At 51.7% G+C, this 103,474-nt stretch overlaps 2 protein-coding genes across 3 annotated transcripts; both read left to right on the top strand.

Moving 5' to 3' along the window:
• Positions 1 to 18,369: 18,369 nt before the first annotated feature.
• On the top strand, positions 18,370 to 53,637 carry IGDCC4 (immunoglobulin superfamily DCC subclass member 4; the record flags this gene model as incomplete). Of its 2 annotated transcripts, none has more annotated exons than XM_082839947.1 (20): positions 18,370 to 18,439; positions 27,697 to 28,038; positions 28,743 to 28,884; positions 35,408 to 35,544; positions 36,891 to 37,031; positions 40,250 to 40,405; positions 41,141 to 41,554; positions 42,066 to 42,230; positions 42,778 to 42,915; positions 43,777 to 43,947; positions 44,876 to 45,115; positions 45,247 to 45,348; positions 46,853 to 47,036; positions 47,705 to 47,832; positions 49,617 to 49,787; positions 50,036 to 50,173; positions 50,942 to 51,047; positions 51,544 to 51,772; positions 52,522 to 52,683; positions 53,230 to 53,637. In XM_082839947.1, the coding sequence occupies 20 exons, from the start codon at positions 18,370 to 18,372 to the stop codon at positions 53,635 to 53,637; spliced, it is 3,744 nt and encodes a 1,247-aa protein (XP_082696073.1). The 2 variants fall into 2 exon arrangements, with proteins under 2 accessions (XP_082696073.1, XP_082696072.1); XM_082839946.1 differs by having other exon boundaries at positions 43,774 to 43,947.
• A 5,875-nt stretch (positions 53,638 to 59,512) lies between these two features.
• Positions 59,513 to 100,436, top strand: IGDCC3 (immunoglobulin superfamily DCC subclass member 3; the record flags this gene model as incomplete). Its single annotated transcript, XM_082850456.1, has 14 exons — positions 59,513 to 59,603; positions 61,855 to 62,160; positions 93,039 to 93,183; positions 93,547 to 93,677; positions 94,124 to 94,261; positions 95,565 to 95,723; positions 96,923 to 97,094; positions 97,355 to 97,602; positions 97,805 to 97,969; positions 98,540 to 98,731; positions 98,885 to 98,989; positions 99,441 to 99,579; positions 99,739 to 99,958; positions 100,236 to 100,436. The coding sequence occupies 14 exons, from the start codon at positions 59,513 to 59,515 to the stop codon at positions 100,434 to 100,436; spliced, it is 2,412 nt and encodes an 803-aa protein (XP_082706582.1).
• Positions 100,437 to 103,474: the final 3,038 nt, after the last annotated feature.

Below are 103,474 nucleotides of genomic sequence, written 5' to 3'. Positions count from 1 at the left end.
AATATACCCATGGTCACACAGCCAGTTAGTGTTTGGTTGGTGCTAGACTCCATCCAGATATCCTAACTCATGGTAGTTAAATGATATGTAGAAAAGGCAAATTTTTAAAGAAGTATTTATTAATATATTCCTATGAAACATTTTAAAGATAACGTAAAATGGTTAATTTTTCCATTCTAAAGTAAATGCTAAGCATGCTTATTAATGAAGCAGTACTTCTAATTAGTATATGACATTCTGAAGTTAATTAAAATTGTTAACACTAAATGTGTCTTCCTTGGTGTAGTGGGGAGTTTGGGGATTGGGGTATAGAGTGCTTGCTTAAGCCTGGGAGCCCAAATTATAGCTGTTTAAAGTAAGCAATGAGACATGGCCATATCTAAACTAAGATATGTAAGGTGAGTGTCCATTCCCAGCAGACATAAAGGAATAAGGAAACTTTCCTGACTCCCACCTTCCCAACCCCAACCAGCCTCACCTAATCCATCTTGCAGCCTGAAATATGGAGACATGTTAGTGCAAGGTGCTGGCTCTTGCTTTTCTTATTTCGTCAAGAGACAGTTCTAGGTAATCATTTGAGAAGTCCCTCAGAGAGAGAAAAAGTATGTTTGTTTTTACATAACCCAAATACAAATTTATGTTGTATTCAGCACAGTTGGAGTTAAGGTCTTTAATTTTAGAACATAAAGTGCCTGCTGTTTTAAGCATTGACTTATATAAAAAGAACTGCATGTCTCACTCCAGTAAGTTTATGGGTTTTCTCATTTTCAGCTACATGGCTTTTAATCATGTAAAGTGAAATATTAGTTTTGTTGCATTTTATTACAGGTTCTTTGTTGCAATAAAGATGCTGCTAAAATAATTGATGTAAATGTCCCTTTTTCCCCATTCCCCCATTTGCACAACCTTTGCCTTGATTAGTGGCAACTGTGAGTGGTTAATACACACGAACAAGGTCATGTGCTTGCAGTGGCCAGCGGAGACTGCAAGGTGGTTACATGGGGTTTCTAGTATAAACACTAACTAAAAATGCATCCAAAGCCAGAGGGAGGTGTGCAGAGACCTGCTTTGTACCTGTAAGTGGTTCCCGACAGCCAGCGTTGGTACTGCAAGGGTGGGTGGTGCTTGGAGCCAATGATTAACATAACCTCCCTGAGCAGCTAGGAGTTTGTCTGGAATGCCTCTTGGAGTTGACAGTGGTTTCTGCATGCTCCCCAGGAAATTTCAAGGGAGTTCAGTGTAATACTTTCTTCAGAGATTTCTTTGACAATTCTCTGGTCTTTTGAAGCTGTACTAGAGAAGGGGTAGGGGAAAGAAGCAGATGAACCCCTCTAAAACTAGTAAATTTGGGTTTGTCTAATAATCCAGAACAGACCCTCAATCTGGATTCTGTAATCCTCTAAAGTGGTATGCAAAATATTGCATGAATGAGTAGAGGTGCATTCTGGGGAGAAGGGCTTTGGCATTATCAGATTCTCAAAGGGGTAATGATTTTTAAAAAAAACACTGCTATGTTATGTATTAGGGTCTTAAACTTTTAATTTGTATACAAAAATTCTTAGAAATAAAGATTAAACAGGTTACTGCTATAGACCTATCCTTTTTACCTCATAACACATTAAAAAAAAAAAAACATCTCTGTGACTCTGGGATAAACTGAGGTACACTGGGTTAACCTGTTGAGGTTGCTTGTCGCCAGAAGTGACCAGCCAGACTCGCCCAAACTGTAAAGAGATTAATACCTCAGCACACATATAATTCATTTATGGCACTCCAGATGGGAACATTTTATAGACTACTTTGGTCTCTTTAATTTAGCCAGGATTTATTGCTAATCAAAAATCAGCTTTCAGCTTTCAACCTGGCCATAAGCATCCTGCAAAGACTGTGCTGGCGGTACACACTTCCCAGTGGCTCTCGGGCTCCAGAGCCCTGTCAGAGCAAGTGTATGGTCTCGAGGCCTCTGGACGTCCCTCTAGCATGACCTTACCCACGCAGTGGTGATGAGAAACAGGGATTGATCCCTTGGTGCTTTGGAGGGGAACAGAGTCGAAACAACTGTAGTATGAGGATCCAATAACCACAACTTTATTTTGGGCTTGGAGTGGTTTGGGGAATCACCAGTATTTAAATAAGTTAATCAGCCTAGTTCCACGAATCTGGTACCCTGGCCCTGCCACCCTGGAAGAGGTTGAACTCCCATTGAAATGGATTAGATGGGATTCAGCTCTGACGTAGGCAATGAGATTTTTGAGTTTGTGTGCTCCTTACTGAAAGATAACACGTTCTAAATTGGCTCCCAAACTTAAGTTCTTGAAATAGAAGTTCGGGAACAATTAAGATAGTTGTCCTTAGCCAGTTTCAGGAATCCACCCCCAACCCCACCCCCATCTTCACTAGAAAGGCACTCTGCAGAAGGGCAGAGTTTAACATTCTACTCACAGGTAACAATTATTTGCAGGAAGGTCCTCTGGCTGGGTAGGTTCTGGAAAACACAGTGGTCTTCTGTGAAATGGACTCTCCGTGTTGGCTTGGTTTCTGGGCATATGTATGGTCGTAGTTATATCCCTCAGCATGTGTGTGAGTGCCACTGTCTGTAGTTTCTTGGGTACTTAATGATGTGTTGCCTAGCCAGTTAATTGTTTTTCGTTGTCTCAACCGTCTATTCCTCCTAATTCCTGTCGCTGCTCCTACCTCAGTCTAGGACCTGTAATGTCATGCTGGGCTGCAGTAGAAGGTGAAGATTAAGAATTCCAAGTGACTTCAAAGAAGCAGTTCACAACTGTCATTCAGCAAATATTTAGTAACAATCATGTGCTAGGCCTGTGTAGGCCATGAGGAAACAAAGATGAAGAGGACACAGCCCTTGCCCTCAAGAGGTTCTCAGGACCAACTTCACCTCCCACCTCACTAGCACACCCGGTAGGACACCGACTTTTTTTTTTTTCTTTAATGCTTTCATTTTATTTATTTTTTTATACAGCAGGTTCTTATTAGTCATCAACTTTATACACATCAGTGTATACATGTCAATCCCAATCACCCAATTCATCCCACCCCCAGCACCCCGTGGCTTTCCCCCCTTGATGTCCATACGTTTGTTCTGTACATCTGTGTCTCAACTTCTGCCCTGCAAACCGGTTCATCTGTACGATTTTTCTAGGTTCCCCATATATGCATTAATATACGATATTTGTTTTTCTCTTTCTGACTTGCTTCACTCTGTATGATAGTCTCTAGATCCATCCACGTTTCAACAAATGACCCAATTTCATTCCTTTTTATGGCTGAGTAATATTCCGCTGTGTATATGTACCACATCTTCTTTACCCAGTTGTCTGTTGATGGGCATTTAGATTGCTTCCATGGCCTGGCTATTGTAAATAGTGCTGCAATGAATATTGGGGTGCATATGTCTTTTTGAATTATGGTTTTCTCTGGGTATATAACTAGTAGTGGGATTGCTGGATCATATGGTAGTTCTATTTTTAGTTTTTTAAGGAACCTCCATACTGTTCTCCGTAGTGGCTGTATCAGTTTACATTCCCACCAACAGTGCAAGAGGGTTCCCTTTTCTCCACACCCTCTCCAGCATTTGTTCTTCGTAGATTTTCTGTTGATGCCCATTCTAACCCACTCACTTTCTTAAAGGCATGATAAATTAGCACTTTCCTATGCCAGTCCCTAATCAAATTCAAGTTGTACCGGACATTCAAGGCCCTGTGTCACCTGACCCAGCCTCACTTTCCCTCTGGGCTCTTCATTCACCCACAAGCATCCTGAAGTTTTCCTCTTTCAATTAGCAGAACGCATGCTTTGAGGCCAGATCCAGGTTCCTCTTGGCACCCTACAGAGCTTATATGGGAATCTACCCCACCTGATGTAGGTGATATTGCAAAATGGTACCAGCATCAGCTTTGGAGCCTGGCTTCAACCCTTATGTCTGCTACTTGCTAGCTTTATGGGCTTGTGCATGTTTGTTTACATAACACTCTGATCCTCTGTTTCCTTAGGTGAGAAATGGGAATAATAACAGAACCCTCCTCAGTGGGTTATTGTGAGGATGAAATTTGTTTAATATACTATAAAGCACTTGGTGCCTGGTATGCAATAAAAGTGCTCAATAAAGATTATCTTAGATTTAGCACTTTATTTCATACCATACTGTTTGCCACTGATTTTGTTTCTGCCATTAGATTACAGACTGTGAGAGTAGGCACTGTATTATACTTGGTTAATTCTCCCCATCATGCCTACTATAGTCAGATATGTAGGAATCACTTATTAGGTACTTGAATACCAAAAACACTTTTAAATGAAAAAAATATTTTGACCTCCCCGACTTAGGATTATCTGATTGATAGGTTTAGGTTCCTGAGCACCCATCTACCGATTCACTTGTAAGACTGAAAGAAACAAAATTCTCCCCAGATTTAAGCTTTTAGGATTCCTTCTCTGAAATGTCATTGGAATTTTTATTCTTTGTTCCCCACTGAGGCTTTAGGTCTGGAGGAGTGGTGCTTCTCAGCCCTGGTTGCTGTCACAGTTGCTGGGAGAGCTTATTAAAACACTAATGGGGACTTCCTGGTGGTCCAGTGGGTAAGACTCCACACTCCCAATGCAGGAGGGCCGGGTTGAATCCCTGGTTGGGGAACTAGATCCTGCATGCATGCTGCAACTAAGAGTCCACACGCCACAACTAAAGATCCCGCATGCCACACAAAGACCCGGTGCAACCAAAATAAATAAGTAAATATTTTTTAAAAATACAAATAAAAACGCTGATGTCTGAGTCCTTCCTGGGATCAATTACATCAGCTTGGTGCGTGGGGAGGAGGTGAGCCATATTTTACTAATTTTTGATAAGCTCCTTAGGTGATTCTAATGTACAACCAGAGTAATGTACAACCTTTGAGGTAGAGCAATGAAAGACTGCATTCATGGAATGTAAGGGCCAGAATGGATTCTTAGAAATCATCTCATCTACTGCTTTACTTCACAGATGGAAAGCTGAGGCCCAGAGCTGGTAAGTGATTATACTGGAGCCATCCCAGCTGCTTAAAGAGAATCCACACTTGAGCCCAGGTCTTCTAGCTCTGTATTCACCTCCCAGAGCAATGTTCTCCTGAACCAGAGCTTAACAGAGAAATTTGCCAAAGTGAGGAAGCCGAGGCTGTGCTGCCTGGATGGCCCTGGCAGAGGTGGAGGGAGTAGAAGAGGCTATAGGGTCCCAGGCACCCCCACCCTTCTTTCATCCAGAGCAGCAACTTAGCTTTTCACTTATATGTGATTGGGGAAACTTGTTCCGCAGTTTAAAAGAAGAGGTCAAAAATCAGTGACCAAAAAAACAAACAACCCAATCCAAAAATGGGCAGAAGACCTAAATAGACATTTCTCCAAAGAAGATATACAGAGTGCCAACAAACACATGAAAGAATGCGCAACATCACTAATCATGAGAGAAATGCAAATCAAAACTACAATGAGATATCATCTCACACCAGTCAGAATGGCCATCATCAAAAAATCTAGAAACAATAAATGCTGGAGAGGGTGTGGAGAAAAGGGAACCCTCTTACACTGTTGGTGGGAATGTAAATTGATACAGCCACTGTGGAGAACAGTATGGAGGTTCCTTAAAAAGCTACAAATAGAACTACCATATGACCCAGCAATCCCACTACTGGGCATATACCCTGAGAAAACCATAATTCAAAAAGAGTCATGTACCAAAATGTTCATTGCAGCTCTATTTACAATAGCCCAGAGATGGAAACAACCTAAGTGTCCATCATCGGATGAATGGATAAAGAAGATGTGGCACATATATACAATGGAATATTACTCAGCCATAAAAAGAGACGAAATTGAGCTATTTGTAATGAGGTGGATAGACCTAGAGTCTGTCATACAGAGTGAGGTAAGTCAGAAAGAGAGAGACAAATACCGTATGCTAACACATATATATGGAATTTTAAAAAAAAATGTTATGAAAAACCTAGGGGTGAAACAGGAATAAAGACGCAGACTTACTAGAGAATGGACTTGAGGCTATGGGGAGGGGGAAGGGTAAACGGTGACAAAGCGATAAAGAGGCATGGACATATATACACTACCAAACGTAAGGTAGATAGCTAGTGGGAAGCAGCCGCATAGCACAGGGAGATCAGCTCGGTGCTTTGTGACCGCCTGGAGGGGTGGGATAGGGAGGGTGGGAGGGAGGGAGATGCAAGCAGGAAGAGATATGGGAATATATGTATATATATAACTGATTCATTTTGTTGTGAAGCTGAAACTAACATACCATTGTAAAGCAATTATACTCCAATAAAGATGTTAAAAAAAAAAAAAAAAATCAGTGACCCCTCCCATCATTTTAGAGATGAGACTGAATCCCAGAGAGGACCGCAAAGCCACATAGCTCTCAAGTGGCAGAGTTGGTACCAAAAATCAGACAAATTCCTGGAGGTACAGGCAGGTAAAGTGGCTTCCACAAAGGCACAGAACCAGTTGGTAGCTGAGCAGAGACACTTGAATGCAGTCTCTAGGACTCCTACTAAATTTCCTAAAATCTCTGGGACTTCCCTGGCGGTCCAGTGGTTAAGACTTCACCTTCCAATGCAGGGGATGTGGGTTTGATCCCTGGTTGAGGAGCTAAGATCCCACATGCCTTGCAGCTAAAAAGCAAAACATAAAACAGAAGCAATATTGTAACAGATTCAATAAAGACTTTAAAAACGGTCCACTTCAAAAAAAACTTTAAAAAATAAATTTCCTAAAATCTCAGATATTACCGTTGTTAAGATCTTCATATCAGAAATATAAAACTGAATAAGAATGCATCTTAAAATCAAGGAAATATGGTATTTGCCTGAAATCTGAGTTCCTTCAAGGACCAAGCTCATGCTGAGCTCAGAAAGCCTGTACTGGGTGGGTCTTGGATATGAATCTCCCTGAACTTGCCCAGAGAAAGAAGGGGGAGCATGAGAAAGACTAGAGTATTTGAAATCTGATAGACTTGGGTTCAATTCCAGCAGTTGTGCTCTTGAGCAAGCCCTTTGCTTCTCTGACCTTGGACTCTAAAGTGGGGTTCTAATACCTTCTTCATAGAGTTGCGGTGAGGCCAGTGTGTTGGAAGTGATTTATGAAGTCCTGATACTGATCTGACCTCATCTTCTCCAAGGAGTGCAGGGCTGCCAGTGGGAGCAGTCTGCTCTCCAAGACCTGAGCTGTTAGGCCCAAGCCCTGGGGAGAAGATGGATGCTGGGCGGGGAGAGGAACATGACTCAACCCCAGGGATCTTGGAAGAATAGCAGGCTCCGGGACATGAGTAAGGAGGGTGGGTACAGAAGCCTCCCATCGGGGTGACCAGACTCTGCCTTGACCTCAGATACTTCCCATCTGCCTGACCCAAGGCAGATCTTCCAGAATTACACATTACTTTGGATGAAGGTATAATTAACTGTAAGGCCCTTGTTAGGATAACATGTTTTACCTGTGAACAGGTGACACATTTCCCTCTGAATACCAGCTGCTAACGTCTGTATGGTGAGTGCCCCACTGCTTATACTATATTTCCTCATGACAGCATCATGTTCAATTTGATTTTCACAGTAAGCTATGAGACATCAGTTAGGCAGTGTTATTATTCCCCTATGGGTTTTTATTTTCTCCAGAGAAAGAAAGGAGGGTTCAGAGAGGTTGTGTGCCCTGCCCAAGGTCACAGTGCAGAAGCAGAATGCTAATCCTGGCTTCACTCATCCTTGAGCAAAAGCAACATGAGTTGAGCAGCTGCCATGGCCTGGCTCATGCTGAAGGATTCAGGGATCTGGGGATGCTCAGAGAAGTCAGACACATTCTCTACTCTCAGAGGGTTCTCAATCCAGAAGTGGAGATAGATGTGTAAACCAAAGAGGGTCAGTACAAAGAGAGAGATGTTGAGTGCTGAGTCCTGTGTGAGTCCCCGGGAGGCAGGGCAGGACAGCAGTTAGGACTGTGGGCTTTGACCCAGAGAATCTGTCCTCTTGACTCTCACTGAACCACTTCCTACTGTGTGGCCTTGGGCAAGTTACTTACCTCTCTGTGCTTCAGTTTCCTCTTCTGGAACATAGAATTAATAATGGTACTACTTCAAAGAGTTGCTGTGAGCTTCAGTATGAAAAACACATGCAGAACTCCTAATATCTGGCATACAGCACTCAACAAATGAGCAATTGTTTTCTCTGGGTAGAGGAAAAGCGATGGTCAGGGAAGGCAGCACAAAGAAGACAGCTTTTGGATTAGATGTTAAGAAATGAGTTTCAAAAAAAAAAAAAAGGGAGTTTCTCCAGGTGGGGGAAAGTCATTCAAGGCAAGGAATACACACAGACATGAGGGGATAAAGATGCGGAGCTGGCACACTGGGTGGCAGGAAACTGAGTGTGGGCTGGGCAGGGATATGAGAGGAAAAGGTGGGAGTGCTGGGATAGGGTGTGAGGGCCTTGTACCATGAGAGTCGAGGCGTACTCGACATCTACCCCCCGGTCTTCTGGCTTCATCTCGACAGGCTTAGTTTGAGAGACCAGAGGAGAGGGCAGGTCATGGAATAGATACACTTTCATGTGGAAAGTGAGGAGGAAAAAGGCTGTAGGGTAGGACAGGCCCAGGGGGAGGACTCTGGCACCCAGTGCTGGGGGAGGACACAGTCTCCAGTAGGGAGGGTGCAGCTGCCAAAGATGTGGACAGTGTGGCCAGCATCACCTACCTTCAGTCCTCCTGAAGGCAGTGCTCCCATCCTGCCGTGGTCAGTGTGTCCAGCTGCAGGCAGAGCATCCAGAGACCTCGGGAGAGAGCAGGTCTCAGCCCACTGCGCCGGGTGTGCAGGGGCCCTCATAAAAGGGGACCAGAAAGAGCCATCCGAATCTCAGGCTTGCTGGGGCAAGGTGGCCTTGAGCAGAAGTGGGTGTCGAACAGCAGTGGTTCCGGCAGGAATTAGCTGTTCGGCTCAGCAAGGTGGTGTAGAGAGGTGTGGAGGAACGATGGTTCAGGGCTGGAGGGCATCCATCTAAACAATATAGAGACCTGCATCACCTTTTTTTTTTAAGTTTTAATTTTATCATGGTTACAGAGGCACATAGCTTAAGGAGTCAAGTTCTAAAACAAATCTCTAAATAACATGTTTGTAATATTACTCTATGATTTTTTTTCAGTTTTTATTCATTATCTAGTGGTACCCTACTGTGAAAGACTAGAATTTAGCTGTTTTCCCTCCCATTTCCACCAAACACACACACTCCCCACCCCCCCATCTTTTCAACAGTAGTTCTATTGTAACTTTACGTAGATTAATATTCAGTGTTTACATCATTATAACTACGTAAATGTATTCAGAGATGAGTCATGTAATAAGTTTTGAATCATTTTCATTCATGCAGAACTTTCTGTTTTATCTAGTTAATTATCTTTTAAAAAAAATATATGTATTTACCTCAGTCCCAAACTCAACCTTTCCACTGATTTTTCTGTTTTGTCTAATTATTAGTATCTCCAATGCTTTTTTTTTTTTTTTTTTGCGGTACGCAGGCCTCTCACTGATATGGCCTCTCCCGTTGCAGAGCACAGGCTCCAGATGCGCAGGCCCAGCGGCCATGGCTTACGGGCCCAGCTGCTCCGTGGCACGTGGGATCCTCCCGGACCGGGGCACGAACCCGCGTCCCCTGCATCGGCAGGTGGACTCTCAACCACTGCGCCACCAGGGAAGCCCTTCCAGTGCTTTTATTAAGTACATTTTCATTGCCAATATACATTCCAGATATTTAATGAGTTTAATAGTTCCCCAACCAGGGATCGAACACGCACCCCACCCTGCAGTGGAAGTGTGGAGTCTTAACCACTGGACCACGAGGAAAGTCCCTGTAGTGTTGATTCTTTAGGGAAATATGTTCTGATTTCCAGGCAATTGGTTTATAAATGTACTGTAGGCATGACTCTCTGTGTAATTCCAGTTTCTGCCCTCAAGGAGCTTCCAGTGTCATTTGAGACACATGACTGAGACAAATGAATCATGTAAATGAAGAAACCACTGTACAAGGCAGAAATAATCCAGTGCCTATTGAGTGGTACAACCGGATTGGTGAGGACTGGAAGGCAACCTTGAAGGAGCTGAGACTCAAGTAGAGTTTTAACGATTGTATATATTTTTCTATTGTGGTAAAATATACATAACATAAAATTTACCATTTCAGCCATTTTTAGGTGTACAGTTCAGTGCATTCACATTGTTGTGCAACCATCACTACTGTTTATTTCCAGAACTTTTTCATCATCCTTAACTGAAGTTTTTATGTATTTTTTTCCTAAGTTACATTTACTATTTCTGTTTACAAAAATAATATGTGTTCGGGCTTCCCTGGTGGCGCAGTGGTTGAGAGTCTGCCTGCCGATGCAGGGGACACGGGTTCGTGCCCCGGTCCGGGAAGATCCTACGTGCCGCGGAGCGGCTGGGCCCGTGAGTCATGGCCGCTGAGCCTGCGCGTCCGGAGCCTGTGCTCCACAACGGGAGAGGCCCCAACAGTGAGAGGCCCGCGTACCGCAAAAAATAATAATAATATGTGTTCGATGTAGACAATTTTTTTTTGTACTTTATATTCTTTCCTTTATATACCCTTCCAGAGTCTCTCTTCCATTACCATTCTGTTTTGGTATGAGGAAGGGTTTTGGGTTTTTTTTTTTGTTTGTTTTTGTTGTTTTGTTTTGTCTTTTTTTTTTTTTTTTTTTTTTGGCCATGCTACATGGCTTGCGGGATCTTTGTTCCCTCACCAGGGATTGAACCTGCACCCTTGGCAGTGAAAGCACGGAGTCCTAACCACTGGACCGCCAGGGAATTCCCTCAATGTAGACAATTTGGGGGGAAAAAAAAAAGCACAAAGAAGAAAATTTAAATATCCCGTAATTCCACAAAACCATTAGCATTTGTTGTTAAGAAAGGGGTGAAAAGTCATCTCAGGGTGAGAAAAGGCCCATCCCCCTGGCTCAGAGGATTTGAGCAGCGGTATAGTGTGGGAGATGGTTTTGAATATGAAGGGTGAAAATATTCTAAACATATCTACCTTTTGTATCTTCCTCAAAGGGGGATGAATGACCAGGAAAAGGCAATAAATAAAAGCTAGAGAAACATAACAAATATATTCATTAAAAAAAAAAAAAGGGGGGGGTGGTGAATGAAAGAGGCAGCAAGTGGTTCCAATAGTGAACCCAACCCAGTAAAGACTCTAGCAGCTGTTCTGGTTATCTAGTAATAAAAAACAAACACCCCCAAACTTAGTGGTGTAAAACATCAACAAAGCCATGCGTTATTATTACTGTTGCTCACAGTGCTGGGGGTTAACTGGTGTCAGGGTCTCCTACGTGGTTGCAGTCAGACAGGGGCTGGGGCTGTGCACTGGGAAGGTTTCCTCACACATTTGGCTCCTGGGCTGGAACAGCTGGGGCTCCTCCACCACCTCTGTCTCCACAGGGTCTCCCCACATGGTCCCTTCTCTCCAGCATGGCAGCGTTAAAGTGGCCAGACTTCTTACGTGGTGGCTCAGGGATCCAGAGGCATGTGTCTCCCAGAGAAAGCCAGGTGGGAGGTGCGGCTTCTTTTACGACATACCTCAGAAGCCATGCAGTCCCACCTCCATGACATTCAATCCTTTAGAAATGAGTCACTTACGCCAGCCTCTGTCCAAAGGGAGGGGAAATAGACTCTACTTGAAGGGAGGAATGTCAAAGAACCTGTGCACCCTCCGTATCTGTGGGCTCCGTATCTGCAGATTCAACCAACCACGGATGAAAATTAAAAAAAAAAAAAAAAAAATCCAGAAAGTTCCAAAAAGCAAAACTTCAATTTGGCATGCATTAGCAACTATTTACATAGCGTTTACATTTTACTTAAAACTATTTTTAGGGTAATCCCTGGTGGTCCAGTGGTTAGGACTCTTGTGCTTTCACTGCCAAGGGTGCAGGTTCAATTCCTGGTCAGGGAACTAAGATCCTGCAAGCTGCGCGGCCAAAACAAAACAAAACAAAACAATTTATATAGCATTTACATTGTATTAGGTATTATAAGTAATCTAGAAATATTTTAAAGTGTATGGGGAGGTTGTATTACTTTATATGCAAATACTATGCCATTTTATATGAGACTTGAGCATCCACAGATTTTGGTATCCCGGGGGGTCCTGGAACTGATACTCCACAGATACCGAGGGATGAGGGGCGGCTGTACTTTAAAATCACTACAGTGGTAGATTCTGATATCTATTCAAGAATGATGTGAATGCCACAGATCCCCACAGCTCATCCTACAGAGCGAGTGGTTCATAAATTCTTGATTTAGGGTCATAGAGTCTACTGAGGTCTTAGAGATTACTCAGACAAACGCTTGCCAACACTATTTGATGCTCAAACCCCTTTCACAGTAATATGCTATTTGAGAACTCCCTTAGTGATTTAAAACAACTCACCATTTTTGCATGGTATATGATAAAAGAGTAACTTTTTTAAAAAAAACATTCATTTAAAAAACATTCACCGGGCTCTTACTATATGCTGTGCGCTGTGCTGGATCCCAGGAAAACAAGAGTAAGCAAGATACACATGGTTCCTGCCACAAGGAACTTACTGTAGGACAGTAGAGCCAGACAATTTAATGAAGTATATTATAATAAAGTGTGTTAGATGCTCTGACAGAAGTACCAACTCACTAAATAATTTCTCTGGTTCTGATCTCTCTGTTCAGATCAAAATGGCATTTCTAGGGTTTTAACATTTTTCACTTGGTTGCCAGGCCAGGCAGACACGTCACACTCAAGATGTTAAAAGAGCAAATTGTCTCCCCTCTCCTCTGTCTGGCTCTTCCCTCTGTTCTCTTTATTTGATAACGTCCCATCCACCTGGTCAAACTAATAAAAACAGCAGTCTTCTAGCCTTTTCCCAGTTTGTAGACCCCTATGTTGACCTGTTCCCAAGATGTTACCTCTCTATTAGACTATCTCAAAGAAGTTATTTTAAGAAAAAAAATTATAACAGTATATTGTTAATTGAGGACAATTTTAACATTTAATTAAACTGAGTTAAAAAACACTCTACCCTATTTAAGAAGTGATGGGTGCTGATTTTAGTCAGCAAACAAAACTAAATGGGGACCAAATGCAAGTTGAAATTTCATCCTATGTTGTAGGATAAAAAATAGACAAAAATTGCTTTCATTTTATGATTGTATTTTGTGCTAAGGTGAAAAAAAAACCTAAAAATTTTGAGTTTTATTTCTGAAATGTGAAATATAAGATTTTAGGATCTATTGCAGGGGTCCCAAACCCCCAGGCCGTGGACTGTTAGGAACCGGGCTGCACAGCGGGAGGTGAGCAGCTGGCAAGCCAGCGAAGCTTCAATTACTGCTCCCCATCGCTCCCCATCGCTCAAATTCGTCCATGGACAAATTTTCTTCTGTGAAACCGGTCCGTGGTGCCAAAAAGTTTGGGGACCACTGATCTATTGGGAGGTACTTGTCAACAAATAACATATTACAGATACAATCGGTCTGACTTTCTGGTAAATAAAAAGCCAGATTAGATTGAATTATCATTAGACTTTATTTTTTTAAACACTGGCTTTTGACATATGAGTCACTAATGACTTTGTTGTTGTTGTTGTTTTTAATATTTATTTATTTGGATGCACCAGTTCTTAGTTGCGGCAGGCGGGCTCTTTAGTTGCAGCATGTGAACTCTTAGCTGCAGCAGGCATGTGGGATCTAGTTCCCTGACCAGGGATTGAAACCTGGGCCCCCTGCATGGGGAGCGCGGAACCCTATCCACCTGTTCCACCAGGGAGGTCCCTCACTAATGGCTTTTGATTAGAAGACTATAACATTCTTTTCTGATGATGATCAACCACAGGTAAATTTGCAAAATTATCATTCTTTCCTCAGCATTAGTGTTTTGTAGTTTAGCCATCAGTACTCCTCATGCTTCCTGTCATAGATCTCATGGTCCAACGTGGCTATTAATTAAACAACCTATAAATAACTAAGACTGAAAAAAATTTAAGCTGTTTAATGGTAGAAACCGTGACAGTGTCCATCGGCCCTCCACCCATGAACCCCCCCGCACCACACATGCACCTGGAGGTGTTCCATGGTACCATTTGAAAGGGGAAAATAATAGAATACTTTATTTATTTTTAATATATTTGTTTATTTGTTTTTGGCTGCGTTGGGTCTTCGTTGCTGCGCGTGGGCTTTCTCTAGTTGTGGAGAGTGGGGGCTACTCTTCATTGCGGTGCTTGGGCTTCTCATTGTGGTGGCTTCTCTTGTTGTGGAGCACGGGCTCTAGGTGCGTGGGCTTCAGTAGTTGCGGCACACGGGCTTAGTTGCTTCACGGCATGTGGGATCTTCCCGGACCAGGGTTCGAACCCATGTCCCCTGCATTGGCAGATGGATTCTTAACCATTGTGCCACCAGGGAAGCCCTAGTGATTGATTTAAAAAGAAAGAAATTAAGACCAGTGCCATATCCACTTTTAATGGTGTGAACTCTTTGGAACTCCTGGTTGGAAATGTGCATCATCCCCCAGCCCTCTTATTTTTCTCAGTGATGCAGCTGAGGCTCAGGGAGAGGAAGGAAGTTGTCCAAGGTCCCAGAGCAAGTGTGTAACAGAGGAAGGACGAGAACCATGGCTCTTATTCCTTACACTGGGTTTGGCTGGCCTGAGCCTGTCATACCTCACACCTGCTCCCCGCCCATAGCCTGTGTGCTAAGATATGAATGCAGAGAAATTAATTGGATTTGTGTGTGTGGCTTATGGAATTAGTGACACTCTTTATGTGGTGACAGATTGTTTGTTCATTTATCCATTCGATTGATCAACTGCTTTCTAGGCAACATGCAAGGACTGCTCACCCAGCCCCGGTCTCCCTGTTTGGCTTCATCTCTCACCCCTGCCCTCCTGCCCAGTTCACACCTCCTACATTCTGCTTATACTGGTTCAGGTATTTGTTTCCTCCAGAAGCTTTCTCTGCCTTCCCCAAGTTTGGCCTGGGTGCCCTTCCTCCCTGCACCCCGTCCCAGCCTGTATCACACAGTATTATAGTTGCCTGTCTGCTTATCTACAGGCTAAGTAGGCTCACTTCTCAGACTAAGCACCATGCAGGCAAGAACCATCTTGTTCACCGCCCTGCTCCCAGTGCCCAGGGCCTGACCCATAACAGGTGACCTGTGAATATCAATGCAGTTAATTATTGGCTCTGCCATTTCCTGTGCCCTCATGCCACACACAGGGCCTCTGCAGAGGGTGTTTCTTCCCCCACCATCAGTCCTTCCCTCCTTAAATTGTCAAGACCTAGGTCAAACATGTAAAACAATCAACAATTCTGTAAAGACTTTTCCCTCAACAGTCCCCTACCACACACGGTTAGTCCTTCCTTCTCTTGCTCCCATTCTCCCTGCCATCGCATGCCACTTAGGACACAACTGTCCCTGTGAGCAGTGACTTGTATCTTTTATCCTGGCCCCCTGGCACCTACACAGTGTCAGATACTGGTCAAGATGCTTAGAATTCAGCAGTGAACCCAGCACACAAAAATCCCTGTCCTTGGGCTTCGCTGGTGGCGCAGTGGTTGAGAGTCTGCCTGTCGATGCAGGGGACACGGGTTCGTGCTCCAGTCTGGGAAGATCCCACATGCCGCGGAGCGGCTGGGCCCATGAGCCATGGCCGCTGAGCCTGCGCGTCCAAAGCCTGTGCTCCACAACGGGAGAGGCCACAGCAGTGAGAGGCCTGCAAAAAAAAAAAAAATCCCTGTCCTTACAAAGCCCACTTTCTGGTTGGGAGGGCAGACTAAAAATAAAATAAGTAAAACGTAGAGCATGTCAGGAAGACGGGACTAAAGACTGTTAGAGACTTCCCTGGTGGCGCAGTGGTTAAGAACCCAGGGGACCTGGGTTCGAGCCCTGGTCCGGGAAGATCCCACATGATGCAGAGCAACTAAGCCCGTGTGTCACAACTACTGAGCCCGCGAGCTACAACTACTGAAGCCTGCATGCCTAGAGCCCATGCTCTGCAATGAGAAGCCCTTGCACCGCAATGAAGAGTAGCCACCACTCACCGCAACTAGTGAAAGCCCCTGCGCAGCAATGAACACCCAAAAAAAAACCACAAAAAAAAAGTCGAGATATGGCGGTGGGGGATGGGGGGAGTTGTGAGGATATGAGGGGTGGAGGTCCAGAGCTCCAGACCTGCACTAGCTGGGCAAAGGTCTAGAGGCTGGAGGGAGGGGACTGACTGCTATCAAGTTACAGCAAGGAGGCTGGTGTGGCTGGAGAGGCAGTGAGCAAAGGGGATGGCGTAGAAGGTGAGGTCAGAGAGGTAAAACAGCCCTCCAGATCACATAGGCTTTCCGGTCATAAGAAGGACGTTAGCTTTTGCTCAGAGCTAAGAGGCACTGGTGGGTTTTTAGCAGAGAAGTGGCATGATCTCGTTCCCATTTTAATAGGATCACTCGATGCTATATTGAGAAAAGACTGAAGTGGGAGAATGATATAAACAAGTGAGGGGCCTATTATGACAATCCAGGTGAGAGGTGATGGTGCTTGGATCAAGGTGGTAACAGGAAGGTGAAGTGTGAAGTGTGAAGGATGTGAAAGTGAAGAGTTAAGAATGGCTCCAATGATTCTGACCTGAGCATCAGGGAGGATGGAGCTGCTACGATCTGAGATGGGGGAGACTGTAGAGAGCAGGTTTAATAGGGAGGATCAGAGCTCAGTTTGGGACCTGTTAAATTTGTTTTTGTTTTTTTAAATTTTTTGGCCAAGCTGAGCGGCTTGCAGGGATCTTAGTTCCCCGGCAGTGAAAGCACGGAGTCCTAACCTCTGGACCACAAGGGAATTCCCTGGACAGGTTAAATTTGAGATGCCTATTAGCCAATGGAAATGTTGAGCAGGTAGATGGATACACAAGTCTGGAGTTCAGGGGAGATGGTCCAGGCTGAGATATAAACGTAGGCATCTTCAGCATAAAGATGTAATTTAAAACCTTGATGACCAGATGAGACCACTAAGAGAAACAAGTAGGAGTGATGGGCTAAGTCAAATGCTGCTGATGGGCCTGGCAATGAATGAATAAATACCAGATCCCGTTAGACCCGCAAAGTGCTGGTCATTATTGAGGGTTAGCTAGCAACAGATGGGTAAAGTACCTTCTGGGTACAGAGACAAAATGGCTCTAAGCCATGGGAACACTGGAGATAGAGGGGATGAAGAACCATGGCGTCTTGGTCTTGGAAAGGACATTAAATAGGTCATTCAATCTGTACTCTTCTCCCTACACTTTGTCTGATCATTGAACCCCTGGCTTTAGAAAAAGAACTGTTTGTGGGATACTGAGACAACCAGTCTGGTTAGGACAGAGAAAGCACAGTTGAAAAATGAGTGGGAAATGACCTTCTGGAGTCAGAAAATCAGGGTTCAGGTCCTGCATCTGCTGCTCCCTAGCCTTGGGTCCTTAAGCAAGTCACTTCACCTCCTCCAGCCTCAGTTTCCCTGCATGTAAAGATGGGAGTAATCAAACCTTCCTTGTCTCTCCCAGGGTTGCAGAGAGGTCTGAGTGTGGCAGTGCTTGGGGTAGAGTAAATGCCCTGCTGCGGTTGGTTATTCCAAGAGCAAAAGAAGCAGGTCCAGAGAAGCCATCAGCTTGGAACGGCGAGGTAAATGGGGATGAGGAGGGAACCGCCATGTCCTCAGCGGGTCTGCAGGTGGAGAAGCTAATGAGGATTCGGGCCAGGACCTGGGCTGGAATGGACTGGCTCAAGTGGCAAGATGGGGTCATCGGACAGAAACCCAGGCCTTGAATCTGCCTCCAGTGAGCCTGGAACCGAGATGTTGGAGACCCTGAGGCAGCGGCAGAGAAAAGAAATAGAGACACCGAGGCAGAAAGAGACCCCGAGACAGAGAGACGAAGAGACAGACCCAGAAACAAGCTGCCCAAATGGGGGGGCCCATGGCGATCCGGAGAGGGCGAGGCAGAGGGGCGCAGACCCCAGCAGAGCTGAGACCCTGCGCGGCGCAGGTCACAGCGCGCGGGCCGGAGTCCCCTGCGGGGCCCGACCGGCCGCGCCCGCTGGGCGCCCCCGTCCGGGCTGCTCGCCCAAGATGGCGATGGAGGGGCGGGCGACCCGGCGGCAGCCCGGGCCCCCGCGCCGGCCCCCGCTCGGGCCGGGGCCCCCGAGGCCGCGCCCCCGCCCGCGGCGCCGCGCCTCCCCGGGCCACTGAAGCCCGGCGCGCCCTCCCCCGGCAGCGGCGGCTGAGGCGCGGGGAGGAGGAGGCGGCGGCGGCGGCGGCAGCCCGGGCCCGGCCCCATGGCGCGGGGGGACGCTGGCTGCGGCGGCAGGCTCCTCGCGCTGACCTTCTGCCTGCTGGCTGCGCGCGGTAAGGGCGGGCGCTGAGGCAGTGGCGGGAGCGGCTCCGGGGTGACTGTGCGTCGGCACCCGGGGCTGCGCCGGCTGTGGGGCCGGCGCGTCCCGAGTCCCGAGCGAGCGCTGGGGCCGGGGGAGGCGGGGGGGGGGCGGGCTGTGCGTCCTTGTGCCCGCGATGCGTGCGCTCTGGGGTCTGCGAGCCGCGGCCGGGGACGTTTGCGGCGCGTACTTGTCCGCAGGGGGTGTGTGTCCTTGGTCTGCGGAGTCCGGAATGAGTGTGTGAGTGTGTGTGTGTGTGTGTGTGTGTGTGTGTGTGTGTGTGCGCGCGCGCGGGCGCGCGCAACCGCGTTCAGAGAGTGGGGAGGGGGCTTCTGCGGGGCGTACGTGTCCGCAGCGCGTGGCCGGTCGCGGCGTGGCATCGCGGGCCGTAGCTGAAGTGCCGGTGGTTTGTGCGGGGCGGGCTCTGCCTTTACCGCGCGTGTCTCCGGGTTGGGAGTGTAAAGGGGGTTGTGTGTGGGGGGGTGTCTGCACCTCCATTTGTGTGTCGAGAGCGTGTGTAATTGTGTTTATGGGGCTGAGCTAATATTTGGCCTTGGCTTTCGGAGAGTGTCCATGCCCTTGGTGGGGGGGACAGAAGCATGAGATTGCGGATTGACTGGGAATAGTGGTGATAAAATACTCAACTTTGTCCGGTGGGTGTGGTCCCTGAAGCTGGGTGGGGCTGGGCGGAGGGGGTGGGGAGCGCGGGAGTGTTGCCCCCTCCGAACCCGAGGCCGGGAGTGGGCTGGGGGAGGACGCAGGAAACCAGTTGCTTTCGTGGACATGTCCGACACCCGCTCTCAGGATGGGACGCGTGTCACTCCTGCCCCACCCCCAGGGGCAGATCTGAGAAGCGTGGACGGGGTCAGCAAGGCCTCCTCCAACCCCCCACCTCAGTGCGAGGTGAGGGTGGGTAAGAGTCAGAGTTGCCCTCGCTGGAGAGAGGGCTGGGGATGGGGTGACGGAGTCCCAAGCGTCTCTGCCTAGGGAGCCTTCTTCCACCCCCAGCCCTCTCCCTTTCGGTCCTGTGTGCGTTTCGGGGCGGCCCGTGGGCTAGGTGGTTGGTAGGGCTGGGGAGGGGGATGGGCTGCCCGCTTTGTTCGCCTAGTTCTCGCCTTCCCAGCTGAGGGGGGAGCTGAGGATGTGTCCGGAGCCAGTCGGGGAGGGACTTGATGGTGGGGGTGGGGAGGGGGATTTCTCTCCAGCTGCTGTGGCTTTCTAGAGAGACTCAGCCAGGCCACGTGGGAAGGAGGCAGGGACGGCGGAGGGGGGAAGGAGCCTCCGCCTGGCCCGCCCCGGCCCATCTCCAGGAAGCCCAAACAGCGGGTGGGAAAGTCTCGGGAACTACTCGGACCCCCTCTCTGCCTACAAAGACACGCCCCTTTTCAGACCTGACTGCGGACCCGGCAGGAGGCCGCCCGGGGGCGGGGTCCCGGCGGCTAGGCTAGGGAAGTGGGGGGCCCGGGGTTGTCAGGTGGAGGGGGGGGAAGTGCCAGAGAGGCGTCTGTCCTCCTGGAGGCCAGGGGATTAACGAATAGTTGGGCCCACCCTCTTCTGCTCTTCTGAGAGCTCCGGACCGGGCTCGGGGTCATCTAGCAAAGCGGAATCAGGACTGGGAACTGCACTCACTCGGGCATTATGGAGTATCGGTGGGGCCTCCCTACGAGGGGCTCAGTTTCCTCTCTGGGGTTCCCGAGTGCACAAGGCAGGGGCAGGGCCCGAGCTGGGGCTCCCTTGGCAGCAGTGTGCATGGCTGAAGCAACTACTCTGCTCGCCCTCCGTCCTAAATCCTTTGAGTGTGCAAAGCTCGTCAGGCTTGGGGACACTCCTATAGAGTTCTGACTAGCCTCCCCGATCTGGACGGAGGCCATTTATTCATTCATTCAACAAATATTTACTGAGTACCCTTTTCGGCTAGCACGTGACTGGTGCCTGAAATATAGTAAATAAGGAGGAGACTGACAGGTAGTCTAGAAAGGTCAGGAAAGGCTTCCTCCAGGAAGCGGTAAATAATAGAGCTCAGTGCAGAGGGTCAGTTGGCCCTGCAGGAGAGTGATGATGGGGTGAGTTTTTCAGAGAGAACAGCATGTGCAAACGCTCAGGGGTGACTTCGTTTAGACCACTGAATGAAGCTAAATCTGGCTGGAGTTTAGAGCACAAGGCAGGAGGGTGGGGCAGGTTAGAGAGGAATGGGACAGGGGCCACAGAGTGTCAAAAGAGAAGGCTGAAGATGGAGGCTGGACCCAACTCATGAAGGGGCTTGTAAGCCCCACCAAGGTTTCTGGCCTGAGAGCCTGCATGAGCCCTTGGAGGGTTTTAAGATCAGCTTTGCATCAGCTCACTCCAGCCGATGTGGAGAATGATTGGGCAGGATGGAGGCAGGAAGCTGCAGCTTCTTGGGAGGCTGTGGTAGTAGTCCAGAAGAGAGGATGTTGCTGGCAACTAGAGTAGTGGCAATTGGGATGGCTACAGTGGATTCTAGAATATTTAGGAAGTAGAATCGGCAGGATGTGAGGATAGATTGAGTTTGTAGGGAGTGAGGGAGAGAGAAGTAAAACATAATAGACACTTCAGCAGCCTCGACATGGCAAAATGAAGGGCTGGTGTTGGAGTTAAGATAGTGACTGCCCGTCTCCCCTGAACACTGCTCTTGGGCCAGGGCTTGGGAACTGGGGAGATGTATGCGAATGGGACTCCTGTCTGGGGGTGGTGGTGGGATGCCAAATGCTCTGTTTTCACCACATGCAAGAAGTGGGGTTCTCCCTTCCACCCAGTCAGAATTTGGGGGGTGGTGATGCCAGAGGTCAGTAGCAGGAGGGCTCTAAGAACAAGAGAGCTGCTTTCTCCTCACTGGGGAAACTCCCCCCTCCATCCCTTTCTCAGCCCAGAAGCTCAGAGACCAACTTCAGTTAGTTGGGGTGTTGGGGCCCTCTCTGACCTCATCTTGGAGGTTAGGAACCAGATCAAATATATTGTCTTGGCCAAAAAGTTCGTTCGGGTTTTTCCAGAAGAAAAATGTTACGGAAAACGTGAACAAATTTTTTGGCCAACCCAATAGTTTCTCTTAATAGTGTATCTAAATAATCCAGAAGTTATCTAAACCTTCATTGATCCTGTATGTATTTTCATGGCCCAAGTAATCATACATTATGTGTAAATCAGCATTTCCTTTCTTTTCTCCTAAAGGTACATTGTTTCAAGTTGAGTAATCCCACAATTAGCGTCATTGAATGTCAGCACTGAGGGGAACTTAGAAATAATTTTAGCATGAACCCATTTTACAGATGAGAAAACTGAGTGACTTCCCAGAGTTACATGGATGGGGACTGAACTGGGACTGGAACCAGTCTCCTGGCTCTTGGAGCAGCCGTACTTTCCCGGGATTTGGTACACATGAACGCAAGTTCAGTCTCTCTTCACCCCCTCCCCCTCACCTGAGAAGTTATCAACAACTTTGGGCTTGGCCCCCCTCAGGTGGTGTGTTTGGGTCTGGGCTCTGGAATCCACTCTGCTCCACCCATCCCCACCCACCGCATCCTGTTCTGCCTCCTCTGTTTCTGAGGTACAGAAACCAGACTTGACACAGAATTCCAGATGCAGAACAGATGTCATTGCCAAGCAGGCCTGGGGGCTCCCAGCTCCCCGGGTTGGGGGGAGGGAAGAGAAAGAGTGGTTCTGATGGGGGAGGACCCCAGCCCCAGCCTGGTCAGAGGTGGGTGACGGCACCTGAGGGGAGAGAAGAAAACCAGAGAGAGGATGACCTAGGCCTGACGTCCTTGTCCTCGGGGCTGGCTGTGCTGCCAGCTAAAAGTGCCTCACTGCTGAGGCTGAGGCATTCCTCTGGAATTGAGGGGCTGTGGGGTCACTGTGGTCCGGGAAGCCGAGGCTCAGTAAATTCTCTCTCAGGTGCAGACCTGAGCATGGAAGCTGGTGCAGAGCCAAGACTTCCAGATGGTTCCATAGGGGCTCATTACCTTGTCACTTAGTTTGGAGCTCTGGCAAATGAATGGAGCATAGAGACAGAAGGTTGGGCACACAAGGAAGGTATTTTTTTTTTATACATCTTTATTGGAGTATAATTGCTTTACAATGGTGTGTTAGTTTCTGCTTTATAACAAAGTGAATCAGCTATACATATACATATATCCCCATATCTCCTCCGTCTTGCGTTTAAGGGAGGTACTTTTAATCAGACCATCCGTATAGCAGAAGAGGTGAGGTCGTGAGCTCCCCAGTCCTGGTAATGTTTAAGTAGAAGAGTTTCTTTCAATGTGAGTTTGCTGTTCTGTCTCGGTGCTTCTTCTTTTTTTTTTTTTTTATTTATTTTTTGGCCGCGCCAGGTGGCTTGTGGGATCTTAGTCCTTAGTTCCCTGACCAGGGATGGAACTTGGGCCCAAGGCAGTGAAAACGCGGAGTCCTAACCACCAGACCACCAGGGAATTCCCTGTCTTGGTGCTTTTTAAGCATTTTGTTACGTGTCTCATAGGTGCCACATAGTGTGCTAAGCAGTTTCCACGTATACTATCCACATCATCCCCAGCCCTGAAGGGAGTTCCTATAATTTTTCCAGATAAGGAAACTGAGGCTTGGCAAAGCATGAGGGGCTCTGTGTCTTATCTTTTTGAGTGTGTCTCCGCATGTCCACTCATCTTTTCAAGAACTGTTTATTGAGCGCCTACTATGTGCCAGACAGTGTTTTAGGTCCTAGGGAATTAGAGTGCTGACTAGGACAATAATCTTGGGCTTGTTGCCTCGCTGGCAGAAAGGCAAGTCAAAAATCTAGAGCGCTAATTGCAATGACCCAGGTGCCCAGGGTCCTATGGGGCAGAAAAAAGGAGAGGTGTCTAAATCAGACCCCAGGATGGCACAGCTACTGAAGGAAGAGGGAGCAGCATAGGCAACGCATGGAACAGCAGTGTGCTTTCAGAGAACGGGAAGTGGTTTAGTCTGGTGGGGACCCAGGGTGACAAGGAACAGGAGGTAGGCAGGTCAAGCTGAGTGGCTTTGCTCTCAAGTCTGCTGAGGCTGAGCCTATCTCCTGAGGATCACAGACGAAGGGAATGCTGCCTTCCCTGTGTCCCAGGCAACCGTCCCAAGTTCTCCTTCCAGCTGTTGTGGGAGGGGCTTAGTGTGTGGTATGGGAGGTGGCCAAGGTGGGGGGCGGGGAAGGAGGTTTCTGGAAGAAACTGACTTGTGTCTCCTAGGAGAGGAGAGTGGTGATGGCGTCGTGGAGAATTGCCCGTGTGGACCGAAAACAAGTTGTAAATCTGGTGGGCCCTGAGATTAAAAAATGACAAGGCATTGATGTTTGTGGCAAGTTGTTGGCTGAATGAAGGAGGCATCTCGGCTTTGTTCCCCACCCCATCCCCCAGTCCCAGGAACTCTCAGTTCCTGAGAGTTCACTGAAGAATGGAGCCCTGGCTTATGCCAGGCCCGCACTAGTCCCACGAAAGAGCACTGAGCTGGCCCTGGGGCTCAGCAGCGAACCTCCTTTCTGTCTGGGTTCTAATTGGCCTCATAAAATCTAATTTATCCTGTAAATGGGTAAAATAATGTCAGAAGGAGGAGATTGAGAGATGGCCCTGGGGCTCCTAAGCATAGAAACTCCACGTCTCTGGCAGGGTCCCTCCGAGGAGACTGAGGAGAAGGGATTGTGGGAGAGGGAGTTCCCCTCGAGGCAGAACGCTGGCCAACAGCAAGTGTCCGCTATGTCCACCCAGTCCTTAGAGGGAGCACTGAGAAGTGCTCCTGGGAGGGGCTTGGTGGTCCGCCATGACAGGGGATGGGGGTGGGGGTGGCAGGAAAGGGACAGCCACGAAACCACTGGACAAACAAGGGCCACTCCCCAGAGCATCACTTTTCCAAAAAGATTTGGTGGTGTAGGAACCACATTTACATTAAAACAAACACTGCTGTGTAATGGAATAGGATGCAAAATGTGCCAGAGGTTTCAAAATAAAAACATTTCAGGTAGTCAGCAAGCCTCCTGAGTACGTTCTCCTCTGCCTCTGGGAGAATTTTGGTGAAAATGAGAAATGTGGCAACTCTTCATTCTAAGACTGGGGAAACCGAGGCTGAAAGGAGGAAAGCGGACCCAATGTCATACAACCCATGATGGACCCAGAACTCTGACCCCAGGCCAAGGCTTGTCCCGCCACATCCCATGGTCCGCCTTAGGCAAGAAGGCAAGAGGAAGAATGGCTAAGGGACCTCCAAGTGGCTACATGATGTGAGACCCAGGAAAACCCTTCTCTGGGGAAGGCAGGGGCAGCTTCACGGAGGGATGTGGCACCTGAGGTGAGCCCCTAAGGATGCACGTCCTGGGCACAGAAGTTGGGTTGGGTGCTGGGGCAGAGAGAACCCTCTTATTTGGGAGCAACTGTCTCCTCAATGCTGGGTTCACGCCCAGGATGTCCCCAGACTGTCTCCCAGAGAGGTGAGAACCTCCCCTTTGGGGCCTCGGTTTCCCCATCTATAAAATGAGCAATCTCAGGCTCTGCATACGTTTCCATCAACGCGGGCCGGCTTGGGCTCCTGGCACAGCCCTGTACCCCCCCGGGACCCCGGGTTCTCCCCACATCTACATCCCTGTTGGTTTCCCATTCCCCACTGCCTTGTTGGGTGCTGGGCTCCTCCGAGGTGGGGCAGCCAGACATCTGCTGATCCATGAATATTCAGGAAGGGAATCGGAGCCTCCTCTGGGCTCCCCAGCAAGCCCCGGCCCCTCTGGCCGCCGTCCTGCCCGCAGGAGCCCAGGCTGCTGACAGACCCAGCAGCTGCTCGGGCCCCAACTGTTCACATTGTTTGTTCAGCGCAGCGGGGGATTTTCCAAGCCCCGGACGTGCTTTGGGGGGTAGGGAGGCTGCCGGAGGGCTCAGGGATTCGTGTCATGTGGGGTTTTTCTCCCCTGAAACTCAAACCGACTGCTCAGCGGCTGGAATGGGGCAATTGGAAGCCACTGGGCTGAGAGCCCGGGCTGGCCTTCCCCCCACCGTGTTTGCATCAGAATCTAGGGCCTCAGATAGAGAAGGGACTGGATGTTAGGAATAGTGATTTGCATTTGTACATCCCTTTCCAGTTTACGAAATGCCTTTAAAGAATGAGCTCCCATTCTTTGACTGATGCCCGTTAGGCTCTGGGCTGGAGGCCTGACCCACATCATCTTGTTTAATCCTCACAGGCTCCATAGTATCGCCTTCATTTTTACAGATGTGGAAACTGGGCCCCAGAGAGGTAAAGTGGCTGGTAGGTGGAGCAGCAAGACGGGAACCTTGACCTTCTGCCCCAAGGTCAGATGCTCTTTCCACCCCAGCACCTGGCCCTCAGTGATGCGAATGCCAGTTTGGTTTCCCCAGTTAGACTGGAAACTGGGTGAGGGCAAGGGCTGCCTTCTCCTCGCTGCACCCACTAGTAATGCTGAGCCCAGCTGTGTAGCTGGAGGTGCCAGTGGAGCCTTTAAGAAAGGCAGAGGCCTGTTCAGACCCTGTCTGTCTGTCCTTCCCACTGTGGTGTCAGAGGCCTGGCTTCTGCCCTGGCCTCCTTATCTCAGCCAGTTAGGACCTCTCTTCTCCCCTCAGTCTTGATCCTCTTCAGGGGTTTAAGTGTTGGCATATATGTGTGTCCAGGTGTTGATGAGTGTGGCAGAGACGGGGGGAGCACGTGTTTAGGTATGGCAGGTCGTGTCTACAGTTTTGTGTGTGTGTCTAGATGATGTTCTGTATCTGTTCAGGAGTAGGTGAGTCCAGCTCACTGAATAATCCTACCATCATAGAATCTTCGACATCACCCACTACATTGGAGTAAACTAGAGCCCAGAGGTGGAAGTGACTGGCCCAAGGCCACACAGCTAGATTGTGACAGAGCCGGGGCTAGAACTGAGGGTCGCCGGAGTCCTTAGCCGTTGTGCTTTCTGCATGCCCCTGACAGGGCTCTGTCAGCCCTTGTCTGCCTTGTAATGAGTGTCCTCACCTCTGTCCCTGGCTCACTCTCAGACACACCACTGTGCCTTTAAGCAAGGTGTCAGGCCAGAGGATAAGAGGGCACCTCGGGCCATTAAGCTTTTATGGGACAGGAAGGCAGCAGGTCAACCGTCTGGAAGATAAAACTGGAAGAGAACCAACTATTTCTCTATGAATAACGGTTACTGGGCCTTGCTGAGATGTTGGTTAAAATGATAAACTTGTCATTTGTGTGTTTTTGCCTTGACCCTGGGATGGCATTCCCTTCCTCCATTGTTCTCCTGCTCTTCCCTTTGCAGCCAGGGCAGTGTTGGAGCTGCAGGCTCTTCTGGGGCATCTGGAGAAGGTCAGGGACTGGGTTCTGCACTGGCTTGCTGCGTGGCTTTGGGGGAATCAGCTGCAGGAAGGAGAGCTTACCCCTCCCAGTCACTGCGGCAGAAGTGGTTTGGGTAATAGTGGTCAGGACGATCTGTGGGATTCCAGGAGAGAGAATGACATTACTGAGCCCCAGTTCTGTGCCAGGCCAGCCACTGTGCTGTACTCCTTTACCACACAGCATCTCATTGAGCGCTCACAACAGCCCTCTGAGGAAGGAATGACTATGTCTTTTTAAATTGAGACGCAATTCACATACCACAAAATTCACCGTTTAAAGTGTACAAATCAGTGGTTTTAAGTATATTCACAAGGTTGTGCAACCATCACCACTATCTAATTCTAGAACGTTTTCATCACCTAAAAAAGAAACCTTCGATCCCTTCGCCATCTCTCCTCACTCTTCCCTCTCCCCAGTCCCTGGCAACCATTAATCTACGTTCTGTCTCTATGGATTTGCCTACTCTGGACATTTCACAGAAATGAGATCATACAATATGTGGCCTTTCGTAACTGACTTCTTTCACTTTGAGGAAAATTTTCAAGGTTTATTCATGTTGTAGCAAGTATCAGTACTTCATTTCTTTTGATGGCTGAGTAATATATTTATCTATTCATCAGGTGATCAGGCATTTGGGTTGCTTCTACTTTTTTGCTAAGAACTGTGTTATTTTGTGGATGAGGAAGCTGAGCAGCGGGGTAAGGATTGGGAACAAAGTGCAGCCGTTGGCCCAAGATCACAGTTAGTCAGAGGCAGAGCCAGGATCCAGACACAGGTCTCTCCGTGAGACCTCTTTCTCTGAGGTTTGCCCTCCTCGAGTGGGTGACTCGGGCTCCGGAGGCTGTGGGATGTAGGAGGACACACACTGATGACCCTGGTGACCCCTCCTCTACGCAGGGGAGCAGCCGTTGCCCTGGAAGACGACCGTGTCGCTGAGCTGTGGAGCAGGGCCGCTGCAAGTGATCCTGGGCCCGGAGCAAGCCACGGTGCTGGACTGCGGTCTGGGGGCGGCTACTGCAGGACACCCCCTCAGCGTCACGTGGAGCAAGGATGGAGGCATCCTGCCCGAGCACAGCCACCTTCGCCTGCTACCCAATGGCTCCCTGTGGCTGTCCCAGCTGCCAGCTCCCGACGGCACTGACCCTGGGGCTTCAGAGGTCATTGAGGGCAGCTATTCCTGCCTGGCCCGCAGCCCCGTTGGAGTGGTGGCCAGCCAGGCTGCGGTGGTCAAGCTTGCCAGTAAGTGCTACATCTTGGACTGAGCTGAGGCCTATAAGACGTGGGGTGTGGGAAGTGGGGTCTGCAGTTAGATACTTGCACAAAGGTTTGACTCTGAGCCACGCCCCCTTTCCCGGCCTCCTTTGCTGCTCAGTGGGTCCCTTCCTGGTATTGTCTGCCTCACTGTTCAATAGTCTCACTTCTTCCCTGCTCTTCTGTTCCTCCTCCTTTTCCTTCCCTGTGAGTTTGAGAGTCTAGACTTGTGCTCTCCTCCAGGAAGCCTGCCAGAGAGGTTTATAAGCACGTCAGGGGCACAAAGGTGCTCCCCACCCCCACAGCAGGTGGCGTGTGTAGAGCCGAGCTGTGTTGTCCAGCTCACTCACTCTTCGGGGGTTCTCAGGAGGCACAGATCACCATGAAACAATTTGGGGGCCAGAAGAAATGCACATCTTACTGTAGTCCAACCATATGGTGATGTAAGGCAGGGGGACTTTGGAATTCATTCTGCCTGCAGCATCTGACCAGTCATCACCACTTCTTATTCTCCGACTGCCTCTTTCCAACTGTGTCTCTGTCGGTCTGAATTCTTTTTGCATGTGTTTCTGTCAACCTGTGTCTCTCTGTGTCCGTGTGTGTGTGTGTGTGTGTTTCCTGTCTGCTCGCTGTGGCCTCCTTTCTTGTGTTCCTCTCCTGTCCCTGCGTTTTCTCACTGTCCTCATCCCCAGCACTTGCAGGTTTCTCCCTGCACCCGCAGTCTCAGACGGTGGAGGAGAATGGGACCGCTCGGTTTCAGTGCCACATCGAAGGGCTGCCAGCACCTGTCATTACTTGGGAGAAGGACCAGGTGACGGTGCCTGAGGAGCCTCGGTGAGTGTCCTGTGGGCAAGAGGAGAGTGGGTCCCAGGGGGCAGCCAAGGAGGGCTCTGGGATGTGCTCAGGAACTGGGCTTCTTAGAGTCAGTGTGGCTCCGTTTGTCCAAACTGACTTAGGAGCCAACCACCACCTGACACTCGGCCCATTTCTGGTCCCAAAGAGAAGTTGTGTCAGAAGTTTTTGCTCCCTGGGAGGAAAGCCACCCACCAAGCTGTGGGGCTTGGGTAGAGAGCAGTTATCGAGTCCTTCAGAGCATATGTAGTCCAACCACTTGCCTTATTGAGAAGGAGACCAAGGGCCAGAGAAGAGCTGTGCTTCAACCAAGGCCACACGGTGAGCCATTGGCAGAACGTTTGTTGTTTGTTCCGGGCCCAGAGGGTTTCCCTTTGCAGGTTCCTCTGGAGTTTCTACCTTGGATGCATAACTTCTCTTCTTCTCTCAGTTCCACTCAGTGGGGTGCAGCATCTGATAACCAGGTTGTGGAGGTCCTTCCTGTTTCACCCTCCTCTCTCCCCATAAAGGCAATGGAGCAATCCTAGGGAAGGGTTTCTAGGGCAGAAGAGAAGCAGAGGCTAGACCCAGGACCTGATCCCTACTGCGGCCTCCTGGGAAGGCCCAGATGTACACACAGCATGTCCAGAAAGCACGAGGCTCATTTGCATCTGTGGTCTTGGAACTGGACTCATGGCTCGGCTGCCACCACATGGAGTCTTACACCTTTGGAAATGTGGCTCCAAAGGCCTTTCCCAGCCACGCTGCTATCCTCTCCCTGCATCTCTCTAGCTGTAGTTACCAACTCACGCTCTCCTCTCCCAGCAGAGGTGGGATTCCTTAGGCTCAGAAACACTGGTTTCCAGATCTCCCTGCCCTGGAACTAACCTGTCTTCAGTGTATTGAGTTGTCCCATCTCCTCTGACTTTTGCCCGTGTCTAGGTAGGGGTGAGAGTGTAAGAGAAACTTCTAGATAGAAAAGCCCCAGGCCACATCTCTGCAACAGTTGTAAGTGAGGAAGAAGGGTGAGAGAGGTCAAGATATAAGTGATCCTGTTGACTTTGGTGATCAGTCAGCCCCACTGGTCCAGTGGGTTGGATTAGATCACGGTTTCCAAAGTGTGTTCTTTATTAGAACGTTAGTCCCTAAAGATGATTCTTGAAAAAAAAAAAGTACTCCACAGTCAAATAAGATGAGGAAACTGCCTATAAATCTCCCTCTTGGAGTTGACAAGGCCCTGAGAAGCCCTGTACTGAGAAACCTGTTTAACTTGTTTAACCAAATGCTTCCTAGACTCATTTGCCCAGAGCCCCTCTTGCAGGAACACTGTTAACATCCTAGGAATGAGCATTCCAGGGAGGAGACCTTGGGAATGCTAACCCAGCCTTCCTAGCGCTGACATTTTAAGTTCTATGCCTCTTTTTTTTTTTTTTTTTTTTTTCTGGCCCTGCCGCATGGCTTGTGGGACCTTAGTTCCCTGACCTAAGGGATCGAACCCGTGCCCCCTGCATTGGAAGCACAGTCTTAATCACTGGACCACCAGGGAAGTCCCAAGTGCTATGCCTTTTAAATGTGGAGCCTCTCACCACTGTGAGAGAGTTGTTGGATGAGAACCAGTTGAGAGTCTACTCCTGGGACAGTCCCCAGAGAGGGTGGGAGAGAGCAGAATACTCTCCCTGCGTTAAAAGTCACAAGAGGCTTCACTTCATTAGAGCTGTGTTTTCTCACTTAATCCTTCCCATGATCCTTCAAGGTAAGTGTTCCTTATTTTTCATATTTTCCTCTATTTACTTTTAGTTTATATTCCTATTAGATACATTTTTCAAATTCATATAAACAAAAAAGAAGAAACAAAAATGGCTCGTCCTCTTATCACCCATAGAAAGCCTCTGTTAGTTTTGATGTCTATCCTCTGGACCTTTCCCCTGTATGTTTATAAATATTCTCTTTCAAATTTTGGATCATATTGTACATACTGGGTTTTTTGTTCAATCACCTTTTTTTAGAAAACAAAAATGGGATTATATTGCAACTTCTGTTTTTTTCACTTAACACATAAGGAACCCCCTTCCAGGTCTATCTGTATGGCTGTGGCAGATACTGTTATCTGAATTCTTAAATGAGGGAACTGAGGATCAGAGACAGAAGTCACTTGCCCCAGGTCACACAGCTAGTGCTGAGAGTATCTGACAGCGGAGCCCTGGGGTGGATGATTTGGTGGTTGGAGTGGGGAAGCCACAGGGTCTGAAGAAACTCCTGTTGCAGGCTGGCTTAGAGTTGGAGTGGTCCAGCTGTGCTCAGAGCACAGAAGTTACTTCCCCAAAGTTTCTCAGCAAACAAAGGAGTTCCCTCATCTCCCAACATCTAGTTCAGGCCTCTCCCAGGAGGCTGGAGCTGCCAGTTCCTGGCCTCTGGGAGTGTTTGCCCCCAAGTCCTCTGAAAAGTGATCCTCATCTATAAATAAGCCAGGCTCACATGTCCCAGCACATTGTGTGTGTGGGGGAATAAAGAAATATCTAAAACAGCAACTTGATTATGCCCAAGGTATGTATTTTTACACATACCCAGATAGAGTTCACATAGAAATATGCTATTCATAAACTCAACCCAGTGATTTGAAGGAGACCATATGCCTTGGTGTAGGCTGTGCACATGTGCAGTTAATAAGCACACTCTGTCAGGGTCTATGTTCATATTTTGGGAACTGATGGTAAACACTAGACCGTGAGGCAATTCCCTGATACTTATACTAATTTCTAATGATAGGGGATAATTTTTCTTCCATGGGAAACAGTAATCAATGAGAGCAAAGTTTCCCAGATCGCAGGCATTCACAAACCCCTGTCATATTTTTGGCCATCCCTTAACCATTTATACAACACTTACTTAATACATTTCTTCAAATCAGCTCTCTCTTTTGTAACTTTAACACATACTAAAAAGGAACAGTATCTCACTGCAGTAAAATGGAAAACCAGCAGCACTGACCTTAAATAGAAGGTAGCCATAAAAATGAATATATAACCACTGGAATAAAAACCTGTGTCTAGATCCACTTGAAATCATTTTGTTATCACCATTCACTCACACTTTAAAACCATGGCACTAATGGATTTAATTACTGCAGTCTCCCTAGTCCAGTCCTCTGCCCTACCCATCTCCTAGGGTCCATCGTGTCTGTCAGCCTCATGTGACCCTCGGCTAGTGTCCCTTTTCCCTGGGTGGATCTCTGAACGGCTCAGGGTGGAGGCTCCTTGGCCCTCAGGAAATTCAGAGCAGCTGTCATTTCTCCTCTGTTCTTGAATCTCTGGGTCCAAGTGGCCTTTTGTGGGTACGGGCAGCAGGCTGAGGCTCAGGCTTGGAAAGAGAATGGTCCCTTCCTTTTAGCTAGAGGTTGCTTTTCATTCTATAAGTAGCTATTTTGTTTTATTTGAATTCATTTTAAAATGATAAAACATACTAACTTAAAGGGAAAAAAGTCACCTACAGACTGAGCACAGATAGCTGTTACCATTATCTAATGAGAGCTTATGACACATTAACAGGGTCGGGGTTGTGAAGTAGGCAGGAATTATGAAACCCATTTTTCAGATGAGAAACCTGAGGCCTGGACATGTGATGTCACTTGCTAAAAATCACATATGTTGGAATCAGTTCTCTCCTCTATGCCACAGCTGCTTTTATATTAGAGCCAGGAGTTACAAAACAAAGTGTACAAGGGCACATGCTTTTTTCCATTTAAATTTTTTTAAGTTTTATATTTCCAAACTAATAAATGTTCACTGTAACCAAGAAATTTAAAAACGCAACAAAAAAGAGCCCCACAGTAACCCCACTCCCAGAGAAAACCTCCACGAATGACGTGAGCTTTACCACCCTTGACTTTTTCCATGCACATCCTAGCATATCATTTATCTATTTTCCAAAAATAGAATTGCTTCATAAACACTGATTTGTGAATTCTTTCCCCCCACTAACCAATATGTCTTGGACATTCTTCCAAGGACAGAGCTTTTTAAAACACATTTTAACAAAGCAGAAGAAATTTTAAATGAAAGTGGTTCCATTTCACTTGTGTTGGCTCTAGCAACAGCACCACACCCGCATTCATTCATTCAACACACGTAATTAAGTTAATGTCAAAGGAGGTATTAGCTCTTGGATACCTGGAGCACAATTTCCCTGGAAAGAGTGAGAAACTTTGGGGTTAGGAAGTGTGGGCAGCTCCTGGCGTGAATCCTGCTGACAACAGCTATGGAGACTGAGGAAGGAGGAAGGGTCTTAGAGGCAGAGAATATTAGGTGGAGGAGCCGTGGATGGGGATGGGGGCCTTGTTTCTGAGATGGGTCCTGCTTGTCCTTCCCCACTTGTCATTTCCCATCAAATTTTCCATGGCAGCAGGCTGGGTCCTGGCCCAGGATTTTCTCTCCAACCACCCTGCCCCTTCTGGTCCCCTCTCCCAGCACTGATGTGGGCAGTTCTTGGAACTGAGGGTAAGACTCTGGGGCAGAGATGGGTTTGCCTGTGGGCTGAGGGAAGGAGTGATGCAGGTTTATGTTTTTTCTCTAAGTCTTTGGGCCACAGCAGATTTCTAGGCTCATGGTCAGAATTCTCTCCCAACACCCTTGAGCTAGTTCTTTTCTCCTGTGTTTAGATTTTTCTCATACCCTGCTTTCCCCACGAGCCAAGGGGTCTTCACCAAGTGCACAGCTGCCCCATTCCCTCCCTGACCTTGGCCCAGCCTACATCCACAGGCCACTTGCTCTAGTGAGAAATTAGAACTCTCACCCTCGAGCTGACCCTGCAGGGATCACAGCTAGAGGATTCAGGAAGACCCACTCCCTCCTTGCTTGGGCCAGAACCCATTCTGCTTCCCACCACCCTGGCTCCCATGGGCACTTCCCTGCCTGGGATTGCACTGTCTCTCAAGCAAGGTCTCTGGGCCCTTCTAGCCCAACCTGCTTTCCAACCCTCACCAAAAGGGCAGAGAACACCACTCTCATCCATCCTGCCCCTCCTCAGTAGTGTACGTGTTGACTGGGACTTGCTGGAGACCACGTCCCTTCCACTGGCATTCTCGGCCATCTAGTGGCTGCTGAGACGAGCAAGTGAGAAGAACGTGGGATTTGGCACCAGAAGCCCTAGGTTCCAGTTTTAACTCTGCTCGAGCTGTGAGACCCTGGGAAAATACCCTACTCCCTCCAAGACTTAGTTTTGTCACCATTAAAAGGAAGGCTGTGATCCCCTCTACCCCTTGGGCTTGTTTCGAGTTTCAGATGAGATAGTGTGAATAGAAGGGATTTTATCAGGGAGACAGGAGGTAATACAGGCAGGGGGTAAACAAATTCAAACTATACAGAAGGTTATTTAATGAAAATTAAATCTCCCACTGACAGGTCCCAGGATCCCAGGTCCCCTCCCCAGAGATAGCCACTATTACCAGGGACATTCAGTGCAAAAGCATATAAGTGTACGCGTCACACACACACTGTTCTGTACCATACATATTTTGGAGATGGTCTTATAGCAGTACACATTGAACTGTCTCCTTTTAACAGCTGCCTAGCATTCCATTGTGTGAATGTACCCAGACCGATTTAGCTAGTTCCCACCCTACAGATGGACATTTGGACTGTTGCCAGTCTTTTGCTATTACAGACAGGGCTGGAGTGAATATCGTTAGACATACGTTTTTGTGTACATGTACGAGAATATCTGTAGGATAAAGTCCTTGAAGTGATGTTGCTGGTTCAAAAGGCACATGCAGGTTTGATCGTAAGATATCACCAGCTTGCCCTTGAAAGAGGGTGTATTGATTTGGCATGACCACCAACAAGACAGGACTGCCTTCCCCCATTCCCTCATCGACAAAGGGTGTTACTAAACCTTTTGATTGGACAAGCTATGTGGCCCCCCCAAAAAAGAAGAAAAAACAAAAAGAAAATTAAGAAAACAAAAACAAAACCTTTTGACCTTTGGGACTTCCCTGGTGGCGCAGTAGTTAAGAATCCACCTGCCAATGCAGGGGACACGGGTTCGAGCCCTGGTCCTGGAAGATCCCACATGCTGCGGAGCAACTGAACCCGTGCGCCAAAACTACTAAACCTGTGCTCTAGAGCCCGCGAACCACAACTACTGAGCCTGCGTGCTACAACTACTGAAGCCCACGTGCCTAGAGCCTGTGCTCCGCAACAAGAGAAGCCACTACAATGAGAAGCCTGTGCACCGCAATGAAGAGTAGCCCCCGCTCACCGCAACTAGAGAAAGCCCAGGCACAGCAACGAACACCCATCGCAGCCAATAAATTAATTAATTAAAAAAAACACTTTTGACCTTTGCTAATCTGATAGGTGAAAATGGTATCTTGTAGTTTTAATTTGCATTTCTTTTATTATGAGTGAACCTTGAAAGTGAACTGCTCTAGGTATTTGAGGCCAGAGGGGAACGTGGGTCCAGGACTGTTGGGGCGTGCTACCCTCCCTGAGGAGCTCCTGCGCACCTCACAGGTGCCCTCTCTCTTCCAAAGGCTCATCACCCTTCCCAATGGGGTCCTCCAGATCCTGGACGTTCAGAAAGGTGATGCAGGCTCCTACCGTTGCGTGGCCACCAACTCAGCAAACCAGCGCTTCAGCCAGGAGGCCCTCCTCCGCGTGGCCCACAGAGGTAAGGGGGCTGCCTGGGTGCGGAAACCTGGGGGTTTCTAGAGTCGGCCATTTTGGAGCTGGGCGGGGCCACAAGTAGTCCAAGGCCTGCCTTCAAATAAGTAACTGGCAATGCGATAAAGCCCAGAGAAGGCAGTGCCCCCCAACAAGTCAGAGATAGAACTGGGGCAGGAACCCAAGACTCCCAGTTTAGGGCTCTCTTCCTGCGAGGCTCTGTGTTCTCTTGAGTTGGGTGGAGCGTCCAGGGGTGGGGAGGTGAGGCGTCCGTGGAGGAGTGTCCGTGCCCTGAAGCCCTGGTCCCCGGCCCTCTGTGTGCCCTGAAGGGGATTCACCCTGCTGCTGCTTGCTGTGCATCTAGCTCCTGATGGGCTGGGGCTCGTGTTCTCTCCATTTCTCTGAAAATCTCCCGTCCCATGGTGATGCAGTAGGAAGGACACAGGCTTTGGGGTCAGAACGACCTGGTTTGAATCCTGCCTTCTCTACTCACCATCTGCGTGACCCTGGGTTCCTTATCAAATGTCCAGTTCAGGGAGGTGGTGAGAATCGCTGAGATAAGATTGGGAAGTGCCTGCTGCCTAGCAGGTGCTCAGTAGATCTCACTCCGGGCCTCCCACAAGGGCCTCTCCCTTGCCTCCCTTTGCCATGGCATCTCCTCTCGACCCCCGCCCCTCCGTTCTTCTCTTCCCATCCCCCTCCTCATCCCCTACACCTCCACTCCTACCCTGCTTCCTAGAGCTTAGCTGACGCGCTGAGTCCGGTTCGCGCTCCCTCCCGTGCCCGGGGTCTCTGCCTCCACCTGCTGGACAAACCGGGTATTCACCATGTTGACCCAGGGACCCAGGGTCACACTGAGAACTTGGCAGAGAATTAGTGCTCAGGGGGCTGCCAGGCTGGCAGAAACTCGAACCCATCCCCTGCCTTTCCCACGTGGGAATCGAGGCCCTCTGGAGAACGGACTTGCCAGAACTAGAAACTATAACTGTTGACTCCAAGTCCAGACTCCAAGTCTTTTTTTTTTTTTCTTTTGTTTTAAACTGGGGTATAGTTGTTTCCAAGTCTACTCTTGACTCTGCTGGTTCTCTGCCCGGAGGGTGGCTTCAATCTGACAGGGGAGAATGGGGGTGGTGTGTCGGAGGTCAGGTTATTCCTCTCCTGGCTCCCAGAGAAAGAGCTCTGAGTTCCAGTCCCAGCTCTGCTGAACTACGCAGCTGCTTTCCCATCTGTCAGATGGAACCCTGGCTGCTCCCTGCCCCACCTGCCTCACCAGGTGACTGTAAGCATCAGGTGAGGTACTGCATGTGAAGATGCCTGATGGTAAAGCTGCCTGCTGGCCTGCCCTCTCTCCAGGGTCGCTGGCATCCATCGGGGGGCAGGACGTGGTCATTGTGGCAGCCCCGGAGAACACCACCGTGGTGTCTGGCCAGAGTGTGGTGATGGAGTGTGTGGCCTCTGCTGACCCCACCCCTTTCGTGTCCTGGGTCCGACAGGGTAAGTGGAGAGAGGGGACCTGAGGGCATGGGAGAGGAAGAATGTGGCATCTCACACATCCCCAAGTCAAGGAGCTATAAGGGTGACCATGCAATGGTCACCGACCTTTGGTATGGTAGGATCTAACTCCTGTCCCAGGGCTGAGTGTGGGTAGGGAGCCTGGACAAAACTAATCATCAATCCGTGTAGCAAGTTTCCTTTACGAAGCGCACTAAGTCTGCCACTCACAAAATCACTCTTGAGACCTTACTTGGCGGGTGGGGCACTGGGCTCGGTTTTCCACGCTATGTTTCCAGTCCTCACAACAGTGAATGTGTGAGAGCTGGAAAGGGGCCAGCGAGTCAGGTGGAACTTGGACCCTCTGCTGGTCTGTTTAACTACACAGCCCCTCCTGGTCCACCCAGTGTGCTGCCGCCTTTGTGTGCCTGGCTTCATGCTGGGCACAGTGAATAAAAAAGGTGGGGGGGGCCTGCCCTCTGAACTCACAGTCTGTTTAAGGGAGATAAGCACACATCCGTGACAAGACCCTTGACAGTATCAGGCAGCAAGTGATGAGTGCCAGGTGGGAATGCGTTACAGGAGATGCTATCGATGCTATCAGGGTAATGAGGGTGCTGGCCAAACATCACCTTGCAGTCTACTGAGCATGCAACCTACTCTCCTGCTGGAACCCTTGGAGGAGGGTAGGGGCCAGGGCTATTATTCCCAGTGGGCAGATGAGGAACCTGAGGCTCAGAGAGGAAGGTGGAAAGCCAGGACCCAAACTTTAGAGCCTGTTCCCTTTCTGGTACACCACCCCTTACAGCCCTGTATGGAAGAAAAGCAAGGATTGTTTTTGTTTCCATTTGAGATAAGTGACTTGTGCCAAGTTGATGGCAGAAGTAAGTCTTAAACCCAGCTCTTTTTTTTTTTTTTAATTTATTTATTTGGCTGCACCCGGTCTTAGTTGCGGCACACGGCATCTTTGTTGCGGCATACGGAATCTTTTAGTTGTGGCATGTGGGATCTAGTTCCCCGATCAGGGATCGAACCCGGGCCCTCTGCATTGGGAGCTCAGAATCTTACCCACTGGACCACCAGAAAGTCCCAAACCCAGCTCTTTTTACCCTTTTTCCCCTGGTTCAGTATACGACTCCACACTGCCTTCTTTTTGTAAGTTTGTATCTCACATTCAAGACTATGTCATGATGAATACATAGAGTTTAAAGAAAAATAATAACCCAAATGACTACATACCCCCACCGAGCTGATGAGAAAGAACAGTGCTGGTATCTGTGCCTCCCTGACCTGCCCGGCCTCCTTGGACTTGTGACACTTGCCTAGTTAGGGCCCCTAGGTCCTGGGGCCAGCAGGACCCTCGTACAATTATTGCAGTAAGCCTGTTGTGTCACCCAGAAGTTCTATTATCAGTGTTTCTCAAATCCTGACCAGGCATCAAGATGACCCAGGGAGCTTCTTTTTTTTTTTTAGTTTTTAATTTTTTAAAAAAATTTTATTGGAGTATAGTTGATTTGCAATGTTGTGTTAGTTTCAAGTGTACAGCAAAGTAAATCAGTTATACATATAGCCACTCTTTTTTAGGTTCTTTTCCCATATAAGTCATTACAGAGTATTAGATAGAGTTCCCTGTGCTATACAATAGGTCCTTATTAGTTGTCTATTTTATATATAGTAGTGTGTACTATATGTCAGTCCCAATCCCAGGGAGCGTCTTAAAACTGCGGACTCCCTCCATGTATGCCTGGAGAGTCATGACCCAGGATTTTTAATGCTTAACAAGTGTCTGAGGTCCTTCTACAGAAAGTGTGGTCTTTGGACCTACCTCCTGGCCATAGTTAGAAATGCAGAATCTGGGGTGCCCTAGGCCTCTGCATCTTAACAAGGTCTCCTGAGATTCTGTGATTTGTGTACACAGTAAGGATTTGAGAATTGCTGTCCCAGAGGGTCCTGACACCTGTGGCTCTGGGATCTCACTTGGAGAAACTCTGCTAATAGCACTCCTGGACAGAGACTGGGAAGAGAGAAGCTGGAAATGGACTTCATTCCTGCCCCTGGGCACTGTTCCTTTTCTAGGAACTTACTCAACTAAGTCAGAGGGGCATTGCTTTTTTGTTTTGTTTTGTTTTCTTCTGATGGCAAAAGTTGTACGTATTCATTGTAGAAAACTAGGGAAAAGGAGAAACAGAAAACATCCCACCACTCGGAGATTAAAATTGTTAACATATGAGCATATTTTCTTCCAGATTTTTTCTATGCACATGTACATTTTTCCCCAAAATTGAAAGCGTGCTTACTTACAATTCCAAGTCCTATTTTCATTCAACAGTATATCATAAACATCTCCCCATCTTTAAAACTTTTTTGAAAATAATTTTAATAACTATGATAGTCCATCATTTGAATGTCACCATAATTTAAGTTGCTAGTTCCTGCTATTGAATTTTTAAGTCCTTCCCAGTTGTCCACTATTACAGTTAACACTGCAGTGATCAGCCCCGTTCACAGCTCCCCACCACAGAGTGCCCACAAGTGGAATCCTGGCTTCAAGGTCAAGGTGGAGCCCCTGTTAGCCCTATCAGCATTTACCCTTTCTCATACTATTTTTAAAAACTTTCCCAATTTGATGGGTGAAAATGAACATCTGTGTTTTGATGTGCATTTCTTTGATTTTGTGAAGTTGAACACTTTTTTGTTTATTGGCCATTTGCATTTCTTCCCTGGATTTTCTGTTCAGGTCCATAAGGGAAGGACTTTTAAAATGGTTTTCACTTCACATCAAGATAAAAGTCTGCACAGATTCAGATCTTTGGTTCTGGTCCAGACCTTTCCAGCCGTATGTTCATCATAGCACTGGGCTAAGACCATATGGGAGGAGTGTCCTTCTTGAGAGAAATGAATTTAATAATAATGGTAATGGTAATAACTGAGTAGTGTACTGAGCACTTCTTATGTGCCTGCATTGTGCCAGCCAGTCCCACAGACTTTATTCGTTACGCTCTCAGAGCAGCCCTTCCAGCGAGGGACCATCTCCCCATTTTACAGACAGAGACACTAAGGGCTCAGAGGAAGTCATCGGTCTAGCAAGTGGAGGAACTGAGATCCCAGCCAGCGACTGTTGTGTTCTCTTAACCCGGGTGTAGAGGGTCTCCCGAGGTCCGGAGAGTGGATGGAGGGGCAGCCCTCCGCTCCCCCCTCCAGCGCTCTCCCTCCTCCCGCAGATGGGAAGCCCATCTCCACCGATGTCATCGTCCTGGGCCGCACCAACTTACTAATCACCAGCGCGCAGCCCCGGCACTCCGGCGTCTACGTCTGCCGAGCTAACAAGCCCCGCACGCGCGACTTCGCAACCGCAGCCGCAGAGCTCCGCGTGCTGGGTGAGGAGGGGAGGAGGGTGAGGGAGGGCGAAGGACCGCGGAGTAGGTGTTGGGGAGACCGGACTGGGGCGGGTTAGCTAGGGCGGGGCCGGGAGGAGAGGGGAGGGGGGTAAAGGGGCGACTGGGTGTGTCAGAGGGACTGAGGGGCGGTGCTGGAGGATGAAAACGGGATAGGGCGGGGGGTGGGGCATTGGAGGGGACAGACTAGGTAATTAGAGGAGAGGAAGTGGTGGAAAGAGATTGGAGGATGGAGTGGGGGCAGAGGGGAGGGGTGGTCTGGGTGGGACCCAGGTAATGTGGGGAGGGAGGGGTGGGACTGAGGTTACTCGGGGGAGATGGAGTGGTCTGGGAGGAGAAAACTAGGGGCAGGGTTGCTCAGGGCTGGCTGAGGGGTAAATCTGATAGGTAAGGGATACTGGGAGGTAGGGGAGAAGGAAATGGTAAGTGCGGGAGCAGGGTTAGATCCAGGAGGAACCAGGGTATTTAGGGGAGGCCGAGGAGGCCTGGGGACAACTCGGAGAGAGAAAGAGAATGGTCAGTGTGGGGCTGGGGTAAAAGGCGGAAGAGAGAGCTGCACTGCCGAGGGTATTTTGGGGGGACGGGTGAGTCAGGAAGAGGTTAGAATGAGTGGAGAGGATGCGGGAGTCCGTCGGGGTGTCCGTCGGGTATTGGGGGCGGGAGCCAGTGCCCCTGGTGGCCGGAGCGCGCGGTCAGCGTCCCCCTCCCCTCCCCCAGCCGCCCCTGTCATCTCGCAGGCGCCGGAGGCGCTGTCACGGACGCGGGCGAGCACCGCGCGCTTCGTGTGCCGCGCGTCCGGGGAGCCGCGGCCCACGCTGCGCTGGCTGCACGACGGAGAGCCGTTGCGGCCCAACGGGCGCGTCAAGGTGCAGGGCGGCGGCGGCAGCCTGGTCATCACGCAGATCGGCCTGCAGGACGCCGGCTACTACCAGTGCGTGGCCGAGAATGGCGCGGGCACGGCGTGCGCCGCCGCGCCTCTGGCAGTAGTGGTGCGCGAGGGGCTGCCCAGCGCCCCCACGCGGGTCACCGCCACGCCGCTGAGCAGCTCCGCCGTTCTGGTGGCCTGGGAGCGGCCCGAGCTGCACAGCGAGCAGATCATCGGCTTCTCCCTCCACTACCAGAAGGCACGGGGTAAGTCTCCCCGGGGCTAAGAGGCCCCAGCAAAGACCTACGCGGGGGCTCTGGTGGGCGGGGAGGGGCGCGGCATAGGCTGGATGATTGAAGGGTTGCCTTTGGGGATAGGATAGAACGGGATGGGGTGGGAACCCACAGGAGAGACCTGTGTAGAAATGGGTCAGTACATTTCTCCCTCAGCCACAGTTTGTTATAAGAGAGGCGGGAGAGGATGCTCCTCCTCCCAGGGAAAATGGCTTGGCATTCCTGGAGCCAGCTTGTTCATTGCAGCAAGAGTCACTTCAGTTAGAGGCTAGAAGGGACTTCCTAACCAGTGGAGGAATTAATACAGTGGGACTAGAAGTCAGGGGAGTTTATACTCTCCCACCGAGATTATCTGGAATGATTTAGCTGTAAAGAGGCTATTCTAGGGACTGGGACAATATAAAGGATCCCTAGACAGCTTCCAGCTGGTGAGCCCTCGGGGGTTGCCCTGTGACAGACTGTCCTCTAACCCTAACCCACTCAGGCATGGACAATGTGGAATACCAGTTTGCAGTGAACAATGACACCACTGAGCTACAGGTTCGGGACCTGGAACCCAACACAGACTATGAGTTCTACGTGGTGGCCTACTCGCAGCTGGGGGCCAGCCGCACCTCCACCCCAGCACTGGTCCACACACTGGATGATGGTAGGACCTCTGCACCTGCAGTGGGCACCTTGGGGCCCAGAGAATTCCCTGGGGTTGGTAGCTCAGCTTCACTTTACTAGTGTTCGCCAAGGCACTTTTACCTGCCTTATGCCATATTTTGTGCCCTGTAAGGGAGTGGGCGAGGGTTCTTCTCCTTAATTTACAGTTGGGAAAACTGAGGCCCAGAAAATTAGTGACTTGCCCAAGGTCAGTAGTACGGCTGGGACTTGAGCCCAGGTCTCATGATTGCCTGTATCAGATGGCCCTTCTCCCCGACACCCACATACCATCCAGTCAGACAGGAGCCAGTGACAATCCATCGGATGTAGACGATTGTGCCCCCAACCTTATTCTGGCTTCAGGGTGGGAAGGATGTCCCCTCATCTCCAGCTTGGGGCTCCCCTGAGAGGCTCCCTTTCCTCCCTCAGATCCTGGTCCCGGGCCTACTTCTGACTTGCTGTGTGACCTGGGCAAGTCTCTGACCGCTCCTGGGCCTCACCTTCCACGTCGGTGGAGCAGAGCTCACGTAGATGTTCTTCTGTCTCAGTCCCCAGTGCAGCGCCCCAGCTCTCCCTGTCCAGCCCCAACCCCTCGGACGTCAGGGTGGTGTGGCTGCCCCTGCCCCCCAGCCTGAGCAATGGGCAGGTGGTGAAGTACAAGATAGAGTACGGTTTGGGAAAGGAAGGTGAGTGGGGGCAGGACACGGGCTCCACCTGGCTGGGAATCATTGGTGTGAAGGGTTGATCAGAGTGGCTGGGGGCCTGAGCAGAGCTGTGGAGTAGGGCAAGGTGAACCTGGAAAGGGGGAAGGTGGGCTGGGGGTTGGGAGGGCAGGAGAGAAAGGGAAGGCGAAGAGGGCTAGCTCAAGACAGGGGGAGGCCTGAGGTCTAGCCCCACCTCCTCTACGGCTGCAGTGCGTAATCCTGTTGAGTCCCTGCCTCAGTGTCTTTGTGAAATGAGGCAGGTAACCTAGGTAATCCCTGGGGTCCCTTCCAGCTCAAAAAGCAAATGAGGGATAGGGAGGTGGAGGGTGTGCTTGTGGGATTGAGAGAAAAGAGGCATGGGGGCGTGTGTGTTAGGACAGATGTCAGGAATCTAGGGGAGGAGGTGTGAAAGGGATGGAGAGATTGGAGAAGGCAAGTGGCTGGGGGCCAGGATGAGGGTGGGGAGGGAGGGAAGGGTGAGGAAGGGGGCTTGGGTGGTTGGCAGGGCTCCGGAAGGTAGGTGGTGCTTGATGGCCTTCATAGCCAGTGCCTCATGCCAGCACCCTGGTGTGTGTGGGGGGGTTGGTTACTGACAGCTCCTGGGGCGGTGGGGAGTGTGTGCCATGATCCTTCCCGCTCTGAGCCGAGGCTGATGGCTCTGCCAGCCAGAGTTGGAGGCCCAGGAGTCAGCCCTGGAGCATGGAGTCCGTCCGGGCACTGAGGGTTTTAGGCTCCGATGGGCCCTGAGGAACCAGGATCTGAGGTGGAAAAGTCGGTGTAGGGGAGTTTAGGAGTCCTGGTCCTTAGGCGGCCACCCAGAGCCAGTCTCTTCTGTCCCAGCAGATCAGATTTTCTCCATCGAGGTGCCAGGGAATGAGACACAGTTTACACTGAACTCGCTTCAGCCCAACAAGGTGTATCGAGTGCGGATTTCGGCCGGCACAGGGACCGGCTACGGGGCCCCCTCCCAGTGGATGCAGCACAGAACGCCCAGTGTGCACAACCAGAGCCACGGTACGGGGTCAGAGGGGACAGTTGGGGTGATGCGTGTGCCTATGTATGTTTGTGTATGTTTGCCCTTGGAACCCAGACCCAGCCACCTCCTCCATCAGAGACGTTCCATGGCTCCCCCTGCTCGATGGGCAAGGGAGGATGGGTGAAGAGGCGAAGGGCTAGCTTTTGCAGACACCCCTGAGCTCCTGTTTCCTTTCCATCTGCTGTGTGACTTTGGACAGACCGTTCACAACTCTAAGACTTCATTTACTGCCAGGTGTGGCACAAGGATTAATTAATGTAAACAAAATGTTTAGTACATAATTAGAACTTGTTAAATAGTAGCTGCTTCCATGATTATGATCGTGGGTTTGGCTGAGAGGCCCAATAGTAGAGTGGTTAAATGCACTCAAAACCTGGCGCACATACTATCTGTGTGACCTTGGGCAAGTTACTTTTACGAGCCTCAGTCTTCTTATCTGTAAAACAGGGATAATAGTGCTTTTGTTATTTTATAGGGTTGTGAGAACAGCATCAGACACATAGTGAGCTGCCCCACTCTTAGGCTTCCAAATAGGGCTCCCCACTTCCAATGGCTCCATCCCTCCTTCCCGGCTTTAGCAATCCCTGGGATCCCCTACCTGCCGGTACTCATGCATTCATTCCTTCAGAAGAATTCTAGAGCCCTGCTCCAAGCGAGGTGCCGTCAGCCCTGCCCCAGAGGTGCTCCTTGCTGACCTCTTTGCAAATGCCCAGGAGACATCCCTGCATTCCCAGCACTTGTGGAAGAGTGAGGTGTGCTCTAGACCGAGCCTGGGCCTGGTCCTTAGGCCGGTGGCTGAATGGTGATGCACTGGGAGAAGGCTGGCAAGGCTGTACTCAATGCTGTCTTCCTGCTTTTTGCTTCCTCGTGTCTCTTCCCCCTCCCTTCCTGCGCCTCTGCCCGCAGTCCCTTTTGCCCCTGCAGAGCTGAAGGTACGGGCAAGGATGGAGTCCCTGGTCGTATCATGGCAGCCACCCCCTCACCCCGCTCAGATCTCTGGCTACAAACTGTACTGGCGAGAGGTGGGGACAGAGGAGGAGGAGGCAGATGGCGAGGGCCCTCCAGGGGGCCGTGGAGACCAGGCTTGGGATGTGGGTCCTGTCCGGCTCAAGAAGAAAGTGAAGCAGTATGAGCTGACCCAGCTAGGTGAGGAGGGCCAGGTGGGGAGGGATGAGATGGACATAGCTCCAGTGGGAGACTGGACAAGCAGGGTCAGTGGCTGGAGATGACCCCAGAGGTTCCTCTAGCCGGTGAGTGACCCCCATGACCTTCCCCAGTCCCTGGCCAGCTGTACGAGGTGAAGCTCGTGGCATTCAACAAACACGAGGATGGCTATGCGGCAGTGTGGAAGGGCAAGACGGAAAAGGCTCCCACCCCAGGTGAGGGGGCTGGGGAAGCGGGGGAGGAGGTCTCAGTCAACAGGATGGCCTCCTTTCCCTTTCCTCTGGGCCAGCTCTGGTGGTCAGGTTGTCTGGAAGCTTCAGCTACCCACAAACCCATTCTACGAGGCTCTTCTAGGTTACAGAGAGAAGCTCCAGCTTGTGCACTGTCTCGTAGGTCTGCTCACCGTGTTTTCATTACCCATGAACAGTGCTAATATGGAAGGTTGGACAGAGAAAAACCCCATGATTCATCAGTGACTTCTGACTCCAAGTTTGACCTTTAAACACTTTTTAAAATACATCCACCTACATTGCACCGTCTATCAGATTATTCCTCTGCTCTAGGGAGGGAAGGTATCCCTTTGTGGCCCACCAGGAAACTGAGGCTCAGGATCTTGGTTGGGGCTGCTGCAACAAAACATTATAGACTGGGTGGCTTGAACAACCAGTTCTGGAGGCCGGGAAGTCCAAGATCGAGACCCCAGAAGACCAAGTGTCTGGTGAAGACCTGCTTCCTGGTTCGTAGACCATAGGCCATCTTGTTGCTGTGTCCTCACATGGCGGAAAGAGGGTTGGAGAGTTCCCTGGGGTCTCTTTTGTAAGGGCACTGTTATAGACTGAAAATGTGTGTCACCCCAGAATTCATATGCTGAAACCCTCCACTCCAAAGTGATATAATAGGAGGTAATTAGGATTAGATGATGTCATGAGGGTGGAGCCTTCATGAATGGGATTAGCACCCTTATAAGAGTCACAAGAGAGCTTGCTTCCCTTTTCTGCTCTGAAGATACAGTGAGAAGTCAATTGTCTATAACCCAGAAGAGGGCCTTCACCAGAACTTGACCATGCTGGCACCCTGATCTCAGACTCCAGAACTGTGAGAAATAAATTTCTGTTGTTTATAAGTCACCCAGTCTATGGTGGTTTGTTATAGTAGCCTGAACAGACAAAGACAGGCACTAATCCCTAAGACAGGACCCACCATATGTTCAAATTTCAACATATGAACTTTGGGGGGACACAGACATTCATTCCATGAAACTTTTCTACGTCTTTTACAAACATTAACTAATTTAATCCTCATAACAACCCTATGAGGTGTTGGTACTATTATCTGCCCCACTGACAGAATGGGGAATGGAGACACAGAGAGGTTAATTAACTTCTCCATAGTCACACAGCTACTAAGTGGCAGAGTTGGAATTTGAATCAGGGCAGCCTGGCTCCAGAGTCTGTGCTCTTAATTGCCATGATTTGCTGTCTCTATTACATTCCTACATACTAGTGTTCCACAGTCTGCTATCTGTATGCTCTTGGCAAAAATCACTTAAATTCTGGGGAGCCTCAGTTTCCTCATCTGTGAAGTGAGAATGGTGTCACCCAACTCACAGGATCAAAAGAGACTGGGTAAAAGAAAGTGCCCTGGGAACTGCAAACCACTATACATACTGAGGGATGAGTATCCTCCCTCCATTCCCACACTCTAATTTTCACCCTCCAGACCTGCCCATCCAGAGAGGGCCACCCCTGCCCCCCGCCCATGTCCATGCGGAATCAAACAGCTCCACATCCATTTGGCTTCGGTGGAAAAAACCAGACTTCACCACAGTCAAGATTGTCAACTACACGGTGCGCTTCAGCCCCTGGGGGCTCAGGAATGCCTCCCTGGTCACCTATTACACCAGGTGGGACGAGGGGGCTGATGCTGCGAAGGGGGAGGAAGAGCAGACGGTGGGGAAGAAGGCAGCAGGTGGTGATGAGGAGCGGGGACCTGGGGGTTCAGGGACATTTCACGACTCATGTGTTAAACTGGGGGCACATTGAGGGTCTGATGACCAGATGGTGCCAGATGGAAAAGGGGCATCCATCCAGTCCCATCCCCTCACAGGAGAGCCTTGTACTCAACCCTAGGAAATGTCACGCAGGACAGACCTATTTCTTCAACTTCACGTGACGGGGAAGAGACAGCCCAGCTGCTGTCCTGAGAGGTCCCCAGTTAGATGGGGAGACAGAGACCCTGACCTGGGGAGCGGTTTGTTTGGCAGAGGAAACAAAGCATAAAAAGAAATAGATATATACAGTGGCAGCTGAAGTAAAATTAAGTCAAGGAAAAGAAGCATCAGAGATGGTCCCTTGGGTAGAGAATGATGTGGATTAATCCAGGAATGTTTCCTGGAAGAGGGGCCTGGCTTGGGGACTGGACATGGAGCCTGATACATCCAGACCTCTCTGCAGGTCCTCTGCATGGTGTTAGTGGCCCCCGTGGGGCTGGGGTAGGGGAGTAGATTTGGAGGGCCCTGCCCTGCTAGGAGGGTGTGCCTGAGAGCCCTGGTCACGTTTCTTGCCTTGGCAGCTCTGGGGAAGACATCCTCATTGGCGGGCTGAAGCCATTCACCAAATACGAGTTTGCGGTACAGTCCCACGGCGTGGACATGGACGGGCCTTTCGGCTCCGTAGTGGAGCGCTCCACCCTGCCTGACCGTGAGTGGCCACCAGTCCATCTTTCAGGGAACTCCTTCTTGCCCCAGCATCCCTCTTGTGAAGCGCCCCTCAGAACCCCATGAGTGTCCGTCATTTGCTCTGCATCTCTGTAGGCAGTCCTGTGCTGGTCTTAACCATTTACTCACCGTTTACTCAGACATCATAACGTAAGATTTAGAGGAGTGGTTTCTTTTAAGAGGCTGTGGGAAGACCTCAGTGAGCCGTGAGGGGGGCCAGGTCTGGAGGCAGGCGTCCTGGGTTCTGCCTTTGGGTCCCCGTCATTCCCCTGACACACACTGAGACTTAGGCAGTCCCCTTCCCCACGAAGGGCCTGTGGGTCCTCATCTGTCAAAAGAGAGGATGGGACCATTCGCTTTGCAGGTCTGTGACTCTGGAACCCTCTGGAAATGCATCTGAAGACAAGTGGATTTTTTTTTTTTTTTTTTTCCGGTACGCGGGCCTCTCACTGTTGTGGCCTCTTCCGTTGCGGAGCACAGGCTCCGGACGCGCAGGCTCAGCGACCATGGCTCACGGGCCTAGCCGCTCCGCGGCATGTGGGATCTTCCCGGACCAGGGCACGAACCCGTGTCCCGTGCATCGGCAGGTGGACTCTCAACCACTGCGCCACCAGGGAAGCCCGACAAGTGGATTTTTGTTCTCACAGCAGAGGCTCTTTGGTGCTTCCAGTCCTAAGACTGCTCACCTTTCTATTGACAGACCTCTGTCCCTGACCTGAAATAGGAAGACACGTGTAGGGTAGGGTGGGGAGGCCCTCTACCCTCATGGATTCACTTTTTTAAAAATTGCTTGCAAGTTGTTTCTCACCCATGCATGACTTCAGTTCTTATGGTCTTAAACTGCGTGCGGACTTTAGGGAGACCCTGGTGTTTTCTCCAAGGAGACTGTATGATACTGGATCCCCAGCACAACTGACCAGGCTATAGAGGGGGGAATGTTTTCTCCTTTCGCAGGTGGGGAGACTGGAGCCTGAGAAGCAGAAAGTCACCTAGGATCAAGGAGGGTTCTGGCAGCCCGTGGTGCTGTGGCTCTGTTATGCCTTAGAGCCCTGGGTCCCCATCCCACCCTCTGTTGGGCCTCGAAAACCTGAGCCCCCAAATCTCTGTCCCTTCCCAACACACCAGCCACCTTGTGTCCCTCCTTCTCCCCCTTCCTCATTCACTCCCACCCCCCAGGATCAACTTCTTCTCTGAAAAAAAGACACAAAGCCTTCCAAGGTGCTGCTTCTCCCACTGCGGTTCCCCAGACCCTGAGGACTTGTGCCAGGGGCAGGCGTAGAGGCTACCCAGGGCATCAACCAACTTTACTTGAAGATTTTGGGTGGCAAGGGGAGTTAGGAACTTTAAATGATAAAATATTTCAAACACTATTTTTATATTAAATGTTACCACGGAATAGATTAATTTAAAAGAAAAGGTAAGCCTTCCAAAAACTTCTGAGCTCTGCCCCCAGGTCCCTAGAATACCAAGGGTTGAAGACAGTGTCAACCCTTGGAAGTATTTGGGTGTGGAAGTTTGAGGAGCTCTGCTCCAAGGAGTAGAAAAGAGTTTCTGAGAGGGGAGGAATGGTGGTGAAGCCCCCTCCTCAACTGTATTCCAGAAAGTCCCCACTGAGAGACCAGACCTCATTCTGCTTTGTGGTTTGTGGTTTGTTCCAGTGAAGGAGGAAGCAGGGAGGCTATGTCCTTGTGCCCTGGCTCCCAGCTGCCCCCAGAGCTGGGGCTGTCAGTGACCCTGCCTCTCCCCGTCTCCCCTCCTGACCCCCAGGGCCCTCCACGCCCCCATCTGACCTGCGCCTGAGGCCCCTGACGCCATCCACCGTTCGGCTGCACTGGTGCCCCCCCTCGGAGCCCAACGGCGAGATCGTGGAGTATCTGATTCTCTACAGCAGCAACCGTACCCAGCCTGAGCACCAGTGGACCCTGCTCACCACCGAGGGTGAGGGCTCGCGCCCCACGGCATCTGAGCAAGAGTTTCCCCACCCTCTCCCCACTTTCCAGCCTCCCCAGTGGCTGGTTAGTAGTGAGCTTGCCGCTGAGGTTTGTTCCAGGAGGAGCAGCCAGAAGCTACCGCCTGAGCGGGAGAAGCAGATTCTCTCAGGGCCACTTCCCAGCCCATCCCTGCAGCCCACCCCGACCCAATTCACCAACCCTGCTCTCCCTGCCTTCCCCACGCCCCCCCGCCAGGAAACATCTTCAGTGCTGAGGTCCACGGCCTCGAGAGCGACACTAGGTACTTCTTCAAGATGGGGGCGCGCACAGAGGTGGGGCCTGGGCCCTTCTCTGGCCTGCAGGATGTGATTACTCTCCAGGAAAAGCTCTCAGGTAAGAGGCAGGAAGGGGTGGGGTCCATCCTGGGGCAGTCCAAGCTCTCCAGAGCCCCCCCCCCACACACACACACAGTTGACTTCTAACCCTCAAGCCATCTCTTCCAAGGTCCTGCCTCTGGGCATGACTACACTTTCATTGTTTTGGACAAGTGCCCTCTTCACCTGGTGTGGAGAAGACAAATTTGAAGGGAAGATGGGTGTGGTTCAGTGGTGATTCAGTTGAGAGGTCAGATTTGCGGGAGACTGGCTTGGTTTCTTTAGGAGATTGCTTTGGAGAACTGGCTTAGAAAGGTGATGAGATTTATGGGGTGGAGGTCTTGGGCAATGGGACTGGCTACATAATCAGCAGGGCCCGGTGTGAAAGGAAAATGTGGGGTCCCTTATTTAAAAAGGGGGAAGAACTTCCAGATGGTGACAGCAGAGCATTAAACCAAGCCCAGAGCCCTTCTAAGCATGGGCCACGTGCCCCTGCAGGTGTTGCACACCTGCAAAACCAGCCCTGTTAGGAAGGCAAGAGGTGTGTTTCACTGAAAGGCCAGGCTGATGGGGAGGAGCCACAACTTCCGTATGTCCAGTGAGAGGGAGGTAGTGGTGGTCTTTGTGAGTCCATAGGGCCCTCCTGTCCTTGCATGAGAAGATTTCACATGTCCAAAGGGTGAGGCTCAGGCCAGGGGTCTCTGGAGGAAGCCGCAAGTCCAGGTCTACGAACCCTGGGTTCTCTCCCGTCCTCCATCTGTTCTGTTCCCTCCCTCTCCCCCGCCAGACTCTTTGGACGTGCACTCCGTCACGGGCATCATCGTGGGCGTCTGCCTGGGCCTCCTCTGCCTTCTGGCCTGCATGTGCGCTGGCCTGCGCCGTGGCCCCCACCGGTGGGTGAAGGAGCCAGTCTGACCGCACAGAGGAGAGGTTTCCAGAAGGGCTGCAGAGATGAGGGAGCAGGGAAAGTGGCCATGACTTGCTCTGGGCACTCCCAGGAGCCCCATTAAAGTTGACTCTGGGATGAAGGGGTTGGGGGTGATGACCTCATGAGAGTAGGGGGTGGGTTTAGGGAAGCCCCCCAGCATATCCCCTCAGCAAGGGCAGGCGTAGGTAGAGCTGCCTCTCTGCTGTTTCCTTGGTAGCTGCCAGCATCTTGCAGAGAGGGACCCCAAATCTCCAGATGCCTGGAGCCAAGGGAGGAAGGACCCCAGTGTAGTGTCCCAGCTGTTTTGAACAATCCCAGAATTTCTTATTCATTGCACAGACCGGGAAATTAAGTCTCAGAGATGGGTAGGAACCTGCCCAGGGATACAGGCTGGACTAGATACCAGTCTCACCCCCACCCCTCTCTTTGACCACTGTGCTGTCCCCCATCTTCCCTTCCAGGGAAGCCCTCCCGGGCCTGTCCTCCACGGCCACTGCTGGGAACCCCACGCTCTACTCCCGAGCCCGCCTTGCCCCCCCCAGCCCCCCGGCTGCCCATGAACTGGAGTCCCTTGTGCACCCCCGTCCCCAGGATTGGTCCCCACCGCCCTCAGACATCGAGGACAGGGCTGAAGTGCACAGCCTTATGGGTGGTGGCGGTCCTGACTGCCAGGGTCACTCCAAGAGAAAGGTGAGCCTGGGTAGGTCCGAGCCCCACACTGTGGCTCATGCCCAAATAGGACACCAGGGGGCGCGAGAGCGCAATGTGTGACCCCGTGAGAGAGCCCCTTCCCTCCTCCCCCCTCCCCTTCCTGGGCCAGCTGCAGAAGAAAAAGCATACTCTCCCTCCTCCTTGAAAGGGTTGGGAGGGCAGGGAAGCAGATGGGCCTCCATCCCCGGCAGAATAGGTCAGCCTGGTTCTCAGGAAGGAGGGGAGGGCCCCCGATGGGCTGTCTGCGGTTGACTCGGGATGGCCAGAACACCAAGATCCCTCCTCATCCTGGGAGCTGGGGAGACCTCTAAGACCCGGCTCTCCCCAGTATGGGAAAAAGAGGCTGGTCAGTTTGGAGGTGGTCAAGTGGGACCGGGATCCGGATAAGGTGGGCCCACACAGGGCAGGTCCCCTCCATCCTAGCAGTGGTGGCTCATCCTGCATTTCCTGACCAGCCAGCTCAAACCCCTGAGTCTTTCCCCATCCTTTCCCTGCCTCTGTGGTGAAGGAGACCCTGCCTGGCTCAGAAACCTCTGGGCTTTTCTGCAGGAGGATCTTTCTGTCCTCAAATTCACCCCCAGACTCTCAGCCCATTCTGTGCTCCTCCCTACAGCCTTGGGGAGGGAGGTAGCAAGGGGGCCAAGAGAGTCTGTGAAGGGAGCTCCATACACTTCCCTCTCATACTTCACAGTCAAGCTCTCAGTGCTCCCACTTTTCTTCCTGTGCAGATCTCCTGGGCTCAGCACGGTGGGCTGAGCTGGGCAGGTTCCTGGGCAGGCTGTGAGCTGCCCCAGGCAGGCCCCATGCCCTCTCTGACCCGGGCCCTGCTGCCCCCTGCTGGAACCGGGCAGACGCTGTTGCTGCAGGCTCTGGTGTATGACGCCATAAAGGTCAGCGTCCCGGGAGGAGGGGGGAGGGAAGGAGAGGAGGGTCCCCGCGTTTGTGCAGAGCAAGTAGTGAATCCTCTGGAGAGCCCTGGTGGTAACTTCCCTGGGGCTAAAAGTCTAGCCAGCAGATCCCTGGAGCCTCTAAAGATGAGTGGATGGAGGGCAGGCCAGTTTGGGAGAAGCTGTATTTCTCTGGGTTGGGGACAAGCCTTCCTCTACCTAGACGTAAGTGGGCCACAGCAGAATTACATGGATCTGACGGTGCACCCGGCCTGAGTGCACTCAGCCCTTCCCCCTGTTCACTGAGGCCCTGACTGAATCTAGTACTTCTGGAACTCCTCAGCAAGGGCAAATGCATAGTATTTCCCTGCCTTCCCAGGGATCTGATCATCATCTCTTTTAGGACAGTCACCGTTCTTCCTTTACCAGCTCCCATGTAATGTATAACGGGCTCTGGGCTGGGGGTCAGTCTCTCTGCATCCCAAGAATGATGGCCGTCCTTCTGATGGTCACTCTCAGTGATGGTTTTGTGTTCTCTTCTCTGACCAGGGCAATGGGAGGAAGAAGCCGCCCCCAGCCTGCAGGAACCAGGTGGAGGCCGAGGTCATTGTCCACTCTGACTTTAGTGCATCCAAAGGGAACCCTGACCTCCACCTCCAAGACCTGGAACCCGAGGATCCGCTGCCTTCAGAGGCTGCTGACCTCACTTTGGGTGTTACGAATCTCAGGCAAGGGGCAGACTGGCTGGACAGGGAGCTGGGAGGGTGTGAGCAGGCAAGCCCTGGGCCAGACAGACTTACCTGCCTGCCAGAGGCAGCCAGTGCTGCTTGCCCCTACCCGGATCTCCAGCCCAGTGAGTCTCTGCAGGAGGCCCCGGGGAACAGCTGCCAGCCAAAGGCCCCCTGCCCTCCAGCAGCCAGCCCAGGCCTGCCCAGAGCCCCAGTCTCCTCTGCGTAGCTCCCTCGAGGGCACAGTTGGGGGCAGGCTGGTACGGATCGTGGGACATGACACGGGTGGCCACACATGTACACGTGTCTGCCTGCAGGTACTGACCATCATCAAGCCCTTTGGAGCCTCCTAGGGTGCTCTGGCTCAGGGGAGAGGAAGAAGTGGGTTGTTCACTCTTCCCCACCCATGCTCTGTGACACGTGTGGTAGGCGAGAGACACGTGAAGCACAGCTATACGTGCTGTACACGTGTGAAGCGCGTGTGGGTGTGCTGGTTGGTGAGCTGGGAAACCTTGGCCCGGGCAGTGGTCACTACGGCCTACTCCGTCCTCCAGGTCAGGACAGTGCCCAGCCCTGTGGGCCCCCACCTCCGTCACCCAGCCTTTTATTACACACTCTGAGAGTGTCTCCAGTGCCCTGTCTGACAGAGACAGCCCCAGCCCACTTCCTGTCTGGCTGGGCTGAGTGCAAGCAGGCTCTGAATGCCTAACGCTTTAGCTGCATCACCTCTGCCATGTCCCCGGTGCCCAAATTGAGAGGGTGACTCTGGCTCCCCTCAGAGCAGTTCTGCATCTAGTGTTGTAATTGGGGAAGTGCCTGGTTTTGAAAATCTGCTTTCTCTTGCTCTCCCCTCCTTCCTCCCTGCTCACTCCTCTAGTGTCTGTCTCCCAGTCGCCCTGCTCTCCCAATCCTAGCGCCCTTCTCTTCCTCCCTGATACCCTTTCCTTTCCTCTCTGCACTTTCTCTGTCTCCTCTTTCCGTCTGTCTCTGCTGTCTCTCCCACCTCTCCCACACTGTGTCATGTGGTTCTCCTGCCTGGGTTCAATCTCTGCATCCTCCCCTAACAACATGACTACCTCATGTCTGTTCAAGGCCAGAGCGTGACTCCTGTGTCTGCCATCCACTTCAGCCATCATCCTCCCACCCCCTTCCCATCTGTGCCTCCATAGGCCCCCTCCCCAGGCAAACTGCCTACCCCCAGTGCAGTTTGGAAAAGACCTTTCAGCTTCCCTTGCATCTTTCTGCCTGTGATTGAGATCGGAGGGTTCTCCTTGGAGAGGATAAATGCAAGTCATACAAGGGGGTTTTTGAGACAAGGAAAGGGGAACACGACCCAGAAGCTTGGGGTAAAATTACTCCCTCCCTTCTAGGCAGGCAGGCAGATTTGCTGGACAGAGGGGTTTGGGGACCTTCCTTCCCAGTTGAAACTAGAAGGGTAGAAGGGGATGGCCCCACCACTTCCCACCCTGTGCACCTTGAACATGAGCTGACAGCATGGAGGTGGAAGGAATCTCATCCTCTTGCAGTGCTGGAAGGGAGGGCTTCACACAGGACAAGGGTGATGGGCTCTTTTCATTTTGTCTTTTCTTCAAATTCAATCCTGAAGTCATTTTCTGTTGACCTACCACACAGGGACAAGCTTGACTTCTGTTTCCTGTGGAGAGAAAACAAGGTCATTTATTTGATTTTGCACCTCAGCCTCTCATAGGAGCATCAAGTATGTGGTCTTTTCTCCCTGCATTCATCTTTTCTAACTGAGCAGCACATCAAGGGTTAACTCTGGCTTCTGGGCCAAATTAGAAATAACCAGTCTATCTTTCCTTTTTTTTTTTAAATGGTGAAATGTCTCTCAGCGGAGTTGCAGCTTTCTCAGACCCTTTCAGCATCTGTGTTTATTACACTCGGGTGTCACTCACGTTTGACATCTGCACCTACATTTCCTCCTGCTCCCCCTCCTTCAGGCAGCCTATGATAACACTAAAGATTATTAATGTTGGTTTTGTATCTCATTAGGACAGAATTGTCACTTGTACTATTTCTGTAGCATTCAGCGTTGCTGTGGCTAACACTACTGTATATGTTTCATCACGGCTCTGAAGGTCAAAAGCCTCATTTTATTTTGCTGGTTTGATTTTTTTATTTTCTAAAGGAAAAAAAAAAAAAAAAAACTGCCCTGAATTAAATGGCTGTTTTAACAGTAGGCTCTTAGCATTACACCACATAGTCATTTTTCATGTTCTTGTTTAACAGGCAGTGAGGTTCTGGTTTAAATTAAATAGCTGCAAATGAGACAATTTATAACCCATTAGGTTGGGTGGAAAATTGTTTCTCAAAAGCAAATAAGTAATAAATCTGGTATCTGCCTATAACTCACAGTTGATAAGAAAGTGGCCATCACTCACTAGCATTATATATGATTTGGGCTCTGGGTAATTTGGAAGTGTTAGGTTTGCATCTTTGCAACAGTATTTTTATTAGAAAAGAGTCCATTGGCCTTTTACAGGGTATTAATCCCTTTGTCATCTACCATTGATGCCTTACGGTTTTTGAGTCTCATTTAAAAACCTTTTCTTGATGCATGACAAGTGTAATCGGTACCTGCTCATTTATTTGTCTGTAGTTTTGCTGTATTATTTAATGATTTTTCCAGTGGTTTTTTTCTCCTTACAAGTATGATATTCTTTAGTGTTAAGCCAAGGCATTGATCATGTATCTGTCCCTATAATGAGTTAATAAACTATTTTCCAAAAATGTTCTCTTTTGGAACCGAATGACTAGAATTTCCTCAGCCTTTCTGCACGAGAGAATGTATTTCCTACCAGGATGGGAAATGTTGGTTTTTGACGGAAAGAGCAGGTGGTTATAAGAAAGAACGGATCTATCTCTGAAAAAAAGGTAACCCTTGTACGTTGCTGATGGGAATGTAAATTGGTACAGCCACTGTGGAAATCAGTATGGAGGTTTCTCACAAAACTAAAAATAGAACTACCATATGACCCAGCAATCCCACTCCTGTGTATATATCAAAACAAAAACGCTAAGTTGAAAAGATACATGCACCCTACTGTTCATAGCAGCATTATTTACAATTGCCAAGATACGGAAGCAACGTGTTTCATCAACAGAGGAATGGATAAAGAAGATGCAGTAAATATATACAATGGAATACTGCTCAGCCATAAAAGAGAATGAAATTCTGCCATTTGCAGCAACATGGATGGACTTGGAGGGTATCATGCTAAGTGAAATAAGTCAGGGAAAGACAAATACCGTATGATATCACATATGTGGAATCTAAAAATAAACAAATGAATATAACAAAACAGAAACAGACCCATTAGACATAGAGAGTAAACTAGAAGTTACCAGTGGGGAGAGGAAGCGGAAGGGGCAAGATAGGGGTAGGGGGTTAACACGTACAAACTGCTAGGTATAAAATAAGCTACAAGGATATATTGTGCAACACAGGGAATATAGTTATTTTATAACTATAAATGGAGTATAACCTTTCAAAATTATGAATCACTGTATTGTACACCTGTAACATATAATATTGTACATCAAGTATACTTCAATAAAATAAAATTTTAAAAGAGAACGGGTTACTCAGAATCCTAGGATAGGAACTCTCCCCACCAAAAAAACAAAACCAAAAACGAACTGAACCATCTCCCTACCTCAAGAGGCACTTCAGAAAAGCACCTAAACTTAGGAAAGATGCTTTCTTTGCTGACACTCTTTTAGGCTCTTCGGGGATCTCTTTCCATCTGGACACACATTTTTTGACTTTCTTGGGTGCAAGGGAGGAGTGAACCACCAACTCCGGAAATTTGGGCTCAACAACTCTTCTTTGTTAACTCTGGTCTCCAGAATTGCCCATGGCTGCATGTTCACACATGTGGGCACTGTGCCTACAGGCTCAGAGACCCATCCTACATGCACTGTCACCTTCACAAACACCCTTGTGTCCATTAACTCAAACCTAAGCACAATAGTCACACACCAAACTCCACACTTACACCCCACACACATCTCAGGATCACAGCTGGCAGCTGCTCTGTTAAGATCTTTACAGTGCCTGGAGTGTGGTTGCTTTTCTACTGCAGGGAACCAAGAGCCAGAGGCTGCCCTGCCCAGGACCACCCCCAAAGTGGCTAGTGAGCCAGCCCCAAGTTAATTGACAGATCATAGGGAGAGATACTGCACATTTTGCATGCAGGAGAATAGCCATTATTTGCATATCACTCTCAGAGCAAGCGTTGTGATAAAGAAGAATTAAACACTTGTCAAAATGAATTTAAAATGACAGCATCCCAGGACACCAATTTGACCTCTCCTGAGTCTAGGACAAGCCAAGAAGGAGTTGTTGAGAATTCAAGCCCTGCAGGAGGGAGTTCCAGGACTTTGGGCCCACGGGAGGGCCCCCCCCTCCCCTCCCTTTCCTATGGCCAATAGAAGCTCATCATTCCTGCCCTTCCTCATAATGAGATTGGTTTGGAGCTTCGGAGTGTGCCCGACCCTGAATTTCTCCATTGCCTCCTACTGCTTGCTCGTGTGTCTCAAGTCCTGCCTCTCAAGCTCACCTTCCAGTTGCTACTACAGAGTAAGGAGTCCCTGGGCTGCACAAACCCCATCACTAGTAAACTTATCTGATTTCTGGAGGCCTTTTCTTTACTCATCTGCACCAAAGTTAGTTTTATATATGGTTAACATTCCTGCTCCAAGATTCCGGAGTTGGTATCGAAAGAGAGATGTAATTACTCCTCTCCCAGACCAGTCCAATGCCAATAGCTGAGTGAGGCAGAGACTACTCTCTTTAAGCCTCCTTCTCCTTGAACTTAGTAGATGCTCAGTAATTTTGATGGACTAGCACATCATGCTGGACTCAACAGAAGATCATTTAATAGTGAGTGGCCGAGACTGAAGATCTCTGAGGGCCAGCATGGGGATGTATCTCCTAAGAGGCATGCCTATCTTCCATAACACTTCTTACCCGAGACTGATGCTCTCTCCGTTTATGTTCTCTGACATGAAACCTTGAGTCTTCTTTGTGGCATAGAAATGTTACTGGGAAGTTTAACTTTCAATATGCTTTCCCAGTTACCAGGCTATTTGTCATGACCTGTGTCCTTTAAATTTCCCTATGAGTGAGCAGGGGAGATATGATTATCTCTCAGATGAGTTCCAAGAGTGACTGCCTGGGTTTGCGGGTCTAAACAGCGGGCAGAACATCGGAACCGGGTCACTTAAGTGTTCTCATTGTCCTGTTGGTTCCGCTCTCCCAGGGCCCGGGATGAAGCTGCCTTCCCACTTCTCCTACCTCTGTCCACCCAAGGGGCAGAACTCTTCAGTCTGAAGAGGCCAGTCTTGCAGCTAAATGTCCTAGCCTTTGGCTGGAAGGACCGGAAACCAAAGGAAAACCGAATCTTTGACAACTTTGTGCAGCTTTTAGGGAATTATCTCGACAATATAGACTTGGACACGGTGCAGGAGGGCGCAGCAGAAAGAGTGGGTCAGAGGGAATCCCGCAGCTTTGCGGGTTTCTCCGCAGCCCAGACCCATTCGGCGGTCCGCTGGGTCTCCACTTCCCCAATCGTCCCCAAGTCTGGGCCTGGTCCGCGGGGGAGGGGTACGGGGCTGCAGCTCAGGACGGCGCCCGCCGCTCCGGCCCCAGTTCAAAGCGCAGGGGGCGCGTCCGCCGCGCAGCCGGGAATGTCCGGCCGCTTAAAGCGCTCGCCGGCTCTTTTGTTCCCCAGACCGGGCCTCCGGGGAGAGGGGGCTGGGGGAGGGGACCGGGAGGGGAGGGAAGGGGGGGCGGCGGGCGGCGGGAAGAGGGAGGGGCGGGCGCGGGCGGTGCGAGTGCGGAGCGCGCACCCCGGGCGAGGCTGACAGATCGCCGGGGTGGGTGCAAGATGGCGCAAGCGGCCGCGCTCCCCCTGCGCCCCCGGCGCTCCTAGGCAGGCATGTGGCCCCAGCCCCCAGCCGCCCGGGCTCGGCCCCGGCCGGAGCCCCGGCCTCGGCCCCGGCGCCGGCCCCGCGGGACGCTGTGAGCCGCGAGAGGCCCCAGAGCCGCGCGTAGCCGAGCCGAGCGGACCGCGAGCCCCATGGCTGCTCCGCGCGCCGCGCCCCCGCGCTGCCGGCCCCGGCTCCTGCTGCCTCTGCTGCTGTTGCTGCTGCTGCCCGCGCCGAGCGACGGTGAGCTAGGGCGCCCGCGAGCCGGCGGCTGAGGACCGAGCCCCGGGAAGGGCGAGAAGGGAGTAAGCGGGCGCGAGGGGCGGACCCGGGGAGAGCGGCGCGGACCTGCGGGTCGGAGGGACTTGCCCGAGAAGGAGAGGCGAACGCTCAGGGGCGCTGAGGCCGGGTTGCCGGGGGCGGCAGGGGAATGCTGAGGATGGAGCCCCCCGAAGAGAGACCGGCATTCCGTCCGCTGCGTCTCCAGGACTCAGGGCAGTGCCTGAGCCCGGACTGAGGAGCAAGGAGCGCGGCAAAGCAGGAGCTCGGCGGGCAGGCTGGAGTTGGGGAGAGGGGGAAACGAGCCATGGGAGACCACAGGGCTGAGGCCCGTCCGAGGGGGCGCGCTGGGGTGCTTGGAGCCCAGGGGTGGGCACAGAGTGGCCCGAGGCGGCCGAGGCAGCAGACGGCAGACCCCGGGGGCGGAGGCCGGGACCAAGCGGGCTGCGCTGGGCGGAGAGCACGTCGTGGATTTGGAGCCGGGACTGGGACGCGGAGTGCGAGGGAGAGACCGAGGACGAGGAGGAGGAGGAAGATTCCCGGCGGGCCGCGCGTGGGGAGGGAGAAACCCGAGAGACACCCCGCGAGCTGAGGAAGAGGGGAGAGAAGCCGACCGAGGGCTAGCGAACGGCGGGGATGCTCACGTGCCCGCCCTGCCCCGGAGGGTGCACACGCAGAGCTCGGGGTTTGCCGGCTTTGCCGCCCGGAGCTCTGTCACCACCATCCTGTTCCCTCAGTGGCTGTAACGGGCCCATCTCACGGGAGAGGGGCGCAAATCTAGTCCCTTCCCCTCCCACCCCAAGTTCTCAACAGACACTCCTCTGGGCAGTATTCTCTCCCCTCTTAGCTCGGAGAAGCGGAGTATCGCGGCCGCCTCTAGGAGAAACTTTATCCCCCAGTTGCTGTACTGGGCTTGGGGTGGGGAACTGAGGCTGCTGAAACGCAGTTGCTGGTAAAGATGGGTAGAGATTTGAAGGGGCGTGACCCTCAAATGTCTTAAAATACGAATTACCTATCCCTGAGGGTGGGGGAAACGCCCCTAACCCCAGCCTTCCTCCTTCTTTCTCCCCACCCGCCGCCCCATCTCCCCCCAGCCAGGGAGGGCGCTGGTCTGTTAGGGACGGGCCAGCTCCCGGATCGCTAGTTCCCTGTAAATGTGAGGAGGGGTCTGTGGATGCCTTTTCAGCCCAGGTGGGTTCATTCCTCCTGGAGTGAAGTTGTAACTGGTCTGGTAAGTTGCTCGCTTGAGAAGTCGGAGACTCGGCCTCATGCCTGGGATTGGAGCTCTTGTCCTTCCTCTCCGGCTTCTTCTGATTCCCTGACCACCCTCTTCTCCCTTCTCTTCTCTCCCCTCCTCTTCCAGTTCTTTCCTCTTCTGCAGGAGGGAAGAGGTTGCTGGGAGTAAAGGTTCTAGGAACCTCCCTCTTTCTAAATTTTGGGAAATCTGAGTAGATGATTGGTATCCCTCATCCTCCTATGACAAAGGCAAAACAAGCAAAGCAACCAGAACCCAGAGCATCCTAGGGGTGGGGCAGTGGAGCTGGACCATCGCCTAGCCTGTACCTGGTACTGGGCCCACACACCTTTCTCCCTGCCAGGCATCGGACCAGGCCTCAGATGGTTTTGCCAGCAAAATGAAGCAGTGATTTATTACTATCTCACTTTATATTTGTTTAGAAATTTTAACTTTTCATAGTGCAGTGCCTTTGAGTCTGTTAGTCATATTTAACAACCCTACAACGCAAGCCATATTGTTGTTCCTGATTTAAGCAGACGAGGACCGAGAAGCCCGGAGAGGTTGAATACTTTACCTGAGGTCACACCCTGAAAGTCTGTGAGGCTTCAGTGCTTAACCAGGGTGACCACAGAAGTGGCAGCGGCTGTATTGGAATCAGTGTTGCTTTTAGAGCCCAGATTTGCAGCTGTTAACTCTGAGGCCTCCGACAAGTTGCTTAACATCTCTGGGTTTCAGTTTCCTTTTCTGTAAAAGATACAAATAAAAAAAAGATGGTAGAAACAATATCCATTTCTCTGAGATGGTCTGTTGATTAAGTAACTATACTGCATGAGATGTACAAAGGTCTATATATTAATAGAGATTCCTATTAACATCACAGAATGATGGGGACACAGATCCAGAGAACTTGGAACACCTTTGTCTGCTCATTCCACACTAACTTCTCCTTTTCCTCTCATCTCCCCCCGCCCGATGCAGGTCTCGGCCACTCCGCCGAACTGGCATTTGCTGTGGAGCCAAGTGATGATGTTGCAGTCCCTGGGCAGCCTGTAGTGCTGGGCTGCAAGGTGGAAGGGACCCCACCAGTGCGAATCACCTGGAGGAAGAATGGGGTGGAGCTGCCTGAGAGTACCCACTCCACCGTGCTGGCCAATGGGTCGTTGATGATCCGCCACTTCCTGCTGAATGGAGGAGGCAGCCCTTCAGACGAGGGGGACTATGAGTGTGTGGCTCAGAACCGCTTTGGGCTGGTGGTCAGCCGGAAGGCTCGAATCCAGGCTGCAAGTAAGTGGGTGCCCTTACTTTTTTTTTTTCCAGGCCCTGGGGGGATAGAGGGAGCAGTTCCATCTTATGCAGCTTCTGGAACCCTAATTTCTCAGCATGGGTCAGTTGAGAGGGGCATAGCTGTAATTTGCGGTGGTGGAATTATATCTTATACTCATTTAACTGATTGGAATGCAATTTGACAAGAATGTAGCCAGACACTGTTGTGGGAAGAGGGAGAGAGAGACAGCAAGCTTTATCCAGTTCTTGGGTCAGTGTGTCTTAGTTTCCATATGCCTGTGTATTGTGAGCATCCCAGTCTATTGAGTATGATTTTTGTGTTTAAATATAAACAGTTGTCATACTTTGGAGGTAATTTAAGAGATTTTTTTTTTTTTTCCTTTGCGGCACGCGGGCCTCTCACTGCTGTGGCCTCTCCCCATGGCGGAGTACAGGCTCCGCACGCGCAGGCTCAGTGGCCATGGCTCACGGCCCCAGCCGCTGCGCGGCATGTGGGATCTTCCCAGACCAGGCACGAACCCGCGTCCCCTGCACCGGCAGGCGGACTCTCAACCACTGTGCCGCCAGGGAAGCCCTTTAAGAGATTTTTGAAGGGTAATTTTGGTTACATGCAATTTTTCATTACGTGCTGACTTTGAAACCTTTTGGGTAGAGTAAAACCTCACTGTACCAGCGATGACATTCTGAAGCTTGTCAACAATTTGCTTTACAAAAAATATGATAGAATAATTTCAGGGTTAACACAATGATGACATTACTCCCACTCACCTTCATGCTGGTGTACTTTTTAAAAAATTTCAGCTTTATTGAGCTGTAATTGACAATAAAATTATGAGATTTTTAAAGTGTACATTGTGGTGAGTTGATATTTGGTGTGCTTTTTAGATTGGGAGAGAAGAGGTGTTTCAGCTCTAGACTTGTGCTTTGCTTGTGCTGTTGGGCCACCAGTAATTGTGGTGATGAAATGATGGCTGTGCTTTACTGCCCTTTCCTGCAAAAAGTCTGTTGTTGTTGTTTAATCTGTATACACTCACTGTTACAAAACAATGAATCTTTACATAAACCAAAATTATTTATGTAACTTGGGAAGGTGGCAGGCTGTGAGGGTGGGCGGTCATGGTTGAGAACCACTGCTCTTGAGGAAGGGCAAAAGTTTTGCCAAGTGGAAAATGTTCTCCATCCCATATCTCTATGCTTCTGTGTGTGTGGGGGGGGTGTCCCTTAAAGGGGTTGCTTTAACTTTGGTTGGTAATCATTTTAGCTAATACTTATAAAGCAGTTTCTGCATACTGGGCTCCCTGCCTAAGTGCTTTACATGAATGATCTCATTTAGTCATCGTGATGACACTGGAAGATAGGCAGTTATCATCCCTCTTTTACAGATGGAAAAACTGAGATTTAGGGGGATCTGTGACATTCTGGTGAGCAGAGGCGCTGGGACTGCAGTCTAGGTATTCTGAACCCTGCACAGTCCCACTTAGCTCCTGTGGCACGCTGCCTCTTCCCCATCTGATTGCTGACAAGTTTCTTCCTGGCTCTGAGGGCATTTGCACAGTTGCTCTGAACGGCTGGTGAGTGATGAATCATTCTGAGGCAGGAGCCCTCTAGTTGGGTTTAAGATGCCCCTTTGTTCTAAGGAAGGCTCATCCAAGCCCCCATATGGAGCTCTCTGGGAGGCAGCCCTGGACCTTGAGACTGAATCACTTCTGGCTCAGCGACCCCCTCATCCCCCGGTCCTCCTGGCGGTGTAGGGGAAGGCTGGTGCAGCTTCTGAGCAGATGGCTGGGTGTGAGGAAGAGAAGCGTGGACGGAGTGTAGGGACCCGAGGAAGATTTTCGGGCGGGAGAGAAGAGACTTCTCAGGGAGCTGCTCCCTGGCTTGTGTCCACACTGAAAGTTAGGTGGCCCCTGCATCACCAGCCTAGAATTCTGGGAGATGAATCCCCAGGTGTTTATATATAGCTAATTGTAAATGTGCTTTTCTGTAAATGGTAATACCTTCAAGATGTTTGGCTTCCTTAAAACTCCTAACAGTATAAGAAAAGTGAGCTGTGGGCTCTGACTGGGGGAAGGGCCAGTGGGCGAGGTCAGCTTGGTTAATCCTTTGGGGTCCTGGGGACAGCTGGGGGTTTGCCTCCAAACACGGGCAGTCTGATGCGGCCTCTCTCCCCCACAAGGCTCATGGCTCCATGGGGAATGCTTGGATACCAAGCAACCGGGTGGCTGGATCCCCTTTTCTCACTTCATAGGCTGATGTCCCTAGGAACCTCCAAAGCTGATTAGCTGCCTGGGTTTTCTCCTTTGGTAATAATTCCCTGCCCGCATGCCCGCAGGCAGGGCAGATGTTGTGTGACATGGGAGGGTGCCTTCTGAAAAGGTGTGAGGTGCCCTCCAGAGCCCCTGATTCTCCTGCCTGCTCTACAGGGGCTGATAGGGCGGGGGTATGCTAAGCACCCCTCACAGACACACAGTCCACCCAGTGGACTACCCCAGTGAGGCAGCTAGGGGTCCAGGTGAGTGTAGGCAGGTCTGCTGGGGCATCCAAGCTCTGGGCCAGAGGCCGATGGCTGGGAATGCCCCCTCTCCCATCCCAGTGGGCTCGGATGCTGTCATGGAAAGATGGCCTGCCCCGGATGGGCTAGACTACAGGCTGATTCCTTGGGGGCTTTAGTTCCAAGTATCTCCTTTTTAGGACAGAGTGGCTCAGGGTCCTAGGAACACGCGTGCTTCCAGCACGTCTGGTTTCTCTGCCTTGCCGTTCCATGTGTTTATAGTTTGGGGGCTGAAAATTGAGACACTTGTTAAGGATGAGACCCTGGACAAGTTAATCTCTCCGTGGCCCAGTTTCCTCACCATTATGTGAAATGTGCATATAATCCTACTTTGTAGGATGGTTGTAAGGACTAACACACCCCATGCTTTGCCTGGCACAGAGGAGGCGCTCGGTAATGGAGTCAATACCTTTTTCTTCATTTAAAGGTGATTCCACTCGTGTTGCCAGCAATAGCAGACTGCCTGAATCCGCTCCCAGCCCCCCAGCTTCCTCCCGCGCTGAGATTCAGTTAGGGAGTACTCTAGGGAAATCTCTCAAGGAGTAGAATTATTGGAGCCAGAGTACAACCTGTTCTGTTTTAACCCCTTTGTGGGAGGGCCTGGGGATTCTCCCAAGCCTCTGAGCATCGTCTGAAGCTTGGCTGGCCTGTGAGACCCTCTGCCATCCCTCTGGAGGGGCTCCAGGAAGGGCATGTGGGTCACCCGATCCAGTGGGAACATGCATTGACTCACACCTGTTGAGGTCTGTGTGCCTGGATGACTCCAAAGAGGGATGGGCTAGCTACGAGGAGGGGGGATGATTGGGAGGGAGACCCACCCCCAACTCTCCTCAGGCAGATGCCCGCATTTCCTGCCTCTCACTTCCTGGCCTCAGTTCTTGGTCTCAGGCCCCTTGGGAAACTGGAGCTAGATGATCTAGATCAGGACTTCTCAGACTATGCCTGTGAGTTACCTGGGGATCTTGATAAAATTCAGATTGTGAATCAGTAGGTCTAGGCCAAGGCCTGGGGTTCTGCAGGTCTAACGAGATCCCAGGCGATGCCAATGGTGCTGGCCCACAGGTGCGGAGGAGAGCCCCCTCCCATGTCAGAATCACTGGTGGGGGTGGGTGGGTCTGTGGGCAGCACAGTGAAGTCCGTAGAATGTGGGCTTCAGGGCCGCACCTAGGTGGGTCTGAGCCCCAGCTCTGCCACTCACTGATGATGTGTCCTTAGCAAGAGTTACTTTTAATTCTCTTGAGTCTTTGTGCTCTCATCTGAAAAGAATGAGCATAATCCCATCAGCCTATCAGGGCCGTCGGAGGATTAAATGAGGTGATGGATGGAAAGCACCTGGCACGGGACTTGGCCTCTAGGAAAGCTCATTAAGTATTACTGTTAGTGCTAGGTATTGAGCGCTAATTTAGGATGAGGACCAGCCTGTGCAGGACCTGAGAGCCAGTGCAGGCAGGGCTCTCAAAGAGCCAGGAATGCCTTCCCCGCAGCCTGGGGCCATCCTGATTGGGGTACCCAACAATGGTTATGAGGGTGGGCTGTGGAGGCAAACACACCCCCAGCTGGAGGGACTTGGGTAACTGGACTCTCTGAGTCTCAGTTTCCTCATCCTTAAATTGGAGGAAATAATATTTACCAAGGAGGAATGCTATGAGGATGACCTATGAGAATACGCGTAAAGAACTTAGCACAGTGCAGGGTACGTAGAAAGTGTTCCTTAGATACTATCATTACTCTGGGGAGGTAGCAGAGGTGAGAAATGTGAAGTTCTAAGCTCCTTTAGATGTGATGCTTCCAGGAAGGCACTGGTGAGCCCAACTCCTAGAAAGAGGCAGCGGAGTATGGTGAGAGGAGTGGAAGTCCAATTTTAGTCCCCTGCTGTCTCCAGCCCAGTAAGTCACCTACGTCTCAGGCCCTCAGTCACCCACTCCTAAAGGCTGAATCATTCTCAGCCTGTCTGAGGGAGGGCAGCTGAACCAACTACTCTGGAATCTCTTTCAGCAGCAAGACCCATGCTTGTGTGGATCTGGGGGCAGGGTCTGGGCATAGGTCTGTGGAACCAGGTCTGGATGGGGGGTTGGGAAAACTTTGGGCTGGAGCTGCCTGGTGGTACAGCTTGTGTGAGGGGACCCCGGAGGGCCTCAGTGTAGACAGTGGGATGTGCAGGGAAGCAGTTCCTGGCACAATGGCTGGTAACCCTGGAAGCCTTTGTCACCTGGAGGCCTTTGTCACCCAAGCTTTTCTTTCCCCCTTGAGGGGCAGCTCAGCCAAAGTCACCCTGAGGAAGTCTCCCCTCTGCCCCTTGCACGCGTCTGCCTACCCATTAGAGCAGGAAGCAGGCACTGCAGCTGAGGTGCTGCCGGTGTGATGAGTGAGTGGCCATGACAAGGCCTTCTCTCACACCAGGCGGGTCACCCATAAGTATGCTGTGGCGCAGAGGTAGGTGCAAATGGGTGAGGGTCGGGGCCTTCTCCCTGCCAGTCAGTACTCCACAGACCAACCCCATTTGGTGTTCCTGAGAAGCTGTGAGGTGTGATGGAAAGGGCCTTGCCTGGACACAAGGAGTCCTCTGTGGCTCTGGGCAAGTCACTCACCCTTTCTGGACTTTGCTTTTCTCATCGTAATATTGAGCAGTTGGACCAAGGTTCATCTCTGCTCTACTGTATTAAGGCTTCCTTTCCATCCAGTCCGTCCTTGGGACATGCCTGCCTTCCCTGAGCCTTTTCCCAGTCTATTCTGTCCCTTACCCGATCCCTCCCCAAAGACCACTTAGTTTAGAGTAATTTCTTCTTCCCCCTCCTAAGGCGGGGAGTACTTGTGGTCTGCGGCATTCAGGCTCAGCTCAGTGAGGGCTGCTTGCATTGTTAAGTAACTGTTTTGTGGCTAGATAGTCCATCTGTCTCCTCAACTAGATTTTAAGCTCCTAAGGGGCTTCTCTTCCTTTTGTATTTCTCACATCCCCTGCCTGTGGAGCTTGGTAAAAACTAAATGAACATGTGGCCTTCTGGGTGCAAAGCTCTGTCTCTCTCAGCTTCTCTTTTGCTTTCTCTCTGTTTCTCCCTACCTCGTAATTGATAGCATAGCTCATAGGCACAGAAGCTTGTGAACGGGGAGGATCGGCAGGGGAATATAACACACTCGGAGCAAAATCATGGGGTGGCGGCTGCTGTGTGTTTATCTAGAGGAGCTGAGACTCTCTCTTCCTCACCAGATGGGGTGCGAATCAGAGACCAAATTGCTTGGTAGCCCTCATGCCTGGGCCTTGGGATCTCCTGCCTTGGACTTTATTCCCTGTCTGGATGAAGGCTGTGTCCCCAGGCCCACTGGCCCCAACTGTAGGGGGAGGGCCGCCCCTCACCCCACCAGCAGGACTTGAGTGTGGAAGTCGAAATCTTCTGGTTCCCACACCTTGGCTCCACTGTCGCAGGCAGCCAGCTGGCCCCTTGAACACAATGTGCAAATCTTCTCTGTTCCTGTTCCGGCATTGTCCGTGGCCGGGCGCCTTGGCTGGGAATGTGGGCCGGTGAATAGGAGAGGCATTTGCAGCCTGCAAATGAAACAGGCCCCCAGCCCCCCTTAGCCCCCTATTCCCTCCCCACCCCCAGGGAGAAAGGACTTTTTCACTTCTGGCCTTCTTGTATTGCCTTTCCCTCTCCTCTCCAAAGTCCCTGCAGCCGTGTGTGTGTGTGTGTGTGTGTGTGTGTGTGTGTGTGTGTGTGTGTGTGTGTGTGTGTGTGTGTGTGTGTGTGTGTGTGTGTGTGTGTGTGTGTGTGTGTGTGTGTGTGTAAGAGAGACTTTTCACAGCAGCTTGAAGGTTGTTCAACACAGCCTTCAATAAAAGAAGAACAGAAGGGCACCCAGGATGGAAAACCAAACAGCTCACTGCTGTCTTTGTTTAAACTGGACCAAGTGATTCCAAAAATGTCAGCCTGTGTAACTAACCTATGCCTCCCTAAGATCTCTGGCCGTAGCCTTGTTGCAACAAGAAATGTAGAGACCAGTAGTGTGTGTGTATATTGCCACGTGGGCCTCTGTGGGCACCTGAGCATACAGGTGTGTGCTGAAGGAGGTGCACGGGGCTTACGATCGGGGTCCAGCTCTCCTCAAAGGAGTCTCCTGCGGGAATCCCTCCTCCCTTGAGCAGTGTGACCAGGCTAGAGATCTAGAGTGGACAGAACTGGTGCAGGGCAAGAGGGAGTGGTAGATAATTCTATTAAGTCCTGCAGCTGAAGTGAGGGAGGAGGGAGGAAAAGCCTTAGGTCACTGGTGGAGCGTGGGGCTTACATGACGGGCATGTGGGCCCGACCATAGTACCTCTGGGGAGTCTAGGCCATAGTTTTCTTACTCATTAGATGAATGCCAGCAATCTGGCTGCAATCCGAGCCTGCTGGCCAGGGCTGCTCCATCCTCCATCCTCCCTCCCCTGCCCCAAACCCCCCACCTCCCCACCAAAGGACCGTTCTTTGATTTCTGAGCTCGCTTCCCCTGCCCCCAACTTTGTTCACCCTGTTCCAAGAAAGGCTAACCCTTTGTGACTGCCTTCAAATGCAAGGGAGGAGCAGAAAAGAGACTGACCTCTATGGATGGGAGCAGTCCGGGGGCTTCCTAAAGAGGGGTGACTGGACAGGTGACATTGTGACCCAGGGAAAGTGGAAAGGCAGGGGCCCAGCAAGGGCCTGAAGAGGGGTGAGCAAGGAGGAGCTGCAGGCCAGACCCCAGACCACAGGGAGATGGAGGGGGTGGGAGTATGGACTTAATCCAGGCCAGCGCCACCTGATTCAGGCAGAGGGCTCCAGCTCACACTCTCCATCTCTTCTCTGGATCTGAGTCTCGGGGCTCCTCAGTCTTTGACACTCCCACACTCTGCCCCACCTCTGCCTTCCCGTGAGGCCATGTTTAGGGTCTCTGTCTTTATCACTCCTCAGTCCTTGTTTCTCCGGCCCTACCGTCTTCCTCTCTCCGGCTCTCTTTATTGTTCTGTCCTTCCTCCTGCCTCTTTCTCCAGTTGTAGCAATTCCAATTCCTGTGTCCACCATCCTCTGCTGCGCTTGGAGGGAGATACCTGTGTTTCAGGAGCAAAAGTAGGTGAGCTCAGGCTTCAGCATAGAGCAAAGAGATAGGAAGAGGAGAGTCTGAGAGGGTGAGGTTCAAAGAAGACCCCGAAGGAAGGGGTCTGGGGCCTCCCCAGCAAGTCGGAGTCTCCCTGGGGGCACACCTTCCCGGAGAGGAATCTGAGAACACTGGCCCCTGCTCGGGGCCTGTCTCTGAGCCCGGACACTGACCACAGTGGGTGGGTGGGGGCAGCCCCCGGGCTGCTCTCTGGAATGCTGGTGTTGGGTTGCAGTGCAGATGCGAGCAGTGATAATGGGCAGGAACTGGACTTTCTGGTCTGGCTGCTGCCCCCAAGGCCATTGGAATGTGAGGGGGGGACTAGCAAGAGGCCCCAGGGACTTGGGGTGGGCAGATGGAGACCAGACCACCTAAATGGAGAGGAGGAGGAGAGAGAACCAAGTTCTAGCCCTTTCACTGAGTTGCAGGCTACAGCAAAAGAATCCTAAGATTCCTGGTTCGTCTAGGACCTTGGAGGTCCTCCCAGCCTCTAAGTAGAATCACAGGCATCCAGACTACAGGGGACACGTTGGAGCTCAGCTGGTCCCACCTTCTCATTTTACAGACTTGAAAACTGAGGCCCCAAGGGGGTAACCTGCCTAAGGATGTGATTGGTCCTCCAGCCTGGGCAGGTTAGAGAATCCCTTGTGCCTCTTGCCTTGCCCAGTGCCTCACTGCTCTCTGGTTGGGGAAGGGGGAGATCTCTTTATATCCCCTCCAGGGCAGACTGGCACATATATTTCGATTTTCTGTGTGTGTCCTGCCCTACCCCAGGCTCTGTCTGTGGTTGTAGTTCTGTATGTGAGTGTTAGCCAGCACATCTCGGGTATGGGCTTCTGGCATATTTCAGAGAGTGCCTGAGTTTCCAAAGCACCCCGTATGCTTAGCTGAGTGGTTTGAGGGCTACCTTCGTGCTGGTGCTGGTGATGAACTAACCAGTAGTAGTGGGAGTGGTCCTAGTTATATGCGGCTGCACCGTCCTCAGCCCTCTCTGTGTGTTAATTTACTTAATTCCCACGGCATTTCCATTGGTAGTGTTACTAGTCCTATTTTACTAGTCCGATTACTGGTCATTTTACAAATGAGTAAACAGAAGCCCAGAATGGTGAGTTAACTTGCCCAAGGGTACACAGTAAGTAGAGAAGCTGCGTTTGAAACCCGGTCCACCTGACCCCAAATTCAATGGCCTGAGTGTCCTTAGTGGGGAGTGAGTCCCTTGAGAACATAATCAGTATTTTTGCCTCAGAAATAGAGCCAGGTACCTGGGCACATGCAGGGTGGGTGTGCCAGAGCGTTGGGAACAGAGAACAGCTTAGAACCCTGGCCAAAGTGGGAGCCACTTCCAGGTGTGCCAGACGGGGTTACATGCCCCCAGCCCCAGCTGCTGCGGGAGGCCTGCGGAGAGTCTGGAGGGCAGTTAGGCTGGAAAGCTCTGCAGAGAGAAGTCTTGTCCTACCTGTGAGGCTGGGCAGAGTGGCTGGGTACGGGTTCCCAGCAGGAGAGGAAGCTGGGAGGGTACTGGGGAGCTTGAGATAGAGGCGGGAGTTACATCTTTCCAGGAGGAAAGACACAGGAAAGACACGTTCCCCACCACCCCCCGAGGCCCCCCTCAGCTCCCTTTCCCTTTCTTGTTTCCCACATAATGACGCTGATTGCTCCACATCTGTCATAATTACTCTTTGTTTGAAAATTCAGAACAAATCACAGGAGAGGAACTGGTGTGGCTCGGGGAAAGGATCCTTCTCCCCGGGGGTTCTGGAGGTGGGGGCTGGGTAGTAGGGAAGATACTAATCAGCCTGGAGAATGCAGGAGCCAGGCTGCTGACTGTCCTTGTGCTGTCCCCTTGCCTGGGCAAGCTGGCCTAAGACCTCGTGGAGTTCTGTGGTCCCCGCCCCGACCACAGTCCCTGCCCCGACCACAGTCCCTGCCTGCCGTGGTGCCTGGGAGATTCTGCCACAACCCCGACCTGGGTGAGGGGTCTGTGTGAGGCCCTTGCTCCCCTGGCCCCACTGAACAATGTATTGGATGGCGGGCTTCATGGTAAACCCAGCAGGACCGCGGGGAGGGCAGGCTGTGCCTGCTGGGAGGGCACAGGGCCTTACTGGCAAGGGGAATGGGCAGTTGCGGCTGGGGTCCCTAGAACAGGGCAGACTTTGGGTCTCTGGGTGAGAACCAGGAATGGGGGTGGGGGAGGGAGCAGCAGACCAGACCCTCTTGGGATCCAGCAGCAGCCCTGGGTGCTCAGCGTTTCTTCACCCTCACTCTCGGCAGCCTGACTTCTGGGCTAGGTCCTGGTTCCTGCCCCCATCCCTACCTGAAGGCTGTTGGTTTGGGTGCTGATAATTCCATGGGGCATATGCCTTGGCCTGTGGCCCTGCCTACCATGGACCTGCCTCCGTGTCATCCTCCCCACCTAGCCCTTTCCCACCTGGAATGATGTCTGCAAAGACGGCACTTGTGTGGGGAGAAATCAAGGACAACCTAGAATTCATCCCCAAACCCTGCCTATAATAAAACCCCGCTTGCTCTTGCTGTGGGACTGTGGTGGGACTACAGACACCCTCCGGGAGCTGGAGCCAGTGTGAGATGCAGATAGACTTGCACTGACGACCGGCTCTGGGTTCAAGTTTCCTCCTTCCCTTAAAGCTGTTGGGCCTCAGTTTGTCTTGGTGGGAAATGGGAGGGAGCACTGCCCTGCCCGTCTTTCAAAGGCGAGAGGATGAGGAGGGTCCGGGCATTTGTAGAATGTAGGGTTATGCCCCCCATCCACCAGTGGAGGCACCCTTTATTCAGGCTTCAGAGGGCATTGGTGTCAGCAGGGCAGAGAAGCTAGGGGGAGGGCTGAGTCTTGGAGACCGGACTTTACGGGAGGTTCCTGACTTAGACTGGTTTGGAGGGGACATCTCTTCTGGCCTCACCATTATTGACTGAGGGTCATGGGAGGAGCCTGGACTTGACATGGACACCATCATTACTTCCGTGCCCTCCTTGCCTCCCACTTCAACAAGAAGCTGCTTTTAATATGTAAATATTCAACTCATCCCTGTGTGACTTGGAACCCACAAAATCCAAAGTTCACCTTCCTGGACCTCAGTTTCCCCATAGGTGGAAGGTAGTGTGGAGAGGACCAGATTGCAAGGTTCCTAAAGTCCCTTCCCACGTCTAAAATGCTGAGACACTGACTTGTTTTGTCTTGAACCCAGTTCCCTCCTCCCCGGCTCTCCTCTCTACCTGTCCCCAGGCTGGCTCTAGCTCTCTCCTCCATGTCCCTCTCCCACTCCCCTCTCTCCTGCGCTGGGCTTGGCCTCCTCCTTTTTGAAATATCGGGATCAAAGTTCTGCAGCAAAGCTCTCTTGTCATGCTCACCCTGTGTTGCTCCCCCAGCCCGGTCGCCGCCCGCCTGGCTCCCGGCAGCACATGTGTCTGAAGTGGCCGGCAGGGTCCTCACAGCCCAGGCGGGGTGTGGCGGCGTGCTCGCCCATCCTTCGCAGGGACTGGCTCTCCGCCCTGGGGAGAGCATGGTGGGAAGAGAGTGGACCGGGGGTGGGGTGGGAGGGTGGGGGGGTTGGTAGCCGCGCTCCGAAAAACGACTCCTCTCTCTTGCGTCGGGGAAGAGGGATGCGCCCCACCTCCAGCACCAAGCGAGGCTGCTTCTCCAGGAGGCCCGGCTGGCTCGGCTGGCCAACACGCGGCAGAATCGATGCGCATTCTATTAACCTTACCGCGCTGCGCTGTCTCTGAGCTGTCAGGTCACCAAGCCCCGTGTGTCTGTGGCTGTGAGAACGTGTATGCGTGTGCAAGTGCGTATGAGTATCTGTGGCCTGCGAATGCGCGTGTGTCCTCGTCGGAGCTCCAGCATGGTGCCTCGGGGTCCCTATTTCCCTAGGCTTCACCTGGTAACTCGGGAACTGGCTCCCACTAACCGGTGGCCTCCAGCTGGTCTTGGGGAGCAAAATGGAACCGGAGAGTGGAGGTCTCGGGTTCCCAGACCCCTTCCTCCCAATTGGCTTGGGGTATAGGCCAGGGATTTCTGACATGGGGCGGGAGATGGACAAAAGTTTGTGGGCAAACCTTTGAACAGGCAAGCTCTACTAGGGAAAGGAAGCAGAGCAGGTCCCAGAGCCTTCGTAGAATGGCAGACTGAACAGAGATGGGTGCTTGTGGCCCTCACAGTGCTTGGGAGTGCACTCACTGAGGGGCAGGCAGGAATGGGGAGAGGGGAGCTTTCCAGGTTTTGCTGGTTCACCCTGACCCTACACCCCCTCTCCCCCAGCCTCTTGCCCATGTTTCTTACATCACTGCTGTGGAAGCTGAGATCCAGAGAGAGGGCCTGGACCCAAGTCCTGGGTGTACAGAACTGGGACTGAAAGCGGTCAGATGCTCTTTCCAATGTGCTGATTGGCCAAATGGGATTTGGGCTCTACCTTCAGAGCCAGGATCTTAGCAAACTGAAACCCAGTATTTGGCTTGTGATAAACAATTCTTGGATCTTCTTCTGCCATCTTCACATCTGGCTTGTTTCTTCCTCACCTCGCCCCCCACCCCCTCGTGGGTTATCTTTGTTTTGCCTTTTATATCCCAGCTTACATGGAATGTCACCTTCTTTCTGCAGTAATTCCCCTCACCCTAATTGTTTTTTTTTTTTTTTAAAGAGAGGCATCTTTTTATTTATTTATTTATTTTATTTTTGGCTGTGTTGGGTCTTCGTTTCTGTGCGAGGGCTTTCTCTAGTTGCGGCGAGCGGGGGCCACTTTTCAGCGCGGTGCGCGGGCCTCTCACTGTCGCGGCCTCTTTTGTTGCGGAGCACAAGCTCCAGACGCGCAGGCTCAGTAGTTGTGGCTCACGGGCCTAGTTGCTCCGTGGCACGTGGGATCTTCCCAGACCAGGGCTCGAACCCGTGTCCCCTGCATTGGCAGGCAGACTCTCAACCACTGCGCCACCAGGGAAGCCCACCCTAATTGTTTTGAGGTCTCTTAAAATTGTATTCCAGACCTCTGGTACCTTAGAGAAAACCCTGTCTAAATTAGTCCCACTTGAAGAATATTCTTGATTCCACTATATCAGAAGACCAATAATGATATTACATAGAATGAGCCTCAGGATTGAGCCTGTTTGTTATTCCTGCTCTCCTGTGTTTCTGATTTTGCTTCTCAAATCATTTTCCCATCTGTGACAAAATCAAGATTATTACAAGCAAGGCTGGTAAGCGTAAGGTTGATGGGATCAAGGCTTTCCTGAAATAAAGCTATATAGCTTTTATTACATCAATTCAAGAAGGATTCATTGAGCTGTATGCCCAGCTTTGATTTTTTGGGGTGGGGAGAACCAGAAGACACTGGTCTGTTCTGGGACAGTGAGTATATAGCTTGTTCCACTGGTTTGCACAGTCCTTGTGGCAGGAGGGGCTATAGCTCCTCTATGCATCCTCAGCGCTAAACACATGGCTTGGCCTGGAGTTGGTGCCTGGGGAGGGTGAGAATGGGGAGCTGTGGGCATATGAAAAGGAGGGTAGGAACACCCATCCTCTGGAGCTCAACAGCCTGGACTTGGGGGAGGGCAGGTAAAACTGAGTCAGATATTACTCAAGGGCCTACTGGGTGGTTTCACCTAAACCAGTCTCCGAAGGTTTTCGAGTCCCTACTGTCAGGAGCTGAGAGCAGCCATGTCTGCATCTAACTGTATCCTGAGTCTCCTAATCCAGCTTCTTCTAGTCTTAAAAGGTACCCCTGGGCTTCCCTGGTGGCGCAGTGGTTGAGAGTCCGCCTGCCGATGCAGAGGACGCGGGTTTGTGCCCCGGTCCGGGAGGATCCCACATGCCGCGGAGCGGCTAGGCCCGTGAGCCATGGCCGCTGAGCCTGCGCGTCCGGAGCCTGTGCTCCGCAATGGGAGAGGCCACAACAGTGAGAGGCCCACGTACCGCCAAAAAAAAAAAAAAAAAAAAAGGCACCGCTATCTCCCTATTCTGTTCCCTTCCAGGGTCGCACTGCTGACCACTTGGGGGAGGATTGGGACTGGACTGAGCTGCAGGTGCCATGACTGAGTGCTAAATGGGAGGGGGTTGGCCTGGTGAGTTCAGATCCCGGTGTGCCACCCCAGGAGAGGTGGCTGCTGGTACTCAGTCACCGCAGGGTGGAACACCCTTCCAGGCAAGCTATAGAAAGTCCCAGGATGCCAGACCATTGGCCTCACTCCCGGAATAGCTAACAGGCCAGTTCCATGCTGGGAAGTGTCCCTCTTCCCTCGAGCTTCATGTGCATCCTCTTTGGAAGGACTGTACCTGCATATACTTGCCTACCTTCCTGTTACCTTGAAAAGTCATAACCGTGATAAATCAAAGCATCCTGTGAATGCGTGTTGCTGTGGGAATGGATAAGTGGAGAAAAAACACACTCATTATTATACTCATTATCTTCTTATCAAAATAGTCACCCATGGAGCATTATTTTTAAAGTTACTTATGGTCTTGGGTTTGGGGAAAGAAGAGATGCGAGGAGAAACAGGCTTCCTTTAAAAAAAGCACTTTTTTTAGTTAAAAGTATTGAATCTCTAATTTGGGCCTGGAGGCTCCTCATGTTTTATGAATAGAGGATCATTTCCAAAGTATAATTTTCTGGGGATTAGACATTCAGGCACTCTTGTTGAAATCTGGACAAACCATAAAGACACACGTATAGTAATACATAATAACAATTATACTTGTAGTTTCTGTTTGAATGGTCATTTTTGTCTTGTAAAATGAAGCTAGTTGCCTGTATAGCATTAGAATGATCTCTGATTACTACCAACTAGCTGTTGCTTCCTTGGATAAGCCTTTCTTTTCTCTAGATGAGGGGACTTTAAGCATCATTCCTAAGGGTCCTTGGGTCTGTGGAGGGGGCTCAGGGGCTGGAGATGGGGGAAGGAGAAAAGTCAGATTGGTAGGCCTCCAGGCTTCCTACATCTACCACATCCACAGCAGCTCCGCTTTATCTTTTTGTTTTGTTTTGGAGTTCTTTAAACCGACTAACTAGGCAGATCAACTAAGTAGGCGGAAGGGCCTAAGCAGGGGAGTAGTCCAGCAGCAGCAGGTGCTGGGACGCCAAGTGGGCTTAAGATTCTAGAGCCTTAGGCAGAAGAAATATGACTCTAAGATGCAGATTTAGGAGAATTATAAAGAAAAACATTATGATCATATTGGAGGTTATGACCAGGGTTAAATTAAACCCTGATTCAGAGTTGGGTTAGAAAAACAATGACCTATACTTAGATTTTTCTCTCCTTTTAAAAAGCATGCTTTTCATGTATCACTGTTACAACCAGTGCTAGGTAATGTGAAATGTGGTTGATCAGTCAAAACAAGGAACCATTTTGGCTGCTGTTTAGTCCCTGAACAAGTGTTATGTGTTATCCATTCTTTTAATTTGATTCTCTGATAAATGGATGGATGGATGGATGGTCCTGTTTCAGACTCTAGTTATGGGCTGCCCACAAAGGGCTTATAATCTAGTAGTGGTAACATGGACATTAGAACGTTAGAAAAGATTGCTGCCTCAGAAAGAGCTCTACTGTAATATGCATTGTAAGCGGTGCTAGCTAAGGGCTACTGGGTCAGCCCAACAGCCTACTGTTGATCTGAGCAACAGACCTTTTTATCACTTGAGCAGCCTGATAGAACATTGGATCTTATGTATAACATTCCTCCTTTAGGCAGAAATAGTCTAAGAGCCCATCAGAAGGGATTAGGAAGTACGTGCTTCCAGGAAAAGGATACTGGAACTGAAGGATATTAAAGCAGGTCAGTTCTCAAATCAGCACATCTCCAAGAGCATCTGTCCTATACCTACCTGCCTCTGAGCTGAGTACTCTGAGGGACAGAAAGATAAGACACCTCCTGATCTTGAAGGATGTAATCTCCTCTTCCCGCCCCACCAAAAAACAACCTTACTTGGTGGTGACCGTGAAGAGAAGGCAGCCTGATAAGGCACAGAAACTGTTGAATGCATAAACAGTGTGATCATCAGCTTGTCCATGTGCATCGTGATTTCCTTTAGTGCTGACTTCTAAGCTGAGCCCCTCACATCCTTATACAGGAAAAAAAGGAAATGCCTGAGGCTAGTCCGGTTCCTGATAATGAGTCAGCTTCCATAGGCAAGTGGTTGGAACTCTAATCTTACCTTTCCATCCACCATTCTCATCGGGACCTTTCTTGGATCAAAACAGTGGTCTCCGTGCTTCCGGCATTACCTCCGAATCCTGAAACCTGGCTCTGCAGACCTTGGATAATTTGGACCTCCCCTTTCCAACCATTTCCCTCTTCCTCCCAGAAGAGGGAAATGGTTGGAAAGGGGAGGTCCAAATTATCCAAGGTGCCAGTCCCTTCCTCAGTCCGGGCTCCCCACAGCTCCCCATCTTCCTGCCCCTTCTTTTCAGGGTCTTGTTCCTCTCCTCACATCTCTCCCAGCCATTCTCTGAACTTCTCCGGCCCTTTCAGCTGGTGGCACACAGTTGAGCACTGAGGGATACAAATCCCCGACTCCTCCGATTGTTCCATGTGTTCCCAACGAAATCTAATTAGGCTGTCGAAGGAAGGGCCGTGCCTGTTTTTTTGCTGTTTTTTTTTTTTTTTCTAAGTCGGGCACAGAACCGGGCGACCGCAGTAGGTGCCGCTAAGAATCTGCTGGTGGAGAGGGGAGCCCCGGGCTGTCATGTGTCCGCCCGCTGGGCTTCCACGGGAGGCGGAGGGATTCTTTCCCGGGGAGACCGGACCTGCTTCCTCAGTTTCCCCGGGCCACCCCGGTCCTCCCGGACTCGGGCCGAGCCGGGGAATTTGCCCCCGCCGGGGGGAGGGGGTGGCGGGAAATGGTGCCTCGCTCGCCCCAGCGACATCAAACCCTCGTTTGGCTTGCGAGGACAATGGCTGTCTTATTTTCTCCATTCGCCGCGCACAATGCCGGATTCTCTCATTCACCCGCGGCGGTGCGAGCGAGGTAATTAGCCAGCGCCATTCAGCGCGGACACTATTGCTATGCGGGGGGGCGAGGACGCCCGCGTCGGCGGGGATTAGCCGCGGGTCGGGGTGTGCAGCTGCGGCCACTTCAAAGGGGCCCGGCGGCCCGGCCGGCTGTGGGAACCGGCGCCGCCTCCCTCGGGAGCCGCGCCGCCGGCTCGGGCCCGGGCCCCGCGGACGGGACGCGGCCGGTCCTCCTCGTCCCGCAGCCGCCCGCCGCGCTCTCCTTCGGAGCAGGCCCGGCTCTGCGCGGGCCCCGAGCTCCGGCGGCCGTCGTCGCTCCCCATCACACTCCCACTTTCATCAGGACCTCAAGTGCTTTTTTCTTTGGAGTCCCGGGAGTCAAAGGGCAAAGAGGGGAAGGTGGGGGAGGAGCGAGGGGGGGATGGGAGCTTGACACAAAGCGATGACCTCTGCGGAGTGGAGCAGATGGTCCCACTTACTCCTGCCGCCGAGCGAGCGGCTCTCAGGGCCCTGACCCCGCCCGGCGCCGAATGCCTGCACTGGGGCCCCGCGGGGGCCGGGCTCCCACATGCTCCTCCACCCGCCCCGCCGCCCGCTCTGCGCCTGCTGGCATCGGAGTCACACTGCCTGGACTAGCCGGCCCCGTTGCTCGCGGGGGGTGTGGGGGGTGTGCAGGCGGGTGCTGGGCTGAGAATCTGCCCTCGTCGGATGCTGGAGCCCGAGGCGAGATCAGGGTTCTCGAGAACCTGCCAGGCCAGGAGTTCCCAATTCCGGCTGTGCATTATGAGGCAGCCTCCTGCGCTTTCACAGAAATACAGGTTCCAGGGCACCACGCCAGACCAAGGGAGTGGAGTCCGGAAATCTGCATTGTTACCCAGCACCCTAGGTTATTCTGACACACAGTCAAGTTTGAGAAGTGGGTAGCGGGTGCTTGGTCCAAGTCCTTCATTTCATTGAAGAAGTTGAGACTCAAGGAGAGGAAGTAACTTGCCCACCATAGGCAATGAATTGTGGTAGGGTGGGGACTTGGGTGGAAGAGGAGATAACGGGGAATGATCCCCAAGACCATATGATCCTTAAAGCCAGCATTCAGGACACAGTTAATGAGGACTTATCTACCTAGTATTTGTTCTAGGTGCTGGAGGTAGAAAGGTAAATTAGACTGTTCTGTGCCGGTTAAGGGACTTATCGTAGGCTACTAGTAGGCGATTGATGTGTGAGCAACTGATTCTAATAAAGTCTGATAAGAGCTAGGAGAGAGGCACAAGGCAACACATTGGAGGCAGGAATTAATTCTGCCTCCTTTGGGGGATGTGGAAGGTGGGGTGCTAGTAAAGAAACTGGCAAAAGAGTTCCAGGCAAAGGGCACAGCAGAAGTAAAGGAATATAAGCATGACCATCTATGATATGTCTAGGGAAGGCAAACTTGTCTCACACAAAGTACAAATCACATGAAGAGAGAATTAGCTGCATTTGGAGCTGGAAATATGAATCAGGACCTAATAATGGAGACCTTGAATGCCATCCCAAGGAGAGTACCTTGATTCAAGGCAATGGAGAACCACCCAACATGTTTAATGATCATATTGGATATTCAGGAAGATAATTATGGCTTCAGGATGGAGGAAGAAGAGGAGGGAGAGAGCACTGGAAGTGGGAAGGCTGGAGAGGGGAAGCTATTACAGAAACAGTTGAGAGTGATGAGAGCCTAAGCCAAGGCAATGGGAGGGAAAAGGGAGGTTAGACCAGGATTTGGTGACCAGTTAGCTGTGGGGGAGAGGGAGACAGATGAGGCAGTGACACCTTGGTTTGTTTTAGCTTGGGTAGTTGGTGCGTGATGAGGTTGTTAATAAGAGGCACAGGAAAAGGGAGAGGTTAGGGGTGGGTGTGGTGATTCCTTTGAATTTAAGGGAAAGCTCTTTTTTTAATTGGAGTATAATGGCTTTACAACGTTGTGTGAGTTTCTGCTGTACAATGAAGTGAATCAGCTATATGTATACCTATATCCCCTCCCTCTTGGACCTCCCTCCCCCCCACAACTCCATCCCACCCATCTAGGTCATCACAGAGCACTGAGCTGAGCTCCCTGAGCTCTACAGCAGGTTCCCACTAGCTGTCTATTATACACATGATAGTGTATTTATGTCAAACGTAATCTCCCAATTCATCCCACCCTCTCCTTCCCCCGCTGTGTGTGTCCACAAGTCTGTTCTCTACATCTGCATCTCTATTCCTGCCCTGGAAATAAGTTCATCTGTACTATTTTTCTAGATTCCACATACATGTGTTAATATGCAATGTTTGTTTTTCTCTTTCTGACTTCACTCTGTATGACAGAATCTAGGTCCATCCACATCTCTACAAATGACCCAATTTTGTTCCTTTTTATGGCTAAGTCATAAATCACAGCAAGATCTTTTATGACCCACCGCCTAGAGTAATGAAAATAAAAACAAAAATAAGCAAATGGGACGTAATTAAACTTAAAAGCTTTTGCACAGCGAAGGAAACCATAAACAAGACAAAAAGACAACCCTCAGAATGGGAGAAAATATTTGCAAACGAAGCAACGGACAAAAGATTAATCTCCAAAACACACGAACAGCTCAATATCAAAAAAAACAAACAACCCAACCAAAAAATGGGTAGAAGACCCAAATAGACATTTCACCAAAGAAGACATACAGATGGCCAAGAGGCCCATGAAAAGATGTTCAGCATCACTAATTATCAGAGAAATGCAAATCAAAACTACAGTGAGGGGCTTCCCTGGTGGCGCAATGGTTGAGAGTCCGCCTGCCGATGCAGGGGACATGGGTTCGTGCCCGGGTCCGGGAGGATCCCACATGCCGCGGAGCAGCTGGGCCCGTGAGCCATGGCCGCTGAGCCTGTGCGTCCGGAGCCTGTGCTCCACAACAGGAGAGGCTGCAACAGTGAGAGGCCCATGTACCGCAAAAAAAAAAAACAAAACTACAGTGAGGTATCACTTCACACCGGTCAGAAGGGCCATCATCAAAAAATCTCAGGGAAGGCTTTTGAAACCCTCTACGGACGATTCCTAGGGCTTTAGGAGACCTCCGACAACTAGAAGGCAGCAGTGGAGTTTCCCAAATAAGTCTACTTCCAAGAGTTGGTAGCCCTAACCAACCAAGAAGGTTCATGATCCTCCCATGGAATGTAGGCCTCCCTCTTCCCCCAAACTGATAAGGCTTCTTCTGGAGTGCTGTTGGGGTGGAGGATCTGCAGGCCTTAAACTATCGGGGTTCAGTGCTGAGCTGCCAGAGGTCCTGTAGAGCCATGAGAGGTAAATACAGCATCAGATCAAGGTTTGAGAATAGGAGAGGGTCCTTTCATGGGTGGAGAGCGACCATTTTACCTAGTGTTATCCTAGACTCTTAATGGTATGGACCTTCGAGATTCTCTTGTCTGTCCTCCTCCACTCCTCTATTTTACAGATGAGAAATCCAAGGTTGGAATTGAAGGGTCACATAGAGAATCTGTGACAGAGCCAGGCATGATCCCAGGTCACCTCTCCATTACCTAATGCCTGCTATATTAGTCCCTACAAATCCTAATATATGGCTCTGGAAATTTGGGGGAAGTATCTGTTTTTGTTGAGTGGTCCTCATGGTCATGTGAAAGCAATTTACTTAATAGCTCCAGCCTGGGCCCCCTAACCAGACGCCCTTCCGGGAGGTGAGGGAGATCCGGTATCCTGACCAGAATGACGGAAGTTAAGGATGTTGTGGGCCCGGGCAGGTTTACATAAGGAAGATTGGTGACCTTGACACGGGCGGAGACATGCAGTCTATGGAGAGGGGCTCTGCTGGGCCTGGACATTTTCAAGTCTAAGGCAGAGAGAGATTCCCAAGTCGACTCCCTGACCCTGCACCCTTGGCTGGTGCCTGGAAGCACATGTGTCTCAAAGGCTACAACCGGATGAGACTTTATAACTTGTCCAACTCAACTCCCCCATTTTACAGAGGAGGAAACAGAGGCCCAGAGAGGGGCTTTGGCTTTATCAAGATCCAGTTATTAAAAGGACTGAGTCAGTCACAGCTACCCTTCCCTTTAGCACATCCACCTTCCATCTCCCCACCCCCTACCCCCACTCACCCCATGGAAGCTGCTAGCATCTCACAATGCTTTGTCCTCCCCCTGCAAAACCAGGAAAGTAAACTACTCTATTTTATAAGGGCCCAACAGGTGACAGGAGTAACCCTGCAGGCCCCATCCTTGCAGCTTGGTTTCCCGGTTTGCTGATCTGGAAATGCTCATGGAAGAGCTACCTGGAGACTAGCATCTGGGTTGTTTATTTACCTGTGTTAATAGAATTTAGGAAACATGTGTGGGCTCAGTGACCACTAGTGGGCTAATAACACCATCTTATCATGGTGCTTATCTGCATTAGTCACGCGCTATGAAACCTACCTCAAACCCTGGGGGAGTTCAGTTAAAGTGAAGCCTGCTGTGTCACGGGTGTCTCTGTGTGTAGGCATGGTACTTTTAAGGGTCTGGGATGTTGTGCGCCTCTGTGATTTTCTGTGCCAGTGTTTGCAGGTATGGTTAGTCATGTTTGAGCAGCATTTGAATGTGTGTGTGTGTGTCTCACAGCTGTGATGCAGGGAAAGAGCACTGGATTTAGAGTTAGACCCACTCTAAGTTCAAATGCTTGCTTTAGCATCATTAAATGTTAATGTGTGATCATCATTAAATGGCTGTGTGACCTTGGGCAAGTTACTTAACCTCTCTGCACCTCAGAAAAGCTAGTAATCCCTACCTCTCAGGGTTATACTGATATAATATCTTACCTTTGCCCATCATGGCTTCTGCAGGTTTCTGTTTTTCAGGACCACATTACTATGATAGTACCTAAGACCCTGGCTCTGGTGCTTTCACCTTTCTGATATTTCTGGGAGCTTGGGTAGAAAACCTAAGGACAGGGCCTGTGGGATGAAGGGAATTTACTTCAGGAGTGCCAGAACATTCTCTCAGACACATCAGTAAGTATCTGTTGAATGAATGCTTAGAGTTAATTCAGTGGGTGTGCTGTGTAAATAGGCCAGAGGACTGTATTTCCCAAACCAGGACACATCCTGTGACTCATTGCCTGATACGTGGGATGAAAATTAGGGCGAAATATTTGAAGTTGGGACTGCTTTTGAAAACCTAGCAGTGGGGGAGGTAGGGTGGTCACATGGGGTGGGTGATACTCCTCCCCCTTTCCCCTCCCCTGAATGTGTAGGGTCCACACTGAAAGCAGCGGGGCACACCCACCCAGTGGCACATCCAGTATGCCGCATCGGGCAGGCATACCACCTGTGTCCCACAGCACACTCTCCCCCAGGCACACTTCACTCCCTCCACGGTGGGCTGGAGGCAGGGGAGGGAAGGGGAGCACAAGACTTGATCGGAGGAAGAACCGGAGCCTCTGAATTGTGGGCTGAATAATTAAAAGTAGGGCTTTGAGAGGTTTTATTCTCCTTGGGTTGTAAAAGCCCAGCCCAGAGGCTGCGGAGAGCCCCAGATTGCCCCTCCTGCAGCTGTGCCTTGGGTCTTACCATCCGTTGGAATCGAAGATCAGACCATAAAGGTTCGATGCTCACCAGCCTACAGTGGGCCAACAGCTGGATGCAAGGACTTTCCCAAGCTGAGTCTGGCCCCCCACTGTCCCCCACCTCCCCCCACCCCATTTGTCAGAGGTGGCTGCCAGGAGGGAGGGGAGAGACGTGGATTTATGGCTGCTGACTTGAAAGACAAAGTTGCCTTTTGTGTTAGAATTGGGGTTGGGCGGGGAGTGGTGAGCTGGTGGTGGTGTGGGAGGGTGGGAGGGAGGGGCTGGGGTTCAGAGGCCCATGGCAGGGGGTAAGGAGCTTGAAGAGGGAGACAAAAGGTTCCAGAGGCTTCTCAGAGCAGGGTCACCAGGCAAAGGCCCAGATGGATCAATCACCCCCAGCAAAGCTGAACAGGGCCTCTGAGCCATCGCAGTCTTCTGGGGATGTTTGTAAGCTCCAGACACCGTCCACCCACACCCATCCAACACCCAAACCCCACACAGTGCCTCCCTCCCGCCCCCCGCAAAAAACACCTACTCTTTGGATTCAGAACCTTAATTCAACTCTCAGACTTCCCTTTGGAGAGCCAGGGAAGTAAATACAGGTCTTCTAAGTTCATACTTTCCTCAACTCCAAATGTCATCAGCCAATCAATGTAGGGGATCTTCCCTAACGGAGCCAAAGTCATGGGCAAGGTGGGGACCCAGATATTGGAGAGACTGGGACAGAGAACCCTGATGACAAAACCAATATCCCACCGGGACTGTGGCAAGTTGCCAGCCTCCCCAGGACTCAGGGTTCTCTGCCGTCACCTCTCTCCTTCCCATGCGCATTGAGAGAGGACATTTACAAGTGCTCTGCGGAGTTTAAAGAGCGTGTGGACTTGGCTGGCCTCCTCGCCCTCCAGGAGTCACTCTGCCTGGTGGGTCTGGGTGGAGGCCAGAGTAGCCATCGGGTGCCTGAGTTCAGCAGGTGCTTTAACTACACCTTGGAGAGCCACATCCATCCCCCGGAATGAGCCTGGCCAATAAAGGCATGAGTTTATGGGCTTCATAAACATTTTACTAGAGAAATCAAGGCCTCAATTACCCAATGGCTTCTTCCAAGTGACAGCTCACCTACTGGGGCCTCTGTGAAGCCCCCAGGCAGAAGTGAAATACAAGCCAAGCTCTGGTTTATACCAGGCTGCCCCCTTCCCCCTGCACTGGCCCTCTCACCATTCAGGCCTTGCAGATTCTGTCTTTACTCAGTTCTCCAGAGGGCTCTGCCACTAGCTCTCTGAGCTTTTGCCTCTCCATGGGAATACGGCTACCCTCTTGGAGTAGATGGCCACCCAACCCCAATCCTTCCGTGCTCTTCCATAACCTCTCAGCACCTTTTAACTCAAGATTCTACTATTTTCCCTCAACAATCACTGGCAAGTATTTGCTATTTTTCAAGGACTGTGCCAGGCACTTACAAATAAATCTCATTGATTCCCGCCAGTGCAGCAGCTCTAGCAACATGAGCTATTGTCATCCTAATTTTATAAGTGAGAAAATAGAGGTTCTGAGAGACTAACTTGTCCAAGGTCACAGAGCTAAGAGTGGCGGAGGTGAGTCTTGTACCCAGTTCTGTCTGATTCCAGAGCCTGTACCATTAACCTCTTCACTGCATTGCTCCCTCAAAATGCTCTCAGCAAGTATTTATTTCCCCACCAGAAGTAGAAATCGTGCTGTGTGAGGCCTTCTCTGCCATGCAGTGGGACAGCCTTAGGATGCGATCAAATGCGGGCCTTGTCAGCAGTCTCTGAGTCCGTGTGGCCAGGAGAGGAGGGATCTGGTAGGGGCAAAGCTGGGCTAGTGATGAAGATGGAGAAGAAAGGGGGCTTTCTGGCGGGGCGGCAAGAGAGAGGGAGCAAGACAGAAAGCAGCTGTGGGTCTGAGGCCTTGCCTTGGGTGTGGACCAGTGCTGTCCAAAAGGATTTTCTGTGATGCTGGAAGTATTTTATTGGTGCTGTCCCATAAGGTAGCCTATAGCCACTTGTGGCTATTGAACACTTGAAAGGTAGCTAGGGAGCCAGAGGAACTGAATTTTTAATTTAATTTTAAGTGGCCACATGTAGCTGGTGGCTGTCATATTGGACAACACAAGGATGCTCACTACAGATGATGGCTGAAATCTGCTCCAGGTCCCCTGCTGGTGTAAGGCCCTTTGGGTTCATACCATCCCCAGGGTCTTCAGGCTTAAGGCATCTGAACATCATTTCACATCACAAATGGCTGAAGGAATTAAGGGTGTTTCCCCTCAGAAGATGTTTCTCAGGGAACAACCCAGACCTCAAGTATTTGAAGATCTGTTGTGTGAAGAACAAAATTGTCGTGTCTTCTAGAGCAGGACTGTCCAACGGGAGTATAACGCAAACCACGTAGGTAACTTTAAGTTTTCTAATAGTCACATTTACAAAAAAAGTAAAAAAAAGAAACAAGTGAAGTTAATTTTAATAATAAACTTTATTTTACTTAATATATACAAAATATTATCCCAACATATAATCATTATTTTAAAATTATTAATACTTTTTACATTTTTTGAACTGTCTTTAAAAGCCAAAATATTATCATTTCAGCTTGTTAGCAATATTTTAAATTAACTATTATCAAAATTATTATTTTTCCAACTTTTAAAAAATATTTATTCATTCATTCATTTATTTTTGGCTGCATCGGGTCTTAGTTGCGGCACCAGGATCTTTCATTGCGGCTCACAGGCTCTTCCTTGCGGTGCGCAGACTTCTCTCTAGTTGTGGCATGTGGGCTCCAGAGTGCATGGGCTCTGTAGTTGGTGGCCTGCGGGCTCTCTAGTTGTGGTGCATGGGCTCAGTAGTTGCAGCGCACCGGCTCAGTTGCCCCGCGGCATGTGGGATCTTTGTTCCCTGACCAGGGATTGAACCTGCGTCCCCTGCATTTGAAGGTGGATTCTTAACCACTGGACCACCCGGGAAGTCCCTCCAACTTTTTAATTGTGGTAAAATACACATAACATAAAGTTTACTGTCTTAACCATCTTTTTTTTTGTCTTAACCATTTTTAAGTGTGCAGTTCAGTGGCATTAAGTACCTTAATATTATTGTGCAAACCGTCACCACCATCCATCTCCAGAATTCTTTTCATCTCCCAAAAGTGAAACTCTATTCCCGTTAAACGGTAACTCCCTATTCCTCTCTCCCCACCAGCCTGTGGCAACCACCATTCTATTTTCTGTCTCTATGAATCTGCCTACTCTAGGCGCCTCATATAAGTGGAATCATACAGTATTTGTCTTTCTGTGACTGACTTATTTCACTTAGCATAATGTCCATAAAGTTCATCCACATTGTAGCATGTGTCAGAATTTCCTTCCTTTATTAAGGCTGAGTAATATTCCATTGTATGTATAAACACATTTTATTTCTCCATTCACCTGTTGATGGACACTTGGACTGCTTTTGCCTTTTAGCTATTGTGAATAAGGCTGCTATGAATGTGGCTGTACAAATATCTCTTCGAGACCCTTCATTCTTGTGGGTATATACCCAGAAGTGGAACTGCTGGATTGTATGGTGGTTTTATTTTTAAGTTTTTGAGGAACCTCCATACTGTTCTCCATAGTGGCTGCACCAATTTACATTCCCACCGACAGTGCACAAGGGTTCCAATTTCTCCACATGCCTGTCAACACTTGCTATTTTCTGTTGTTTTTTGTTATTGCTCTGGTAGTAGCCATCCCAATGGGTGTGATGTGGCCTCTCATTATGGTTTTGATTTGCATTTCCCCAATGCTTAGTGTCTTTTTATTTTGTACTAAATCTTCGAAATCCAGTGTGTATTTTACACTTACAGCCCAACTCAATCTGGACTGGTCACATTTCAAGTGCTTAATAGCTGGCTACTTACTTTATTAAAAAATGAGATTCTCAAGGGGGAAGTTGGGGCATTGGGTGGAAGCATATGGGATTCAGCTGTGCCTCTGGTATAAGGAAAAACATTACAATCATCTGAGCTGCGTGAGGAGGAACCGGGCGTTCGGGGTGTCCCTGGTCCTTGGCAGGGATGGGTACAAGGAAGGGGACTTTGGATGGCCTTTGGAAGAGTCTGCAGGTCGTGGTTATCCCTCTTGAATGGCGGTATGAGTGGGGGCAGTTGGTGCCTCAGACCTCCAGTGCCGCTGGCTTCTGCAAAGGCTGTGTTTTGAACTCTCCATCCCAGCAAGCCCACTGATCTCTTTGTCATCACACACCAGATAGGAGTCTGGCTGTAGCCAAAGGGTTGGAGGCTGGGCTTGGGGTATGCTGCCGGCTTCCTTCCCAGCACTCTGCCCCGACCCTTCCTGCCCCCCCAGCGTCCCCTTGGAGCCTGTCTAATCAGATCCAGGCCTGACCTCGCCAGAGGTCGTGGACCAGGAGGAAAGTTCCCCTCCCCTCCCTGAGCCGCTCTAGATCTGGCTCTCAGGAGACTCCCCTCCCCTCGGGTGATTTATAGGGGTGTCCAGGAGCCATTTCCTGCTGGTTTCTGCTCCCTTCCAGCCCGGTGGGTTGCTGGGCTGTCTCTGTGAACCCTCTTTCCCCACGGCCTAGCTGTACCCCTGGCAGGGACAGGGAGTGGCTGGGAGATTCCTTCTCAGACTGTTTGAGGACAAAGGTGCTTTCTTCTTCCTTTCTCCATAATGACCCCCAAGCAGGGGCCTCTGTCCTCCCTGTCACTCTCTCTGGTCCTCACACAGGAGGGGCCTCCCAACACGACCCCCTCCCATAACCCAGCTTGAAGTGAGGAACCCGAAACGGCTCCTACCCGACCAACAGGTGTGAGCAGGAAGGTAAAGCATCGTTAGCCGCAAGCCACAGCACCACCTTCATGTCCACCAGCCCCATACACAGTGCTACCCACACTGGCCACAAATAGTGCCTCCACAGTGGCTAAGAACCCGCCTGCCAATGCAGGGGACACAGGTTCGAACCCTGGTCCGGGAAGATCCCACTTGCTGCGGAGCAACTAAGCCCGTGCACCACAACTACTGAGCCTGCGCTCTAGAGCCCGTGAGCCACAACTACTGAGCCCGCGTGCTACAACCGCTGAAGCCCGCGCACCTAGAGCCCGTGCTCTGCAGCAAGAGAAGCTACCACAACGAGAAGCCCACACACTGCAACAAAGAGTAGCCCCCACTCGCCGCAACTAGAGAAAGCCTGTGTGCAGCAACGAAGACCCAACGCAGCCAAAAATAAATAAATAAAATAAAAATTTAAAATAATAATAAAAAACTATTGACAAATAGTGCCTCCAGCCACTGTGCCCACCACTGTCAACCATACAGTGGCCTCCAGAATGACTTGCTCAGAGGTCAGCGTTTTCTGAGGTCCAGTCCTCAGCCCCACATCCTCATGGTTGCCCAGGGACCCTCTCCCAGAGAGACACGATGAGGGACAGCTGGCTCCATGGCCTGCTCGTACAAGCCAGTGCAAAACAGACACGTAAACCAAACGTGTTTCCCCTCTGAGAGAGCGGAGATCTAAGTGGCCCTGAGAAATTTTCTCCCCTGACTTCCTAAAGAAGTCAGCAGTGAACTCGGAGTAAGTGGACAAACTCGGAGTGAGCTCAGCTGAGTGTGGACAAAGGCCTGTACAGGAAGGTGGCAGGAGTCTGACGTGGGAGGCCCTGCAGAGTACCTGTTCACCCCTTCATCTGTGGAGGAAAGGACCAGCGCTCCTATTATGGGAGGCAGGTTTCCCAGAGATGGGCCGTCATGTATACTTTAAGCGCTAGGCAACATCCCTTTAGCAACTAACTTGTAGCAAAAGCAATAGAATACAAAGGTTAAAGAAAAAGAAACAGATCCAACATGGAGTCAGGTTTGTTCTTCCCTTTTATACCCTGACACTGCTTGCCCACGGTCTCACTGCAATCCCCCAGGACACCGAAGGATATACAGGGCTGACCCAAGGGTTGAGTAGGGGTGGGAAGAAGGGGAGGGAAGAAGGAGCCTCAGATAAAGAGGACCACACCCTCCTATTGCACCCCCTCCCCCGGACCACACTGCCTAACCAGCTGGGCTCCGAGGGACGGGACAGAAAAACCTTCTCGGGGGCTCACTGTCGTCCCTGCAACTTGTCACACAGTGCCAACTCACAGCCAGTGAGAAGAGGCTGGCCCAGCCTGCAGTCTGCCCTGGGGTCACCTGTCCTTGGAGAGTGAAAAATTTGCTGGGGACACCCCAGCAGAGGGCTTGGGGCATGGAACTTCTGATTTGGGGCCAGTAGAGACACCAACTGGGCCTGGGTCTCAGTTTCCCTTTCATAAAATGAATGTGTTGGCTTTACATGCGTGGTTTTCAAGCACTTTTAAAAGCAAAGCTACCCTTCAAATGAAATGTTTGGTAGAACTGCAGTTAAGTAAAGCTGATAGAGAGGTTTAGCAAGGTGCTGCTCTGATGGAGGGGAGATGTGAAGCCCTGGGTGGGGAGGGGCCCCTGGGGACCCCTCGGACTCTGTTGTACAGTGTGAAGATGATCAGACTGGCTCCTTAACTACCACCCCTTCCTGCTCGAGCATTCCTCTGCAGCATCACATTCAACCCATGCTTCTTCATTGTTTAGTTTTAGGGGGAGAAAGAAGCTAGAGGCCAAACTTTCCCCATCCAGTGCGCCCTGATGAGAAGCAGCCCTTTCCCTTGCATCTCTCCTCAGGCCAGCTCCTAGCTCTAGGCGCCTCCAGGGAGCCCAGAATGGGGGCTAGAAACACAAAAGGATTCGGGTTCCTTAATGAGGAGGCATCTGTAGTCAGCAGAGCCATTAGTCCCCGCCCCAAGTCCCTGGGGGGCTGCAGGCTCCTCTCCAGCTGGAGTGAGGAGGGGGCAGGCAGCTCCCCAGCTCCTGAAGGGCAGGGCTGGGTGGGTGGGGCATAGACAGCTGACCCAGGAGCCGGGGTGCCCTCTCCGCTCGCTAGGCCTGCCTCCAGCCCTGCGCTCCTAGAGGTTGAGGCCTGGGAGCAGTAGAGGGGCCCTACCAGTGCCTCAGCCCCCTGCCCCAAACCTCTGGGCTGACCTGCAGGCCCTTGGCCAAACACAGCCTTTGGCCTGAGCCTGGGCAGGCTGACCTCACAGTGCTCCCTGGGGATCATCTCACTGAGCCTGATGGGGACACCAGCTGGGGCACTTGCCCCCATCTCCTGCCCCTAGGGCCCCAAGGTGCCCTTTGTAAGGACTATACCTACACAGGGACATGTGTGAGTGATTACCTACACAGAACCAGAATCACACGCCAGCCACAGGAGCTGAGGGATACAACCACCGCCCCCCATTCACATCCAGCTTGGACACTCACACCACATACACAGAGGCAACCATGTCCTCCCAGCGAGCACAGCTCTGCACACACGTGCAAGGACGCGCTCACACCCATCAGCCATACTCCCAGGAGGCCCTGAAGGAGGAGGAGGCTGGGCTGGGGATTTTATGCATGTTTATATTTAATGAACCACATGCAAATGAGATGGAGAATGTGCCACAAAAGAGTCAGCCCCCAGAGACTCTGGGAAGAAGGGCACAAAGGCTCGGCCTTTCTGAGCTGCCCTGGAGTCCTGAACAGACCGGTGGATTGAGGGGGCCTGAGACGGGGTGTGCCCACCTGCACCAGGGAGTCAGGAGCAGGGACCAGGACAAGCTCCAGCGTCCCTGCTGCTGTGGGGAGAGGGAGGGCTTCTTCTGGGAGGGGACAACTGTCCCAGTTGATGGAGTGTTGGAGGGGAGGGGCTGCCTGCCTGGACAGATGGTGAGCCTCCTTCCTGCACTTGAAGCAAAGTGGATTTTAATGAAATCACAGCCCTGGTGCTGAAGCTGGGAACCCGTGTGGGAGGGGCCCCTTCCCTGGGCTTTACAGGTTGGGGAGTAAGGATGGATGGGAGTGAGGGTGGGCAGGAACACTTCACCGGCCTAAAAGGGGGTGGGGGGCGTGCACCACGGCCCCTCCCATGATCAGAGCTCAAGCAGTTCAGATCCCCAAAAGGTGGGAAGGCAGTCCCTGAATATTTATGACACATTGAAATGTAGATTGGTAGGTCTGACTGTCTTCTAAGAGGCTTGTCACCTTGGATGGTACACCACCTTCTTGGGGTACATTGAGAAGCTGCAGAAGAACTGGGGGTAAGGGGTTGATGATGAAGGGCAAAGAAAGCCACTGGGTGCTGGTAACCAGGCTCTAACGACCAGTGTCCCTGCTGGGTGACACTGGACTAATCGCTTCCCCTCTCTGTTTCCTATTCTGTAAAATGTACAGCATAATACTTAGCAGTTGCATACCTTACAGGGAGTTTATAAAAATAAATCCGAAAGCCGCTGTAAAAGTGGGGAGCAGGCCGTGGGAGCAAGGCTTTTCTCTGACTAGCCTTCGTGGGTCCGCAGCCCAAGATTTCCGTGTTAGAGGTTTATCCAAGAATTTGTCCAGACCTTTCTCAAAGTGTCTCAGCCCGGCCTATACCATCCCTTAGGGGGAGATGTTTCCCACAGGTAGGAGGCGGGGTAAGTGCCGATGTACCCCCAGCAAGCTGTGCCCTGCACCTGCCAGCTCAGCTTGGGGGAAGACACCCTGCGCCCTGAGCCGGGTGAGCTCCAGGGCTCCAGGACACAGGCCCGAGGCCCCCCATGCCCTCTCCCATCCCCTCTGCACCTCAGCAGTGTGCCTTCCCCGTACACATTTCCTTTTCTTTCTCCAGCCATGTCCGACTTCCACGTGCACCCTCAGGCCACCGTGGGTGAGGAGGGCGGTGTGGCCCGCTTCCAGTGCCAAATCCATGGGCTTCCCAAACCCCTGATCACCTGGGAGAAGAACAGAGTCCCCATTGATACAGACAATGAGAGGTGAGCCCCGGGTGGGGAAGGTGGAGGGATGACCAAGAGGCAGGCCAGTCCAGTGTCTGGGCCTTGAAGGAGGCCTGCCTGTGGCCTCCAGGGTGGTGTTTCTGCAACTGTGTTGAGACTGAGTATCTGTGTGGTTTGTGGGCCCAGATTCAACACTTGAATGCATGCGAAGATCTGTGTGTGATTGTTGTCAAGGTTGGAATCGCAGGTGCATCCACCTGTGAGGGTCCCGTAGTGTGTCTGTGATGACAGAAGTGACATTGGGGTAGTGGCTGGGTCCTGGGCTGTGTCCGTGATGCTGAGTGACCCTGTGGCCAGTGGTGCTTGTGCTTGCTTATGGCTGACCGTGCCCTCCCGCCACAGGTACACACTGCTGCCCAAGGGGGTCCTGCAGATCACAGGCCTTCAGGCTGAGGACAGCGGCGTCTTCCACTGTGTGGCCTCCAATGTCGCCAGTGTCCGGGTCAGCCATGGGGCCAGCCTCACTGTGTCAGGTGAGGGTCCTTGGCCCTGTCTCGTTCTTCTCCCCACCCTCCAATCAGTCCCTCTTCAACTGAGCCCCAGAGCCTGGACAGCCAAGTGCATACAGAGCACCTTGTGAACACAAAGTTCTGTGCTCTTCAGGGTGAGGGTTCAGGAGGCGTTCGAGGCCCCTCCCTGGCTCAGTTCTCCTTGAGGAAGCCCACTCTCTGCTTATGGGTGGTTGGGTGAGGGTGGCTCTCCCACCGCTGGAGGCCCTGCGGGGCCTGACCGCAGGGATGAGTGTGAGCAACGTCCTGGGGCCGCTGGCTTCTCCTCTCTACGCATGGGACCCAGCTTCTGGGCTGGAGCTTGTCTCCCACCCACCATGTCCTAGGCCGTGTATTGGGGGTGGGTGGGTGTGGTGAGGAGGTGGGAAGGGTCCCAGCTAAAGTGAAGAAATATGGCATCTTCCTCCCAGGCTCGGGCTCTGGGGCCTACAAGGAGCCTACGATCCTCGTGGGGCCTGAGAACCTCACCCTGACTGTGCACCAGACCGCCGTGCTCGAGTGTGTCGCCACGGGCAACCCGCGCCCCATTGTGTCCTGGAGCCGCCTGGGTGAGCCCCATCCTGCAGCCCCTGCCTCTCCCACCCCTGGGAGGGCCAGTCTCTTCACCCAGCTCCAGGGGGAAGTTGGAATCCTGTTTGTTCTCCGTGGGGGTCCGTTCTCTTCAAGGCCTGGGGAGGGGGTGGGTTCCCCTCTCCTTGGCAGGACCAGGGAGGTCCGCCTGCCCACTGCATTCTCCCTCCCTCTGTGCAGATGGCTTAGCTCCCCAGGTTACCTCGTCCAGTCCTGGCAGTCCTGCGCCAGCTCCCCTCCCCCATGCTCCCCTCCCTCTGGGCATCTCCATCGGGCCCTCCAGAACCCCTCTGCAGCTCTCAGCGCCCCTAGTCTCTTTCCGGTCGGGCTCGTCTCTGCCATCTACACCCTGGCCATCCTCCCCAGTGATGCAATCCCAAACCCCTCAAAATCTCAGCCAGTTGTCACATCCTCTCTCTGGACCCCCCAGTCTCTAACCTGGCCCCCTAAATCCCCAGCCTAAATCCCTAGGCAGCTGAAGGAGAGAAATGAAAGGGTGCAGATGGGCCCACATTGTCTGAGTGGAAAGGTCACTGGGGGAAGGAGAGTCTGGAGGGGATGGGGTGGGGTCGCATTCACAAGGAGACTGTGCCACATTGTAGCAGCTGAGTGATCCGGGAAGGAGGGGGCAGCAGGCAGGATAATGGAGTAGATTTCACCACTTCAGGGACTGAATGGGGAGCTGTCTCCTCGCATTCTGACTGTGCTAATCTGATCCTGGGTGGGGGGAGGGCCCGGGGACTGGGAGAGGCTGGAAAGAGTGGCCTCACCATTAGGAGGAGGCCATAGGCCCTGCAAGGACCATCTGGTACAACATTTCCCAAAGTGAAATCTGCAAGGGGAAAGAATGGCTTGGTGGTCTAACAAGTTTGGGAAACAGTAAACCAGATCCCTTTGCTACAGGACTTCTCAGAGCCTTTATATTAACGCGCATTGTGACAGTCAAGGAGAGGAATGGATATCTGACCAAGGAACTTTTTTCAGGAGAGACAAATCAAGCTGGGAAATGTCCATGTAACCCAAACCCCTTACTTTCCTGTTTGAGAAACTGAGGGGAGGGGACTTGAAGGTCACCAGTGAGGCAGTGACAGTGTTAGGATCAGGAGCCAGTTCTCTCCTGCTGGGTGAGAGTTTTCTGTGCTGCTCTGGCCGCCTCCACAATGCCACGTTGCTCAGAGGGAAGAGTCAAAGACAGGGGCTCCCTGGAAGATAGATGGTGGCCGATTCCAAGTTTGGACATTCCTGCACACCTACCTCCCTGACCCTCCCCTTCCCCTTCAGATGGTCGCCCCATTGGGGTGGAGGGCATACAGGTGCTGGGCACGGGGAACCTCATCATCTCAGACGTGACCGTCCAGCACTCGGGCGTCTACGTCTGTGCAGCCAACAGGCCCGGCACCCGGGTGAGGAGGACGGCACAGGGCCGGCTGGTGGTGCAAGGTACGGACCTCCCCACCCCACATTCCCTGCCTCATCGACATCCCTGGCCCAAGCCCAGTGCCGTGTACTCACCCACTTTCCTATCCTTGCCCTAACCTTGCCCCTGCCCCCTCTCCAGGGCCCCAGCCCAGGCCAAAGGCAGCAGCTCTGTGTCTCTCCCCCTCCCCCAGGAATGTGTATGTTGGGAATGCGAGGACATTCTTGGTCATCTGCCCCTCCAGGTGCCATCGGCACCCCCCCCCAGTCATTTCCACTTTGTCATCTCAGCTGGTCTCCCCCACCTGTGTCACCCCCATGTGTCCCTCCCTCCACGTGCTGTTCTCATTCACACGTGTGGCACTTCCACGCTCACACCTGCCTGCACACTCTCAGTGTGTTTGTCATTTCACACTATCACACCCCAGCTCCTGACACACACACACACACACACACACACACACACACAGCCGGCCTCCACTCCCATGGTATGTGTGGCCTCTGCAGCTGACCAGCTCATTCTGTCCATCCTCCTGCCCTGGGGCTAAACTGTCTCCGTGAACCGGCTTGGAGTCCCATTCTCAGGGGTTTTCTGTGGTGGTTCCCTCTCAGAGAGGTGGGAGAGAGGGGAGTTGGGAACGTAAATGCCCATTTGTTTAGCATTCCATGTGCTGTTAATCTGTCCAAATGGAAATGATGGAGCATTTCATTTCTCTGGTGTTAATGGAAGTTTGAGGCTTGGGGTTGGAGGAGAGTGGAATTGAATGTAGGGGTGAGGGGGGCCTGTCCTGAAGGCTCATCCGTCTCCCCGTCATTACCGGCCTTCGGCCTTAGAGGTGCAGCCAAACCTATTAGCACATTTATTTATTTAACAATTTCCTGAACAGGGAGCTCAGCTTGATTGCTTTCGGATACAAATGTCAGTCTTTTAAACAGTCATTAAAATGGAGTCCTCTCTTGGGTCTGCCTCTCTGGGGTGGAGGGACGTGAGGGCTGCCACCATCTCCCAGAGGCTAGGCTGGGGGTGGAGGGTGGGCCCCACCTGGAGGATTCTCCCCGGGGCGGGGTGGGTGTGTATGTCCCCTACCCACTTGTTCCCTGCAGACCTCTGGCCCTACCCTCTTTCCCTTCCTCAGCCCTTCACTCACAGCTGTCCCCTCCCTGTACACCTGACCCCTCGTGACCCTTATGCTTCTTTGTGCCCGCCCCCGCCCCAACCCCAGCCCCAGCAGAGTTTGTCCAGCACCCCCAGTCCATCTCCAGGCCGGCTGGGACCACAGCCATGTTCACCTGCCAGGCCCAGGGTGAGCCGCCCCCTCATGTGACGTGGTTGAAGAATGGACAGGTGCTGGGGCCAGGAGGCCACGTCAGGCTCAAGAATAACAACAGGCACGTGTGTGGTGGGTGTGCCGGAGCGAGGCCCAGATGGTAGGAGGCTGTGCACCTCCTACCAGGGAAGAACACTAAACTGGGGGTCTGGAGACTTGGGTTTGAGTCGTCCCAGGTCTGCCCCTAACTTGCTGAGAGATCTCAGACAAGCCTATTGTCTTCTGGAGGGGCTCAGTTTCTCCATCTTTCAAATGGGGAGATTTGGCCAACCTCCAAGGGATACTCCGGAAGGAGCAGGGGATCTGAGGCTCTCCCTCCCCCTGCAGCACCCTGACCATTTCTGGAATCGGCCCTGAAGATGAGGCCATCTACCAGTGTATGGCCGAGAACAGCGCTGGCTCCTCTCAGGCCAGCGCCAGGCTGACTGTGCTGTGGGCCGAGGGCCTGCCCGGGCCCCCCGTCAACGTGCAGGCGGTCTCTGTGTCGTCCACTGAGGTCCGCGTGTCCTGGACCGAGCCCCTGGTCAACACCAAGGAGATCATCGGCTATGTCCTGCATATCAGGAAGGCTGCTGGTGGGTGGGGCCCAGGAGGGCAAGGCTGCCTCTGCATCCCCTCCCTCTTACTCACTGTTTCTCATCCCCCTCGATCCCACACGTGCTGACCCAACAACTTCCCTCTTTCTCCCGGCTGCACCCTGGCTGCCCTCATTTCACCAGTGTGGGTAGGATTCCCTCATGCCCCTTTAATCCCCTGCCCTACCCTTGGCCTCCCCAGACCCACCAGAGCTGGAGTATCAGGAAGCAGTCAGCAAGAGCACCTTTCAGCACCTGGTGAGCGACCTGGAGCCCTCCACTGCCTACAGCTTCTACATCAAAGCTTACACGCCCCGGGGGGCCAGCTCAGCCTCTGCCCCCACCCTGGCCAGCACTCTAGGTGAAGGTGAGGTCTGGGTGTGGAGCACAAAACCACAGACACTCAGGGTATTAGGGCAGAACCCCTGTGCACCGTTGTTCAGGTTGTGCACTGCACAGAGTGCTTCGGCCTGAGGCTGAGTCAGGGCTGGGTCTACTTGGAGGAAGGGGTGTCCTTTTCTTTTTTCTTTTTTTAAAAAACCTGACAACACTTTATTTCTTATATTTTCTTTTTGGTTGCACTGTGTCTTCATTGCTGTGCGCAGGCTTCAGTAGTTGTGGCATGCAGTCTCAGTAGTTGTGGCACACGGGCTTAGTTGCTCTGCGGCATGTGGGATCTTCCCGGACCAGGGATCGAACCCGTGTCCCCTGCATTGGCAGGCAGATTCTTAGCCAATGGACCACCAGGGAAGTCCCAGGGGTGTTGTTTTCTAATTCACGTAAAGGTGCTATTTAAGCAAGCAGAGGCCCTGGGTTAGAGGTCAGAGAGCGGTCAGGCTCTGGGTGGGGGGGCGGTGTCTGGGTCATTGGTAGCAGGTGGAAGGGTAGAGCTTCAACCACCAAGTCCTCACATCTCGGCCTCCTTTTCCGCCCACAGCCCCCGCCCCACCCCCACTGTCAGTGCGAGTCCTGGGCAGCTCCACCCTGCAGCTGCTGTGGGAGCCCTGGCCCCGGCTGGCCCAGCACGAGGGCGGCTTCAAGCTGTTTTACCGCCCAGCAAGCAAGGCCTCCTTCACCGGCCCCATCCTGCTGCCTGGAACTGTCTCCTCTTACAACCTCAGCCAGCTCGGTGAGGCGGACACGGCTGGGGCTTGGGGAGCTGGGCGGGGGTGTGGTGCCTGGTGCCAGGAGGTGGTTCACAGAGGTCTTCTCCAGTTCACCCTGGGGACAGCCGCCTGGTGGGGCCGGGGGAGGTCCCTCAGCATCCTGGCTTTCCCCCCAGACCCCACTGCAGTGTATGAGGTGAAGCTGCTCGCTTACAACCAGCATGGGGATGGCAATGCCACAGTCCGCTTCGTGTCTTTGAGGGGAGCATCTGAGAGGACAGGTGAGGGCTGGGGATGGGGTCTGGCTAAAGACTGGCCCTCGGGAAGAGAGGCTGAGGGAGGAGGGGAGCAGGCATCCAGGGAAGGCAGGAGGGTAGAACAGTACATGCAGCCCTGGAGAACATAGGCTTAGACCTGAGTTTGATGTTTGGCTGTGTGACCTTGGGCAAGTTACTTAACCTCTCTGAGCCCCAGTTTTCTCCTTCATAAAACAGGGATAGTAATACCTGCTTTATAGAACTGTCTGGAGGGTGAAATGGTCCCTGTAAAGTGTTATTCCCAGTATTTGGCACAAAGTTAGTGCTCAGTAACTGGTAAAAAAAACCTAAAGGTTGGGCTGGGGTCCCATTAACAAGGGCAAATCATATGTCGAGCAGCCGAGGGAGAAGTAACCCTCAAGGGCTGGGTGTCTGGGAGCCACAGCCCCCAACCTGCCGCTGCTTCCACCCCCAGCTCTGAGCCCACCATGTGACTGCCGGAAGGAGGAGGCCACCAACCAGACGTCTACCACAGGCATCGTCATTGGCATCCACATCGGGGTCACCTGCATCATCTTCTGTGTCCTCTTCCTCTTATTCGGCCAAAGGGGCAGGTGGGTCCTGGGCCAGGGAGAGGGGGCTGGGCCAGCATGGGGTAGACAGGCCTGGAGCCGGAAAACCGCAGGGGAGGCAGGGTTTGGGGCCCATTGTCTCCATCCTTTTGTTCTTGCTCCTCCCACATCCCTCCCCCTAACTCTTGGCTCACCCCCTAGGGTCCTCTTGTGTAAGGATGTAGAAAACCAGCTCTCCCCTCCTCAGGGCCCCCGGAGCCAGAGGGACCCTGGCATCCTGGCACTGAATGGGGCGGGACGGGGAGAGCGGGGCCAGCTGGGCCGAGATGGGAAACATGTGGACATGAAGGAACTGGAGCAGCTATTCCCCCGAGCGGGGGCCATGGGGCAGCCCGACCCCAGACCTAACCCCAGACCCACGGTGAGTGCCCCGCCTTCCCCCGAGCCAACCCCCTCCTTCAGGCTCCACCCTCCTCACCTTGGTCACAAGCCTTGGTCACCGGCCTCCGCCAAGCTGCAGGGCTTCTCCAGGCACAAGACTGGCAGCTGGTGCTTCTCTCTGTGCCCCCGGGTCAGGCAGGGAAGCCTGGAGACTGAACCCCCGAGTGGGATTGGCTCCAGAGCCTGACCCCCCTGGCTGGGGGCTCACGAGCCTGTGGCCCTCCTGTTGACGCCTGTGTGACTGGCCCTTTCCCCAGCAGGACCCCGAGGCCCCTGCCCTGTGTGAGGAGACCCAGTTCTCCATGCTGCCGCTTCAGGGGTTCGGGCTCCTGGAGGAGATGACGTCTGAGGCCAAGGCCCCCTGTGTAGGCCCCCTCGCTGCCCTGCCACCCCAGGACACGGGCCCCAGCCTCCTGAGTGAAGGACCAGCCGCCCTGCCAGCTCGCTCGGGACAGTAGCCAGTGTCCGGGAGGCTCTGGAGGGAGCAACCCCCCATTCTCAGGTCAAAGGCAAGATTTCTCCTGTCATGTGGGATTCGGATGGGGGCTTCCCAGCATTTCTGTCCTGACTGCTCCTCTGATTGTCAAGACTTACAGTAGCCTTGGCAAGGGACACCCTGCAAGGACCCGGAGGGGTTCCTGCAGGAGCCCCTCCCTTGGGCCAAGGCCCCCCCCAACCTCTGCCTGGTACCCACATGACTTGGAACTGAACTAACGTTTTTCTTTAAAAAAAGAACAAACTTAAAATTAAAAAAAAAAAAAAAGGGAAAGAGAAGAGAGAGAAAGGTGAATTCGACTCCAGACATGTGCCCCTGCTGTGGCTGGGCCCCTGACACTGTCACCCTCCACGACTTGTTTTCTCAGGATGGATGTTTGCTGTTTTGGCTCTCAGCACCTACCTCAGCCGGAATGAATGTCCTCAGGGGAGTGGGGCCGTGGCCTCAGCCCCCCGCCCCACAGAGCCCCAAACGTACTCCTACCTCGAGCCCCTTTAGGGGCACCCCCTCTCCCTCCCCACATTGTTGTCCAGAGTTTAGAAAAAAAAAAAAAAAGGAAAAAAATAAGCACTTCCCCATTTCCAGGTGTGAAAGAAAATGTCTACCTCGAGGCTCGCTGGCTCCCGGGCCTGTGCTGTATCATTGGACCCTCCCTCCTGGCTCCTCACCAAGTGTGGGCTTCTCGGGGCCTGCAGAAAGAAAGATGGAATTGGTCAAAGAAAATGTGAAAAAAAAAAAAAGCCAAAAATAAGAGGAGAATTTGTTCCTGGGAACAAAAACTAGCCACTTCCCAGCACGCTCCCAGTGCTCTGTCTTGTCTGCCTGTCCACTCCCATTTTGACCCTCTCCACCAACTCATCCTTGACTGGGACCCCCAGGACCCTCTCTGCACGTGGGCCTTGGGAAGGTGGGCTGTCACCCCACAGCCTGCCTCCTGTCCTGCCCACAGAGCCGCTGGAACAGACGGGCCTCCGGAATGTACTGTGTGTGTGTGCAAGGGGGGGGTCCCCAGCCCACTGTCCCATGGGACACTGCCAGCTGGACCCAGCCCCTGGACAGTGGAACAACCAATGTCAGCAGATGTGGCCGGAAGATATTTTTCTATAAGGTGTGTTTAAGGATTTATGTTCTTGTGACTTCTTGTTTCTCTTTTCTGTTGTGTTGTTCTTTGAAAGACTTAAAGGTGAAGAAAAAAGAAAAAAAGGAAACAAATACCTATTTTTGGTTACACTCAGAAACATTTTTTTAAATAGCAGAAAGAAAACTTTTTTTAAAAGGAAAAAATGTGCATTCCTTAAGTATGAGATTAGACCATAAAGTCCCTGACCCCCCCAACCCTCTAGGGACCCCCGCCCCCAACTTTAGTGAATTAGCTGAAGAAGGTACACTTGGTGGTGTTTTCCTGGAAGACTGCGGTTTCATCTGTGTGGACTCGGGGAAGGTTATCGTCCCTTCTCCCCAGTACTGGGCCTGAGCCCAGGGCACCTCAGACCTCCTAGGCAGTGCCCCTTGGTCCCTGCAGCGACTTCTCTGCACCTCCTTTCATCCTGGAACCCCCTCTCCCAAGGGAAGTGTGGGTCTGGGGGAGGGGGGCCACCTGGCCTGTCTTGGGCTTTATCACACTCATTTTGACTGAATAAAAGTCCTGTTGCCAAAGTGGATCTCGGGTGTTTTGGTGGCTGTGTCAGGCCCTGGGGGAGGGGTGGGAGTGCTGGGATTAGGGGAGCCAGGGTGGTGAGCCAGGTGGACCCTGACAGGGTCAGAGCCCGTGGTGATAACAGCAGACCCCGGGGTACTACTTACAGGCACCGTGCATGCTGGGTCTTCCCCACAGGTGGGGAGGCTGCCTAGGTCTTCACAACCCCCCGGGAGGTCGATGTTCTAGTTATCATCATCTCCTCTTACAGATGATGAAACCGAGAAGGGATAAGAGAAAGGAAGGAAACATCCTAAATCTCACACTGCCAGTCTCAGCAGGATCAGAGTTTGTGTCCGGGCCAGGTCGCCAGGTTCCAGAGTCTGCAATTCTGACCACTGTTTGTGCCTCCTTAGCTGGCAGTGAGGGATGCGAGACCAGTCCTTCGGCCCTATAGTGACAGACCACCAGTATTGAGCCAGCGGCTGGGCGGGGCTATATGCTTTTCATGCACTGTCTCTGAGAAAGGACTGTTTTCCTCCCCATCCTGAAGTTGAGGAAACTGGGGCTCTGACTGGGTGACTGTCTTCAGAGCACACAGCCGGACCCCTGGCCAGCCCTCTTTATTCCTCCCTGTTCTCTCTTCAGTCCAGCCTCCTGAAGCCAGCTATCTGAGGCTGCCAAGGCTGAGGATAGACCACGAGAGACTTGGCTTAAAGGTGTTGTGCTGACAAAGATCAGGAGGTCTCAGCGGGCCTCAAGCTTAGTAAGAGGCAATGGTGTAATGCAACTGCTTAGACGGTCAGTGTCCCCTCTGCTGCTGGAATGGAAAGCCAGGGCTCACCCCTGGGAGGCTCTGCAAGTCTGGAGGGTGGGATTCTATACCCAGAGGCATCGTCTGAGAGGATAGTGGTTTGCAAGCTGGGTTCTCCAGCTCTGGCTAGGGGCCTGGGGGAGCCTCCCTGCCCACCCTCACCTAGAGCAGCTCTATTTTTACCTGTCTTAACATGTTAGACTCCACCTGAGATTTCATTTGAAAACAGGATACTGCTCCTAAAAGAAACATTTGAAAGCCCCTGGCCTGGCTCTTCTGGAAGAGGCCAGAAGGGGTGGTTGGGGCCGATGTCAGACCAAAAACAGTGATGGGGCTGTGGATGCTGAGCTGAGAAAGAGAATCCTGAGACCGCCATGGTACCTGTCCAGAGTGTTGGGGGAAGCGGTTGATTGATTTTCCCAGAGGAAAGAACTAAGTCCACATGTAGACATAATACCTCACCTTTCTTTACACAGAGCTCCACAAACACAGAAATTGTTCATCAACCTAAGCCATCCAAGGACCACCTGGGGAGGTGATGGGTTGTCAT

The sequence above is a fragment of the Leucopleurus acutus genome, assembly GCF_964270905.1.
Source record: "Leucopleurus acutus genome assembly, chromosome: 1".
NCBI lineage: Eukaryota > Metazoa > Chordata > Mammalia > Artiodactyla > Delphinidae > Leucopleurus > Leucopleurus acutus.
This window is presented reverse-complemented; position numbering and strand designations above follow the sequence as displayed.